Genomic DNA, 125,133 nt, shown 5'->3' with positions numbered 1-125,133 from the left:
ACCCCCCCATACCCTAACACCTTGGCACAGGACTGGTGTCAGGACAGCTTGGGATGCCCATGGCTGCCATGGTGCATGGCAGTGAGCCATCCTCTGGGATGATGCCCCTTCCGTGCAAATGCTCAGGTCAGCATCTTTGCAGCTGCTGCTCTGAGGTACCACTGCCCTGTCAGCCATTCCCCTACCCCAGCAGGGCAAGGCCTCCAGTAATGCACTGGGCCACTGAGGCTGCAATTCCTCTCACCTAAGCCCAGCTTTCTAAAGGTTAGAGATCTGGATACCGGTCTGTTCCCTTTCCAGCTAATAGAAGGAGACAGGAACAGCTGCTGTCAGAGCCAAAGCTCCAGGTGGACCTCACTCCTCTCCAAAGGTGTCTGTCCTCCACCTACAAGGACATCACTTGGCTAACACTAACTGCATGTGGCATTGCCAGGTCTTGAGAGATCACAGAGACAGAGCCTGACCTTAATGTGCAACATAATGATTTTAGCATTAACAGAACTATTCTCAGCAAGCAAGGTGCTCTACATAAGATCTGCACGTGGTCCTCCCAGCATCTGGTCCTATTATTTCAAATTTCTTTTTCAGATTATAAAATACCAGAGCAATACAAACAAAAAGTGTTCCCAATGATGAAGAAATGTTGTTAGAAGCTAATAAAGTAACTTTCTAAACCATTTTATACCAGCTTGCCAATAGCCCAAGCCCAGACTGAGCTAACTCAAAAGGACTATAAATACTGAATTCTGAAAATTAACAAAATAAATAAAACCACACTAACATTAGCCAAACAAAATTAAAGGTGGAACCAAGAAAAGTAGAAGCAGATTGTTCGCATTTCTCAAAGATTATGGCTGGAAATATATTATGCCTATAAGTACAAAGGGGAAATTGAAATTGGTAGTATTTGTAGATCAGCACATTTAAAGTAATATTACGTAAGTAATTTCATTGAGTATTGATCTACTTAAAAGCCATATAGCATAGAAGAACAGTGCTCTTGTTACATGAAGTGCTTCATAATAAATAAGCAAACTACTGAGTAAATCCATCTCATTCATAACCTGCACAGAAGATGACAAAGATAATAATTGGGAAAAAACCATCAGCTAAATCTATCAGTGTTCATTATAAAGTTCTTCCTTAGTGCCAAATTAATCTTTCTCAAACTTTTTTCTCATGCCACTACACTTTGATTCTTCATGTTAAAAATGTATCTGAATAGAAGGGCGAAGACACATCTTTCATTTGCAAAGTCAAATTCATATCTTGCATTTGCAAATAAGAAATAATTTGAAATTTGATTAAATACATATCATCAAATGACATGCCTGGCACCAGGTTGTGATTGTGAAACCCTTCCAGTAGAGTGAATGATTTTTAAGCTCTCTCTTTTTTTTTTTTTTAAGAAAAAAATTACTGGCTTGCTTTCTAGCACTAGCATTTACTTTTAACAATACACTTTCTGAACCTTAATTTTTTTGTGATGGAGCTGTTTTGACTGATCTCACAGTTCTAAAAGTCAGTGAAAATCCTCTGTAACACTGAAGTGAAAGCCTTGATCAGGCATTGCTTTTTCTTTTTAAAGCTGAAACAAATATAGAAGCATGTCTCTTAGTACTTTTACATCAATCTTCTGCTCATGAACAATGAACTCAGGAGTGGAGGGAGAAGATGAGGGCTTTCTCTGGGACAGGAGAGAAAGGCAGGGGAAAAAAAGAATAAAACCTCCTATAGTTTCTACTTAAAAACCTTATAAGAACAGCTCTGCCTCCCCCTTTGTGTTTTGTGGATGGAGGGTTTTGAGCTGATTAGTGACAGAGGTGGGTTAGCATAAGGACCATTTATTAAAATGAGGAAAAATAGCTTTTCAGGTCAAATGCTTCCACATCCTTTGCCTTTTCCAGTGGTTAATCAGTACTGTCTTCTGAGACATGACTATTCTGATTCCTGTTGGAAAGAAGATTATTGCTGTAAAAATGTTCAAAAGACAAAGATTTCAGAGTATATATTATCAATTTGTATGAGTCAAATATTTGTTGGCAAAATCTCACTGGGATTTGCTTGATCCTGCAAAATGTAGTTTCCAGCTCTAGCTCAGCATACTCAGACCAGACATATACAACTCAGTCCCATGTATCAAAGTAAAGGTTTTTAGCGTGTTGCAAAACTCATCCCTAGTTGTTTCTGTTCCAGTAACTTTTCTGTATTTTTATTGTAGAAAGTTCCTGTTAGTTGATACAAAATTCCTTTCTCACACTGCACCCATCCCAGGAGATGTGAAATGTATTGTCTGAGTGTGAATCTGTATAGGCACACACACATAAATCCACACACATGCTCTAAGATGTAGACAGCATCAGTCGGCCTCCTAATGTCTACACCCAAACTTAAAAAGAGGGACTGTTCAACACAAGAACATGTAAGTGCCCATACTGAACTGAAAAGGTGAGGATATTTTTTTAAAAAACATTCCTCTTATTGCGACCACCAACATAACTGACATAGCTCTCCTATCTATCATCAATTAATTTTATAATTGCTGTAGGTGAAAACTAGATTTAAGCCAAAGTCTTGGAGTCATGAAATTCCTGTTACCTACCACTTCAGTAAATGGCCAGCTTCATCAGTTCAGGCTTCAATTACACATGAGGAAAATATCAAAGAATCTAAAGATTTTCTTTGATCTGCTTATAAACATCTGGAGATCAGTGGCAAGAATCAAGGTACAGTAATATCACCGGTTGATTCAAACAAATTAAGCATCAGTGAAGAAAGTCATTGAAATGCCTGAAATTCCCAAAGTTCTTAGAAGACTGGATTTCTTCTAAGATATATTTTTATCAACTAACTAACTTGGCAGTGCTCAATAATGCTGAGAAGCTATTAAGCTAAGCGAATAATAAGCTAAGTGAATAAAGTTAGTAACTATCAGAAACTATCTGGTTTTTGTTAGTCAGCTTCTTGACAAGCAGTTGTAACCAGCAGCCCTGGTGTCCAACTGGGAAAACTCTTGGCTCGAGATAGATTCTTAGAGGAGAAATTTCAACATCAAAATAAAAAATGGTTTCCATGTAGCTTTAGAGTTTCATTTTGTTTCCTTAAATTATATAAGGGGGTGGAATTTTATTCTTTCATATACCAACCAGAAGGTAGGAAAATTTAGCAACAGCAGCCTGTATAGATGGTTACACATAACATACAGAGTATTGCAATAGGATGTGGCATGCTGTGCATTGCAAATGACATAAATCATTAAACACTCTAATGTTAAAGGCCCTTAAGTAATTTATGCAATGTACTGGCTAGTCCATAAGTCAGTATTTCAAGATTAATATTACACTATTCTGGGTTGTTGAACAAGGTTGGTGGTTGGCTCCCTTCTTTTTCCACCACCTTATTTTGTGTTTTTCGTTAGCAATATTACTTAATGCTTTATTGAACCTCCATTTGCCTGTTTTCTCACTATGTAGATATATTTCTGTTCCCTGTAGCCATGTACCTGCAGAATAACATGCATAGTATTCTCTTTAAAATGTAGTGTCATTATGAATACTTGTTTAAGCACACAAAAATTGCTTGCATTCAGAGGCCAGTAAATATGGAGTTAAGCCAATCTCAGGTGCTATTGTCAAAGTCTCATTTTTCTACACAGGTTTGTACATTCATCGAGTTATATGATTGCAGCGTTCATAATGTCATTTCTGCTGGTTTTGTAACAGCATACACTCTACGTATCTTAGGAAAAAAAAAAAGGGAAAATAAAGAGAGTTGCATTTTCTACTCATCCTTGTTCAGCACACAAAATGCTACTCTGAGCCACTTGAAGTTCAACCTGAAAATTTTAGCACTAAATGGTTGTTAAAATACACACAGAACACAAAGGAGAATTCTATTAACTCAATTAAAATGGAAAGACAGATGTTAAGCACAAAAATTCCCACAAATTACTGAAAATTCCTTTAACATCCTCCTGTCCTATAAGGTAGCTATGAAAATAGATTGCCTCTTTGTTGGAGGAAATACCAAGCCAAATGCTATTACTGCACCCTCTCATTTTAAAAGAAGTTGCACAATGTCAAAATGTTTTATTCCTATAATTTATCTGACATTTTATTTTCAGCATGCCTCTTTCTGTGTAAAGAGATTTGTTTTCATGAAATGAATGGAAAGAAAGAGGACAGTAAGATTAAAAAATGGAAGTCAGGGCAAAAATAAACCATCTGTAGTCATGCATCTCCCTGTAAAAATGCCAGATATCCTTGACACTGGGATAACTGGCTGCTTTGCGTGACAAAGGGCATAGAGGAGGCATTAGCTCACTCAGAAAAGGCTTTCATTGGTGATACCCAGACTTATGGGGTCCTTGCAGCAGGAAGCCCACCTGGAGACATCTCTGCATCCCCTGACCTGGTCACTCTTGTCGCATCAAATCTCTGAGGATGTGACCAGCATGATGTGCCTTGTCCTGCTTGTTTAGACAGGTAGGACAGGAACAGCATGTCTCACCTGAAGCTGGTGCAAGCAGTGTTTGTCTCTTTTATATCATAATTCCCTTGCATCACCCACTGATTCAAAGAATGCAATTAGACTCACCCTAAATGCGAGATCGCTTTGTATTACCTCCATGAGCGATGCTATTGTAGTGTAAATTACTGTCAGTGAATAGAGCATGGATAAAGAGAGGCATTTTTCTGGTGTGCATTCCTCTTTTAATAGTAATAAGCAAAATCACTTCTCTTCTTAGACAGGCTGGGGAATACAAGCAACTGCAACTGTTCATTAGCTCATTTACACAAGTACGTTTTGCTAAATAGTCACATATTCTTGTATCCTCACTGCAGGAACAAGACAAGATTGCTGAAGCTCAAAAGAAACAAAGACAAGCCCAGGGGGACTGCAGATATTTATTTAATCACAGGACCATTTACCTGATTTTCTTAAGGTATTTGCTTCTTGAATTCAAACCCATCCATAATAAGGACTGAGCAATTCACCAAACTTTGAGAATTAGACATCAAAAGAAGCCCGTTTTATCTGATTAAAATGAAAGAAAAATTTTGCAGTCTCTGGCACATTAAAAGATAAAAATCCTCCCCTCCTTTGCCCTCCTTCACACGCTTACACCTTGTCTCCAGGATCACATCACATGAGAAAGAAACTTGTCAATTATCAAAACTTTTAACACCAAGACCGGGATTAGACAGAACACAGAAACATGTTTCAAAATTAATGCAGTAAAGAAATATGGCAGTAAGAAAGGCAGTCTTATGCTTCATTTTAGTATTTCCTCATTTTCGTTATTGGTTTGCAATATCAGCATCTCATTAGAGTCTAAGCTACAAAGAAAGCTTCAGGATAATAAATCTTGCCTTAGGCACCAACGTTTGACGGGAAAGGGACAATAATATTTTAAAGTCAGTGGAACTGTGTGTGGGCAGTAAGGAAGAGGGGCTTATCTGTAGATTTACTGTGAAACAAGTACGCTCCTTCAAGCTCTAAATCCCTCTCCTACTCACAATTAAAGGCATAGATAACTTCTTAATGTACAGCAGCTGACAGTTCAGATGATGGAAAGCCAATATCTTTCAGTCTCTGTTTACTTCTTACTCTGTACACAAAATTCAGCCGTATGCAGAATCCATTTGGGACAAAAAGAGCTTGACTAGCAGTGTAGAGATCATTTCCAGTATAAAACTGTTTCATCCATCAACTCTCTCCAGCAAGACGCGACTGGCTATTTCACTTGCAGGGCAGAGGAGGAGATACCGAAGGCGGAAGCAATCAGTTCAGTGAAAAAGGGAACACTCCTTTCAGGCAGAATTTCAGGCTTCTAAATGACTTCCTGAAAGCCTCTGCATGGCTTGTTGATGGTTATTTTGTTTGCTTATTTGTCCTCAGAAAGGTAATTGCCAGAAAACATGATTTCAACTTACGAGATTTTGTTCATAGGGAAAGCAGTGCAAAAGATGTGGGATATTAACAGGTACAATGAATGAAGTCTTGAAGACTTTTTTCAGTTTATACAAAACTCTAACCAAACCTGGCAGAAGCTTTAGCACTTCAGAAACCCCGGAATTTGGCCTGCTGTGTTTAGCTGTGAAGCTCTTACCTCCACTTATTAAACAGAGGTACAGTATTTATTTGTACATTTAAATTGAGTTTATTTCACAAGTAAAATTTATCCAACCCACCAACAAAGGTTGCCTTTAATGCTCATTACTGCTCGCTTCTAGCAGAGAAAGCTACGAAACAGATCCTGCTTGATCAAAAGCATCTTATGGCTCTCCTCAGCCTCTCTGGAGGCAGGGAGGCTTGCCCACCACAGGAGCAAGGAGCTACTGCCTGGGGGACTTGCCTGGTATGACACTTGGATTATCAGTTTATGCACTTTTATAACTCTGCTGAACTTTTTTAACTCTGTGTCCTTGTTCTTTCTATTAATCTGTTGTTTTACAGGATGTAACAGGAAGACTGACAAACTAAATTGTGCAAAAAGGAATACAAATGAGAAGTTTGGTGTGCCTCCAAAATATCTATAAAAACATCCCTATTTTTATATTATTTTTCATATTTCTGTATCCTGCCTTCTCCCCTTCTCTATTAATTTTCCAAGAGATTCCTGACTGATCCTTACTTGTCATAAATATTTTGCAAGGAATTTATTTAATTATTTAAAGAAGATGGCTAGTCATATCTCACTCGTGCTAGCTATACAGTGACTAACTGAGGAGACGTACATCTGCCAACATTTGTGGGTCCAAACCCAGGTGCCTGATGCTTGTTACTGGCTCTGCATTCAAAATGGCATGAATCAGTTTGCACTTGCAGTGCCCATTTGCCTAGGTTATCTGCTTGCCTGGCCCAGCAACTGCATGGAAGACAGGTAGGTAGATTCCTGCTAAAACCTGAAAAGCAGCAGGTCCTTCTGTTGACCCCAGAAGGAAACGTACCAGTTTCCCAGGCCCTGACCCAACGGCGCACCACTCTAAAGGATATGTGGAAAGACCTGAATGAAACCAATGAGCACTCTTTCTTGAGGAGTCTATTCTGTGCCTATATTGATATTGCAAGCAATTTACCTGAAGAGACACATAATCTACAATCTTCAGAAGATCTGGGTATCTTATATAGTGTTATATCTCAATGACAGAAATGAAGTCAAAATCACTGTGTTGCTTGTGCTCCTCCAGGATTACATTTCAGTCTCAGTGAGACTGGCAGCTGACTAGGGTAAACAAGAAAAGATGGCAGATACTGATTAACAGTGAAATTGCTTACTTTTTATTCACTGACCCATGATCGAAGTGATTGAAGATCATCCTCCTAGAAAATGGTATCAAAAAAGCAGGTTCAGCTGTTTTTCACCTCACTGATTACTTAGGTGTATGTCTCTGCAGCAGCATTTTTATTTTTGGAAAGAAAGGAGCACTTCTTTGATCTTAAAAATTTATATCAGTACTTTTTTTATCAGTTCAATCATTCCTGTGTAGCATATTTTTGTGCTTAAACATACTGCGCAGAGACTTGCATCAATAAAAGGAATTGTAATAATTCTTAGTTCTTTTTTTCCAATTTCTATGCAGAAAGTTTCTACAGTTCCTTCTATCCAGTTTCTGAGTCTTCATGTTAATTTCAACTGCTATTATTATTAGTGACTACTTAAAAAAGGAGACACTTCTTTATAAAGCTTTGGGGTTTTTTTCATGGTAGACATCAGAAGATAACCTGTTTGAAATGATTTAAAAACAAACTTTAAAATAAGATGCTACTGTATTGGGTCTGGCTGAGATGGAGTTAACTTTCCCCACATCAGACCTGATAGTGCTGTGGTTTGTACTGGTAGCTAGAAAGCTGTTGATAAGTCACCAGTGGTTTGGCTAGTGCTGGGCAGCACTGGCCCAGCATCAAGGCTGTCTCTCCAACATTCCCCCACCTCACCCAGTAGGCTAGAGATGGGCAAGATCTTGGGAGGGGACATAGCCAGGACAGCTGACCCAAACTGACCAAAGGGATATTCCATACTATATGACGTCTGCTCAGCAGTAAAAAAGCTAAGAGAAAGGAGGCAGGGGAGGGGTATTCATCTTCTGGAGCAACCAGAAAGGCAGGTCCTGCTTGAAAAACTTGATCTCCCTCTATGACAAGATGACCCACCTACTAGATGAGGGAAAAGCTGTCATGTTGTCTACTTAGTATTTAGTAAAGCCTTTGACACTGTCTCCCACAGCATTCTCCTGCAGAAACTGGCTGCACATGGCTTGCACAGGTGTGTCCTTCACTGGGTAAAAAGTGGCTGGATGGCCGAGCCCAAAGAGTGGTGGTGAACGGAGTTACCTCCAGCTGGCGGCTGGTCACAAGCGGTGTTCCTCAGGGCTCAGCACTGGGGCCAGTCCTGTTCAATGTCCTTATCGGTGATCTGGACGAGGGGATCGAGTGCACCCTCAGTGAGTTTGCAGACGACAGCAAGTTGGGGGGGAGTGTTGATCTGCTTGAGGGCAGGAAGGCTCTGCAGGGGGGTCTGGACAGGCTGGATCAATGGGCCAAGGCCAGTTGCATGAGGTTCAACAAGGAGAAGTGCCGGGTCCTGCACCTGGGTGACCACAACCCCACACAGCGCTACAGGCTTGGGGAAGAGCGGCTGGAAAGCTGCCTGGTGGGAAAGGACCTGGGGGTGCTGGTCAACAGCCACCTGAACATGAGCCATCGGTGTGCCCAGGTGGCCAGGAGGGCAACAGCATCCTGGCTTGTATCAGCAACAGTGTGGCCAGCAGGACCAGGGCAGTGACTGTCCCCCTGTACTGGGCACTGGTGGGGCCCCACCTCGAATCCTGGGTTCAGGTTTGGGCCCCTCACTGCCAGACAGACACTGAGGTGCTGGAGCGTGTCCAGAGAAGGGCAACGGAGCTGGGGAAGGGTCTGGAGCACAAGTTCTATGGGGAGCAGCTGAGGGAACTGGGGGTGTTTAGTCTGGAGAGGAGGAGCCTCAGGGGGGACCTTATCGCTCTCTACAGCTGCCTGAAAGGAGGTTGTAGGCAGGTGGGGGTTGGTCTCCTCCCAGGTAACAAGCAATGGGATGAGAGAAAAGGCTTCAATTTGAGCCAGGGGAGGTTTAGATTGGATATTAGGAAAATTTTCTTCATGGAAAGGGTGGTCAAGCACACGAAGGGGTGGAATCACGGTCTCTGGAGGTGTTTAAAATCAAGACAATGCTGTGCTTAGGGACATGGTTTGGTGATGGACTTGGCAGTTGGACTTGATGATCTCAGAGGTCTTTTCCAGTCTAAATGATTCTATGATTCTATCAACCGCTACCTGTACTGGAGCCCTACTTCCCAGGAAGTGGTGGTACATTGCCTGCTGATGGGAAGTAGAGAATAAATCTTTTGGTTTTCCTTTGCTTCCACATGTGGTCTTTGGTTTTGCTTTATTACACTGTCTTTATCTTGACTCACAAGATTATTTTCTCTGTGTCTTCCCCCACTCGAGGACGGGAGTGATAGAGTAGCTTGGTGTGGACCTGGCCTGCAGCCAAGGTTAACCTACCACAGCTACCAAAAATTTTTAACATCTTCAGACTCAAAGGTGCATTTACCTTCATAATTTTTGTAACAACATAGTTTTTGTAGAGTTTACAACCAGTGTATTGGAGAGTCAGCTACTAAGCAGAAGACTGCTTACTTTTTTTTTCTCTCTCTCTTTGAAACTGTTAAGAGGTCATTCAATATACTGTCACCAAAAAGCAACATCTGATCACTGTGTAAGACACTTCAGTGTCAAGTGGTTCTAGAAATTGAAAATCGATGCTACGTTTATCAGACGTGGAAAAACAATGAAAAAGATAGAAAAATTTCCAATGCACAGGTTTTCCCTTTGTGGAGGCTCAAAATTCTTTTAAGATCTTCTTATTTCATTGTTTTAAATTGAAAATGAAAATCCATGTGCTTATCATTTTTTTTCTTTTTAGGTTGAACTGTTTTAGTCACCTAACAGTCCATTGTTCGTGATTTTGTGATATTAATAACTCAACATTACCTTTCAAGGATTTTCTTTGAAAACTCACTGTCTAAGCCCTTGTAAAAGTCTGATTTGAGTTGCATTTATGATTTTATAGTGATGGACCTGTCAGTTTTTCAATTATAAAGTTTTCTTTTCAAGGACATTACATCATCTTTGAATTCCTTCAGGGACAACTGCATGATCCTTTTAGAGTTTCCTGTATTTGGCAAGATTTTGAAAGCTACTTAGATATTTCACAGGAGCTTTCTTAGCTCTGCATTGGAAGCTTACTACATATAACTCATGAAACTGTAATTTAAACATAGAAAATCAGTATGGAATGACATTTGACACAGTACTCAATAGCAATTTTTTTTCAGTTATGAATTGTGTAGTATCTTTATTTGGGAGTTTTCTTAGAAAAATGTAAATACTCTGTCCTGCAAATGTGCAGAGAATTTAGGACTGTGGAACAGTGGTTTGGACACATGTTCAAACCTACCCTATTTAATTTATAATCAATTTTGTCTAAGCACCCAGTTTTTGACAACTGAATTAACATCTCTGTTGCATCAGTGTCTTTGAAAAATATAAATAGTGATGTTGCATATGGCCACAGGCTGACTTACAGCTGTCATGTCACCAAAGAAGGAGAAAAGAACACCATGTAATTTTAACCGATTGAAAGAAGTCCTCCAGGAAAAGAGAGAAGTAAGGCCCTGTAAAATTTAGACTACAGCTAATAAGCTTTGAAGCCAATATAAATGGAAAGCAGTCACTTTTGAGAGAGAAAGGCACATCAGCGGAAACTGACTTCCCCTTGACGCCTCCAATTTCTCTGCTGCTTCAGGTTCTGTCAGCTTTGCTAAACTCCTCTCCTATGCTTTACTGAAGACAGTTTCTTCATCTTACTACCTAAATCTAAAGGGGTTTGCTATCTTCTCCTATTGACCTATTTCAACTGCTAATGGAATGTCTAATGGCCAACAGGTGACCTATTTCCTATGGAAGATGAGCTTAAGTCACCCTGAATATGATCACTAACACTTGAAACGAACTCTGGCTAAAAGCCATTACCTAGAATAGCAAACACTGTTTGTATAATCTGGTTTTTTTGCTTTGAACATAACAGGTAAGAAAACCTAATGGAAGATCTTGGAAACAAATATGCACTGAAAAAGGCTAAACAACACCTATGAAAGCAGCTAGGTTGAACAGGATTGGCAAGAATTCTGTCCAAGTTAGTTGCTAATTAATATCTTTGTTAATCACTTGGGTCAAATGGGATAACTGACTTTATTAGATAGGGTGCTAGTAAAGAAGCTGGAGACAAAAGTTTTTTTTCTCACTCTGTGGTTGATTTCCTGTGTCAATCTGTTCAAAAGAAATAGCACTTTCTTACCACAAAGATGCCAAGGAAAATAGAAGGATGCTCAGCCATGGCAGTAATGAAGGGCTCAACAGTGCCTACAACCTGAAACAAGACACAATGGAGAAAACAGATGCCAGCAAGCAATCTCTAAATAATATTCTAACAGCCTTTCCCACTGCTGCTGTAGGAGAGACCAAACTGAACTAGATGGACCATTGGTCTCACTCACTGTGGCATTTCTTATGTTTTCAGCTGATACGTGCTTCCATGCTTGGTGTTACTTGCTGCTGGACTTAACAGATAGGGAGACCCAGGTGAAATCATATTGATTGACAGCCTGAGGAATAATCTGTGGGACACTGGGATCATCTCTCTGGCTTGGTATCAACTTTAAACTGAACTAAATTCCCAGAGCATTCAGACAGCCTATCTAACACGTTTTCTAGAAATAAAATAAGTGAGGACAAGCTGGACTTCATGATTATTGGCAGAACAATTTCCAGCCCTGGAAACAGGTTTAGAAGTAATTATTTCTGCGTAAGAGAGGGATTCTTAGTATATGAAGAAACACCAGTGACAACATAGGTTTCTTTGAACTCTCACAGTACTTCAAAAGCTCTGAGCAGTCATGAGCATTTGAAGTATTATTCCTTGAAGACATTTAATAGCGAGCAACAGTGTTCTGAGGGCTACCTAAATAAACATTTCAACTAGAAAACAAAGAAGAAAACATCTTTTTTTGCTTTTTATAGCATCTCACTTGCAAGTGCCATAGTTATGGTTGAGAAGGTATTTCCATTATGACATTTAGCGGTTAAAGAACATGATCTGTTGTGCTAATATTGTTCATATTTGTTCACTACCCAACTATGAATTATTATGAAAGTATAGTAAAAATCCAGTCGGGCTGGTTCTGAGTTATGGAATATAAGCAAACAGATTTTTGTATCATTTGAAAAATACTTAGGTTGCCCTTTTACACTCCAATTCAGGTAACTTTTAGCTTGACATATACCTGCCTTTGGCATGTTTGAAGAAATCTGTTTTTGAAATAATGAAGTTATGCATCTTAAAACTGCCTACCTCAATCACAACTGTGCCACATTGCATATTTATTAAAGGCCACATTTTCCCTTGAGAGAAATATGTGCATATTCTCCCAATGAAGTCATGCACATATCTGCGTGTAGAATGTGGCGATAAAGCATAAATGAAATAGTAGAGTTGAAGAAGGATTGAAAATTATAAAAGCTATTGGAATATAGCTCCCCTCCAAAGGGAAGGTGCATGGGAATACAAGAGGATTATCTCCATAAATACATTTCTTGGTCCAGTTTCACCTTAGGTTGTCAGATCCATGCAGAGCAAAACTTATGATTAAACTTCGGTTATTTTCTTGACCTTAGGGAAACGGTATGTAAAGCACACACATCAAGTATCACATGCATTCCACAGAACTCAGATTTCTTTATTCTCAGATATGAATTATCCAAGTAACTTACATAAGAATTTCACTCTCCTGGCTTGCTGCCTTTTCTTTCATTGTTTCTCAAATCCTTGAGACCACAAGCTATGCAACCAATCAAGGTTATAGTAAAGAGCAACTGAATATTACAGTTGAAATGAAAAACTGCATTGATTTTATATAACTGAGAAATAAAACAGTGAATTATTTCAACAAAAAGTCTAGAACTTACTTAGAACTAAACCAAACAGAATTTAGTTAGAACTTAATCCAGTTCATTTTATGAACCATACTTATACAGTGGTTTTCATGGATTTAAATGAAGTACATTTCCTTCTAACAAGGGTTTTAGTGATATTTTAAGTCATGACAACTCAGTCTACTTTCAAAGTTACACATATAAAATTTAGGTTCACCATTGCAGCCAATTCCTTCTAAACATTTGTTTTCTTAATAATTACACAGTTGGCAATCTTGTTCATTTTTGTATTATTATTATTTTTTTCTGATGTCTTCTGCTAATTCAGCAGAAACATGATTAAAGACAGGACGCATATTCTAGCAGATGGGCGATTGCCTCTTAAATCCTCCCATGGAATGGATAATTGCAGGCATGGGCACCTGCAGTTTTCCTCCCTTAAAATATGGACAGCCCAGCCTTTGTGGTTCTAATCTGTGGCCTGAGGCCCACATACAGGCCTTCAGATTTCTGGATAGCTGCATCAGGATATAGCTTATAGTGATTTGATTTGAATTTAAAATTGTGTCACTTGAGCCATGCTGTGCCAGATTTTAAATGGCATCTTCATTTGTATCTACTGAGGCTCACATTCGTGTATCACCACCATTTTATTTCAGGCATGGGAACCATGGTAATGTGACCCTCTCATGCTGTAAGCAGATGCTCTTCTCCTCTGCAGCCCAGCTGCTGGAAGAAAGGATTTATGTCAGGTCCACTGTTCTTCCCTGATGGGCGCCAGGAGCCCCAGGAAGCACAGGATAAGAGTTTCAAAGCAGATACAGTATTGATTGCAGCTCCCTTGATCTGTTAAAATTATGTTCAACCCTTCAGCTGCAAAGCTCAGTAACCACTGAACTAGGACATGTGGTGGAATTTTTCTGAGGGAGGGGAAGTTACGTGTGGAGGAGACAAAGTGTTTTATCTTTGGAGGCCAGTTGCTATAGTTGAAACATATTAATCAGATGATAACAAAAAATTACTTTCTCTTCCTCTTCACAACAACCTGTTTTACTTTGTCATTGGTATCTAGCTGTATGTCTATCTATCCAGCTGTCTAAATGTGTATATATATATATATGTATTTATGTGTGTATACCTCTATATATGACCTATTCTATTTATACTACATATTGCATTAAAAATTCATTTTACTAATCTAAAATATTCAAGATTTTCTGAGCAGTGTTTTTTATTCTCCAATCTGTTTTCCAGTTTCTACATACAAGGAATTCTGGGTTCCAATAATCTACATTTTTTAATAATTTAACCTGAAGCCTACATTTCACACAGGAAAAAATGAATGACTCAATGGTTTAAGCTTGTTAAACTCAGTGGGCCACATTTACAATTAGAACAAACTGAAAAAACTCCTTTTAAGTTAATGAAAGGGTGACAATTTACATGGCTGAGCAGATGGCCCTCCCTCTCCTCACCTCACCTGTGAGAGCTGTACACTACAGTTCTTTTAAGGGGAGAAGTTACCCTAATTTTGAAGACTAAACCAGACTGCTTAGTCTATAAGAATAGGTCTCTTAATCAATAGTTGCATGCGTGCCTGCATGCAAGTGAGTGTGTGTAAGCACATCAGCTTCCACAAACAATATAAGCTTCCATAAAATGAGGAAATGTCTACGTTGTCCTTTGTGGACTGAAGGAGGAAGGGTACTTTGGTGCCTGGTCAGTCATGGATTTCCTAACACACAGGGCTTCCTTGTGCTTGACACCAGCTGTGTGGCACAGCCAGATTGATACTGCACAATGCATGACCTGGACAGTGCCACAGTATCACACAGATACGCTGTCTGGTCCAGAAAACAACTTCTTTGTTGCTATGTGGTGCAAAAAGATTGTGGATGTTTTTTAGCAGGAGACTTCTCAACACTACTACTAAGAGACTGGGAAGAATGAGACTGACAAAGGCAGATGCCAAGCAAGGAGCTTCTTGAGGGAATCAAAATTCTTACCCGTGTGTAAGACTGACAGACCACATTCAATTCCCTCCAGTGCAGATCACAACATGTATGTCCACATACATGTCACAGCCTCCAAAACCTCTCCTTATTTTAGGTCTGGAATAGTCAAGTTTTTACAAAATACCATAGTAGCTACTTCAACCAGTTTCTGCCCGATAATTCAGTGGCCAGAGTGTTCAGCTGCAAGGTGGCACACACATACTCCATTCCTGAGTCAGTGTTCAAGCCCACCTCTCCCATCCTGCAGCCCAATTCACCGACTATAGGCTACCTTCAGGTGGTCAGGGTGAAGGTATGGGCAGAGCACTGTTTTGCTTCAGGTTTGGTTTGGTTTGGTTTGAAGGGACTTCTGGAGGTTGTCTAGTCAGTCCTATGCCCCACTTCAAGTAGGACTGTCACCATGACCAACATTGCAATTGCAGCTCTTCCATCAGAGGATGAGACAGCATATTACATAGTATCACATATGACCCCTCACATAAAGGTAGCTTGGTTTCTTACCTGAAAGTAAGGCAAATTCCAGTTCTCACTGCAGAAAAATACACATTACCTGGAGCAGATATCAAAACTGGAGCCTCCCCTTTCTGCCAGGTAATTGCTTTTTCACCTTATTAAAGCTCCCTGTAGCCTGAAGAGTATTTAATTCTACCCAAAGCAGAGCATTTTTGGCAAAAAGAACTGAGACAACCCTCTTTCAGAACACCTCTGTTATTGCTGAGTGCAATGCTCCTGTGGGAGACAAGGTGCAAATTCCCCCCAGAAAAAAGAATTTACTCTGTACCCTTCAAGCTCTGAATAATAAGCTACTGGTTAGACAGGCGAGGCACTAGAAGCACTAGCACAAACCACTGTGTCTTACACCAGCCAGCATCTGGCATTTTTTGTCTGTGAAGTGTGATTGAGTATGTTCCAAGAGGTGGAACTAATTTCATCAAAACTTATGCCAGACCCATTTGAGTCAATAGAAAGAAATGAACATTGAAACCCGTGATTCAGCTGACAACCAACATTTGCACAGAGGAATGTCAATCAGAATGTCAGGATTAAATCAGAAAAATGTAGATATTTTAATGCACTCTATTTTCTATATGATGAGGCATTTAGGGAGGACTTATCAGACAGTCTTTAATTCTAGCCCCGCGTGCAGAAATGTATTCTGAAATTTTTATATTCTAGGATAGCTACTTCATAAAAATTACCTCTTCCTCTCTCTGCTTCTTTATAAACTTCATAAAGAAATCCTTGTGGAATCATAATAAACCCCACTAAATTAAATGAAAACTCTTTTTATATGCCCCTACTTTAATTTTTCTTTGCTCCCAGATGTCTGTTGTCCTATACAGGGAAAAAAGAAAAAAAAAAGATCTCACAATAGTGCTGCGTTAGTCTTAGATCAATGATGAAATGCAAATATAGAAAATTGTCTGCTATATTGTCACATTCATTTTTAAACCTCTCTACACTAAAGTATGACCATCAGTCCGATTACTTGCTAACACGCTTTTACCCTTTTTCTTACCTGGTGGTATAGGAATCTTTTAGTATTGATTTCCAGATGGTGAGATTCTTTGAAGGAAAGTTTTTCTCTTTCTTTAGTATATACTGTATAGAATAGAATGGATTCTGTTGTCATTACTTTGATGTAAGCGGTAACATTTAAATAAAACACTGTAAAGTATCTAATAACAGAGCATACTGTCATAACTGATGGTATGTTGCTCGTAATGGTAGCAAGTTTTGTTTGTTTCCCTTTCCTCCTCATATTATGTCTAGCTTTTTATGTTACTTTTGTAGAATGAGGTTTTCATTGCCTCAGATGAAGTGTTATCTTTTTTATTTTTTTTCCCTGATGGTAAAGCTTAATTTCTGAACAGTAACAAAGAAGTCATTGCATAACTCCCTGAACATCCTAAATCATGATTTGTTTAGAATTGCAGATTGTGATGACTACTTGAGCCATATTTCTGTCATCAGAATTACATACCAGAGCCATCACAAACACATTATAATCTATTTTGAAAAGAGCATGATGCCGAGTAATGAAGAATCATGATGCTAAAATTTTTATTTTTAATTAAATACAGCACTGTAACATAGAAGAATGAAGGCTCAAATGAGAAGACACTGATGTTTCTGCTTATGATTTTCACACACTCCTCTCAAGATGGTTTATCTCTTGCCCAACATCAGCAAAACACAATTGCAAACTACAACAGTTGAGACAGCATAATTCATACGTGTTTTCAGACACTTCCAGCTCTCGGGTAAATGAGATCCATTAAAATATAAAGATGTCTGATGAATTCTGACAGATTGTAGCCCTCCAAACAAAAAGGTTTCTTTCACGTTTGCCCAGATTGTTGATGCTGTAGGCATCCAGTAAGAGCAGGGCCTGCATGTCTGGCAGCAATGTAATCCATTTACCTTTAACAACCAATTGAAGCCTGTGTTTTTGGAGTTTGTTTTCAGCTGACCACTGACTTGTCTGCAATTATTCAGCATGTGGATTGGTTAAATACTGAGAATTCATGACCTCCAATGTGATTAAACACCTGCACTGCTCTTATATTTAATTATTAATAAAAGCAGCTAATTATTTTGTATGACCTTTTGCCACAAATATGTCCTTTGACTTTTCTTGAGATCAAAAGGCATCTTTAGAAAGAGATCAAAAGGATCTGCAACTACTAGAATCAGCTTCCTTTACGATCTACAAACTGCTTATTTCAAATCAAAGCTTGATTTTACAATTGGTTCACTTGAGGTGACATACAGTGCTAATCATCTCACATTTGGTTGTAAAAATAGAAAGCGTATATCTTATTTTTTATTTATTTGACATAACATTAATTTGTGCATGTGCATGAATGCATGTGCACAAAACCACACACAATTCATTTATAAAAATGTCAGATTATGTAATAAGAAGGGAATATTCAGTTATAAAGTTAATACAAATTCTATACGTTATTTTTGAAAACTGTTTTTCAATACAACAGGATCATACATCTCAGTGAATCCGCAGTTGATTATGTCCAAATGTTGCTGCTTTTGGATAAATAAAAAAGTCCTTAGAGATGCTCTGTTAATGGGGACTGGGGGAATCAGGTTTTTTTTTTTCACCTTGAAAATATTGGGATGCTTCAATTTATTTTAAAGGCAAACCTAAAAACTTTAAGAAGGTGTACATTGATTGGTATTCTTAAGGTTGCATACAACGAGTTCTTAAGTTTAAGACGCATTCCTCTTAACCAATGCTAGGTCCAAATCAAAAAAGGGGCTGTGCATCTAAAACTAAATTTATGCAGCTCTTAGATGTTCAAGTACAAAATAATCAAGCTAAAAACATCCCTCCAGGCAGCTGTTTAACAGTCTCAGGGTTGTTAGGTGCCTCTCAGTGAGCCTACAATTGCAGCAGGACTGGTACTCTCACAAATAGTAGAGCCACTTTCTTTTTCAGAACAGTAATAATGCTGCCTCTGCCTAATTCTGCTTTTTAGATTCAGCTCCCTGTATATAAATCCCAGCTTTGCAGGTAAAAGCACTGTTGTCGCTGAATCTTTTATTTCAGATGAAAACATGGGAAAACATGAAAGTTTCGATCTACATAATGACTGTCAACTTTGCAAAGCATCTGCATCGCTTACTTGCACAGAAGACGCACAGAAAATGATAAACAAAATGTAGCTGCTGCTATGTCACTGTCATAAAAGGCTGGAGAATGTTTTGGTTTGTTTGGTTTTTTCGCCCCTGGGCTTCACTGAGAAATAAGTAGCGCTGTCAGAATGAAAATAAACTCTAAATTATTCAATCTAATTTATTTTTATCAATTTAAGTCTAAAACGAAAGTTCCAAGGTGTTAACAGTTTTCTGTAGTTGGGACGGTAAATTTATTTTTCAAATTAAAAGAAAGCCCAAGTACATTAGCTCAGAAGTCTATGTGCACTGGGTTCAAAAGTTAATTTTTTGAACAAAATTTAGCACCTTAAAAATAAAGCTGTTTAGATTATCCAAGAACAAAAAACAGGGACAAGAATTCTTAAAGTATATATTATTTGTCACCTCTGCATACACCTGTACTTAGTAGGATCAGTCCCCCTCTACTCAGGGGCCTGACGCACCGCGGCAGCCTGGCTGCAGCTGACGCGCCTGGCCTCATTACCCATTCCTTATCTCTCCTCCTGCCCTTCCTCTGCTCCTTCCTCAGCTGACCAGGCTCTGTTTCCGGCCAAGAAGTCTTAAAACGGCCTTTTCAGCACAATTTGCGTAAAGAATATGATTTTACATCCAAAAATAATGTCTCAATATAACCGGTGAGCTTTGGTCACAGCGTTTCAGCCGGAAGGCCGCTATGTCCAAAGTACGGTCAGAGAAACACTGTTCCCACATTTTGAGATCTCACTTGCTCTCAGGATATCCGAACATAAGAAACGTTTAGGGAAACCTGAATGCATCAACAAAATGGTTCGAAAGGCCTCCACGCAATTTATAGCCCCTAAAAATGCTGCGGATTTGAGAGCGTCAGAGCACGTGTGGGGGTCCCTCCCGGTGTCTGAGGCGACGGGGGCTCCGCCACCCCCGCGGGGCCACGCCGGCCCACGGCGACGCTCCCCGCCCGCTCCGGCGGCCGCCCCGGGGCCTTCCGAGGCGCCCTGCAGCGGCCACCCCGCTGCCCCCTTCCCCCACCCGCCGGCGGCAGCCCTCGCCCCTTCAGCACGGGGGCGCCCGCCCTCGTCCCAGCCTCTGCTCGTCCCAGCCCTGCAGGCGGGCGCAGGCAGCCCCCGCAGGAAACACCGGCGTTTGGCCGGGACAAGCACGAGTGGGAGCGCAGGGCCTCTGCCCGAGGGCTCCCGCCGAACCGCCGCGCCGCAGGCCCCCTCTGAAGGCGGCTGCCGGCCGCCGCCCCTCGCCATGGAGCCGGGGAGCGGCCCCAGCGGAGGGGCTGCCGCTGCAGGTGGGTTGGGGCCCGAGGCAGCCCCGCGGCCGGGCAGGTGGTAAGGGCGGCGGGCCGCGGCCTGAGGGGAGGTCGGTGGGCTGTCTCCTCCGCCGCGGCGGCGGCCGCCTTCGAGGACACCCTTCGCCTTCGTAAAGCCCGCGCCGCCGGCTGGGCTTCGGGGGTCGCCTGGGGGTGCGGAAGAGGGTCCCGGGGCGGGGCGGGCGGCGGGGCCAGGCGCACCGTGGGGCGGCGTGGGGCAGGCCCCGCCGGGGCGGGCTCGCGTGTGTCGGGACGGGTGTCCTGAAGGGAAGGTCAGTTTCTTTGGAAGGAAATGGCAACCTTCACACGGATGTTGCACCACTCTTCTATTATTAATGAAGAAGATAAGCTGCGAATTACTTCCGTCTGTATTCATCCAGTTCTTAGTTTTCTTTTCTGCTGTTTTACAAACCTGAAGTTGGTTTCCTGCTTATTTCACCCAAGTCACGAGTAAGAGCGCTGGGTTGTTGTTCAGTGGTACTGGACAGGTGCTGGAATTCAGTTGATGTTGTTAGTGCTCTGCTTCTGAAAATAAGGTCGCATTAAACATGCAGATACAACAGAAGAGAGCTATCAAAAAGTTACCAAAGAGCAGTTATCAATATTTTTACCTGAAACTATTTCCAATGCCAGTGAATTGAAATGGTTGTTTCTGATCACCTTGTCCTTAGGAATTTAGAAATTGGTGACTGATGGAAAAAAGCAATGATTAATTTTCTCTTATTCCCCAGTTGTTCTCTTAATTTGAATAAACTAGTAATTAAGCAGAATTAAAGTGTAAAAAATATTTCTCTATGGACTTGGGTGCAAATGCTCGGCAAGGCGCTTCCACGGTTAACTGTCTTTTACAACTTCCAGTGCTTCACAAACTAATATCCAGGCACTACATATTTAAATGTGATTATAGTTATGTTAGTATCTATAGTATATGTAAGACTTTGTTCTTCATTGCATACTGTATGCCTTTTATAGCACTAGATTCCTAGTGTTCCTACCAGTTTCTCTATTCTTTGTCTTGTGTTTCAAACATTTACTTTCTTTTGAACAACCTCATCTTTCGTTCTGCCAATAGAAAATTTATGTAAGAAACCTAAGAACAAGGTTTTTAAAATACAACTGATGCTTTTTGGTAACTTATGTGAAGGAAACTTGTTCACTGAAAGATACTGATCTTGCAGTTTTAAAAACCTGTGGAAATTGAACTGTTCAGATGCTGAAAGTGTGAAATTGAAAAGGAAATTATAGTGGTATTTTAGTCAATGGATTTTAACACAGGAAGAGGAGAGACGCAAAATAATCCCTGTATAATCCTCCAGACTCTTCATGATTGCCTTTTTTTTGAATTCTGCTTTGAAATTCTACATTCAAGAGCTAATTCAGTCATTGCAATAGTAAAATGTGGGAGATATGGCTGCTTTCTTGTTGTAACTTGGCAGTATATGAAGACTGGGATTATTTTCCACAGTCCAAAATGTGAACTGTAAATTTAGACTTTATGTAATTATTATTAACACATATGAAACTCTGTAAATAAGGGTCTGAACTTCATGCTCTATCTCATAAAGCTGTAATGAAAAGTATATCCTCAATTTCCAAACCAAATGGATTTACAGCCAACGGATTGAGTGATCACAGTGTTGTTTGGTAGGGGAAGAAATCTCTTCCAACATAAGAACAGGTAAATTTGCACCATTGCAAGTGCAGTGACAGCAGGCTTTATAGAATACGTTCCCTTTGGTGCAAATGTATGCATGTCTTTAGTAGTGAGAATAGCAGAGAAACATAGTAATGTGTACCAGATTCATTAGATCTCATTGTAAGTGGCACAGCAAAAAAAGCCAGTTGGAGAAGAGAAACAGAGTGCAAAAGGAAGAACTCTCAGCTTGTAGAGAGAACATATACATAATTTAAAATGACCAGAATTCTCAGGCTTACATTAGTGTTTTTTATTTGGGCTGTACTAACGGGAATAGAGCAGAAGTGAATCCTTTTATCTTTTTGAGGCTCCTATGGTGCATAAGCTGTCCTTGCTGTCAATACTTTGTAATGTTTCTTTAAGAAGACTGACAGAGTTGAACCCTTGAGTGACTTGGGATTCTTGTATGTTAAATCTGATATGGTATGTCTTTTCTAGATGTGTCACTACAATAGCATGATAGAAAAAAGACCGTTAAAAAACCCTGTTAAATAATTCTGTTCAGAAAGCAAAATGCCAGAATAGTCTAAACCTAGAAAGAGTTTATCTAAGCATATAGTATCGGGATTATTGATACACTCGTGGTATCTTTAATTGGGACTTTACACATTTTAAAACGGGTGGAAATAATTGCCTTGTGATCTCACTTTGTTGAGGGCCAAACTGATTGTTTTACACTCATTTAATTCTGGACATACTTACTTCCCGTGTGTTTTACTTTGCACTTGTATGCTGTTTTGTTTCCATGCATGGACAATGTTTAAATGCTTGCAAGGTTATTCTCACAAAAATTTTCCATGATTTTTGGGGGTTTCTTCTAGAAAGCTTCCCCCCTTCCCCCCCCCCCCCCCCCCCCCCCCCCCCGCCCCGAGATATTCAAAAGATCTATGATTACAAACTTTTTTAAAAAGTGCTGATTTTAGCCTTGCAACATTTCTCTTGTTAGTTAGGCATTTAAATGGTTTTTTGAAGGTCTAAGCTTTAGCCGCCTGTGATGCACCACAATACACATATGTAACTCTGATCTAATCATCTTAACCCTCTTTGTAGTGCTGGGAGGAAACAAGTGTTTCTGGGTTGTGACTTAACTTCATCACAAAGTAGATGTACACATCACTTGGCTTATTTTTAACGTTAGAAATCTGTGTTTCTGTCCATTGATAGTGAAGGAAATCTAGACGGTTAGCTCAGCTGTAGTCTTCTAAACTGTAGATTTCTGTAGTTAAGAGAAGATAAATCCTACCTCTAAAATGTTACTGAAATCTTGAGGGATTATGCTTGCTTTTGTTCTTAAGTGCTACAAAATGGTTATAATTGGGGAATGTTAAAAAGTTCTAAAATATTTTTTCAATTATGTTGCTTGGGTTTGGAGAATTTATATGACTTGATTTTAGAAGCTAAAGTTATGTAAAAGTTAAATTGTTTGAAGAAATAAATCATGGTACATTTTAATCAGGTTTCCTTGTGCTTCTGACATAACATATTTTAAATATTATTTTCAGTATCATTTTAGCATCTTGAGTCCATTTAAAAAAGATGTGCTGGAGGTATTTTTTAGGTTTGTGGTAGTAAAAGCAAGTTCTTCCCTCGGTAAGCATGTCCACGTTACAGATCTTTGTGTATTATGAGTATAGGTTGTTTTAAAATGACACTGTGGAGTAGCCTTGGTTTAATATACATCTTTACAATAAAAGCTCCTTAACTGGAACACAAGGCATACTTTAGTTCATCTTGAATATGCAGCTGTCTCATTATCATTATTTATTATATACACGAAAGCGTTATGTTAGGCACACCAATTAAATGAAGTTTATTTTATTGTTGCTTAATATTATGGCCTTATGTGTCTGCAGCTCAGCCCAGTTCCACTAGAGCACTTGCAGCATTTTGTGGTCCATTATACCGAGTCAATATCTTAGTTGCTATTGTATAGTGCAGAATGAGGTCACAAAGATAGGGGTATTTTTTTCACCTTTATCTGCAGTGTAGTTCCAGTAAAAATCATAGCAACAAAACATTTTTCCCGTTGTGTTTGTGCCTTTGAAGACAGGCCATACACTTCAATTTAGAAGGAAAACCATTTTTTGTATATTTGTTACATACTGTTATTTAGGACTGTGTGAAGAGTTTTAGCTGCATAGTAGTGGTGAATAGCAATTTGTTTCTGTCCCAACAAATCCTTTCTGTATGTCCCATCTATTTCAATCGTGAAGAAAACTGAGCCCTTTAATGGCCTAGAAGTTAAAGTCTATTTGGTGACTTACTCCATTGAAATGTTCAGTCTTAGATGATAATGATCTAAGTAACAAATGAATGTCCTGTTGTAAGCAATAAGGTTTTGTCTGTGGCATTTGCAGAAGTTTCTTCTGTTGTTAGCCATGAATTTCATGGGCAAACATAGAGATCTTGCCTAAGATCATGCCTAATTCAGTGACCTAAATGAGTATTTCTCAAATGTTGAATTACTTCAAACAAGTTTAGGTTTTGCTTTTATTTTGAGGTACCTTATACTTTTAAATCACACTAGAACTTAGCCCCATTTCCCTCATCAGTCTGTGACATCTCTGTTTCCAAGGTCAGTCAGAAATCTGTACGTAGCACTCAGAAAGGTAAATTATCTGCAATTATTCACCTCCCTTTACCCATAAACACCCCCAGAAGACTTCTTAAAGGCTCTAGAGCTGAGGGTTCACCTGTGCAAACTGAGTAGCTCATCCCTTGATGGCTGGGTGTGGCACGCTGCTGGTCCTCGGGGTGGAGGAGCCCAGAGCTGGCTGGGAGAGACCAATGGATGTGGGCCCAGGAGCTGGCGGAGGCTCATCCCACGATCACTGGGTTTTTTCCTCAGGGAGCGATCCATTTTGATCTGACTGCATACCTAACTGTACCCCTTTCTAGGCTAATCCTGTTTGGGAGGCCAATTCCTCTAGCTCACGTGGACTAACGTGCAAAGAATAATGAAGAGATCACCTCGGTGCTTCTGTTAAAGACAGAAAATTGTTAGCCCTGTCAGCCTGTTTTTGACACTAGTGTAATTCTGGCATGAGGTAGAAAAATCCAAATAGCGTTCAGGAGAATTTTGTTTCCTCTTGAGACTTAATTTGGTGTTGCGTGCAGCAGTGAAAGCAACTGCTGCGCGTTCAGGGGCTGGGCTGCTCAGTTGTGTGTAGTTAACTGTGAAGAAAGAAACAATGAAGAAGTAAGAGGCATAAAAGCATCTTCTGACAGCTAAGAGAGTGCTAGGGGAGGAAGGGATGCTTTTGAGCCAGTAGTGGGCTCGGGGAATTGTCTTTGTTTCTTGAAGATGTGATGTGTGTGTTCTCAACTTTCAGACTTTGACAACATGTTATCGGTATGAAAGTGGGGACCACTAACTAGCAAGGTGCAACCTGGTGTTGCGGGTTTTGGAAACAGGAAATTTTATAGCTTATTAAAATTACTTTAGTGTAAATGATTTAAGTTTAGATGTAAGTTTCATGGCCTTAATGGATGTTTTAAGTTTTTTAATAACAATGACTGATTGGAATTGTTTAGGCTTTTAAACCAATAATATGAAACCTTTGACCTTTGGAATGGAGTTAAATATATGAAGTTTCTGACTGAGAAGAAAATGAACTGAAAAGGTGATCATCTGAAGCTAGTGGGGTTTTTTTGTTTTTTTTTTTTCTGATTAGCGGGAATTATTTCCTCTTCACATGTTGCAGGCAGTGTCAAAACCAAGATGAGACTTACCACAAAGATATGTTGCTGTAGTTAATGATCTAATATGAGCTGCTGCATCAAATGCAGTTGCAGAACAGGGGGACTAGCAGGTTAAGTGGAGTAAGGTAGTGCTTACGGATCAGATTTACCCTGTTTCTTTGTTACCCTGGTTTTACTTATATCTAAGGTCCTCAAAGGATTTTACACCACCTTTTAGTTCCCCTTGGTAATCTAACACAGATTTGTACAGGAAAGTTCACGACTTCTTTTGTAGTTATTTCAGCAGCTGCGTATTACTCAGCAGCCTTCCACAGCTAGGACCTCAGTAGGGCTGTGGATCCTCAGTACCCTCTCCCTGCCCGAGAGTCAGAAGGCTAGAGAGAGAGGGAGGTCTCTTTTTTTCTTGTCGGAACTCTGGAGATTCAGTCCTCTTTGACGATGGTGTTACCCGATCCTGTCCTCTGAGTATGCTTCCAGTATTTGTTTGTGGATTGAGGGGTTTGCACAGGAAACATGTCATTGGATGGTATCTGTTTTTAGGATGCTGTGCCCTGCTTCAAGCAGAGTTGACAAGGGGTTACTGGTTCCCTCCTTAGCACTGAGTAAGCACACAAATGGAGCTTTGTTAGTAAGTTCTTACTCTCACTGAGTAATTTGGGTACCAGCTGTATTTTGGTAGATGATTCTTGATCCTTTCAGTTCCTGTCAGATGTATTTTGGCATTAGCAACTAGGACTGGTGACTTCCTTCTGCTCTTGGCCTGGTACTGTTTCCAATCAAGGAAAATTTCAAGTTTGGTTCTGACCCTCTTTTCTGTCTAACAGTTGGTGTCGTTTCTGTGCTGATGTGAGTAAAAATATTATTGATAAAACTCTGTAGCTGACAATATGGTTTTAGTGGAATGTATTTTTGGTGGTCTTTGGTGCAGCACTTCCTGAGGGCAAGGGATTGCTGTGCAATTTTTGCTAATGCACAGCTGGCCAGCATCCCTGTATTTCTAACAGCATCATCTGGTGTTAGTTTTCTGGAAGATTTTTACAGTGGTTTCTGAGGGAGCAGCTGTCCCTTTAGGGAGCCGTGGAAAAACTTGAATCAACTTTTACAACTCCTGCTTTTAATTCCACAAACTTATCTTTTCATGCTCGCAAAAGAAGAAAAGAAAAGAGCAATGGTGATGGTGACAGTAATAGAAAGGAGTTGAATTTCTCTATAAAATCTTTATGAAATCCACTGTTTCTGGAAATACATGCAGGTACACTATTTGTCATTAATTTCCTGGTCTTAAGCAAGAGATTTTGAGATTCCCACAGACTTACTTCTCCAAAAACTGCTTTGATTGTATCTTGTTCCTAAGGAGAACCAACTTTGTCATCTGGGCTGCTTTTCTTTTTCTTTTTAACATCTTTACAAGTAATTATCCCAGAAAAGGAGTGATTCTTTTTCTCTAGGGTAAGAGTACCTCATTAAACTCATTTAGTGTAAGGCACTCCTATTGCACAAGTGTGTATAAGATGTTAAAGAGGAAAAGGCCTCCCTCAAAATTCAAATTTCAGTAGTTAATTGTATGTCCTAAGTATTAAGGTGGAATTCTATTTAAGAATTTGATGATTGTGATTTAAAGCAAAATTAGGCAAGATACCATGGCTTATGTGATTTATTAGGGGTACATCTCTTTTGGAAAATAGCATTTTTGCATGTTGAGGGTGAAAGAACCTTTTGCTTGTCTATGTTTTATTATTAGCATGTGCACTAAGATTTTTGCTTTGCTTAAAATTTAGTAGTCTCCTTTAAAACAAAGTAGAAAAGTGACTCTCTTTAGTATGGTAATAAGTGGTGGAAAAGAAGTGAGGTAGCATTTCTGTATTTCCTTGAGATGTAGAAATTCAGTGTCAACTATTGCCATTCCAGTTCCTTGTAATACTTGTCTACTTACTGGATTATTTTTATTGGGGATTTTTTTGAGACTAAATCCAGTGATTTAGAGTTATGGTCTGAGGTGTTGCAAAATGCATAGTGGCAAAGTATCCATGGTCAAACAGCTAACTTTGGATTTTCTTTGTAATAGTATGTCATGTGAGTAGAAATAAACAAAGCATGACAGTAAAGAAGGTATTGATGGTGACTCTAATGATAAAAGTCACCTGAACATTCATGAAGTGCTGAAATTAAATACCATCCCCTGACCCACATTGGAATGTTGGTCCTTCTGCAACTTCCTTGAATGTAGTTAAAGGAAAATGCTAGTACCGACAAAGCATGTTATAAAGCACAAAGCAACTCTTTTATTTGTCCTTTTTTTTGAAAGGAACGTGAATCGGAAAGCTTTTGCAAAGTAGTCTCTGGAGATATCAAAATGATAAACCAGCAGTGAAAGCCATTTTTTAAGACATCTTTCTGCCTGCCTGATTTTGTGTCTCTGCAAAGGAACTCTTAAGAATGGAGCTTGGCAGACACTGAAGAATACCTGGGTGAAACTTCTGTTAAGAAGATGAGATTATCTGGGGAGTACCTTTCAGGTTCAAAGCTAAAGTTTTTGGATACCTTACTGTCACTACTTACTCTTCTTTCAGTGTGGTTCCACGTATTTCATTTTATTCACAGCTTTGAAGGCAGTTCAATTACTTGCATGGTTCTGTATTTGTAAAACATTTCCTTTGATGTATAACCAAACAAGAGTCTTACATCAGTTTGTTGTTCCACAGAGGTGCTGATCCTTTGAGGCTGAGAGAATTAACTTCAGCTTTTCACTGGAATTTTTAGATATGAATGGAAAAGTTGTGCAAAATAGATTTTTTTTTTCTAAGTAAGAAGTTTTGCAAAAAGTCCCATTTATTTAATGCATAACTGCTTTAAGCAATGGGTATAGATAGTATAGTTCCGTTTTGAAGGGCTTAGTCTTTCATTAGCATTAAGAGCGCACTGGTGGCTTAGACTAGGTGGTTTTGCCCTGACACAGGGCAGGAATGCAGGGTTTCAGGTGGAGAACAGTAGCTTAAAGCATAGCTGTAGGTAGATAGATGCCAGGGAATTTTTGCAGTATTATCACTTGTGCTCTGTATATTTCAAAGTGTAACTGACCGGTGTGTCTGAATGGACAGTGTGCAAGGAAGGTACAGGAATTGTTTGTGCGTTTCAGAAGTATTTGAAAGGTGAAAGAAGTATTTAAAAGGCAGCTCTTCCCTGAAGTGTTTCTGATGGATAAATAAATACGTCATGATTTATGACTTACTGTCCAAAGTTGAGGAGAACCAAAGGAAGGAATCAGCTGAGTGATAGGCGATCTGGTGAAAGTATGACATAAAATAGCTTATTCAGATCTGTGGTGTGACTGTTTCAGAGATACTCAACACACCTTATTATAGTTTTCTTGGATAACAAGAAAAAAATAGTATTATGAGCAATATTTAGATGTCAAGGCCAGGATGAAAGCATAGGAAGTATTATTATTATTTTTTTTTAATTATTATGGAAGTAATATTTTTTTCAGATAAAAAATACAGCAAACTACTGAATGAAAATGGTATGGAATTAAAAAAACCCAACAGTTTAGCTAATTAGGTAGGCTGGATATTATTAGTTATTTTTATTTTAATTTAATTTTTTTCCTAGGTCCTGTGCTGTTCCCCATGACATAATCATCTGGATAAATATTGTCTTTTTCTGACTCCTATTATGCCTTTTGCCCCATCCTCACTGCTTGGAACAAAGCTGATAAAACTCTTCTGCATTTACCTTACTAGCCTTGTGCATCGTTTTCAAGCTGTCTGCATAGACCTTTCTGCAGGCTTGAGGCTTAATGCAGACTTAGAACTGCAAGGGTGGCAATACCAGGTGTCCAAACCCGGAAACTAATAACAACCTCAGAAGTTTTATCTTTTGAGCATTGGGACTTTTTGGCATACTTTCAAGAAATTGCATGTATTGTGTTTAAGCTAAGGTTAAAGAACCCCATATACATTCTTCAGTCATGGGCTTAGTTTTTTTCTTTTTTTTTTTTTAAGGTTAGGTGAGGGGTGGTTTTTTTAGTGTTTTCATCTTTGTTTTAGTGGAGATAACATTTGCATTTAAAATTTGCAAGGATAAGCCTATTTGAAGTGCTTGCTGTTTCCACAGTTATTCTCAAACACTGCCTGAATTTTACTGTTATAGCTGGAGTGCAGCTCATGTATGTTTTATTCTCACATTGTGCACAGGTGCTTATATTTCTACATGTTTTCTTTTTTTCCTTGATGATTTAGAAGTGCACTAGAAATAAAATAATTGGTCTCACTGTTGAACACTTTTCAAAGCCAAGAAAATACTGTGCATAATTTCCTTAACAAAGTCATAGTGAAGTTACTTTTTTGTTTTCTGTTTTTCTGATGTAATAGAAATAAAAGGCGGAAGAAAAAATCAAGATTGGTATTTGAAAATTTCAAAACTAGCATTGGCTTTTGCAATTATCCACTCAAAACCACCAGGGAAGAGTTGCAAAGAATACACTGAGCACCTTGCCAAAACTCTATCCAAACAAGACTTTGGATGGAAGTCAAAAGTTGAAGTGCTGGAAGCTGAAGTTCTTCGATTACGTCAGGAACTTCTTTTGAACAAGATCTGTCCGAGATTCTGCTTGGAAAATGGTAAGTTTCTCAAATAATTTCTGACTATGATGCAGTAGCAAGGAAACAAACAGGTACCTTTTCTTGTACCTAGATATGAGAGTCTTCAGTGTACAGCTTTCTATTTTTTCCAGAGCTCTGAAGTAGTAGAACACTTAATTCTTGTAATGGAATTGAGCTGAGAATTCGATGCTTACTCAGAACTTACACTTTAAACCTTCAGAATCGATTTCTCATATGGAATAATTCCACACAAAATTGTCAATACAAAATGTTACTTTATAACCTCAGAGATACTGGTTTTATGTAAGAGTATTGATGTACCCTATTTACATTTGGAACATGTCTTAAAGAAACACTGCATATTTTTTTTACCACTTTAAAGATTCCTAGAATTGCAATTTTAAGTCTAATGCACTGAAAGCAGGAATCCCTAATATTTATAATGGGAAGTTTGGGCAGGCGAAGAACAATATATCTGCTATTTCTGTTAATGTACTTAGACTATGGATACTGTGAATGTTTATTCTGACATATGATAAATTATTTTAAGTCTGGTATTGTAGGATTCAGGAAAGCTGTTAATTAAGTAATATGTGAAGAAAAAGAAAAAAAGGAGCTCAAAGAGCACTTTCTGTGATGTGTACATGTGGAGTGAGTCATTCTCACTCGGAGATCAATGGCACAGGATGAGCTTGGAAATCAGGCAGTGGAGGATGTCTCCACGCTCTGGGGAGGTATTTCCCCTGGGAAGTGAAGATCAAAACACTCTGGGATGAAGGAGAGAGACAGTTCATTGTTGATGTGATATCTAAAATAAAAATGTATAGCTACTTTCTTCATGAACTGAGATTTGTAGATGGTTCCCTGATACAAAATTTGGTGAGGCTTTACTGGAATGCTTTTGTACTGAAACTTTATTGCCTTGTGAAAAGATTTCTAGATTCTAACTTTGATTGAGAAGGGTGATGTATTGGATTTTACCTAGGAGCTCTGATGTTTGGTTTGGTTTTTTGGTTTTTGTTTTTTTTTTTAGTAACAGACCTTTTTCTCTAGAGAAGTGATTTAATGACTATTCATACTTAATTATTTGTACTTCTGTTCTCTGCAACCTGTTCCAAACATTAAATTTATTTGAAAGTAACTTTCAAGCTGCTTTTTGCAACACATGTCTTAATGTTGTAAAGAACTGATTGCATATGATGCATATGATCAGGAGAGATTTATTGACATCTAATGTCTGGAGAGGATATTCTAATTGTGGATTAAGTAGAATATACTGAACACCAGAAATTAAGTCAATTCATCTGCAGCAACTTCTGTATTACAAGTCCAGCTTTTTAAAGATTCTTTGCCCCCAAGCTATTGAACTAAGCAATACTGATATCTCACTTGCTAAAGGTCTTTTAATTGCAAGGTAGGCAGAGAAGAGCAGGTGTCCCTGGCAAATAACACCTTTTCCAAAGGATGTTGATTTTCATTGCCCTAGTCAGAATAAAGTTTGCTCACAGACCTAAAATATGATAATCTTGTCTAATTTTAGATGTCTACAGTTGCACTAAATTTTCTGTGCTTCATTATCTGTACAGGGAAATAGCACACTTAATCTACAATTTGTGGTTCACCTGACCCATTGCAATATCAACTAATATGGATATGGTGAATTATCCAAAAAAGACATCCCTCTCCATTCTATTAGAAGTAGACAGACTGGCTTAGAGAAAGTCCCATTATTCCCAAATCACTTCAGGAAGCTGCTCTTCATAGATCACTCTCTTTGTTTTCTATGATCTTAGCAGCCTGTTCAAACATACCTTGGGTAGCTGAACTAAGTCTCATTTTCAGTGTATCCAAACTTTAATTTCAATCAGTGTTTAGCTAATGGAATCATAAATAGTAGTGATAAGTACATGGTATCTGTAATCCTTCTATATTTCTTCAGTTTCTCCAGGGTACAAAACCAACACCCTTCTAATTTGAAGGATTAGTGTGTGGCTGCTTTTCTCTTCAAATGTTTGTGATTTATAAATATTTATGATTACAGTGTTGATAAATCTGTTACAGAAATCCTTTTGACATTTGAAATATTTATGGGAGTTCACATCAGCTTCACCTGCGTCACATGCTGTCCAAGAGGAGTAGGGCGTAATTTCTTTCGTCCCATTCAGTTTCTTGTAATCACTTGGGTGTATGAGAGCAAAAATATGTGGAAAATCTGAACTATTATCATAATTTCTATTTCTTCATACAGATTTTCCTTAACATTGAAAGGACACTTTCAAGCTCTTGGAGTCTAACTTTGAGACAGCTATTTTTTTGTGATATTTCTTTCTTTCAACTGTGAGGTGGGTTTTTTTTGTTTGTTTTTTCTTTTGTTTTTTCTCTCTGCTTAAACCTTGGTATGCAGTGTAACTCTTCTGATAATGGGTTTGCAACGTATGTTGTTTTGGAAATATTCTTCATCAGACAGAAGTAACTGCTGAATGAGCATTCGTAGTTAACAGTTACATGGGAGACAAATGGTCAGTCTCTTGTTTTTGAGTAAAGAAAGATCGTTACTGATACCTGACAGGATATCTGTTGGTACGATGTGCACTCTTCTGGTGATTGAGTTGATGTGTGTGAATTGCAGAACACCTGTGGCTGACATTTAAAGGGAGATGGTGTTAGAAGCAAACCCTATCTGAAATAGGGGCCTCTCCACCGCTGGCAACATCTGCTCTGGGAAAAAAAAATTCCTCTCTTGTGTGTTGTGCCAGTTTTGAGATTTTTCAAGCCCATGGAGATTAGAAGCTAAAGGGTGGCTACTGCTGAGATAGGAAGGCACAAAGAGTTTGAATCTTAAATTGAGAGGAAAAGCGGTGTAAGTGGTCTTCCATCCTGTTCACCTGAAAGCTACTGTAGATCCATCAAGCCATTGTTAAGGTTTGTTGTTGATGATATATTGCCCAGGTTTACTACCTAATATCACACCAGAGAAATTCTCTTTAGGGCCAAGGCTTGTTCTTAGGACCAGGTAATCTACAGATATCATGGATCCTTTTCTTCCTCCACTCATTTCTCCAGTCCTGTTTTTGGAGTTGATGTTCTGCTTAAAACAATGTAACCTTGTAAAAGAATTCAGATCCTCAGCTTTTCTATGGCCTTCTTGTGTTCTGCTTAACAACTCAACAGATGCAAGAATACCAGGGTTTCACAAAATCCACCACTGGAAAATCTTGTGCAGTAGGGATCAGATATTGCATTTGTGTCTGCTGCTGCCTGTTGAGAGCTGAAGAGTTTTAAGTCCTTCAGGCAAGTTTCATTTTGCAGCTGTATCTTCCCTGCTCTGCTTTCTCACTCCCTGTTTGTAATAATAATAGTAGGTCTCTCAGAGGCTTCAGGAATGATTAGAGACTGCCCATGAAGTTATATTTCCCTGATGTGAGAAATTTGTGAGCTCTTTGAAGCTATGATGCTTGTTTTCCTTCTATATATAAAGTTGCACACAGTATTGGTGCAAGCACATGGAGGAGAAAGACCAAAGTATCCATTTTTAAAGATAATGTTGTCTAAATTATTTTTGTCCCACCTGACTAGTTTTTTGTCCTCAGAGACCCTAAAAAATTTTGGGGTTCCTTGCTTAGTGGGAGGAGCATGCTTTGCTACAGGTAAACTGTTTGATAATATGGGTTGTTACAGTTTAATGTGTTGTTCATAAAACTGCAGTGGTACATACTCACTGACTGTGCTGTGCCTGGAAGTTCCTTTTTTGACTTAATGTGCAGCTGTCTGTCTGAATACAAGGACACTGATATTCCTTTTACATGGTGGTGCTTTTGTCCGTACATTAGCCATCCAAAGAGGAGGAGAAGCAAATCTTTCTGTAATTGTCTGTTCATTATTTTTCACCTTGCCACTATTGTCCTGACAATTATGCCCATGGGTAGAAAAAAAAAAAAAAAAATTCATACTCATCAAAGTTTCTTGCCTTTCGTTGATTTGGATTAAAATTTCACAGAAAGGAGGAGAGAAGCTGGTTGGTGTTATTCCAAGAATAAGAAAATATTTGAACAGTCTGTTGTCACTTGTCAGTTTGCTTTAGAGCTACATGAAAAGACAAAGGATCTTACAAAGCATTGATGAATTGATAGATTCATGGATTGAAGCACCTGTCCTCTGAGACAAATTCCTGAGCTGTTATCAGCTCATCAAGTCAACAATCGTATTGTTTCTTGGCAGCCTTGTTTAAAGAGATCTGAAAAGCCTGCAGCTGTTACTCCATCCTAAGAAGGCATAAATGCAGTACTCTACCCTTTTTTGCCAAGCATGTATTTTAGGAATGACAGTTTAGAGGATAGATATTTATTGCCTTGGTTGCTTTAGGCTGATACTCTTGAAGGGTTCCAAATCAGTTATCCCAGGTATATGTTTAGCAAAACTTGTATCGAGTGTGTATTCTTTCTTCCTTAGCTTCACCTTCAATCTTGGTTCATATTATTCCCTTCTTACGCAGTGGATAGGAATTTACTGAACTGCTTGCTCCTTTAATTTTATTTTTTTTTTTAAATCAGATTATTTTCCCTCTTCCTTTTTTAGAATTAGTTTATTCTTCCCTTTATAGGTGATTTACAGCAGAACTTCGTCTGTCATGGCCTGAAGTCCCCTCCTGTGTTCTCAGCCTTCACAGTAGCATATGGCTGCCAGCCCACCCTACCATAGTGTGTCTGTGTGTTTTAGAGAAATGCTGAACTCTGAGTCGGAATGTCATTAGTGTGAATGTCTGATTTTTAACTTTGTCCTGAGGCTGTGTTTAACTTTTTGGGATACTGTCCCCTAAATTGCGCTTCCTATGTGAAGACATTTGAAGCAACTTGTATCTCTTTAGGGAATATGAGCCAGAGGCAAAAAGAATTTTGTATCTCCTGCTTCACTCCTTGTGAACTTGGTGGGTTTCTTGAGGCATTTAGTTCTAAATGTGGAAAAAGGGAGAAGTTTCTTTTGTAGATTAGTATGAATAAAGACACTTTAGTCTCTGTCATGGTTTACCCTCAGCCAGTAACTAAGTACCATGCAGCTGCTTGCCCCCCATCCCCCCTGCGTTGAATAAATAAAATAAAGTAACAATAATAATAACAACAATTACAGTAATAACAAGTATAATAATAAAAATCATAATGAAAAGGAGGGAGAAGAGAAGAGGAGTAAAATCAAAGGGAGGGGAGAAAAGAAAACAAGTGATGCACAATACCACTGCTTGCCACTCACTGACTGATGCCTGGCCAGCCCCAGCCAACTCCCCCCAGTTTATATGCTTAGCATATTGTTCTACAGTATGGAATATCCCTTTGGTTAGTTCAGGTCAGCTGTCCTGGCTTTATCCCCTCCCAGTTTCTTGTGTCCCTCCAGCCTTCTTGTTGGCAAGGCCTGAGAAACTGAAAAGTCCCTGGCTTAGTATAAACGTTACCTAGAAAGAACTAAAAACATCAGTGTGCTATCAACAGTGTTCTCACACCGAATCCAAACCACAGCACTGCACCAGCTACTAAGAAAATTAACTCTGTCCCAGCTGAAACCAGGACACCCTCCTTTCTTCTTGCTGGAAGCTCCGACTTGCTGCAAAAGCAGAAGCATACAGAATTGGAACCAACTAGCTCATCAGCTGAAGTAAAAATGATTGTAAATGGTACACAACTCCAGTTTACTGGCAGCCTTGTTTTGGGCCACACAATTCAGCTACCTCTTACCTTTGTACTTCACTGTAAGTCATGGCTTGGGTGTTTCTTGCTCAACAGGGAGAGGTACAAACTCTAGGTTAACTGCCCCAAAACTGGGCAGAAACTGAGCTTAAAGCCCCAGCATTTCCTTGGTAGGCAGAGAAGGGATCAGATAAGTCCTGGTGATGAAAGCAGGAAGAGTAATAGCCAGTCAAAGTCTTTTCGGAATAATTTGATTTCAGACCTCTGAAAGGGCAAAACTCTCCTCCACGATTTCAATAACCTAACTTGTGATGTTTCCTCGGCTGGCTTACATTAAAAGGAGCAGTGGCAGAACATAATTGTAAGCTCATTTTCAAAGAGCAATCTATCAGATGAATTCAGAAAGATCAGACCGAAACATAAACAGATTTCTCAGTGAATGTTTTGTGCAGCCTCATAAAGGATTCTTCCTCGTTAGTGGAGGGAGCAGCAGTCCAAATCAGACTGAATAATTATGATAAAAACATATTAGTCTATTAGGAGAAATTACTTCCCTCCCCAGAAAGAACATGAAATGATGTGAAATGTTTACAGCTCCCCTGAATAGCACTTAGCAAAGATTTTAGTTCCTATGGCACAGTAGCAAGGTAGAAGAATATAGGCTAGAACTTCCAAGTTATCATGGTGTATTTATCTGGAAGCTATTTATTCAGCTCAATGTGTTTGAATGAGCTGCTGTTACAGATTGCTGTGTACAGATTTCCTCCCCCCCCCCATCCCTGGTATTTGTCAGGAAGCAAGGAATGCAAAAGAATGACAGTTGCAGTGCAATTGTCAGCCTCTGAGGGGTAGGTATCTTTTTGGCTTCTTTCTTTTTCTAGTTTCCTTTTTCCAAGGTGAGAAGATTCTCCACTGGGCAGCAGTCAACACTTAGTTTGATGTTGCTGGGAAACAGATCTGATTATTTTTGTCTGGTGCTTAGGGATGTGATGTTTCTGCATAAAGAGATTCTTTTTCCTTCCCTCTGCCCACCTCATCTCCAATTACACACACGCACACGCGCGCGCGCACACGCACACGCGCACACGCACACGCGCGCGCGCACACGCACACGCGCACACGCACACGCACACACGCACACGCGCGCTTTCTGTCCATACAGATCCATAAGGACAGCCCCATCTAAGTATCATCTCAGCATTTTCTCTAAGGCGTGATGGTGTCAGACAGTACTTCAAAAATGTACTGTCCTTTGACATCTTGAGTATGCTAGTATACTCCATGCTTCTGCCAGTGGTACTAGTGCAGGTAGACAGCATTGCAAGTAACGTCTCACAACCTAAAAAGTATTTTATTTTTCTAGGAGGGAAGTGAGGAATTGAGAACAGATACATGAGATGACAAAAATGGAGTTAAAATGTGTTTAGCACAGATTTATGGGAATATGGCTCTTGGAATATGATGATGAGATAAATCTGTTCTCCGTAATCGTAGCGACACAATGGGGAACTTTATGAAAGCTGAGGCCTTTTCAAGATAATTAAATAAGTTAATTTGCAATCTGGAAAAAGCACCAGCTGGAGTGTAATGATTCACTGAAATCTCACAGTACTGCTCCTTCCATGGATAACAGGTCTGTTTTGGTTGTGGAGACCTTCTCCCTTTGAAAGCAGATGCTGTCTCTCTTATCAGATGGCATTGCTACAGCTGTTCTAAGCACATACTTGGGGCAAAGGGACTTCAGAAGCCTCCTTTTCTTTCCAGGTTTCTGTATAAGGAGCCCATTCAGAGGCAAAACCAACCCAATTGTCCCAGTAAGGGAAAGGTTTTGTTGTTATTTTCTAAATTCCCTGTATAGGTTAAGTTCCTGATAAGACGCATACTGATTTTTAAGAATAAGTTTCATAAAAGCAAGTAGGATTCATGATTTAGTGTAGATTAATTTCCTTTCTTCTGGGTAACAGAACGATAATGTTGGGGAAAACTGAATGTGTATGGGAAAAACAGGTTAAGTGTGGCCATGGCAATTAGTATCCTCTTGCCTATAAGTCTACAGTGGGGAGCTAAGCATCAGTCAAATTTTTCTCTGGAAATACAGAATCACAGAATGGTTAAACTTGGAAGGGACCACTGGATGTCATCTTTTCCAACCCCCTTGTCAAGCAGGGCCACCTAGAGCCAGTTGTGCAGGACCATGTCCAGGCAACTTCTGAGTATCTCTAAGAATGGAGATTCCACCACCTTTTTGGGCAACCTTAACCTAACTCAAACTTATTGAGTTCCTCAAGCAGATTTCTGTTTGTGGGCTTCTGGATATATAAACAAAAAAGCCAAATATTTTTACCATGTTATATTCAAAAAAATAGATGTTTTTAGGAATGCACACCCTAGCTGATTTCTTAGGGAGTCTTCCTCATTTCAACCTTCAGCTCATTACAGTTGCACCCGGATCATTGCTGTCTGCATTGGCTGATACTTGTCTCTTAGCAAAGCTCAGTTTGTTGGACAATGTAAAGTGTTTTTAATAAAAATAGTACTTCTAGTTCAGTACTACCACTTTGGACAGGTAGTCTTCATAGGTAACATTAATTCACTTAATATTGTGAAATATGCCGTATCTAGCTTAGGACTCAAGTTTCAGTCATCTCATTGAGGTGGTCAATACTGTAAAGCATGTGTTAGGTCTTTGGTCGTGAAAGCTGTTTGATGAGCATTAACTGATCCAAATCTGTGTGTTTGTCACCTGATAATTCATCCTTCCATATCTGTACTGCAAGTATTCTTTATTTGACTGGAACAACAAAAGAATTGTCTTGTCTACAGAAATCCCCTAAAAATGAATGTGTATATCTCCCAAATCTTTCTCAGTTTTTACTGATTTCTAAACATTTAGATGCTTTATGTAAGCAAATTCCCTAATAAATTGAAGTATATGCTTCTAAGCCTTCCGAGAAGCATTTAAATCCTGGCATTGAACAATTAATTTGATAATTTTAGATACTCAGTCCTGTGTTCATTTCTGTGAAGTTATTCCTAAATGTGACAAAATATGTCAGCATGAAATACCTTAGCTTTAAACAGAAGAGCTTTCTCTTCCAAGCTGGTTATAAAAAAACCATGGAAATGCAGAAGCAAAGAGTGGGATATGCAGCTTCTAAAATTTCTCCATTTTGAGAATCCTGGAAGCTTTTTATTTTCTTTTCATTATTTCAAAACGTTCAAATTTATGAACATTGTGCTTTGACATATAGAGAAGTTTGGCTTCGTTCCAGATCAGGACAACAATGGTGTGCTAAACACGTAGGAGTTCATGAGGGAGGAGAGCGCTGTTTTTTCTCAACCAGCCAGCTTGGTTAGTAGTGAAAACAGTAGAACAGAGACATGCTTGATGCAGAAAGGGTAAAGAAAACAGTTAGTGTGTGTAAGGAGGTTTTTTTAAAGAAGGAATAAACTTAATTCATCATTCATGGAAAGTGCACTTGCAACAAACTAATCAATGAAGATTAAATGAAGAATAACTGAGTCCTAAAAAATTCAGAAGTGGAGAAGTGAACACAACAGGAAAAATATGAATTATTTCACATATGTTTTTATTTCCTTTTAGAATTTATTGACTGAACACCTACTTGGAAAGCAGAATGCAGTATTAGTGATAGGTTTCTAATGTTGTCTCCTTTGTAATTGTCTTTCTTTTAGAAGTGGAACTGAGCCTATCCATTGTAACTGAGTTTTAAGAGAACTTTAAATGTCTGTCATCGTTGGTGTTGATTTTCAAGTGATAATCCATGCATGTGGTCACAAAATGAGAAAATATAAACAATACCTAATGCTTGAAATGGAAATAATATTTTCTTTGCAGAATTCAAATCTTCATTTTGTTTCTTATATCTGCCACCTTCAAGCCCATTTTCTGTTCTGCAATCCCTGTTGATGGTGTAACTGCAGCTATATTAAGTTTTTCAAAAGTCATGAAGGCCATCTTATGATTCCACAGCAATTTCATCATTGAACTGGGACCCCTTCCTCAGGTTTGAACTACATAGAACATATGGGCCTCCTCGTTCAAACATTGTCCGATCTGTGGCAGCCAGTAGTGCAGGTGTCTGAGAAAGCATCTTCCACCACCCCTGGATGCTGCCACATGGGTATTACAGATGCTGCCTCTCTTACTCTGCATTGGGTAGAGAACCCCTGTCTCTTCACAGCCCCAGGAATCCTTGTGACCATACTGCTGGCAGCAGGCACTTGGGAGGCAAAACGTGTTTTCCTGTCCTGATGAAGCAACCGGCTCTTCCTCCTCCCTTTGTTGTCCCTGAACTGAGTCTTGGTGTATTAAGGTGACTATTCAGAAGTGACAGAATTCATTTGGGACACGGGGTGGACTTTGGTGTTTGTGAGACCTCTGCTTCCTTAGGACTAGCTGAGAACTCCACACTCTAATCATAAGACTGATTGGCATCTTGCTCCGCCGATAAAAGCCTCTGTGTTCTGTGGTCCCACAGTTATATGTGCATTTGAGTTCTTACGCTTCATGGAAGTGCCTACAAACTTTGCTCACATACTGTCACCGTGTGCAAATCACTCCTCCCTTGAACCACTGCTGGTTTTCAGGCCAGACACTTTCTGCAGTGGTGGGTATGTGTAGGGGGATGTCGGTTCTCAGCCTTTGCACTCCAAGGCTCTTCTTGTGACCATATCTTGCTTTGTCTGGGGACCATTCAGTTCTGATTTTCAGCTTAGTATCTTAATGTAGTAAGGAGCTACAGTCCTAAATAGGAATTAAGAGTTTAAATATTTTCTAAATCTGATGTGACATATTTAAGGAGGCTTTAAAATTGCTTATAACCAAATATTTCATTACCTACATAAAGGCATTGTAAAATTTTGTGGTTAATGTATCATGCACACTAAATTTTCCTATTTCTTGTTCCAGTGTATTTGTAGTCAAATGTTCTTGAAATTACTGTTTGAAAATTATTGTTAGTGTGAGGCAGGCATAATGCTGTTCCCTTTCTTTTTTTTTTTTGTACTTGATAACCACATGGTGTGAACATCAAGACTGCTTTCTCATTTAAATAGTAGGTAAGTACAAAGTGATTAGTTTACCTTCTTTAAAAAAATAAATGATAAGCACTTTCTAGACATTTTGAGGGAAATAATGAGTATTTCCTGGTGGGTCATTTATTTCTTCTTTTAAAAAGACAACTTCCACCTCCCCCCAGATAACTAGAACATACAATTGAGTGAACATTTTTAAAGCATCTTGTATTATTCATTGAACTGGAAATGTGCTGCTAGTAGAGACTTACAGGGTTTTCTGGAAGCTCATCATGGGACAGGAGGTGGGGTCTCAATGAGTAGGAACCTAAGCATAAATGAAACATTGTCTCCTGCTGGTAGGAGTGTTTCATTGAATATGCTACTTGTATTTGGGGATGGTTAAGTTTGGCTCCTACAGATGTTTCTGTATTATTCTTCCCTTCCCTTCCCTTTTTCTTGTCTTTCCTTCTCCTTTCTTTCAGCTCTGCTTTTTTTTATTTTTTTTATTTTTTTATTCTCCCCTTCAACAAGATGATTGGCAAACATACATGTTTTCTGGCATTCGTTCTTGCTTTGCTTCTTTGACTCCTGGCATTAGACCCTCATGAGCAATTCTCATGTTGCCCCATGGATTTAAGAACAGGAACAAAATACCCACATAGTGAAACTCACAGTAGATGGATTCCCTAGAAGGGCTTATCTTCCTTAAACAGCACCAACACCAGCATTCAGGTTATTTTTTCTTTTGGAATTTCTTGCTCAAAAGCCTAGGGAGAGAAGACATGAAAGATTGATGCCTTTTTTTGTTAGTCAGACCACGGGAAGTGCATTTTGCCTCTTTGCTTGCTTTCCAAGTTTAGGTATGCAGGGCATTTGGGTACAGTGTTAATATAAAAAAAATCCTAGGCTGGCCTTAAAAGCTCTGCTTTCCGTACCTCCTGGAAATGTCGGTTGATTTCCCTACAGTTAGCCTTTCATTTTGAGTCAGCTGTTACCAGTCCTGTTCAATTTTGAGTATGTCTGAATGTTAAAGGTACAGAACTCAACAATAACAAACATGTTACTAGTTTTAATGTCAGTAGTAGTACCTTCATTGGATGATCTTGTATGTTCTCAGAGACTGAAGTAACAGGATTCAGTTTGAAACTATATTTAATGACATCTGTATAAACTTTTTTGAGTAATGTTTTGTTAGTGTACAGAATACTGTAGATTGCTGCCTAGTGATGTTTTCTGTGTTAAAAAGGCCTTTTTTTTTAAAAAAAACAAACAACTTGCCGTGAAATATAACATTTATTTCCATCAGGCCAAATCATCTATAAAAACTTCCAAAACATTAATTTAAGAATACAGACACAGAGGGCTATGGTATTGCTTTGGATCCTTGTGGAAAATATGAACAGTATGTGCAAATCTCTTAAGAGTGAGAGGAGAGGCAGTTTGTGGCGGTGCCCCAGTAAGCAGGGCACAGCCAGGAGTTGGTCAGATGGGGTTCTAGCCTTGCCTCATGGCACCAAGATGTTTACATGTGTTGATCTTGCATTTCACTGCTCTAATGTCTCTTGCTTAATTGTAATCTTTTGGCATAAGTAGCATGTAGCACAGAGGGAGTCTGTCACCTAGGACTGAATTTATGCTCAGAGGCACTGGTTTAAATGTATCTAATCTGTAAGATAGGATGAAGGAGATTCTACAATGGTGTATGACAATAATCTAATACTGTGAATGCAGTGCATACTTTGTATAATGTAGTTTGTGTGTCATTGAAGAAGATGGTGTGAGCTAAGTGGTGGCTGGAGACGTTTTTTATTCTGAATGTTATTCTTTGTTAAATAATAAAAAGCTTAAGTGTAATGTTCTGTTCAACTTTGACTCTGTTAGGATTCCTTACCTGACCTGTGAAGAAAGTGTAAGGAGTAAAGATGAGCTTAATAGATACAATTATAGTAGCAGAGCTTCACTGTCAAATCAGTCTGAGTTCTTGAGAATAAAAGTAGTGAAAACGTTTGGGGGACTAGAAATTTACATTCATTTCCATGCATGAAACACCTTGTTCACAAATATACCTCCTGAAAGTTTTTACTTTAATTTAAAAATGTCATTTTCTACAGCTAAATTCTAGTCATGGGAAGTTCTTGGGGAGCAAATATATGTATGTATTACATACATTTTCCATGGAAGCAAAAGGAGAAAGGATATATGATGCTTTGCATAAGAATGTCTTTAAATATTAGACAAATATTAACTTTCACATTTGTGTTTCAGGAAAACCAAACACCTCTGCTGAAACTCTTCTGGATCAGGAATATATAAACTCTATGAGTTACCCAAGCCAGCTAGAAGACTCTGGATGTGATGTCTGTAATGACTATGCATTTGATTCTTTAGGTATAGCTTCTGATTTTCACCAATCTGAGCATAATGTCAACACTTCTAAACATTGGTTGGAAGGAGTTCCCCCCGTGGGTCTTTGCTGTATTAGCACGGAGGAATCTCTGACTGCTCCAGTGCAGTTTTTGCAACATCTGCTTGAAATAAGAAAGCTGTCAGAAGGAAGAATTCTTCAAGCAGACTTCAAAGAGCTTGAGAATGATTCTTTCACCGTATGTGATTCAGTGTCTCGGTTGCTTGATGGACTGATTGTTTTTTATAACAGTCCTAAACTTCCAGTTTCAAATTTTATTACTGAAGCAGTTAGTGTTTTGATCAGTTTAATAACTGATACTAAATTATCTAATCATGTTTTGAAGAAGTGTTTCAAGAAGCTGGAAGAATTTAAGAAAAATCTAATTCAGATTATTTTAAGAAACAGCAGTGTCAATAGGGTAAGTTTAAAATATCTTCCATCTTTGTCACCCTATTTCAGTGTACTGTAATATTCTTCTGGTTTTATGCACTTTTAAATATTAGTTTGTCTTACTATATTTTGAGGAGTACTTCTCAGAGGTCTTTGTGATTGTTCCTTTTTGTGATATGAACAATAAATGCTCTAAAGCATTTGAAAAAGTTATTGCTTATGCATGCAAAATCTTCTAGTCTGTTCCTGAGTATTTAACAGTAAACTGTTAAAAAGGCAGATATGCCTCTGTTTTGGTTAGAGAGCATTCAGAAGGAAGTCTTCATACACTGAAGCTTTTCCAGGACTAAAGCTTTGTGTCCTTAATACCAGGGTGCTTTGTAGTTGTGTCACCATGGTGTGATACTTAGCTTTTAATTAGAGGTGTCCCTGGCCGGTGTTTTGAAAGAATGTGAACATCCATACCTTTTGTGTGGTGTCAGGAATAGTCATGCAGGTGTGACTCCTTTTATTTTTTTTGTGTGATTACAGGATACAGAACAAAGAAAACTTGAGCAGGCATTCATTAAGTATTTCTTCATAGTTGATGATATTCAGTGTTTCCACCTATACCCCTCCTCTACCCGAATGGGAAATTAATAAATAATTAAAATAATGATAATTGTAGGAGAGCAACCAAGAGGTTATCCACAGAGGGATTACTTGTTGATTGGAAGAATCTGGTGAAGCTTAAGTGAGAGGTGTCAAATTTTAAATGAGAAGTAATATCCTCATAGATCAAGGGTGTTTCAGTCTGCAAAGTGTTTTTATAAATCATTCAGGAAGGGTGGAGTATGTCCACATAATTTGTAAGTAGCATCTTTTCTCTGAATAACTTCTCTGGAACAGATGGCTTTTTATAAGATGTTTTATATCTTGTTCCACCAAAATATTGCCTTAACAGTCGTTCCTACCAGCAGCCATTACTTCAATCAAACAGATTCAAAGAGTTTAAAAATTGTATAAACCAATTATTAAGGGATAATCGTGGTAATTTCCAGATTTCTAGGGGAAAAAGGGAACATGTGTGTAGTTGCAATGTTTATAAAGATTTATTGAAAAATCCTTTTTAGAGGTTTGGTTTTCTTTAAACTGAATTGAATATGGAAATAAATATATAGTATTAAGAATTGGTAGTGGAAATTGTGTAATGAATTCTTCATGTGCTGCATACCAGATATCTCCCGGGGACACTTTATGCTTCAGTTTTAATCATCACTGTTTAGTCAAGTAGTGATTGAAATATCAAGGTTATAGGTTTAAAATAAAATTGCCATTAATTACAAGGCTGTCATGTGGAAAGAGTGGCAAACTGTATGAATTTTGGTTCGAGGAGGATGCTTAAATGCCTCCAGTATAAAAACATTCAGAATGTTGTTGTATCTAACCTAACTAACCATCAAAAAGCACATGTACAGACAGCCACCAATGCGGCTGTATAATTTGACACAACTTTTCCTTTTGCCGTCCTCACTATAAAACTGTCAGGAGCTGTCCAGGAGGACAAAGTGCTGAGAGAAACACCTTCAAAAAGTGAACAAAGAGAGAAATGGCTGTGGATTACACTTAATGCCTCATCTTCAAAAGCAATTCCAGCATTTTGCAGAGCAAATTAAATAACTTAAAAATCCTTTGAGAACTGGAAAAGAGGTAATTATCTCTATGTTAGACTTAAAGGAAGAAAAACAGCAACAGAATTTCTTGCTGTAACTGTTGAGTCCTATTGTTTCAGATGTTTATAATTATGAAGCCCTGGAAGCTGTAAGAACCAGCAGGCACTTCTCAGAGCTTTTCTGCCTGGATTCTGTTGCCTGAAGCTGTGCATTTTGGATAGAATGTTTGGCCTGAAACTCCAAATTGACATTAGTATTGAAAGGGGGAAAAAATAACTATCATTTAAGATATGAGAGGTAAAATAAAAGGAAATATTACTTAAAATGTAAAAACTTTTAAATTGAAGAACTACAAATAAAAGTAGCCTCTTGAATTTCCTTTTTTAATTCTTCTCCTGTCCTTCCATATTTGGAGAACAGCTCAGAAGTCTGCACAGCTGTCAGACTTCTGGAAGTATCTAGAAGGATCCTCAAGTCATGGCTGCTAAGGGTGAAGCATGAATGCTCTGAAGATAAATCATCTGATCAAAGGCCTACTTCTGCACCTTCTACTGGCATGGTCATGCATCCCTGTATGGCCGCCACAGAAAAGCTTGTGAAGATCCTGTGTCTAATGCCAGTACAGATGAGTTGTTGCTCTTGTGCTGCAAAATCTTTGATAGTAACTGCTATCATGGAGCAAGCACTTTGTTACCAGTTTTTGAGTCCTCAGCACTGAGACTCTTGGAGGTTTGTATGGGGGTGTTGCTGTTGGTGCACTGCCTTTCAACGTGCAAATTGTTCATTCACGTTGAGTCACTCCACTGTCAGCAGAACCACTGCCCTATTTATGCAGGTTCTTTGCAAATCCTGCTTTCAAGCAGACAGAAGCATATAATGAGAAAACTCAGTGAGCATTTGTGTATTCAGTTTGTGGAGCAACTGGCCCTATTTTTCAAATGGACGGTTCTCTGCTACCTCACAAAATGTGGGAAAACATTTCCCATAGAAAACTTCTGTACGAGCTATGGTATGCAATTACAGCTCCAGTGGAGTAGAAACTTTGTCTCTTCTTTAGAAAGGAAGCACAGGACCATTTTTTTCCCCTTAATCTACCCATTTGGGATTTGACAACAGCTATCTCCATCCACATCCACAGGGACATAATGAACGTGCATCTGTCCTGCTCCTAGATGATTCACTTACTCACTGGCATGGAGATGTGCCTGTTCTGTTGAGGTTTGTTTCTGTTGTCCAGAGTGTGTTGGAACAAGGGTTCATTTATCCTGTATCAGAAAAATGTAACAGTCAAGAGGCACTGGGGATTCCCAGCTCCCAGTATTGTTCAGAATAGCATGTGTGTTTTATGTTTCGGGTGAAGGTTTTGCACAGCTCATTGCAGTATGTCTAATTCGTCAATGATGTGCCAGAAGATTGTGGCCTTCACCCTGGGTTCTGTGCAAAGATCTGTGTCTGTTTCTTGGGCATCTTGTTTTAAGGAGTTAAAACACTAAAATAGAAGACAATGGTACATTGCCTTCAAGGTTCTGGAGTAAAGTTGAGCGGTCTAAGGCTCTCAGAAGAGGCTGCTTTCTGGTGCCTTGTTGCTGTTCAGCAAATACCTCATCCATCTGCCTCACCTGATGACAGTCTCTTTCAAAAAAGACCCAGAAGGAAATGGGATGTGTTTCATTGAACTGTAGTGGCTTGGTTCTTCTCATGTTATGTTTAAAGCATACAGTTTAAAACTGACTTCTGTCAGGAGTCATGAATTACCCGCTCCATTCAAACAAAGCAAAAAAAAAATTATAAAAATTTTGTGCTATTTCCTTCCTTTTTTTTGACCCTTGTCCCCTTTGGAAATTGGCTACCCTACCTTTAAGAGTATTTGATTTGAAGTTATTTTGCATTAGCTGTATCTGAATTGATACTGAGACATGAACATATTCTCTAGGAACTTTTCTTATCCTGTTCAGGACTTACTGCCTATTCTCATTTTTCTCTCTCTTATCTTCCATCTAAAAGTTTTTATGTAGAATTTTGCAGATGCTCATATATTGGTGTGTTTAGCAGAAAAGCAAATGCAAGAATTCTGGGTAGTGGTTTAATGCCTTTACTGGATGTTTGCCTGAGAAAGGTTTCACAATTTTTCATGAAAATAACAAGTTGAAATGTAGGGTAGTGAAAAGCAGAAAGATAGAAGTGTTTTAATCCCATTGGCAGTTACATAATGAAATGTATGGAAGTGTGCTTGTGCAGTTGAAAAAAGTACACATCAATCAGAACCACGGTTTTGAATCTTTTCTTATCTAGAATACAATTTGTATGATTCATTAATGACTGAAATTGCCTTGAAGAGAGTAATCATAAATTTACTCTGATGGTTTTAATACATGCAACAGTATGTATTTAATACATGCTCTAACTAGTTGTGAGCAACAATAGATTCCCCTGGCTGTGTATATTTTGCAGTATCTTTTGTCAGCAACTGCCAGAACAGCACTTAACTCATCAGTTTACAAGAATCTTTTCTGCTCAGGCACAAATGAGATTTAAAAATAGTTATTCATGTCTCCAGTGGTGGGCTTCAGTTTTCCTAAATTAATTGAGTCCCAAGGGCAATATCATGGCTCCTGAGACATGGTACATTTTCATTGGCCAAAGAATTTTGCTTATGTAGTGGAAGAGCAGTTTGTTAGTATGAATGTTAAAATGTGTTACCAGGGTTTTATGGTCTAGTAAGAGTCAATGTTTGAATCTTCTGATTGTTGAATTAAATTTTCTCAGCAATCTGTTGTCCTATCTAGAGAGCTGTTTAATTCAAATGGTAATCAAAATCCATTGTCCTGTAGAACATTACAGTCTAAAGCGATCACCAAACTGAGTGACTCTCATTTACTTCTGTAAAGTGTATCATAGGAGTAACTAGACAGGAATGAATGAAAGAAAATTTTGTCTGCTTCAGACTTTTGTCCACCTTCCCTCCTCAGCTGATATACATCATGCACTAAAATGACAATTATTGAAGAGTTACAGGATTGTTAGTGGGATATTTTTTTTACCATTATGGCAAAAAAGTTTTATTCATGGTTTTCAACCTGCCTGTATTGCTGTTGTCAGGGCCTTTTCTTTTCCTAATATGAAATACTGTCATTGCCTGTTTTTATCCAATTAACTAGTATTCCAGGTATTACAGATTTTTTCCACTAGGAGGAGAAAAAAAATGGATGGAATAGGCCGTTGCTCTTCTCTTGATTTACAAATTAAATATATGGGGGCCCTTAATGCAAGAATATAGGAAGTTCTCGTTTTTGATGAATATGGTAGGAAATATATATCAAAAGCTGTTCCTCTGCCCCCAGTCTATCTCCAGTGAATGCCTTCTGTCAAAGGTCTCTTGACTTTCTGTAGCACTGCATTAGTGATGTTGTTTTGCTGCTTTGGCATCTCTGTGATATTTGCAGCTGAGACCATGTGAAGCAGCAACATCAGAGCCCATCTCTCAGTCCTTCACTTATGCCTGTGTAAAAACGTTTTAGTTCTATCTAGGCCTTGTTTTCTGTTGTTCCAGATCTGTTATTGAACCAGAGGACCTAGAATTGTTCTGCTTCTTTGGTGTCTGGGTACCATAGTAGCTGGTTATTCAAAAGGATGATGCGACCACCTTCGTTCTATCACATTGTTACTTATCCCAGCATTTTAATACCATACTTATCCCAGCGTTTTAATACCATTCTGGTCACTTCCAGGTGGGTCTAGGTCTAGGGCCATTCCTGCTGGAAGGATTGTCTTTTACTTCATGGAAGAGTTCAGTTTGTTGCTTTTAACTGAATGGTGCTTTTTAATATATATTTTTTATTTATTTTTTTGTCCTTGGGGGAAAATTATCTCCTACATCCTCTAGTTTGCCTAAATAGGATGTGTTTGTGTTACGGTGGTAGGATAGCAACGATAAGTAAGCTCTGTAGAGCCAGTTAGCTACAGCTGGTTGCAAAGACAGCTGAGTATTCCTTGCCTAACTTTTTAGTGCTCAACTGCTGCAGTGAAATCTCTACAACCCCAAACAAGGTACCTCTGTTCTTCCCAAGTATGTATTCCAGTTATATGGCACCTTTAAGTGGCATTCCAAGTAGCTCATACATTGTGGGTAGAGGGAAGAAGAGTGAAGGACTGGGAAATAATTGAAATCCATTTTCATTTACAGGTACTGTAAGTCTTAAAGCCTTACATAAGACATTGATTTACATTGCTGAATTTCTTTAAGGATGACCAGCTTATTCTTTAATTTAAAAACTTAAAAGCTAAAGAATACCTGTTTTCTGTAATTTATCCAGTGACTTTTTCTAAGCAGTCTTCAGATTAAAAATTTGAATCCATAACTCTTCTGCTCTGAGTGAGCTCACACTTGTTGCTTAGTGTCTTCTGCATCCATTAACATGGATTGCAACTCAGCATCAGCAGGCAGATAGGCATTTCTTCACTCCTCTGGGCTTCTGATGAGGACTATTTGAGAAGGAGAAATCAAGAGTAATATAAATTTTAATCTCTCCAGCAGGGGAGACTTTCTATCTAGAGCTGCTTCTTCATAATCAATGGAATATTTACAGTAGGTATTAAAAAGGGCAGCAGTAATATCTGAGTTGTCTTCAGTGGCAGCTGTTGTGAATGCTGTTTGTTTGACTTGGATTGATACTGTCTTCCTGTTGGCAAAATTTACTGGATCCAGCCTCTTGGGTGAATTAGGTATTTAAATGCCTAATTCATGAATCTCAAGAAGATGCAGACATTCTTGATCTCTGCCATGGTAGCATTCTTTAAAGTAGAGTTACTGGTGAAAACTCTGATGCCAGCAGGATCCCAAGTGTCTTCAGTAGTTAGATGAATTTCTTTATACGTTAGTTTCTTGTGCTTAGTCTTCAAATGAACTGATGACTTGGGTGTTTGCATGCCCTCATGAAAGTGTTGCCTTTTCTGTAAAGGTGATTGGGATGAGGTGACACGAGCAAAGTATTGGGTTTTAGTGTATGGAAATGGATATTACCATTAGAGGTAACTTAAACATGACAGTGATTTGCAGCCCTGAATTCCTCTAAGGGCATCCAGGTTGTGTTTTAGCTTTGGATTGGGGGTTTTTGGTTGGTGGGTTTGCCTATTGTTGTTGTTTTTTTAAAAAAACACTGAAACTCACAACGGGGTCTGTTATATGTATTTTGTCCCATCAATTAGATGTCACTGTTTGAATGAAAGGTGCTCAAAAAGGGAAAGACAAGTCTTTACCCTATGAAACTGAAAGAAAAAAGTGAAATAAGTTTAGAATCAAAGACTTAGAGATTATATTATTGTAACCATGGAATTTCTAATATAGCATGCTCTATGTTTGAAAGTGAAGGTTAAGAGGAAGTTACCTTAGTAGCAGTTTATCTCACTAATGTACAAAGCTTTATAACAATGTATAAAGAAAGGAAAAATGAAAGATTTAGAGATAAATTATATGAAGTTCATCATGACTTTACCAGAGGTAAATCATGGCAGAGCAACATAAGATCATTCTTTGTAAAATAAACCATATTTGCAGATGGGAGATTTGGTAGCTTTTATCTATCTGGTGTTCAATAAAGCATTAGTTATGGAACTTATACTAGAAAAATATTAATGAAACAGAAAAATATGTTCTTTAATGTTTTGTAATTGCATAGGAAAACAGGTGGAGAAGCAGCAGCAAGTTGTGCTTTGTGCTTAGTGTTTATACTTCACAAGAAAAGGAGGTGAAAGGTTTGCATATGTCAGTCAATCAGAGGATGTACTACTTAAGGGTAGTCCAGTCTCTGCTGGTGTGCTGGATCTGATCTGAGTCTGTTCTCCTTACTTCAGCAGTAACAGCCTTCCCTTGTGCAGAGAAGGAGAGAGTAAACACCTAGGAAATAGTCCTGGAAATTTGCTTCTGCCAGAGGGCTTAGTGGTGTGGAGAAGCAGTAAGGGACAGGGGGAGTAGGAAGGTGGCTGTAAGTGCATATCTCTTTCACAGCAGTTTCTGTGGTATCTCATCTCTCCTCCTTGTTGCTGTGGCAGCAGCAGCTGATTTGGCTTGGTTTAGCCTGTGGACAGGAGCAAGCAGATTCACTGATCATTGCATGTGTCACTAGGGAGCTGGTATTGAGTTGGATAAAAGCATATATGGAGCCAGAGGGACCCCGCTGATCAGTGAATGAAGGAGTGACTTTTAGGCAGCCATGAAGAAATAAACCTAAGAAAGATATTTTCAATCCATTAGCAGAAAAAAATTGCACCTTCACACTCCCTGACGCTCTGACATACAAGTTTCATGGTCAGCAAATATGACTGAGAAGACTTCATGTAGTACACTTCCTTGGAGGTCTTCCCTCCTCACTCAACAAATTCAACAAAGCTGTACTTAAGCCAGTACAGGTTGCATGTTTCTTTCAGTAAGTACTATAATATCTACTGCTAGCATTTCCGGCTTTTACAGCATCATTCACCAAAGTGTTCTGGTTTTCAGAATATTTAGTAGGCTGACTGCATGTGATTTCTTTCTCCATCTCCATTCTCTGCATGGCTTGCAGGTGTCATATTACAATAATTCTTTCCCAGATACTACAATATCTTCATTTAATTTTCATTGGTTTTTTGGCTTTTGTCTTTTCTTAAAGAAACCAACCCAAAATTAAAAAAATGTTCATCTCTTTTGCATTTTAGCTTGTTTTTTGTAAACACTTTTGGTGCATGCAGTCAAGCATGTTGCAAACAGACCTGCCTCTATTGTATGTCACACAGTTTGTCAGAATGTTTTTCAGTTAAAGCTCTACAAAAAGTTCTGAAAAGGCAGCCTGCAGCAGTGAAGCTAACTGATGGTCCTAGCAGAGACCATCAGGTTTAGAAGAGTGGAGAGAAGCATGAACAAGGTTATGAAGGCATAATGGCAGAATAAGGGCTTGAGATGAGGCTTGCAGAGCAAAGATTTGGGATACTATGTATGAAATTCCAAGACTTGAAGACAGGCGAAATAGTGCAGCGTAAACAGGAGGAGAGATAAATGACAGCCATCAAATTAACAAAGGAAGCAACATGAGCGAACAGGGGTATTAATGCTCTCTGTATAAAACTGAAACTTTTCAAGTGACATTGATTGGAAGTCAGGTTGGACTAAATGGGCAAAGGGCAAGGGTGATGTGAATTCAAAGGCAAAAATACTGTTTTGTTTTTAACACCTCATGATTTGAGGGTGCCTGTAATAATTTTTTGCTTTAGTCCTGTATTCCCAAATATGCCAGTCACTTGGGGAGGAGAGCTGTTGCTTGGCATGAAGCTGTAAACTAGTGAAACAGAAACTAAAGTGCAGTTTTCATAGTTGCAGGGTGTAGTGAATTGTGCAACTCCTGAAGGAGTTAATCTCACAAGTTTTGGATAACTGTTATTAAGGAAAAGTCTAACATATTCTGATAAATGAATTCAAAACAAATAATTTGTGAGTAAGGATTTTTATCCTAGTTTCCTGGGAAAATAAGAGTCACAGGAATGTGCTGGTTATTTTGCTTGTCAGTCTTTTCCTCTACTAGTAACTTTTGAAATGGATAGCCAGTTTGAAATCATTTGCAAAGAAGTGGAAAGTCAAAAATACCTTCCAATAGGCTTCAAAATCAGTGGCTGGATGGAGGAAAGGCCATATTAGTATGTGTGAGGCAATAGAACACTTCAACAATCCACGCATCCTTCCCAGCTACTGGCACAGCATTGCTCTGTCTTATGCTGCATCCCAAGGAACATGGGATGAGAGCAAGAAACTGGGCTGTGGGAGGAGGGTTAGGGACAGATGATGCAGCTCCTGAACAGTGAACCCGTGAACCAGGCTGCATTATTTTCTTGTTTCTGACTGTCTGATTTTTGCAATCTAATTTTCTGACTGCTTTTACCTGAGAATCCCTGAGGAGTATAGATTTTATTTCATCTGTACCCTTAAGGTAGCCCAAGGGATTAAAAGATTTCTGTTCCTTTTTTAATGCTTGATAGATCTGTGAGATGAGCATATGCTTTTATCTTTAGGGAAACTGCACACTATTTGACCTATTATCAGTTTGAATGTTTCCAGAGTTTAATTAGCAATACGTGAGCATTGCTCTGAAACAATTCTGTGTGCAATTTATGGATTTATTGCTTATATGCTAGAAATTTGTTCTGTACACATTTAATGCGTACAGTCTGTGAGTGTTATTTTAACCTTAGTTCTTCGTTGTCTCCTTGTTTTCTTAAAATATACTGAGGTCCACCAAAATACAATATTAAATCCATACTCTTTAATAAATCAGTTAACAGATGGGATTTTTCAGTGGCATCCACACCCATATCTCAAGTAACCTAAGTACCGTCATTAAAAAATCCCTATTTACTTTCCTTAGTAGAGGGAATTTAAAGATCAGGCTTTAAATTTGAAAATCCATGTTATCTAGTCCTATGAAATTCCAGCTAGAAAATGGTAACTCATGCCAAACCAGGAAGGATTCAGAAATTTTGTGACAGATCCTATTTTGATTAAATCTCAGCTGCTAGCATTAATAATACTAATAAAAAAATTCATTGTTTCGCTATCTAAGAATCTTGTAAGCAAATTGAACAGACTTTAAAAAAGAACAACCATAATTATGTTTGTGTATAAATATACACATTTAGTGTGTTCTTTGGAAGAGATAGCATTGAAAAACTACTCAGGGTTGTCTCGTTTGCTTGCTTGCCAAGGGCAAATTAGCAAGTATACTCAATGTCGCTTTCTGAAAATATAGAACTATAAAATATGTATCTATTCTTAATTTATAAAAAGAAGTAAAAATGAATGGGGACTTCAATGAAAAATGTGCTATTTTTTAGCATTGATTAAAACCTGAGTAATGATTTGAAGCAGTTGTACCCTTTTGGAACATGGGTGCTGTCAAGGAAGCGCTATCCAGGTGTTGCAAACTTTGTTTCTGTCATAGTTTTAGTAGATACTGTGGAAGATCTTTCAAAACTGTAAATGTCTAGATTATTTTTAGGAAGAGGAGTCATTATTTTCTTTGGAAGGGTGTACATTTCTATTTTATGGAAGTCTGATTTTAATTCATAGATCCTCAAAGCACATATAGCTTCATTCATTGCATTATCCTTTCCTGTGATTTTAAAGGTTCAGAAACCTATTTTTATCTCATCTTCATTCGTGTTTTATCTTCATAGACTCTTTAGTATATACATTTATGAATTATTTCAATCTCACAGATTTTCAAAGCTAAATATGTACAATTTTTGAGTTCTTTCTAAATGAGGAGTTTACTTTTTATCTCTTCAGGTTTGATTCTGAACATAAGACTTTTTTTGTCTTTTATAGTTTTCTTTTTATATTCATTTTGGGATTATGTGCTGAAGTGAGATGACGAACGGCAAAGGTTTATTAAAGTTTGATTATTATGACTGTGAGTAAGAGATTGCCTCATACTGGCCAGATGATAACCAGCCTGATCAAACTCCTGAGTGTAAGAGGCTGGTAAATAGGCGTTACATCAACTGGCAAAGCAGTTTGACCATCTGATCAGGCAGAGAAGCAGTAACTGTAAATAGGAAGCTATGTAATTAATGGTTTTTACAGCAAAAGTTTTCAGTCCACCTCATTGTCTGTTTACCAAGCCCAAAATTTTGTCAGTAACAATTTTACAGGAGACAGTGTTGAAAACCATGGTAAAGTCAAGGTAAATGACACTCTCTGCTTTCCCCTCATCCACTCAGATGGTCATTTCACTGTAGAAGGCCATCACATTGGTTAGGTATGGTTTACCCTAAATAAATCCATGCTGACCACTACTGGATCGCCTTCCTGCTTTTTGTGTGTTCAGAAATGATTTCCAGGAGGATTCGTCCAAACTTGTAAATTTTTTTTTTATTCATATACGTGTATGTGTGTGTGTGTGTATGCATGTGAGCTGGCTAGAGGAATAAACTAGTTTGTTCTTAGGCTGTGGTGGTCTGGTTTTGAGTGGTTAAGGCACCTTAGTTATTCTTAGATATACAAATTTGGGTCAGGAGTATTATTCTGTCAGTGAAAAATACTCATTTTCAAAGAGTTACTGAATATTAATGTTGTAGACATAAATTTATATAAAATCATAAATTATAGTCGTATTTAATGTGTATTTTTCTATTGAAATAACTTCAATATATTTATATATAGAAATGAAAATTTCTTCAGGTAGTATTTAATGAAATAATGTCTTTAATTTGTAGAGGAGTATGTTTCATTACATAATAGTTATACATTTCCATTTCAGGGAACAAAGAAAACAGGTGGGTTTTTTTTAATAGGAAAGACTGTGGAAAAAAATTACTAATATAATTCTCATGTAAGTTTACATGACTTCTCCCATGGTTCAAGAGAAATTCCTTGGTTACAGCTTGTTAAACAATGATATGGAAGTGAATTGTTTGAATTTGAAAGTATAGCATATCTTCTATCAGTTAGCATTTAATCAAGTTTATTCCAGATAACTCTATTGACAGAAAACTCCAGTATAGCTCTTAGCTTGCTCGTGTTTGTGTTTCAAAGAATTTATTTGTTCATTTGTCTACCCGTGACAAACAATTACTGTATGTACAGGGCAGTCACCACTTTCTGTGACAGCAGGTGGGCATGATGACAGCTAACACTGACAAGCTGCCTCCAGGGGAATTCACACTTTTGAAGGAGTTTGTTCATGTCAGTTTCCTGTAGTGTTAATCTTTTGAGAAAGGAATGTTCCTAGGTAATGGACATGGGTTTCTCATAGATCTGTAATGTATGTAATTAAAAGAGTTTTAAACTCCAGAATTTAGAATTTTACTTTTTTCTTGAAGATTTTAATATGTCTATCCCGTTTCTATTTAAGGTAATTGTTTGGAGTAAAAAAGATGGAGACTTATTTTGAGAGATTGAATTTACTGTTATTTCTCTTTAGTTTCAGGCACTGCATGCTGTATCACACACACTGGTTTTGCTAGGAAGGAACAACATACTAAGAAGTGCTTTAATATCCCTTCTACTAGCAGAAGTACATCAGTTTGCTGAGCAGCTGTTGCAAGCTCACCAGGTACTGTCATCTTCTCTTTTGGAGAAGGGCCGAAGAGTGGTGCTGGGGAGTGTTTTGTTTGTATCTGTTTCATAAAAGGTAGTAAATGGATCTTATTGCTTATTTTTAGCATTATTAAATCTCATCTGTTTAACAGAATTAGTCATGCCTCCTTTCAGCAGAGTTTTTGCCAGTGGCAACGCAGAACTCTACAGTGCTCAACACTGATGAAAAGCTTACATTGAGTATTGCACTTTGCCGAGTTACTGCAGGACTACTTAACCTTGCCATACTGTAATTATTTTAAGTATTGCTTTTGTATTCAGTGCATAAAATTTATTTCTAAAAATTTCTAGTTTGAACTCCTCTTTGGCTTTACTGTATGTTGGAAAGAATCATGTATTTGATTTTACGGTCATAATAAGTGTGATTACAAAGCTGTATAACTTGCAGTTGAGAAAATGGAACTAAATTAGTATCCTGTGATTTTTAACCATAAAAGAATCTCTTTAAATACAGAATTGATTTTGATTTTTTTCTAATGGCAAATAATTTAATACTGGCAGTATAGTTTATTTATAGAAAGATAGTAGAGGATTTGATTCATATATAAATATAGAGAAGTTAGTAATTTAATCCCTGAACAATTCTTATACCATGGATAGTATAATAAATTGCTTAAATGGCAGTCTCACTAGCTTGGCTTGATACACCTAGTTGATGGTACAGCAGTTTTTCTTCTTTTTTTTCCTCTGGGAGCTATCACTCTACTTGATTTCCCCCGCCCCTTAAAGAAATTGAAACCTTCAATTATACTTCCTTGAGCAATTGAAGAAATTTGTACCTAGCACTGAAGGGAAGGCCCCTGAGTGGGACACAATTTCTGGGGGGACAGAAATTTGTACTCATTTATTGAAAAGAAAAAAAAAAAAAAGAGAGATGTTTTCGATCTTGTACATCTATTCTGTTTCTTCATACTTGGTATATATGGACTGACATTTGGGACAGTAAAATGCATTTGTTACTTGAGCTTTTCAGCTTCAGGACCAAATCCCTTTTCAGGTTAAGTCTTTGCTCCCTGCAGCCCTCCAACTCATTTTAATCACCTTGCATTTGTGCTTACTGCAAATCTTAGCCATTATCAGTCCACAGTACTGATTTTCAGATTTTCTACTACCAAGAGACACTTAATAAGGTTCCCTTTCACCTTTTTTTTTTTTTTTGAAACAGCCCCTTTTCTTCACTCAGAGAAATAATTTAATTCTCTTATATTCAATAATTTAGACCTATCTTTATGGAACAAGAGTTCCCTGCTCTGTTTCTGCTTTCTCCAGCTAAGTTATCCACGTGCCTTCTGCTACTGAGATGTAGTAGATCTTCCCTTTTTCTTTTTTGTAACTGATACAGTTATTTATTAATTTATATCTTCCTCATCCAACCTTATAAGCGTTTGTTGGAAGATTAATGCATCTTGAGCAACCAACCACAAACTGTGGTCTGGAATAAGACTTTGATACAATCTTACTAAAGCTTATGGGGCTTTCTTCTGAGTCCTTTTAAAACACTTTGCATTTAAGTGACCACCAGAAGAATAAATGAGCTTCAGACACTTAGGAGGATACTCCAGTGATTAATTTTACAGTAACAAAGTAGTCCTGAAAGGTTCACCACCCAAGACAGTGTTGGACTTTTTCTGGTTATAGCGGACAGTTCAAGTGGCTGAATTTGAAGCTGCAGGATCTGTGGGTCTATCTGTAGCTGACACTTTGTAGAACTATAAGATTTTGAAAAGCTGTAGTTCATGTGGGAAAAGTAACTGAATTTCTGTTTTGCTTAGCTTGCTGTGAAGTCAGTGTTTTTAAAGTTTGTGCATTCTTCCATTTGGTCCAAATAGGTGTCTTGCGTTCATTCACAAACCCTTATACATTCTGTATGTGATAATTATTTCTGGAAATACTGCTTATCAAAAACCTTATTGCAACAGGACACTAAACAATACAATATCAGTTTGAAATATACCAAATGACAGCTTTAAAAATAATTCTTCATAAATACTTAAATTAGAATTTGCAGAACGATAATACTTTATATAATCAAACTTCATTAGCTGACAAGTATCCTAATTGTGTTTTGTTACTTAAGCAAAACTGCTGTTAATTATAAAGTGTTTCATGCCTTCTGCCTAAGACAATCAAATTTGGGACTCTGGAATGTAGTTATGATGAGAGGTGTGCAAATACCTATTTTCATTCTGTTTTGTTGTTTGTTTCTTGTTGTGGGCAGATAGGAGAAATAAAGATCATCTAGGCATGTATTCAGGTTAGCTTGCAATTAACTTTTGAGCATTTGGTGAAAAATAGAAATTGAAAATTTAGCTTATTCATCCAAGCAAATTTCTATGTTTTATTTTTGTATAATATTTTTTTTTACATTGAAGGTGTTTTCCCACATTGACTTGACTGAAAACAAAACTGTGTTGAATTTTTCTAAATTAATTATCTAGATATCCCAACATTTTTAATTTCCTCATTAAGACTTGAGCTAAGCTACAGATAGTTTATAAAATGTTTTCATTCTAGATTATGCAATTTTATATTCAGTCTTTTCTTCAACAGGAAGTATGCTCAGGTAAGGTTACATATTGTGGATATGTCCTTTGATAAATATTGAACTTTTTTTACTTTAAAATTCTGACTTATTTTAGTGAGTTTGTATCTGTGTCCTCTTGAAACAAGCTTATCTCTTTAAGACCCACAGGTTTGAAGAGCTATATATGCCCCTAGCTTTACAAATTAAGAAAATAGGTTGATTGTAGGAGAGTGTATCTCATGAACTACACCAGAAAAGTACAGATTACTTTGCATATTTTGATATCGTTCCCCAATTGGCTAAATACCTTTACTATTGGAATATGATAAATTATTGTGAAATATATGAATAATAGATTTTTTTCAATATTTTGGACTAATATTCCCACATGTTAATACAGAAAATAAAAGTAACTAAGGTGCCTGTAAAATAGTATAGTTATCCTGATTTTTTCACCCAGTTAAGATGAATTTTATGATAGTAAACTCTCAAGCACGTTATTAGTTTGCTTTAATTCATTTAAGTACTTCATCATGTGCTTAAGGTGAAGCTCATACTTCAGCGCGTTGCTGACACCAGGACACTGACTTCCAGGGAAAAGTATAATAATGTAAACTCAGTTGGATCCCTTAATTTTTACTGATGTTGGATGTGTACTTTTAATTTTTATGAGGAACCTTTCATGCTTCATAAATACATTTTATAAGAATACAGTAACTGAAACTTATCTTACTATGGAGTAGAAATCTTCTGATCCCCAATCGGATTCCTATTGCAAAGGAGATACAATTTTAAATACTAAGATTTCAGAATGGTACTGGGGTTGTTGGATTATTTTTCAAATATTGAGCCCCTTACCATGATAGCAGATCTTCCTTTATGATAATTGTTTCAAAGACAGATGACCAGAAATGGAAAGCGCATATTGGTTCAGTGCCCATTTCTAACCCCCAGGTGTTAATTCCAAGAACTCTGAAAGATTAAAAACCAGAAAATAGATTTGAAAAAAGAAGAGGGAAGACAGACCGCGAAGTTTTGGAAAGCACTATTATTCAGTAATTGCTGATACATAGCTTGTCTAGCATTGTATTTTTATAACACACTATTTTCTGCACACTATTTTTCCGTTTTTAAAACTTTAAAACATTTCTGTGACAAAAGCTGTACACTGGATAATTGGTGGGGTTTTTTTTAAATCAAAACGCCAAGTTATATGTAATTCTTAATGTTATATGTAAGCATTAAGTCCAAATCCACATGTGTGTCCTAACTCTTCTCCTGAAATGAATGGTGCAGTTAGACTTAGACACAGGATAAGGTGGGATTCATCCTATTTAATTTAGATGTATATAGTAGACACTGCTGTCTGCTTCTCATAGAAGTCCACCAAGCAGCTAAGGTTAACTAAAAAATTTGCCAATGTGAAGACAGTCACGCGAGGCTCTGTTGAATGTTACATAGGTTCTGGAGATTTGGGCTCATTACAACAGAATAGCTTTGATTCAAACAAGCCAAAGGAGTTAGACATATGGTGGGATTTGTCTCACTTCAGATTTCTGTGGTGTTTCCATCAGATTTGCTTATTTTAATTTTTCTTTATAGCCAAGGGAGGAAAAGAGGCATTTCTTTTCTAGCCTATTTTGGATGTACATAATTATAGTAATTGGCCGTTGTTTGCTTCTCTCTTCTGACTATGAGGAAGGAAACTTAGGTTGATCAGTTGAAATGTAAATATTTATGTTGTAGACATCTAAAGTTAAGGGAGGAAAGTTCTATCATATCTCTCTGAAGATCTCTTTTGGATGATCTGGACGAGAGCTGTTAAGCCAGGAAAGGCCTGATCCTACAGAACGGTTGTAACAGTTGTGCAAAGCTTACTTCTGTCTGAACACAGACAGACTTATGTAAGTAACCTTATTAGATGTTTGTAATAAGTTATATTTGTTAAGATAATTAATAAGTTAACTTAATTCCCAGGTATTCAAATTTAAGCGTACACGTTACTGGAAGAGTTTGGTGGTGAACTAGGATGCAGGATACGTGTGTTGGAGCTTCTTGTGACATGCTTTCAGCTATGGTGTGTCTGACGCATATGCCTTTAAACAGGCAGCTCTGTTAAACTAACAGTCTATGCAGGCAATGTAATTAGGAAGAAGAAGATCAAGGAGGAGCATGGATGCGGTATGATTTTGACCATTTTCTGAGATTTTTGTTGCCATTCAGCACTGTGTAGCGAACAGTCATGTCACTGAAATGTCAAACTACATGGCAACACTTCTATGTGGAAGCAAATGAAGGGCTGAAATATTCCTGGGGCTGGAGAGCTGGTTTTTTTCTAGCAGGCCTGCAAGTTAGAGACATTGCAAATTTCAAGATGGACTAGCTTAGCTGGTAATCAGTCCATCAGGGAAAACGGAGTTTGCCTGGAGCTGTGTTCAGATAGATAACAGAAAGATTTAAAGTGCTAAGAACTGAGCTATTGATGTCAAGGCTTGTCTTCATGGGTCTTCCTCCATGCAGCCATTCTGTATCCAGTGGATGCTCTGGGCAGGTATGGCAGCCACAACATACTTTATTCCAAATGCAAGTGTGTCCAATGTGATGTAGAGAATTCTTCAGATAAGCTCCTTTCCAAGAAGTCTACTTCATTTATGCAGTATGTCTAATCTCCTCAGCCATAAGTTTGAATATGTTGTAATAGAGCTTTTTCATGCATTAGAAAGAAAAAAAGCTACAGTATTTTTCCCAAATGTGGTAGGAAATGGATAAAATCATTAATTAGAAAAAAATAGCTGAAAATATTATGCAACTAGGTAAGATAAATGCACAACAGTCCACTGTTGTTCAAAGTACTAAAATGGCTATCCGGCATATTTGGGTTTTTGTAGTTTCTACTGCTGACTTTTACAAACGCATCAGATTACTAATACTTCACCCAGGTAAAAGAAAAGAGATTGATGCTATGTAGACCTTGTGAAAATAATTAAATGTGCATTTGGACATGCATTCATCATTTTAAAGATGTAATTTCTTTCCTTATTATACTGATAAGCAGAGATTGTAACATATTTCAAATTGTGAATGGGTAAAGATGCTGCAAAATAGTGCTCTGGGTAAACGTAGGATTTTTTTTTATTCCATGTGACTGCTGATGCTACTGGTAGCAAACGAAGTAATGGCTGGATAGAATAATCAGTGGATCTGCATTTTGTCTCATAGATAATGTACTTGGTTTGGAGATGCAGACTTGTGAAAACATAAATCTCTGCCCTGAAAGACAGGAGTGAAAGAATCAGTTGAGACTCGGTATATGTTGGAAGGATGCTGTGCACCTTTGAAGTGTATACCTGCTTTTGCTGCATGTGTCATCCCCTATTACAGATTAGAATTAAGCGTATGTGTCAGTCAGAACTGGAAAATGACAAACGGTTCATGCAGTTTCTCCCTTCCCTCTCATACTGTCATAAAATGGTAGCGCTAAAGGTGAAAGGAGTTTAGAAGTGTTCTTACAGAGCTAAATGGTAGCAGGGCTTTGATGTACTTAGGTGCTTGGCAAAATTTAGAATGACATGTAATCAGAAAACCTCAGGTGTGTTTGGGAACAGAAGCAGCAAATATTGATTGCACGAGGAGAACCCTGTATTACTGTCAGCTAGAGAATTATTACTCTTAATATTGATGAATCATCTTGTTCATGGAAACGTAATACTGGAAAAGGAAAAATGCTTAATTAAAGAAATCAGAATATATCACACCTCAACAAACAAATAAGTAATATTCCTGGAAATCTTCTTGTTTCAAACTGTGCACAAAATCCAGGCTTTAAGAAAGCTCCCAAAATAACACAATTAATAATTAAAATTACCTATGTGAATTCTTGATACACTAAAAAAGAAAGGGCAACGAAAGCTTCTCTCGGTTGATGCTGTTCTTACTTCCTTATTCTCAGTGTCAGTTCTGAGAATTGGAAAGAAAGAATTGCTTTCTTTACACCTTGGTTAATCCTTTTGCATGCATGAAGGCAGAATGTGTATAAGGAAGAAGCATCTGATTTTTGTGGCATATGTGGTATACCAGCTAATCTGGAAGACCATTTGATTATTACTTAATCTGTGTCTCCAGATAGGTAGTTTTAATGTGCCTGTTAACCTTTCTTCAGGGAGTTTTCTGGCTTACTGACAGTGATTTGCAAAATGGAATGATGTTACAGAAAATTAAGCACAGCTTCCTTAATGCTTTTGGATATTGGAGTTGTCTATGTGAATTAGCCTATATCCTGTATGTGCTCTTAAAAGTTCAATTTACAGGCAAGGTAACATTTTGTTAGATTTGCCTTTTGATTTTCTTTTTTTCTTTTTGAAGAATTGCTTAAAGTCTTCATTACAATGTACTTTTAACACAGCTTCACTAAATGCTTTCTGGGTTACAGTTTAAACACACAGTTCCCGTGTCAATGGCATTGCAATTTATTTGCTGCTTTAGTATTTCATATCTTAGTAAAAATGAAAAGGGAAGAGTTGTAGCCATAGAATTTCTAACTAGAAATTACTGATATAATGGATTTTTGTTTGCAAGAGTATTTACAGGTGATAATTAAAACCGTCTTTAAATAAAAGCCTGGTTAAATATAGTAAAATATAAATGGCAACTGTGACATGGTAATGCATACTAGTGAAATCATCACTTCATCTTTCTTTCAAAACATTGTTTTCATTTTGGAGGACACATCAATATCTTTGGATTTCCTAGCTTCACACACACTTGCCTCTCTCTAAACATGTGGGACAGTCCTGTACCTAATGACTTAGAATATCGGCTTGCCCCATTGGGACCTCATTTATTGCTTTGGGGTTTTCTGGTAAAAATACCAGTGAAGCTGTATTTGTCTACTTACAGAGCTTATGCACAGCCGTCGCTACTTTATATCACAGAACCAGAAAGATCAACTGGTGTTTGTTCAGTGCTTTCTAAAATGTTAAACTGCTTTTCCAAAACTCATTATATAGCTCACTGTGAAACATTAGAACCACTAAGCACATGCACAGTGGCATTTCTGCATCATGCTGTGGTATGCCATCAGATACGGAAAAACTGCTTCTGTTCTTTTTTTGGTAAGCAATGGTTTTGTTTTGCATTCTGTGCTGGGGCTGAACTCTGGATTTTCAAGGGAGCACGTGGCTTAGCTTAGGTTTTAAGCTGGGAAGGATGGCTATAGTGTGTTTAGTGTTAGGTTTAAGATTAGACAAGGATTTAGATTTAGGATGGCAAAATAAGATACTCACCACAGAGGGAAATGCTTGAAAGGCTGTGCTTAGGAGTGTTTGTCATGACAAACCAGACTACACTTGCTCTGCTAGCTGACTATTAATTACTTTAGAGTTGGTGTTAGATCAAACTCCCTGGTTAAGTCCTCAACTGAAACTATCACAGGCTATAGTTAATGGTGATAGTTTGGATTTGAGTGAACATGCATATGAGCTACATTGAATGCCACCACATCCAGAAGGAGCTGCTGTCCCACATTTGGCTCTGAAACAAGCAGGATTTGTCTTGCTAGGATTTAGCTGATGTACAAGTCATTAATAAAGTAGGTTTATGTCTGGGATGAAAGAGACTGGCTATGGAGTTCATTTTGTAGCTGAGGTTGGAATTATGGTTTGCATGGCTGAGGCATGCAGGAGCTTATCTTAAACTTAGTCTAGGTTTTGGGTGACGGCACTTGACGTGACTGGTTAAGGCTTGATCTGCCAGGGCAGGAAACTACTATTAACGTTGCTCCCAGAGGTCGAAGTTGGTTTCAGTATGTGTCAGCAGCAACTCCTATTTATTGTTAGATTGACAGGACTTCTGCTATAGATTTAATTTAGGTAGACAGGATGTGATGAGCTAAAGCTGAACACGTTTACGAAAGGTATCACAGAACTAGATATAGGGTTGGTGTGGTGAAGGCTCAGGAGTCTGGGGTTTCAGTTTTAGGTAGGCACTGATGATGTAGCCTTCTCAATTCACAACTAATCTGGTGGAAGTAATGTATTGGTGGGCTTGGGTGAGTGTAAGAATGAGAAATGAGCTTATTCATTCCTTTGGGATTCATAGGGGATTTAGAGATACAGGAATGGGATGCTGGGATAGGTTTGTGGTGAGGAAGAAAGGCAGCAGTGGCGGAGCGTGTTTAGATCTGAATGTTTGTGACGTGAGTTGCTGGATTGGTGTTAAGGCAGTAAGCAAGGCTTGGATGTCTAGGATTTGTGCAGCAGAGAATGCTTTGCTGAAGTTGGAGGTATTCCAGAAAGACAAGCTGAAGTATGCTTGGACAGGATATGTTTTATATGGCTTGATTAGAATTAGGATTAAGGCATTGCTGGTTGCAGTCATGGACTTGAATGAAATACAGGCAACCAGGTACCTGTGCTAGGCTGAACCACATCTGTAGTACTGATGCACACACACAGAGTCACAGAATATTTTATGGCAGCACAATCTGTATTGCATATCTTCTAGAATTATTTCTTTTGTGTAGAAGTATACACTTGAAATGCATGTAGCACTAACATTACAGAATTAAAACTAGTTTTAGGAAATAACATTCTTGAATGCACTGCAGTTTGAATTCCTGTTATGTAAGAATGGATTATTTTCACTTGATTCCAATAACAGTTCACATAGGGAGAAATGAATTGAGACAAATGCATAGAGAAAGAAAACATGGAAAATAGAGAAAAAATGTGTTTGTATTTCTCCTTCAGTGTAAATGATGGCATCCCAGGTTGCATGATTACAGTGCAGCCTTTGAAGACTTGCACGTTTTGCATTTCCTGGCATCTGTCAATCCTTGAATTGAGCTGGCAAAGCGCAGTTAAACCTCTGCATGTATTGTCTTGAAACAAGATAGTTTCGCATCTTATGTAATCCTTATAATTAATTCTTTCATAAAAGTGGCTCCTAGTCTCTCTGACTTTTCAGAATATTAAACTTCTAGCTGAAGTTGTTTTAAAGAACTTTTGTATAACCTTATTGTTTAATCAAAGCTTTTTTACTAACCCTGGCTACTGTATTTAATATGGAATACTATAGGGAATTGTGTATGATAAATATGAGAGTGTGGTAATAGAGGTAAAAATCTGAGTAGTAGTTCTGCCTATAGGAATAAATTATAAGCAGAACTTAGTTTAGGTTAGCTTATTCAGTTACTCATTGTGGGTTCTTCCTACACAATTTGATTATGTGAACTAGAATTCAGTCCTGTTGATTAACTTAGGGTGAATTCATCGAATGATCATAGAATTACAGAATGGAGAAGGTTGGAAACAACCTCTGGAGATGATCTATTACAACCTTCCTGCTCAAAGTAGGCTCAGCTAGAGCAGGTTGCTCAAGGCTCTGTCTAACCAAGTTTCAAAATTTTCCAAAGATGGAGACTGCACAGACCCTCTGGGCAGCCTATTCCAGTGCTGATAACCTTTATCATGGAAAAAAATATTTCTTATGTTTAAATGGAATTTCCTGCATTTCAGTTTTTACCTATTGACTTCTGTCCTGTCACTGGATACCACTGCGAAGAGTCTGGCTTTGTCTTCCATACCCCTGCCCCATCAGGTATTTATATACGTTGATGAGATCCCCCCACAAGCCACCTTCTCTCCAGATGGAACAGTACCAGCTCTCTCAGCCTCTCCTTGTACATTCTTGTCCCTTCATCACTTTTGTGCCTTTTCACTGGTCCCCTTCCAGTATATCCAGGTCTTCTTTGTGCTAAGGAGCCCAGAACTGCACCCAGCACTCCAGGTGTGTCTCACCAGTACTGAGCAGATGGGAGGGATCACTTCCCTCAACTTGCTGGCAATACTTCCTCTCGTGCAGTGCTGGCCACAGCTGGCCACAAGGACTCAGCACCGGGTCATGTTCAGCTTGTCTGCTGGGGCCTTCAGGTTCTTCTCTGCCAAGCTGCTTTGCAGCTGTCAACCACCAAACTATATGGTGCGTGGGGGTTATTCCTCCCCAGGGATAAGATTTTGCACTTACCATTGTGACAAATCAAGATTTCTCTTGGCCAGTTTCTCCAGCCTGTCAAGGTCCCTCTGAATGGTAGCATAACCCTCTGGCATGACCATCACTTGTCCTGCTTTTGTATTACTCTCAACTTGAAACTTTCTGAGTTTGGAGATGATACAGAAGTCGCATTGTCCAGGTCATACATGAAGATGTTGAACACTACTGGTGCCAGTGTCAGCCCCTGGGGTGCACCACTAGTGAGTGGCCACCAGCTGGATTTTATGCCTCTGATCACAGCCCTCTGAGAATGGCAGTTTGGGCAGATTTCAGTCCCCCTCACTGTCTACTTACCAAGCCTGTAAATCTATGTTGACTACTCTCAATAATCATTTTGTCCATCATATGCCTGGAAATGGTTTCAAGGATTATTTGCTCCATCACCTGGCCAGGAGTCAAGCTGACGCTGACTGGCCTGTATTTTTTGTGTGCTCCTTCTTGAAGACAGAAGTAACATTTGCTTTCTTCCAGTCCTCAGGAACTTCCCATGATTGCCATGACTGTCCAAAGATAATTGAGTGGCCTGTGACAGTTACAGGTGCCTGCTGCTGAGGCCCATGGACTTACGTATGTCCAGTTTCTTTAAATGGTCCCTAACTTGATTTTTTTCCACTGCAGGCAAGTGTTCCTTGCTCCAGACTTTTCCACTGGTCCTGCAGACATGAGAGTCCTCAAGGCTGGTTTTACCAGTAAAGATTATGGCAAAGAGAGCACTGTGTCCTTTGTCACCAGTTTCCTTGCCACATATTTCCTCATAATTTTGCTTCTGATGTACCTGTAGAAATCTCTTGATTCACTTCACCTTCCTTGCCAGATTCAACTTGAAAAGGGCTCCTAACCATCTCCCTGCACACTCAAGAGTGTTTTTGCATTCCTCTCAGTTCACCTGACCCCTGTTGTGTGCTTCCTTTTTGTTTTTGTCAGGAGGTCCTTGTTCTTCCATGCAGTCCTCCTGTCACCTTTGTTTTCCTGTACATCAGGTAAACCATTCTTGAGCCTGAAGGAGGTGATCCTCGAAAATCAACTAACTCTTCTAGATCCCTCTTCTCTCCAGGGTTGTAACATATTGGGTTTTCTCAAATAGATTCATGAAGCAGCCAAAGTCTGCTCTGCTGATGGTCAGGGTGGCAATCCAGCTTTTTTATTCTGATAAATTTTCAAGCAATAGGTAAGATTATAGTTGCAAATTAGTTGAGTTCCCTAGAGAAGTGTTAAGTTATATAGAGGCAAGTCACTTTTCTACCTAACAAGGAGTAATCCTCCTCAGGAAAGCTTATAGGAGCTTCAGTAACACTTTCAGAGTTATGAACCAGGGAAGATAATGATTATCATTATATGAAACTAATTCATAACAAAGCCCACTAAGTTTGTGGGAACATAAGGTGAGTATTGAGACATGCTCTGAATGCCGCCTGTTTCTCAAACACTCTATGGAAAACCTTTGCCTATACCTAAGAAGGTGAAACAGAGGCTGGGATCTTTTCTGGGGGATAACACATGACACACTAAGCTAGCCTTTAGTCTTCGGAGCCTAAAATATATTTCAGAGAGACCTTAAATAATAGCTAGAATAAAGTATATTCAAGTATTTTTAATACCTTTACTGTAGTATTATTATAATTATTGTTATTATTAAGGAAACTAATGTGTTGCTTTCCTAAAAACTATTAGTTACAATTTACAACTTGTCTGATTTAAAGAATGGTCTTGAATAGCTTGAGGAAGCAGGAAAGCAAAATTATTTCTCTAGAAACCTTAATACTTGGGTCTTTTATGAGCTGTTTTGCTTTTCCATCATGATGTGTAGATTAGTTAGGAAGTTTGGTGCTTAAACTGTAAACTTGACAAACCTTTGTATCCACTCATGTAAAAAAGCATACATTCTTACACGCATGCTCCTGGGGGAGGTATACTACTGTTGTTTTAGCAATGCACAGGGAATGGGGAAACCACCAAGGATTAAATCTAGAGCAGTGCTTGCCCCTAGCAAGAGTGTCGTCAACATGATGGTTCCTTGACTGGGATTAATTTGGATTCTCATTGCCTAGTCATTTCTGTCTGGTACCATTATATTAATGCTAGATCTTTCATGTTACCACACCTTCCTTCCAGTCACCTAAACCCCATCACAGTTCTCTTCCTTTTACTTCTGTCAGCCCTGGTTTCGTACCAATCCTTGACGGTCTTTCACAGATTCTTGCCTCCAGAGTATCCAGGAGGAGGTAGCACCAGAAGTCTGGGGATAAAAAGGACAAGGAGCTTTTAGGCTTGAAAACTCTTTCTCATTCAAAATAAGAAGTAATTCTAAATATTCACTAAGTTTTTTTCTCTAAAGCAAATGGTGTATGATTCCATTTGGTATTTCCAAAATGGATAGCATTGGAGTTGTGATTCTGTCAGGTAATGCTGTATGGTTGGAAGATCTTACTGTACCATATGCTGAAAACAGAATAAAAATTTCAGGTATAACATGTGAAAAGAATGTTATCTTTAACAAGATAAAAGAAACAATGCTCACACAATGCAATTCATCCACACTGTAGATCAGGTAAATAATAGTGTTTTCTATCATAAGAGCTTGTTTTCATCTTGTAAATTTCGGCAAATGTTAACCATTCAGGCTGCATTTTTTTTCTATAGATGTCTGCCTCAGGCTATTTTTGAATGTGCTTTTTACTTTATTTTTGTTTCTGTGAGTGCATGTGTACAAATTTAAAGAGGAAGGCATAAATGTCCACAACTTTCACGAAGCCAGTAGGAACTTTGCTTTGAATTCATACAGTTCTGTGTAATGGCAGGCATTATAAAATCATGTCCTAGTCAGCCAAGATTGGCTTGAGTGGCTACTTTAGATATTTTAAAAAATCTTTCATAAAAAGGTGAAAGCATTACCTCTTTCTCTAAAAGCAGTTGTGAAGTTGTAATATTTGTGGTATCCGTGGAATTATAGCAATGTTATATTTTTTTATATTGATATAAAAAAAAAGTATTGATTCTGTATTCAGCAGACTGAAGGCTACACATTTTATGCCCATTCATATAACAATAATGAAAAAAGTACTGAATAGGATTTCTTCTAATTGAGCGTCATCCATCCTCTATTGTTACAGAGGGAAGTACCCTTGCAAAAAAAGAAAAAAAAAAATCACAAAAAACCCAAATAGTAAGTGGTCACATAGTTAAAACCTGTAGGTGTGAGAGTCAAATCAGGCTTGCAATGTCATTGTACTGATTTAAAATTGTCATTCCTAATAAAAATTAGGTAGCTAGTACTACATAAAGAATCTATATAAAATAAATATTTAATTTGCAGTATTAAAGAACATAATTTGAATCATAAACCTTAATTTCCTCAATATTTCATGATTCTGCTAATGAATCCTTTGACCAACCTTTTCAATATGTCCTGCTACATGGTGGCTGCTCAGGAATTACTCAGCTGTACTTAGCTTAGAGGAAGGTATGCTTTGATTGGTGTCTTGAGTGTAATGAATAGGTTGTACCTATATTTTCTGTCTGTAACATAGGAGCTGATTCCAGTTTGTGTGTTTTTTTTTAAGATGCAGTTTTCCACGGTCACAGATTCTTAAAATTAATTAGTTATCATATGAAAGACAGCTCCTTCTAAACTATGCCTGTCTCTTTCTCTGAGTGTAGGTACCACTTTAGAAAAAGCAGAGGAAGTTAACTTTCAGGGAAAGTATAAAGCTGCTGAGTCTTTCCTTATGCATGATTTAAAGCTAATGAAAATGAAGAGGATTTTTACTCCCATAGTGGTTTTGGAAGAAGCATGTGGAGATTAAAATGCTTACAGAAGTCTCTTTTCCGTGTAATTCTATTTTGTTATGTGCTATGCAGCATTACTACTCACCTTTAAAATGTAACTTTAGAAATTATGGAAGACTTACTAATATTTTGCTCAAAATTAATCTGTTTTCCATAGATAGTGTTGCTAAATAGGCAAACTGTAAAAGGTGCTTTGGTTTTGTGATGAGCCCAACATTCATTACAATTTTGCTAGTATGTAACTAGGAAAGCTGTGATATAAAGAACCAGTTGACCAAAATATCAAGAATATATTATATTTAATAAAAAAAGAATGATTGTTGGTAATTTGTGTTTTGAATTTATTTTTAACATTTTTGATGTTAAAAATTTTGATTACTTAAAAATAGAGTAAATCATAGAATAGTGCATTTTCAGTTTTATAGGTAATTTGCATGGGATTCTTTGTGTCCATTTTTAGCGTATTTTAAGATATTGTTGAAAAAATGTGAGTTTCCATAAAATAATCTAGAAAAGAAAGGACTGAAGGGGAAGAACGGTTGTAGTAGTCTTCCAGAGTGTGAAAAGTGGCTATAAAAGGAGTAGTCCTTCCAGAGTGAACAAGAAGTGTATTGTATTTGGTGATTAATGCTAGATATCAGACATTTTTCACTGAAGATCTTCAAGTACGTTCATGATGAGCACCTTTTGGGGGTGACCTAAGTATACTTGAACCTGCCTCAGGGTGAGGGTTGGGACTAGAACACTTGAGGACCCTTTCAGCTATAAATCTGAACTCTGCATGCCTATTTATATCTTAAATTAGCACTGATAATTATAGTCAAAATTTGAGTCAGTTGCAAGGGAGGGAGAAGGAGGCAAAACTCCACTGCAGATTTCCTCTGCTCCTGCGTTTTTTTGCAAGAAATTGAAGTACTATTGGAATTAAATATGTGGATGCTAATTTTTGGGAGATTGGTATAATGAGGATTTAATAATTAATGCTAGTAGGTCAGGAAAGAGGTTTTACAGAAAATACACAAAACTTGATTCATTTTAGAAAATTACTAACATGTCCCACAATCAGGATTTCAAAGTGCAGTAGGTTAAAACTCTTCTTCAGGCAGTAATAAAACTTAAGCAGGGATTTTAAACAGGTTATTTTTGCGCAGAAGTGACTGGTTTGTGTCAGAGGGAGACTTGGGGTTTTCATATTTGGAGTCCTGTGAATTCTGTATTTCCCAGGTACATTACTTTTGATGTCCCCACTTATATTCAGTATTTACTGTAACACCTGTGTATAATGTATCTTATCTATAAAGATAGAGAAAACAGTAATTTTAGGAGAGGTCGTAGAAACTGGGAGAAAAAAGTAGATGGAGACTGGACTGCAGCATTGATTGAAAAATTATAGAGTTGTGCTCAGTTACAGTGGTGCTATACATACATATAAGGATCTGAATAATGAGTAGCTTACAACTGTGTTCACTTGAATTGCATTTCAAATGATACGTACTGTTCTGGGTTGTTTTATGCTAATGACAAAACTAATAATATTCAAGAGCCTTTTTGCTCATTTTTAAATATTTCTATTTATCATAAGAGCTGTTCTTCAAAACGTATTTTAGCATACTTTTCACTTTCAGAACACACTTCTTAACTTCCTTGCAAACAATTTTAAATGCATTTGAAAGTTACATTATATTATTGATTCATGTATTCTGAGGTCAGAGGGAGTCATTTAGTCCAAATTCCTTTTTATATAGGCAATAGATTTTTCCCGAATCTGAATTTAAGAATGTGTTATTAATACATCTCATCCGAAAGCTGTTCATTGTTTCCAATTATTCTTCTCCTCATTCTTTAATAACACCTTGTGAGTTTTTGCTTTCTGTATCTGAATTTTATGCCTAGAATTAAGTAACAGTTTGAAAAACAGAAAAAAAGAAAAAGGAAAAAAAGCCCTGTTCAAGACTGATAGAATATGCTGAAATAGTGTTACAGCTGCATAAAGTTATATAGTGTAATATATAAAGTTATATAGTAAACTAGATAAATTATGAATGAAGCATAAGCAGTTGTCCAAAGAATTAGGTTTATGTTGAATCAACTTGAATCAATGGCATTAATGAGATATTGATCTGGTTTATTATTATGTATTTGTTAAAATATTTATTGGAGGAAGAAATCCAGCTGGTAGAAACAAAATTTTATTAGAACTCATTTGGAAGAACCATTACAAATGCTTAGAATACTGCAACATTTTCAGTGTCAGTTAAAGTAGTTGGGAATGATCCAGTCCTGGCTATGCTGTGATCTAATCACATTCGGTATGCTCCTAGTCCTGTTAATTCAAAAGTTAAAGACCAGATCCAGAGCCTGTTGAAATTGCTAGAGGACTCCATCTTTCAGTCAAATTACATTAAATGTTTGGATGTATAATATCATAGCATTATACAGTTGCTGAGTTCAGGCACTTTTAAAAATAAGAGGTAATTAAAACAAAATTGAGAATTTGTTAATGTAAGCATAATTGAGTTTCCTTTTATTTAGGGATTTATAGTTTTTTCTTCTACTTCACATAACACTTTGTATCAGTAATTTTTATTATAACCCTGTGTAAGGCATGATTTCTTCATTTTTTGTTGTTTATGAAACAGAAACTCTTACATAATGCTACCTGCACTTGTCAGTGATGTCTGACTTGGTTGTCTCTCCTACCTGATGCTCTGAAACAGAATTCTCTGTATCTGTCTCTTTAGTCACAGTGTAGCACGTTTAGCAAACCTGAAGTACTCTATTTGCATTTTCAAACTTCCTAACAACCACTTCTGTTATGATCCCTGTAAGAAAGCAACACTTGCAGTTATACATATTCAGTTACAAATGCAAATGTATGGTTTAAAGAGGGAAGAACAAACGTTAATAGTGTAAGCTGTCTGTACCATTTTCTGATTGTTTTCATGTCATCCATATTTTCTTTCTTATATTCCTTTGAATAGTTTTAAATCACAGCATAAGATATTAAAAGTAATTGAGTGGAGATTTTGAGGGGTTATCAGGATACAAAAAATGAGATATATGATTGCTCCAGCAATTCTGTCATATTCCTTCTTAACAGTGTTGGAACGGGGATGAAATTTTACGTTTTTAATGCAAACCCTCAGAAGATGTAGCCAAAATAAGCTGTTCTAAACATAGCAAAGATGAAAAATACATAGCATAGTTGCCATGGCAAAGCTTTTCTTCTTTCTAGTGGCAGGTAAAGCAACTGGGAGGGCTCTTGCTTTTCTATATGACCTTGGTACCCCATCAGTCTCCGGTCCTGTGGGACAGCACCCCAAACAACTGGCGCACAGGCCTGCAAGCAGCAGTTCTCCCTTTAGAGCCAAAGGACCATTTGCTAACTCTGCACCTTGCACATCTTTTATCATCCTGAGGTGCTTCCTGACTCATTCTCCTGCCTGAAAAGTGAAGGCTGAATGAACAAAGCGGACATTTTAAATATGCTTGCTGGCAGCCTTAAAAGACACTTTACTGTCACTGTTTCAGGTGTGAGAAATCTGTTCGGAATAGCAGGTAGCATACAACATTGCTTTTAACTCTACACACACCACCACCACCACTCCTCCACCCAAAAGATACCAATTTTTCATTTGTTGCATTGTCTTTAAAGATGCATTCCTCATGCCCACTTCTTTCTTCTAATAAGCAGTGCAGTATTAGGAAAGAAGACAACTTTTTTTTTTCTCCTCAATCTGTATCTGTATACAAGTCTGAATGCGCTGTGAGCAACTGAGGGTGGTGTATCTGTTCACCAGTGTGATGGCTCCCAATGAATTCCCACATGTGCAGGTACTGGTATAGCATAACCATGGCAAATTTTATTGTAATCTCTGCACAAGGCACTGATTATTTTTTTAAAAATTGCATTTGGCTCAGCAGGAGGCAGATTTCTAGAATTTCACTCACAAAGATGAGGTGCCTGTAGCCATTCGATCATTAATATCTTATTTGTAAAATACCAGCCTGTGCTAAGTTCCAAATTCAAAAAAAAGACTTAAAAAAATTAAAAATCTAAAGCTAAGAGTCTAGAAGACCAGCTTATTTCTAAGGAACATATTCCCATGTTCCTTTCAGTAGGAACTGTAAGGAGAGTCAGAATTTGCAGTCAAATGCATCATGTGAAATAGCAAGATTTTCAGGAATTTTTAGCTATCAGTGTAGTTATAAAACTAGGTTGACAGTGCAGTCTGTGGAATTTTTATTATAATTGTGTTGAAATTGAGGTGTATTGATTTAATTGCCCTTGCTAATTTTATTAAGGATCTGCAGGAGTAGCATGAGCAGTTCTTTTATCAGATTCTACTTGTTTCTATAATTGGAAAATTAATTTATTTTTTTTTCCAAGACACCTGAATAGTTATGTGTAAAGGCATTACATCTGAAAAACAAACTCAGATATAGGCATCCAGTTGCAGTTGACATATTTCTAACAAGACCTTCAGGGCTTCGTTGCTGTAGGGAGATACTAACAATTAATACAAAATCTAGTAAGTGCATGTCTGTCTGCTAAGTTAATAAATAAAACATAGATGGGGTTTATTAGTTGCCAATTGTATCCAGGAACACAAGCAGTGAACTGCGATGCTTTAAATAAACTGGCATCTTACAAATACTATTTGAGAAATAATTACAGTCCCTGAAATGATTAGCCATAATAATAGATTTTACTTTTCCACTTCTTTATGCTATTTTAAAATTAATTGTGTAAGAGTAAACTATGATTTTGTGATTTAATCAAATATCTGTTAGGTGCCAAGATATTTCTGGGGTAGAAGAAAGGTCTGCTTTCTTTGATACTCCTTATTTGCAGTCCAAACCTTGAAATATTATGTTTGCATTTAAAAAAACACTTTTTACACAGGAAACGTCATAATTTTTTCATATTCAGCGTGAACATAGGGGACAGTACTGTGCTGCAGTTAGTTCATAACTGTACTAGCATAAAAGAAGTTCCTTAGCAGACAGGCCCCACCACCTTTTGGCAAATGCATTATCCTGTTGAAATAGATCTTCCAAGCAGTGATCTAGGGCTTAATATGTATATATGTTTGATGTTTTAGTGTGGGTCTTGACATAAATTCATAGTGAGAAATGCTAAAAAGGTTCTGGAACGAACTTGAGAGCATCTTTTAATAAAGTGTTAGGCTGTTGCAGATGATGTTTCACATTTTCAGTTCTGTCCACAATATCATATGGAATAGAAATATTCTTTTCCTCTTCCACTTCAGAACTGGAGGAGAAACCACTTGTCTATTTTTGATATTTTTTTTTCATGACTACTTAAAATCTTCCTAATTACATTTAGTAGGGTATCTGGGTTTTATCTGTTTTACTTTTGTTCCTAACATGCTTCAGAGTTCTTACTTTTGTTTTGTTTTGGGTTTTTTTTTCATACTCTGCTAGTTACTGATATTCTATGATCCCTTTAGCTTCTCTCATCAGATACTTGCATTATAAATTTTTACCTTACCTTCAGTGCTATTAATTGCCTCCTCTTCTATTCCTTACCTATAGATTATTTAGTGTTTTACCTTTGCTTTCACGTTTTCTTTTAATAGGTTCACTTTTACATCAGCATACTTTTCCATTTGTAATGTTGATACTTGGAAAATTCAGCTGACATGCTGGCAGTTTACAAGGAAAAATAATGACTTCCGTAGTTTATCATCTTTAAGATACAGCTCTGTATCTTTCAGAAAAGATGATAAATTCATTTTCTGGGGAAAAAAGTCATGATTTTTACCTTGAACTTTCAGATCAAGCAGTGTGGTCTTTGTGGGCCCTTATAGATTTAAAATGGAAGACTATGTAAAAACATAATACATTATTTAATACTTTCAGATACATGATCGCTAAGGACTTGGAGTTATTTTTAAAAAGAGAATTTCTACTCTATGTTTCTTTGCTGTAAGAACTTTTAATTCAAAATATTTTTTCTGAAAAATATGAGCTTGTTTGTTTAGTTTGGGTTTACAAGCTCTTTTCTTCCCTTCAAGGCCCATTGTGCTGTAGAAATGCCACTGAATGGATACAAATTTGGAATTAGGAAGGGTAAAGTAACTGTACCATAAGACGTGAAACAGCAGCAGCAAAAAGAAAAACCTTTGAGAGCTGATTTCTAGGTAAGCAAAGCAGCAACAGAGAACTGGGTTGTTGTGGTTTCACGGACTGTGTAGAATATCAGCCTTCTGCAATCTGATGTACACACACAAAGTAGAGTAATAATACCTGTCACACGCTTAAGGAAATGCTGCAGATAATATACAAACAAGGACGGTCTAGTTGTAAATTCTAAAATAACTGATTTCTTGCCATCTTACTGTTTCTGGTTCTTAATTTGTGTGCCTGCTTGTAGCTAATATTTGAGCAGTAGATGTGATTTCCTAGTTAGGGTATACTTCTCAAAGCGGGCTAGTGAGTCACTGTCTGACCTCTTGCTGTCAGCCAGTTTTTGCTACCCTTCTCACATCTTTTTGCAACTCTGTCAACTTTGCATTTTTAATAATTGTTCCCTGTCATCTCACAATGTGGTTTGCTCTAAGGCTGTTGATATTCCTCCTTTCTGAACTTCTTAGTTTTGGCAGACTCTGTTTAGAAGCTAAACTGATATTAATCTTATTTTTAGTAAATATTCATATTTTTGTCTTGTGTGTTTCTTGATTAAAAAAAAACCAACCAGACATTCTTGGTACTGGAAGACTGAGTGTTAGATCACAGAGGGACATAACTGAAAAAATATCACAGTGCTTCCACTTCTATGCCTAGTTCCCAGTGTGAGATCTTTCAGTAAGCTCCTGGTACCATGCTGGGAAAAAGATGAATATTCCAGAATAGCCTTGACAGCAGTAGACGTGAGTGGGAGACAGCTTATTCTAAGAAGTAGGAAAATTTAAGAAATGGGTGTTTCTTAATTTTTTTTTTCTGTGCAGCTCACCTGTAGTATTGCAGTTTATAAACCCTAGGTGGTTTGCCTTAGTTGAAGCACCTGAATCGTTTATTTCAAGTTGGAAATGGGAAGGAGATTTGCATATGTCCTTTGAAATGAAGTCAGTACATAACAGTGCTTCCGACGTCCCATTTTTGTACAGAGAATTACTTTCTTAGGAAGAGTTTCATTTGTACATCCTAATCAGTGGCTTACAGTAACAGATTGCGCTGTTCTTCACAGCATACTAAATTCTCTACCATACCACTTGAAATACCACTTATATAATTTTTGCATTTGATTAACAAGCACAGCAAAACAAGTCTGGGACTAAACAAGGAAGGTAATTCGTAGAGAACAGTTGTGTCACTTTCTACAACACTTGGATAACATAGAAGGGTTAGCAGCACAGGATAACTTTTGTCAAACACATTACATTTTTCAAGTCTTGCTGTCTCATGGTTTCACATTAAAACTATTGCGTTATGCTAATTTTCTTATCGGTCATTCATATTTGTGTTGCATTTAGTCCTCTTTCCGTTTATTTACCTACTCACCCCATTAGCATCCAGAGTTTGTTCTTAAAAGAGATTGCCAAATTTGCATTAGTCTTCTAAGCATCTGTGTCAATATGCTCTAATGGTGTTTCTGTTGTGCTGTATCCTTCTAAAGCAATTCAGAACTTGATTGTCTCTAGTGAATACTGCAGCTACTGGAGTAATCTCTGTACTTGGATTAGTTAACTTTTTTGAAAACAAAGACCAAAGAAATACTTTCAGACTTCCACAAAGTCAAAATAAACCTGAAAAATGTATCTATGTTCCTGCAAAATTATTCCCACCAGTCGGTGACTGTCTTCTCAAAGCCTTTTAATATAAATGCAAGGGGAGCATTCCAAAAGAACAAGTCATTGACTGCTATTCAAAACTGCTTACAAACATGAATATTATAAAGCCAGCAGAATGGCAATTACAGTCTGTGTAGAATATTAATGTGCTACTTTGCATGAAGTAGGCCTTTGTTGCGAGTTCATTTTATAGGTGAGCTAGTGTAGATTGTTTTCAATATGAAGGATGACAGGCAGTGGCATTAATGGAATCTTGTTGCACTTATTGCCATCTCTTAATATGCAATTAAGCACAGTTTTAAATCCTAAGATAAATCATACTGCGTGCAAAAGCAGCAAATTAAAAAACGTTCCCAAGTATTTTGTCATTATTCTTTCATCAGTTAGTATAGCAAGGTGATGCTAGCTATTGTAGATTTAAATTTTGAAGACTGAGGTTAGTGTAATTTTTACTCATAACTGTAATTAATTATTATTTTGTTTAACCCTTAAGAGTGAGTTATTTAAATTTAGCGTAATTTACCAAGTACAGAAAATAGGTTCTTAGCCATTACTCCCATGCAGAACAACTGTTCTAAAATATTATTAGGATTGTGAGATAAACTGATACATATATAGATGATGAGTTTTAGCAATCTTGGTCATGTGATAATGTTTTTCCAGAAAATTTGTAACAGACTAGAATGGGTTTGGATAAAGCCAATAGCTTTAGACTTGTGAAGTCATTTATTCTGAGAGAACAAAAGACTGTGATTTAAAGAGGAAACAAATGAGGGTTACAACAGAAATATATAAACCAGTATGTGATGTAAAGAAGATAAACTGAATATTTTACTGCCCTTTTCTTTATGGAAGAACTAGGTGGCATTGAAATTTGAAGGTGAAAAAAACTTGCATCTGAGAAAGAGATACCTTTGTTGAAAGGTAATATCTAGTGTATTTTCTTTCCTGATCTCCAGATCTTGTGCAAGAACTTCCTAGCTACTTTCTCTTTGTGGATGTTCCATGAAAATTCTTGTCATATGTGCAAATTCTCTGTAATCTTTTTATTCCCTGCTTTACCTTTTCACTTTGGACTATTGGTATCGCTACAGATGTGTTTCTTTCTAAGGCAGTGATTTTCAGCCAATACTTTGTGCTTCTCTGAGGATCCACATACAATGGATCCTAAAGGGTGAATAAGAAGAGTAGATTCAGGAAGTGCTGTGATCGTTAGAAGAGGCTGCAGTTTATACAGAGAGTCCTAAATGTGCTGAAGAATTCAAAAGCTGCAAATTTCCCTTGAAAACCCTCATTCAGTGTTTCTGAATGTTTCCAAAGTGGTTTCATTTTTTCAGAAAGACAATGGGGCACCTGGTGGCAAGGATGGGAAGACCAGATATGAGTGGAATAATTATTTCCTTGTCACAGTAGTTTCCCACCCTCAAATGGTCATTGCTTTTAGGAACAATGCATGTGGACTACTTCCATAAAAATATTGTGTTACCCACCTGATCTCTTCAGACTTTTTTTTTTTTTTTTTTTCCCCCCAAAAATGAGGTGAGAAAGAGCATTGGTTCAGGAAGAATGTTCTCTTGGCTATCTGACTCTTCCTATTGTTACAGTCCTGCTAATAGTCAAATATATTTCTCCTTTTTTGCTGTTGTGCACTTTTGTTTGGCAATAAGGCTGTGTCTTACGTGAGGCGGTATGAACTTAGTGTTCAAATAGAGCTGTGAAATGAAAGATGTTTGTCCCAATGACAGTTTCCAATTGATGACTAAGAAGGCAAGAAGCTGACTTCAGGTTCTACCACCTTCTTTCTCCATTAAGGAGAAATTCAGAAAGCTTTGTACAATTGCTGATGTTAACAACTGTGTCAGTTAACTCTAATAAAGCCAAAGAAAAGCAGTAAAAGCCATTGACTTTATCAAGGTAGAAGTCTTTGGTTTCATGTTTCAACACTAGCAGAAGATGCATATACTGTGTCTAGCATCACTTCCATTCTTGCTATTGAAAGATCATGGTATATCAAAAGACTTACCCTTGGAATTGCTTGAATTTTATCTTCCCAGATGAGGAGCAGCTCCTAGTTTGAGTCTGTGTGCTTACCTAGAGAAATGCCTTTCTCTGTGGTCATCTATCTCTTGGTAACTTCATTCTTTCTAATGATAGAGTGGATGAATCTTTCTTTTCATTGAAGATTTTCAAACTGTATTAAGATGGTTAATGGCAATCACTTTTCAGAGGAAGCCAGTTCCATGGATCGTACTTGGAGAGGCTGCGCTTTTTGGCTGTTCCACAAGTACAGCCAGAGTTGGATCCACTGAAATAAGGGCATTAGCGTCACACAGATGAGGTCTAGTTTGAGAAGAGTTTGACAAGATGCCTACCCTCACACTGTAGACATATCCAAGAGGTCTGATACATTCTTCTTATGTATTACTTTTTCCAGTTTTCACTATAATCCCTTAAGAAGTGTATTTATACTAGATCTGTGTACATACATTTGTGTTACCACAGCCAGCTGATCCATTTAGTTTTCCTTACTGTCATCTTGAACCACTGTTATCTCTGTGCCTTTCAAGGATGATGTTCATGAAGATCTTTCACAACAGGTTAAATTTTCTTCTGACCCTGAAAACAAGAGTTTCCTGTAAAAGGAAAGAATGCTTCGCAGTTCATAGCTTCTTGCTTTTTTAATTCTTTTTCCTTCTTTTTATTTTTTTCAAAAAGGAGTGGAATTAAAATCAGTGTAGAACCCAGACAATAAGTTCCCTCATCTGCACACAACCGTTTGAGTTGGTAACTCTGATGTAATCTCAGACATTCAAGAGCTGGGGTGAAAAAAGAAATATATAACTGATTTCCTGCTTGTTGCTAAATCCATGTGTCACCTGGGGACAAAAGGATTTGGAACAAATCACAGGGCATATTTTTTTCTGGAAAGAGATTAATTAGTGATCAAGGAAGTTTTATAGGAAGGTGAAGCGCCCAGGGCTGACATCATACAGTTCCGAACACTAGACTGAGATCCCACTGAGGGAGCAGTAGGTGGAAGAAGTCTAAGTAACCCTTTAGGATTAAGGAAGTCAAAGTTATTCGATTCCTATTGGCCAGAGGATTGAGAACTGAAAAGAATGTTAAATGAACCATAGTTCTACATGGTGATAATCCCATCTCCTCCATTTCCAGAAGGGAATATAAAATATACAGTATTAAGGAAGAGAGATAGGCCTGTGACAAAAATAAATAAGAAATTTTTAAGAGTTCGTGGACTGGAGAGCTTAAAATCTTTTTTAAATCAATGGCTGTATGCCAATATAGTATAGGAGAACGTGAATTCGATTTAAATGAGTTCAGTTCAGGAGCAGAAACAGTTGGGAATTAATTCCTTATTGGCTAATTTGCTTTCATCAGGGAAACTCGAACGAATGCATTGCATGGCTTCCTTAAGGCTGTTAAAATGTAGCAGTTGTCTCTTTCTTATTTGCTCACAGTCTGTAAATTGCTCTATTATCCCAGAATTTTTCCCTCTATTATAGCATACATATTCTCTAAAAGATCATTGAATGTATAAAAGGTCAGATTCAGGATAGTGACTTTTGTCTAATAAATTAAGTTTGAGTGTTGAAATAGGTTTTCTTTATGTTGCTGCTGTCTTTCACTCATTAGTAATGTTATGATTACTATGCTAGGTAGGCTAGGCCTTCTAATAATTAGAAATTTGCTAGGCGTCAGTTACAGCATAATAAAGATGATCTGTGCACCTTAATTTTGATAGGATTTGATTTTGTTTCATCTCTCCTCTTTTAATGAGTCAATCTGTAATGATTTTTCTGTCATACTTGTATTAATGTATTTCCTGCATTCATCTGAAATAATTTTGAAGAGCTAGGTGGCCTGTGTATTTAGTTTGATTTGTTAATATGTTATTTTAATATATTTCACACTGGTTTTAATCCTGCCTAATAAATTAAGCAATTATGTTAAACTGCATTAAATTCGCAGCGTTATATCTGTTTTAAAGTAGCAAAGAGAAAAGAGGAATGCTGTTGTATTACTAAAGGCACTTCAAGAAGCATTGCTACGCTCTTGTTTATATTGCCTACTGGTAATTATTAAATAGAATTAGATTATTTTAAATAGCTTTGTGCATAAAATGAAATAGCAGGTATTTTGAATTATTACATCTGGTCCACAGTTAGGAAGATGCTTTATTTCTTGTTCCAGACTATTTAAATAATCTAAAAAAATAAAAAAATCTGTCTCAAACTGAAGCTTAGCTATCCTTTTGAAAGGCTAGTCATCCTCTGAAATTTTGGAATTTTTCTGATCTTTTCAGGACAAATTTTTAATAACTATTATGCTATATCTAACACTGCATTCTGTTTGTACAGTAAATCTGTCAATAGCATTGCTTTTTGCCTACTGTGTGCTCATTTGGTAGTTGGCAAGTACTCTGGCACCTTCAGAAAGAGTAGAATCATCTCTGAGAATCTGTTCTGAATGTCAGTTACCTTAACTCTGTTGGCATGATACGATTTGTTGTTTACACAGAAGGTCATGCGCTCTCTTAATGGTGGTGAGGATTAGGGACTGTTTTCTGTAACCTCTGTAAACTGTACTAAGCTCTGAAATTCTTTAGCTAAGTACCATATTCTAATTGCATTTTTAAACTCTGCTTTCTGTGGAAGCAGCATGCTGTGTTTTAGACACTGCTAATTATTCTGCTACTTCGATCCCCTTCAAAACATCCATAGTTTTGAAGTGAAAATGAAGAGATTTATCATAGAATCATGGAATGGTTTGGGTTGGAAGGGACCTTAAAGATCATCTAGTTCCATCCCCACTGCCATGGGCAGGGACACCTCCCACCAGACCAGGTTGCTCCAAGCCCCATCCAGCCTGGCCTTGAGTGCTCCCAGGGATGGGGCATCCACAGCTTCTCTGGGCAACCTGATCCAGTGCCTCACCACCCTCACAGGGAAGACTTTCTTCCTTATACCCAACCTAAATCTACCCTCTTTCAGTTTAAAGCCATTCCCCCTTGTCCTATCACTACATGCCCCTGTAAAAAGTCCCTCTCCAGCTTCCTTGCAGGCCCTCTTTGGGTACTGGAAGGCGGCTATGAGGTCTCCCCAGAGCATTCTCTTTTCCAGGCTGAACAACGCCAATTGTCTCGGCTTGTCTTCACAAGAGAGGCGCTCCAGCCCTCTGAGCATCTTCTTTTTCTTCGGTTTGCAGATTTGCTTATTTTCCACTCTGATTCTGCCCGCCCCCCCCCCCCCCCCCCCAAGACCATGTTCTTATGGGAAGTTCAGATCAAATAAAAAAAATTATTTTTACCAGGTTCAGAATTCAGAGACATTAAGAGCAAAACAGTTTGTGGTAATTGATGAAATACAACCTCCTGTGTATTTCAGATTCGTGTGGTTCCACTCCTGGCCCAGAACATGGTCTGGCCAATGGGACACTTTACCTTACCTTTTGTTATCTTGAGGTGGGAGAGGGGAAAAAATAGAGGAGAGCCTAAAGGATGGAGATGGGAGCACAGCAGGGAAAGGAATGGCAGGGCAAGTTGTAACTGCTAAGGAAGACAGGAGAGGTTTTCTGATCTAATTCACCTAGTAGTATGGCTGGTTCAGGCCATAAGAGGACGTCGCAACCTTAGCTGAAAGCTAATTTGAAATCTTTTTTTTTTTTTTTTCTTTTTTTCTACAAAATTCAGTTCCACCAAGTGCAAGTATGTTCTTGACTTCCAGTGCTGTCACAGACTGACAACACTATTCTATTGCTGCAGTTGTTTATGGCTGGGTTTTTTGATACCTTGACATTTCTTTTATGCAGCTCTCATACCATGTTCACATGAATGACAGTGTGTTTCTTTAGCTTGCTAACTCTTATCAGGATCCCATATGGACCCCTACAGGTATGTTGATATCAGCATTCTATAACAGGTCCACCAGCAACTCAGTCATTTGCCTGAAACACTGTCTTTTAGGTTTCTCAATGCAGATGCTGTTTCATTTGGCTTTGTTCAGATCTTTTTTCGCTTTGAACATAACTTTCAGCTCCAACTGGCCTGTTGTTTCTAATTATTTATTGAAATGCTGCTTCTGCTTCAAACTCAATTGCTTTAAGCTTCTATGATATCCCTGTAGTTTGGGTGCAATAGTCTCCTTTCGGAGAGTGCAACAGAGTGCACTTCTGGTCATTTTGAGCTTTATTGGGTCTTAAGTCTTTGGCTTAGCACAGCCTTTTGATAAAACCGTCTGTACTTTTGCTAGGGTGCTCAGCTGTTAGATATCCAATTCAACTGCAGAACATTATACTTCAAACAGATTCTATGAAGTACAAATAAGCCTGTACCTCTTCACTACTTGTCAATTCTAGGTAGTCTTACTGAGCTGTGTCGAAGATTTGGCATAAGAAATGATACCAAAGAGTGAAAAAGCACGTGCTTCTCTTACCATATGTAAATCTTCCTTGATTTTCTTCAGCTTTCTTCCAGGTCATTTCAAATCTTGGCATTCTCAGGTTCAGCATTTCTCAATGGCATCCTGCTAGCACAAGAAATAAGGCTCGCTGTAAATGACTGTGCTTGCTGAAAATGCTGGTGTTATTCATCCAAATTTTGGCTTAACTTTGCACTCTCTAGCATCTTTTCCTTTAGTTAAGGCCAGTTGGGCCATTCCCAGCTGACATATTTGAGAGTGACAGAACAATCCAGAGGGCAGGTCCGATCATACGCGTTTGGCCAAACTGACTTGCATAGCAGAGAACTTGCCCCAAACTACCTTGAATGGGAGTCATGCTATTCCAGATTTAGGCGTATCGTTGGACTCTCGTCTTGGTACAACCTAGTATGTTTCACCTAATAATAATGCTCAGACCACAGATCTTTCTTCAGTAATTCTTCCATGATTTTTTTCAGTTGGTATCATAACTTTTAGAATTAAAAGCACTTTCCTGTACGTAATCCTGCCCGTGTATTTTTTACATTCTTTTCTGCTTCAAAAATTGAAAGAAAAAGTAGCTGGCCTTTGATGATCAATTTATAGTTTAATCCCTTTTAAGTTTACCTTGCTTTTTTGTGTTCTGTCAGGATGTTACAATTTTCACACAAGCTGTGGAAGATTTTTGGTTTCAAAAGGATCTTTCTAAATGTGTCTTTAGAGTTATTTCTGCCATGATGAATTTTAGAGGGCCAGTCTTGAACTGCCTATCACTGCTTTTCAGCACTGGTTTTACTGTGACACCAGTTCTAAACTGCTGGTCTGAAGCCCTTAAAACCCTATTTACACTACTGTGCTGCTGTGGCATTTGAAAAAAAATCAAACAAACAAATCAAAAATATGAAGAGGTCTGGAATAGTACTGGTTTAAGTTTTTCCAGGAAAGTGTAATGGAAAACTAACGGAGAAGTAAAATTTGAAAGAGAAACCATATTTGCTCAGTCATACCCATTTAGTTTCTGTAAAGCCAAGCCTAAAAAGACTGTAGGAAGCAACCTGATCAATTTTTTGTTTTGTAATGTTTTCTGTCAGAGTAATTGCTTCTAAAATTAAGCTTTACAGCATGTATATAAACTTCTAGATACACTGTGGTGTACTCATGATTTCATGGTATTTTTTATTTCATATGATTTTCAATTAAATATTTTGCTTCTGTAATTTCTCACACATTTAAGCTGAATAAGCAACATCATTTTCATATAGTTAAATTCTGTTAATCCTTTTATTCTACATACGTAATCCACATAGTTTTAAATACATTAAATAAGAAAGTAGCACTGCTTTTCTATCCTGGCCAGTTTTTGTTATATTATGATATCCTACCATGCCTCTTGAGTCTTCCAGGTAAAATTTGGAAGACATTGGTGGTGGTCTCTGAAAATTGGGAGGAGGTTTAGGGGTCTGGTGACATAATTGTAGTGGAAAGCTGATGTTGTAGGCAGATGCTAGAATCATGGAAACACCATATTTTATTGTCTTGTTTCATAATCATCTCTAAGGGAAATATTCATACATTTTAGGCAACTGGTTTGTGAAAACATTATATTTATATGAAATATAAATATTTTCCTAAAGATTTTTTCTGTACAATAAAATGTAAGATTTTTTTTCCAAAACTAGAGGAAGCATAAATATGTAAATAAAACACTTCTTCCTAAACCAAAGACAAAAGTTGGTTTAGTTGAACATTGCAATATTCAGCATCTGACTTACAGAAAAGGAAAAATAACCGCATAATTAGAAGGAAACCTGTCTTCAACGTTATCCTTTTATATTTATGAAAAGTATACAGAGAGTTTGATTCATTGGATTAAAGTGATTCAGAAAGCAGATGTCAGGTTTTTTTCTTAACATATGAGGCTTGTGATCCAACCAGCTTTGTCCTTTTCCTCACACAGGGCAGTGCCTAGAATCAGTCCTCTTGCTCTGTTAGGTGTTACCTTTTGTCTTTTCATGGCTTTTCTGTTTTCTTTTGCAGATAAATACAAGCTTTGAGTAGGTATTGCGTTTTCAGTGAGTCCAAAAGCCCCTAAGTTTGCTTCTGTTGAGGCTTTTTTTCCTCTGCGGTTCTGATCCTGGCATGATGGATTCTGCCTAAGGCTTTGGAGGAAGGGCTGAACTCACTGAAACTGAAGTTTGTGGTGCATATAGAGCCATTGGTTGCAAACTTCCAGAGCTGAAACAAAGCTCTACTTTGCCTGGAGAAGGGAAGAGGATTTTCTTCTCTAAAGTAACTTGTTGGCAGTGGGTAGGGCAGCAAAGTAGATTGGAAGGTAGGAGAACACAAGAATGGCCGTGCTGTCAAACCAGAGGTCAAACATTCTGCTTCAGACAGCAGTTGTAGTAGACATGCAGGGAAGAGTTTGGAGATGTTTCCAGAAACATTCCCCCAGTATCCAGCAATTTTGGCTATCTAAGGTGGAGAGCGGCTGTTCTACATGTTTATCAGTGGATTTCACTATCATATGGCTGTTTCCTTTCTCCTTGTGCAAGCTTTCAGCTTTCACAATATCCTGTGGCAAGCAATAAAAATGCATGTTGTGTGATAACCTACTACTCTGATTTGTTTTCAGACCAGCCATCTGCCACTTGCTTAGATTCATTTGATACTTACCAACCCTAGTATTGGTAGAGATGATTTTAGTAAGTGAAGCTGAATGTGGGGTGAGGTTATCATGCTTTTAGAAGAACAAACAAACAAAAAAAAGCCTTATGAGATGAAAAGCATTTTCAAAACCTTCTTTTAAAAAATGAATGAATTATGGTTAAGTACTAATGAACATGAATCTTGCATTACTCTGAGTTGTGTTTGTTAAAGATACTAAAACAGAGTGATTGCTGTTTATTTTTTGTGCGTTTTCTAAAGATACGTAAACTTCTGTCAAATCTTTTGAAACCAATACAGCTGTATTTTTCAGCAATCCATTGTTTTCTGATACGGTTTTAATTAATAGAGAACTTGCTGCTGCTTTTGTTGTTTTTCAGAACTATTTTATTACCTTATTGTCATTCTTTACCTATAAAAATGTTCTATGTATGATGTTTACTTTCAACATACTAGCATTGCTGTGGACTTTATGACATTTCCTGTAGGATGAGAATATTATTTCTTATGACAACAAACAACATCTTTTATTTTAACAATAGGTTATTGCATATGGTACTCCTACACTTCCTTATGGTAAATTAAAGAAATGCACATCAGAGAATGAAGTGATGTTATGAATGTGTTATCTCTCCCCTTTCTGCTGAAAAGAAGCTTGATATGTGTAAGGCTGACCCAGGGAATTGAGTGGAAATCTTGAAGGACAGACAGGGCTGCCCATGAACAGAACACAGTCTGTCTGGGAAGGCCTATTCAGACATCAGCTGCCATCAAAGGACCATAGCATTTCTGGTCAGGAGAAGCTTCCTTACCACTTTTAAGGACACTTGAAAAGAAGAAAGAATATGAGAACTCTTTGGTGTCCTGCTCATTACTTTTCATATGGGCAGTAACTATTAAATGGGGAAACTGATGGGTTGACAGCTTACATTTTTTCTGCTTTTTTACGTTGTTTTTCTGATATTTTTCTGATATGTTAAAATAACTTTGATATGATACTTGAAGATCTAGTTATAAAATCTGGATTTTATTTTATGTGCTAAGGCCTCAGTCTTTGTCATTGTTTTGTTTTCCACTAGTTATTAGCAGCTTATTCATAACCACAATTAAATCATCATCCATCTATCCTTTGACTCCCTGAAAGCTAAGCAAAACATGGATAGAGAAACAGAAGTCCCAATAGAACTTGGAAGATGGGGTGAAAGGTGATACATAACAAAGTACGTGGTATAGTCTGTTGTCAGTTTTTTATGACTCATTGGAGTTGAAAGTCAATGTGAGTTGTTTTCAGGTTCCTTTTGGAGGGAAGCATACATCTGAGGGAGATAAAACCAGGGTTTTTTTTACTTTATTGTTAAATTGACAAGCCTCTTTGCTTTTCCACAGTTTTCTTTTTCCTATGAGTTTACAGGAATGGAGGCAATTCTTCCTCCTCAACCAGGAATGAAAACACACAACACAAACCTTTCTTTAGTACTGAAGTGTTCATAACTGAGAAATTGCGTTAAATTATTTTTGTTGGTTTCTTTCTCCTTTTCCCCTAATAGTGACTTTGTGTGTGACTGTCTGGTCTAGAACTTTACTTTTTTAAAAAAGTTAGAAATATGCTTAAGTAGCCCGTTTGATTTGGAAAGACCCATACTATGATAGATACTTTTACAAGCTTTATTTCAGATTAGTTTCTGAAAAAACTAATAAACCCCCAACATATTTCATGCTTCAGCTTGTGAAGAACTGAATGTTTTTATTCTAGAATAGACTTAAAAAAAACCCATGTAAGACAGAAATGACAGTTTAAGTTTATGCCTTGTAGATTGGAGTAAAGTAGGTTTATAAATTCAAATTATCCCAAGAAGTTTCTGTATTCATTTTTTTGGTGGTTTTCTCTTAAGTGAGATTTCTTAGTGGCTCTTATTTTAGCTTGCTTTAACAGGATAGCAGGAATTATAATTTACTTTTTAAAACTTTGTGTCTTTCTTATGTAACTTGTAAGGCAATTATTATGATTCTTACTCCAAAATGGAAGCTTGAATGCTCTACTGCTGGTATGTTTAATTTCTTTCAGTATGTTTTAGAAATCATACTACTAGATAAGAATAATATTGCTTAAGATGGCTTGGGAATTTCTTGTAATTTTCTGTGTCATATGAAGGGCTATTAGCACATGACCATGCTAAATTGTATGTGGAAGAAGCATGATGCATAAATGTCTCAGGGCTAAGTGTCTTCCCCTGGGGTCATAGAATTTAAAGTGTTTGTTCTGTTTCCTGTCAAAAGTATTTTCCAGAGTATCCCAAATTATCATGTCTGGGCAGAAACCATTTTCACAAGATTCTTGTTGCTTTGGAAACCTCTCTAGCGTGAGGCTAGCTGGGCCATCTAAAATGTTGTTGACATGTTGCTCAGAACTGTACTCATTGCACATGGTGTAGAATCATTTGTTCCAAGAGTTTAGCTGATGTTCTCTCCTTTGTAATTTAACTTTCACAGAGGTTAGCAATTCCTTGACCATTTCTGCATATGGTTTGCTCTTGATCTCTAAGCAGAATTGTTGAATCTTAGGGAGCTACTTGAGTAGAAAGTGATAATATAAATAAAGGTGACACAACTAGAATTTCAGATCATAGACTCATAGAATCATTTAGGTTGGAAAAGACCTTTTTGATTATCAAGTCCAACTGTTAACCCAGGACTGCCTTGGTCCATCAGTCCAGCCTGTCCAGACCCCCCTGCAGAGCCTTCCTGCCCTCAAGCAGATCAACATGCCTCCCCAGCTTGGTCATCTGCAAATTTACTGAGGTTGCACTCGATCCCCTCATCCAAATCATCAATAACAATATTAAACAGGCCACCAACTGGATTTAACTCCATTCACCACCACTCTTTGGGCTTGACCGTCCAGCCAGCGTTTTATCCAGTGTAGAGTACACCTGTGCAAGCCACGAGCAGCCAGTTTCTCCAGGAGAATGCTGTGGGAGACAGTGGCAAAGTCTTTACTAAGGTCTAATTAGACAACATCCACAGCTTTTCCCTCATCCAGTAGGCAGGTCACCTTATCATAGAAGGAGATCAGGTCAGTCAAGTAGGACCTGCCTTTCATAAACCCCTGGTGGCTGGGCCTGATCCCCGAGGTGTCCTGCACGTGCTGTGTGATCACACTCAGGATGATCTGGTCCATAACCTTCCCGGGCACTGAGGTCAGCTTGACAGGCCTGTAGTTCCCCAGATCCTCCTTTCTGTCCTTCTTGTAGATGGGTATCACATTGGATAACCTCCAGTCTTCTGGGACCTTCCCAGTTAGCCAGGACTGCTGATAAATGATGGAGGGTGGCTTGATAAGCTCTTCCACCAGCTCCCTCAGTACCCTTGGGTGGATGCCATTCTGCTCCATAGAAATGGGCACATCTAAGTGGAGCAGCAGGTCACAAACTGTTTCCTCCTGGATATGTGGACTTCGTTCTTCTCCTCATCCCTGTCATCCAGCTCAGGGGGCTGAGTACCCTTGAGGATAACTGCTCTGACTTAAAGACTGAGACAAAGAAGGCATTAAGTTCCTCAGCCTTTTCCTCAGGTTTGGTGGCAATGTTCCCCACACACATCCAATAAAGGATGCAGTTATCCTTGGCCCTCCTTTTGTTTCTTATGTATTTGTAAAAACGTTTTTTGTTATCTTTTACGGCAGTGGCCAGCCTGAGTTCTAGCTGGGCTTCCACCTTTCCAATCTTTGCCCTGCACAACCTCACGACATACTTATAGTCCTCCTGAATTGCCTGCCCCTTCTTCCAAAGGTGGTACATTTTCTGGTTTTTTTTCACCCTGAGTTCCAGCAAAAGCTCTGTCTAGCCAGGCAGGTCTTCTTCCCTGACAGCTCATCTTTCAGCACATGGGGACAGCCTGTTCCTCTGCCTTTAAGATTTCCTTCTGGGAGAATGTCCAGCCTTCCTGAACTCCTTGGCCCTTCAGAACTATCTCCCAAGGGTCTCTCTTGACCAGGCTCCTAAAGAGGCCAAAGTCTGCCCTCTTGAAGTCCATGGCAGCGGTTTTGCTGACCCCCTTCCTTACTTTTCAAAGAACTGAAAACTCTGTCATTTTGTGATCACTATGCTGAGGATGTCCTCTGATCATCACATCACCTACCAGTCCTCTGTTCATAAACAGCAGGTCCAGCAGGACATTTCCCCTAGCTGGCTCCCCTCACCAGCTCTGTCAGGAAGTTATCTTCTGCTGTGCTGTATTTCCAGCAGACATCTGGTAAGTGGAAGTCCCTCAGAAGAACAAGGGCTAGTGATTGTGAGACTTCTCCCAGATGCTTATAGAATATTCCATCTGCCTCTTCGTCCTGGTGTGGTGGTCTGTAATAGATTCCCACCATTGGCCTTCCATGTGATTCTTACCCATAAATATTCAACCTTGTTGCCACCACAAATCTCTAGACAACCAAAACACTCCCTACCACACAGGGCTTCCCCACCACCTCTCCTCCCTTGCCCATCCCTTCTGAAGAGTTTACAGCCCTCCATGGCAGCACTCCAGCTGTCAGTCATCCCACCATGTTTCCATGATGACAGCTATATCATATTTTTCCAGCTCCGCAATGGCTTGCAACTCCTTCCAGTTTGTTGCCCATGCTTCAGTTATTAATCACATTGAATAAAAGACAATAAAAGACAAAAATACTTTGAAAGTTTGGGGAAGGGGGGGGCAGGTTTGTATAAATTTAAATAAGGAATTGTAGGTGATGTGAATTTTGCTTTAGAAACTGAAAGAGGGTGTAAATTAGTTTGAACTTTCTTGGCAGGTGAATATTGGTGTGCTTAATGAGTATTATGATTACTGGGAGGGATGTTAGGGAAACATGCATTTCAAATAACAAAACAAGAAGCTATTAAAGAGAAATGCTAATCAGCTAAAAACTGAATCCTGAGTCATGGCAATTTGTAAGGTAATTACCTTTTAACCAAATACAATAGTGTAAAAATCAGAACAAAAAGATTTCTAGTAAAGTCTTTCATGCATGCCTGCCGTAAATATTTTAGAGATGCTTATCAGCATGCTATTTAAACACTAAACAGCAGTTAGAGGTAACCTCTTTTATCCTACTGTGTTCTTTCTTGTCCCATGTATATTGTTGGTTTTGTAAATCTCAATGATGCACATAGAGATTATTTTCACACTTGTGGAACATCCACTTAAAAGGCTTCCCATGTTGTTTTGAAGTAAAATGCATATTATGCAAACATACAAGCCACACTGAAAAATGTTTGCCTTGTGTTTAGAACTTGGAATGCAGCAATGAGTAGCCTGGATAGGGAGAACGTTCAAGAACAGAATTCCTTGCGATATTTCATCTTTGTTCATAAAATGAGAATATATTGCCACTTGAGGAAACAATTCAGTCATTCTTGAAATACATTTCTGTTAACCTCTGAGTCAGACTGGGTAGGTAGAGTAAAACAGTGTTGATTTTACTGAAAACTTAGGTTTGTGAGCGTTACCTTAGACAACACAAAATTTGCTAAATGATGATCACTTGTTGATAGGTTTCCAGCTAGTTGCTTCTTCCTTATTTTTCGTTATGATGATTTAGGAACTTTTTTACCTAAAAAGTGATGCTTCCAAATATCTTTCCATTTAGAGACTTAATTTGATAATGATATACTTGTTAGGACAACTGTCATGTTAAAACACAGAAAATGTTTTCAGAGAAGCATCCCTCCTATATGCAGGCATAGTGAGCACAGATGTTTTCTTTTCTGTGGGTATCAGTGGCTGTATTTAGTTTGTCACTGCTTTATTTAGTCTCATATCCACCTTTGTTATAGTTCTGGAAGGAGCAATCCCTCCTACTTCCAGAAAGCCAAGACAGCAAATAAAATAAATCTAGAAAAAGAGTTGGGGTAGTTGACCACGAAACAGCATATACTGGATTGTGTATATCTAAAAGCGTGTAAATCAAGCTTAGTCATTTTCTAACAGGCGTGCTCCACTTCAAACACTTCGAATTAATTTGACTAAATTGACTGTTCTGTGTTACACGGGACATCAGCTTGCACTCACTTTGTGGTCCCCTAGGCCATGAATTTGAATTTTCTTGCCAAGAATTCAGTCTGCACATGTACCTGCCTGTACCAGCAGCTTTCAGTAAGGAAACAAGGGGTGCTGGAACTATTTGCTGCGATGATGTCTTGGCTGGTGATAGACTATTTCAAGGAAGATGCATGCTCTTTGCCTGTTTCCACGTGCTCTAAAGAATTTTCTAAAGAAAAAATGGCTCCATTTGCTTCACTGAGAAGGGGATGGGCCATGGGGGATTTTTGCTGGAAATGGCTAGATGGCAGATTTGGTTCTGTTCTGCCCTCTGTCCTCCTTAAGTGATCTCAGGCGAGCAGCTGGTGGTGCAGCCCACTGCCTCTGCTTCTCTTGAGGGCAATATTAGCCACGCTTTAGCAGTTCCCGTTGTTTATTTTGGTCTACCCTTTATGCTTCTCTGAATAATTTGCATGTAAAAGAAGAGAAATGCCAACTTCTAGCATGATATTTCAGTGAAATTTGAAACAGAATTTCTTGGGACATAGAAAAGACACTTTGCTAGCATAAAAGTTACATCCTTGCTGAATAGTAAAAGTTTGCAAAGAAATGGAAGTGGCAAAAGTTGCAAGAAAAAATTTACAAGAAGCAAAACTGTTAGAGTATGATGGATTGAGGAGATTTGGGCAGAACATTCTCTGCTAAAATAGCCATCTTCTAGAACTGTCAGTTTTATCACTTTCTAAACACCAGAGGTATATAAACACTTAACTATCCAGTTTGATTAAAATTTGTATCAGTATGTCAGTATTTTATATAGCATCATGTTGTGTATAGTTATTTGTTGCAATATACTTTTAAACTTGGTATCTTTGTGGGACTGAAAAAGCCTGAACAGATGTTAAATAAACTATAAGGATAGAAGAGGAAGAAAACTTTTTGTAAGTAATCAAACATAATGGTGCCTCTAAATTAATTTTAATTGTTTTAATTTTGGCAGAAATTTCAGCATTTCAATGTTCCATTCTAAACCAAAAAGAATTTTTCTCGAGTTAGAGCTGTTTCTGGCTTATTCCAGAAAGCATACAGATGTTGCTGATACTTTGTCCATAGTCTACATATGTATCTGAGTTACGTGGAAGCAAATTCTAGTTGCCATGGACATACTGTCTTTCTTTCCATCTAATTCTTATTTGTACTGGTTGAGTGTTCTCCCCATTCTGTAGGTCTTTTGAGATATAAAAGAAATAAAACTTACATAGCTATACTAGAAGTTAACATCCATCTTCTGCATGTGAAAATTCCGGCCTCAGCAGATTACTTCACTAGAAGTAATGAGTTGTGGCTGGTGAATGGCTTAAGAATAGTAGAGAATTTCTTCAAAGCTAATATTTATTCTCTTGTTCTTGTTTAAAATTGCTGTTATTGAGGCCATTTCAATAAATTATGCAAATGTGCATGATACTGTAAAACAAGAAAACAAAAATATTCTAAGTGCAAAACTTGCATTTAGAATATCACTTGGGATTTTTTCTGAATCTGGTTGAATAACCTTCAAAAATTACATCCACTGTTCTGTGAAGGTTACTTTGGTTAATTCTTTGCTTTCAGATCCCTATTGTCCAAAATTTTGCTGAAGACCCCAACTCCAAATCTGTCCAATAAGAGAGCTGTGGCTTGGAATTTGGTACAGGGCCATCTGACCTGTTGCTTTGCAAAGAGGAAGTGCAATAAAGGTCCAGGGACCTGCAACACAGATGGCTTTTTAGCTTTCTGACTGTCATCGCTGCCTACGGTTTTGAGCAGTTTCCTTTAACGTATTAGTACTGGGGTTTATGAATTCATTATAAAGAAGACAGGTTAGAGATCTTTTTCCCTGCTTTCAGATTATGTAGTCAATATGTGTGCTATTCCAGGTGGCCACCCTGTGATGTAGGAGAAGCTTGAAGAATTAATTTCAGCCAAAAGCTTTGGCACTTGCTGCATTCTGAACTCGGTGATGTAAATATATGAATTCTGATTAGCAAATTGTCAAATCCAGCCAGGAGATCCTTGTACCCCTTGTTCCCATCTTATACAGAGCTCAATCTTATTTTATTAATAATTCTAAAAAAAATAATATTAACTTTGAGGAGTTTTTTTGGTTTGACATATCATAATAAGCAAATAATTTCAAAAGTTAATTTCCAAACTCAGGTGCATGCAAAATGCATCTTACTGTGAAGAAACACATTTCCAAATACTAGGTGAGGAAAAATCAGCAAGGACTAGTGTCACCAAAAAACCCAGTGTCCAAATCCCATATTGCCTACCCATCTAATCTGATCTGTAAAAAGATTCATTATATTAAAGAACTTTCTGAAAAACAGAATTAGTGTTATTTAAAGTTGGTATTAAGATGTTCTGGAATTGTAGCGTATATTTATAAGGTTTGCTTTACAGACAAACCTTCTGAACTTTCTGGATGGACTAGCTGTGTGCGCGCGCGTGTGTGTGTACACTTAAGAGGTCTTTTATGTGACTGTGCACCATTAGGTAACAGTAAAGGTATTCCTCTACAAATTCTGTGGCATAAATTTGCATTGGTAGTTTCTGCATCAATTAGCGCTACAGAAGACATCTAACAAAAGAAATGGAGACGCATTTTGTTCAGATTATTAAATGGGTCGGAAAGGTTAATAAGTCTTGAGCAAGAAAGTGTTCTAGTCCAATTCCCCCTCCCCACCCCTGGTTTTATAAAACAATATTTTAAAGTGCGTTTGTCCCCTGAAAAGCAATTACCTCAAAAAAATACTTCCTCCTTGCCATCAGACTTACCCTTTCTGTTCAAAGTCAGTTCGGTGAAGCTAAAATAATTTTCCTTTAGTGCAGTAGTATTTGCAGAGGAAAAAGAATTAGTTAGCTCGTGGTTTCTTTTATCCATAATCAATTAGATAGTTTACTAAGCTGCAATCAGTTGCACTTTTCAAGACCCACTGAAAGTAACACAATTGCTTAACGGCTTGGAAGAGCCTGAGGTTATGGGGATAAGTGAAATGACATAATTTGCCTTTCTAAAACATTTTCCATTGATTCCTCATGTGAAAGAAAGATCTGAGTGAATTTACAAGGCCAACACCTGAATCAAACAGGTTTTTGCTTATAACATTGTACTTCTAGAAGTACAATGTTATAAGCAAAAACGTAAAGCATAGAACTGTAATTTATGTTTACAATCATACTTTATGTACTTTTATCACTGTAAAGAGTTTCAGGACATGGTACATCTGTGGATCTGGTTTAGAGTGGGATGAATTACATTCTGAAAGACCCTGGGAACTACTCAGCTGCCAAAACTCAGCCATCTAATACCACACTGGATGCCCTAAGGTGGTACTTTGGGTTTACGGCTGTTAACTCTTACGTAAAGCTCTGCTCATGCATGTGCCTCGGATACCCTTGGACATCCAAAATGGCAACAGATACCTACATTCAGGCAACTTGAGTCCCACCCCATGCTTGCCTCTGTTGGCTAAAACAGGAACCAAGGATAACTGTCTCAGCTTGTTGATGCCTGTGTTTGGTCAGATGACTCCTACACTAAAGTCTAAAAAGCAGAATTTGTAGGCCTTCAGAATCATCTGTTCTGTAGAGATTCAGGAAATCATTAATACCAGTTATTTTCTCAACTTAGAAAGTAGTAATTTAGTCTAATAAGCAAAATAAATACAATTATCTCACCAGTATTAGTTAATAGTCAAAACAATCGGTGTATAGGCATAATTGTCCTAGAGTCAGCTGCTTGGTATTTGAAGAAACAGACTGTCTTGTTACCTCTGTTTTCCCTAATTACACAATTGGATTTAATTGGACTTTAAAAGTATGCAAATACTTACTATTGTCCTTTTATATTTTTTTGCCGTCTGTTGTGATGAGAATGACAATACCAAATTCTTGGCAGCAGCTTTTGAACTGCGGATTTTTCTTGCCAGGTTCCAGAGAGACAGAACTGGAGCATGCAAGGCTAGGGATAATATTTTTTCAGTAATTAACCTAATTTTCAAGATGTTTAGAAAAAGCAAAATGACTTTGCTACATTGAGGCTTTGGCTGTGGTATCTCTAGTGTCATCCCTGAGGTGGCACGCTACCTGAAAGATATTAGTCTAGGGAGCTTCAACACAGATTTTAGGTTCAAGAGCTACTAGCTCAGAAGGACAGTGAGCAGCCCCTGAGCCACCATCTACCGCAGAGGCAGACAGCAGCAACCTTACCTGAGGAAGGTAAAGTGCTGTGTTTTTGATAGATTCTACTGGAATCCAAAATAACTTACGTTGTTTGTAAAAAAACACCATTATATAATAAATTTCACACTTTGGAAATCTAGCAGTATGCTAGTAGGTTCAGGGTGGGTAAAATGATTTGATGCTGATTCATAGACCCATGTCAAAACCTAAGCCCATCTGGCTTTGTCCCACAGACCCAAACAGTTGTTTAGGCTTGTTAGACCTATCGGTCCATTTTCTAAAGTGCATAATTTTCTAGCAGCTATGATTTTACCTTCAGTTCTGATCATCTATCTATTGTAATTGCAGCGCTTTTCAGAACGAGGTCATCTTATATTATTGGTAGATTTTGCTGTAAAGGGCACAGAATTTCAATTCACAGGGACAGCTGCCCAAGGTTTAAGTTTTTATCTTACCAGTTATTCCCTATGTACAGCAGAGATTCTGAAAACTTCAGTTTGGAACTGCAGTTTCCAAATACAGAACAGGTAAATTTATATTAGATAAAGCTGTAAGGCTTTTGATAAATTTGTTGTTTGGTCAGTGAGCGTATTTGACAAACTGACCCTTCCACTTTGTAACCGAGTCAGATATGTAGTACTGGCTTGTGTATCTTCTATTTGGATTAATAATTTGAACTTTTAATTTGCTTTCTAGAGGTGTTATTTGAATAGATGATTGTCTATATTTAAAAATTTCTTTTTTTACTTGTTATTTCGTTTGTCAGAAAACAGAAATCCACTAATTTTAATGATATGCCTAAACCAAACAAAGCTACTGTTGTTATTGTTGTTGTTTGTAATCATTATTATATGTCATCTCTGTGGATAATTAGGTAGCGAAACCCTCTGACTCATGAACAGGAGGTTATGTTGACTTTCCATTTGGGAGTGTGATGGAGAGTTAGGTTTTTGGCTGTTATCACAAAAAGGAAAATATTTCTTAGAAGTAATCATACTGAGAGTGTAGCTGTTCTGATTATATAAATACTACTGTAAATGTTAACATTATTCCTTAAACTGTCTTCTGAGATGGTAGGCTGCACAAACATTTTCACACTGTGCTTATGTATTGATTTTTCTTTATTCCCAGATCCAGGCAATGTATAACATTACCCAGTATGAGAATATTTTTCTTTTGTGCATGATTCTGGAACAACTTCTTCAAAATGAGACAGAAGAAAGTAACGTTTCAAGCTCAGACTACGATGGAGAGGAAAAAATCAAATTTCTGAAGAACCTTGATCAAATTATTCTTCATCTCTCAGATGAATTCCCTTTGTTTTCTTTGTATTTATGGAGAGTAAGTGTTCTTTTGAACTCAGCTCAAATACAAGTTGATTAAAACAAGCAGACTGCTTTTTAATAGTGCATTTATTGTGGGATTGCATTGGAAAATTCTCAAGCCAGACAGGAGAATTGTTGTAATTGGAAAATATTTACATTAAACTACTGTGCTATACAGCAGTTTCAGAGATAATGCGATTTTTTTCCCAATTTTAAATACAGAAAAATATTTAATAATCCAGGTGCTGTTTTCAATAAATGCTTTTTCTCATAATGGAAAACAGTAAGTTGATGTTTGTGTACACAGTGAAAATGGCAACAAAGAAAGTGTTTCAGGTGATGATTAAAATAATAGCTATGCATTTTAAAGTCAAGACACAACGTGTGTTTAAAGCTTCCAAATTAGGAAAGTATTGCCTTTCTTTTAAGAGTTGTATAGCTTCTGTGTGCTTTAGAGACAATGGCTGGTTGGCAGAAACAAGAATATTTTAAAACTTGGTAACTTACTGCTGCAAATTCTTACAGGAAAGTCTTGGTTTCTGATTTATTCAAAAGAGTCATTAACCTGAGCAAACTAAATCTGCTGCTCAGTTTTACAACTCCTACATTTATTGTATACTGCTTGGCTTTACCCGCGTAGGCACAGTAGGCCTAATTTGGTCCAAATTGACTAATGATTTCAAGGATCTAATCTAAAGAAATTTAATTCATTTCATGATTACTTTAAAACTTTCTGTTCAAAATTAATGAATGTTGATAAAATCCCCTTTGAATATTTGTGTTATCTGATTTTTAAATTTTTATTTCTGTGTGATGGAATTACATTCATAGTAATAATCAAAGCAACATATTGTAACAGAAATAATCTTAAACATAAAAGGCCTTTAAAATATGACTTCAGCAATACCTTAACTAATCCAGAGTCTTTGATAAACTTAGAGGGTAATTATTATGCTGAATGGCATTTTTTTCTAACAGATAAACAACATTGTAGTTTTATGTCTCCTAATAGTGCATATTCACTGTAAATATGAAAATATTTTTAGCATTAGTCCTTATCCTTCCCCTTGCACTTCTTTCATCGGATTGATTTTTATGTCATAAAAATTATCTGAAACACCACTTTTTTAAAAATGTAAGTGATTTATCTTGTTAATTTGAATGCATTTATTTCAGATAATAAAACTTTGGTTTCTATATATGTAAAATGCACTAGTATTTACAAAAGTTTACAAAACAAGGTACTTTGATTGAATTGGCTCCCTAAAGAATGATTCTTATACTTCTTTATACACTGGCCACTGCTTTGTTTCTTAAACTTCATATTTGGTATGTCAAGTGGTAACATTTGTTTAATGCTTTCTTTTAGCAAAATTTCTTTCAACAGAAATGTTTGATTTGCAAAACAAGTATTCCTTAATAGTCACATTAGAAAATCAGATAAGTTTAGCCAAATTAAAGAAAATAAAATTAAATCAATATGTAAGTTTGGTAGCTGCTCAGGAGCTACTGTTCCACATCCCTTCACAGCACGGAAAGCGTGATTACAAAAAGAGCAAGGAAAGGAATAAACAAAAGGAACTGGTATCTAATTAATAGAACAGTTTTCATTTTCATTTCTTAACAAAGCTTCATTCAAAAGTATTTTGTAAAGAAAACACAGAACACAGGAGGATACTGCAGTCTGTATATAGCAAAATATCTATTGTTTCAAGGCTCCTGTTATAAAGAACAGTTTCAACACTAGATTGCATACCACAGCATATTTGCTGATCTATTGGCAAAAAATATTTTTCTTATTAGTAAGGCAACTCAAGCACAAATGGACACATATTTTCTTCTTTGCAAATTGTAGCATTCTCACCAGCAAGCTCTCTAGGCCACTGGAAGAACAATGGATATTTTGGAAATACATGCCTCCTTGATAAGTTTTGAAGTAACTGCTGACTTGCAACATGGTTTTTGAAATCTTTTTCACAACATACAGAGAGAAGGGATTTTGTGTCCAGAGATGGAATTAACTATGTCACTTATGCTTTGACAAGGATTTGAAACTGTTCGTTATGCAGCTTTGAAAGTGTTAGTGCAGAGTGAGAGTTCCCCATGTTATGATATTGCAGCAATTAGATACACACTAGCCTGTCTGCAAAAGTGCTATTAACTGATTACCTGGGCTCTCCATGTCTGTTTCAGTGCAAAATTAAATAGTGCAGCTGAACCACATTAATGAGCATACCTCAACTTTGGTAGGAGCAATAACCTCTGCAAACAGAATAGTTATTACACAGATTGTTATCTTGTGTTTCTTCAAGAGGTATTTCACCAAGGTGGGACTCGTCTCAAGATGAAGGTGCACAAAGGTAGACATGTGCATTCAGATGTCTGCATGTTTGGGATGTCTAAGCTATGAAGCACTTACAAAGTATAGTGTTTTGGGTTGGGTCTGCAGCTGCACCCCGAAAGGACTGTGCTGCAGATTTTTTGAGAGTCCTATGTCACATTTCCTCTCTTCATCTAGATGTCTCTGATACCCTGGAGCATCTTCAGTGACGCTGTCACTAAATATGTCTGCATAGGCAACTGAATCCAGCAGTCATGATAGCATTAGCTTAGATATGTAGCTCACTGACACGAACGTGCATTTTGGTGTCTTAATGTGAGAACTAAATCCCACATGTGTGGTATCTTACCTGTTTTTAGGAGTAGGAAATCCTAGATTTAAGTCCATGCTCTTCAGACAATTTCTGCACTTGTCCTATGACTGATAGGTGTGATTTGAGTAAACATCACTGTCTTCAGTTTTAAAATAAAACAGGATGACTGAGCCAGTCCCTGGAGTTAACTGTTACAGGTGAGGATTTGTGCCCTGGTTGGAAGAAACCTTCCTGCAGCTTGGACTTTTAAGTCTTAAAGTACTAAATAGGTATGTCAACATCCAACTTTTACCTATCTGGCCTCCAGAGAGGAATCCCAAATCCAGAGAAAGTACCTGTGGTCTTTGCTGAGTGGAGAGTCAAAAGAACAATCTCAAACTCCCATGTGCTGAGCATAACATGTCATAGACCTAAAGAATAGGAAACACTAAAAATAGAACTTGGTCTGACCTGTCATCGCTCCCTGGAGTGTTTCATCTGAGTTACCCGTACAATTTTAGAATTAACAGTTTAAGGATATTTATTTTGTCTTGGTGATTTCGTTCTTGTAAATATATGTACTTTAGAATTTGGCAAAATGCTAATGTTCTGAAAATGCAAATTGTTCAAGCTTTGATTTTATATGTGTGTATATATATATATACAAACAGAGACATACATATGGATGAATTATATATTTATATGGTTGAATTAGCAGTGCTTATTAATTAGTAGCATAATAGAAGTTTATGATTTTGTAATTTCTTTACTCTGCCACATTCTCACTTTCTTATGTGACTGTGTTTGTACCTGTCTCCATCTGTTTTAAAAAGGATTTTATGGTACAGTGTCTCTTTTCGTGAAAGTAGAAAAATTATAAGATAAGGAAAATAAATTTTTATTCCAGTGCTGCTCCATTGACTATTCTATTTGCTAAAGAATTTTACATACCTGCTAATGACAGCAGTGGGTGGGATTTTGAAGTGAACTGTCTCAGGATACTTTTGTAAACCTAATTTTGAATCTTTTTGATTGTGACATACTGATTTTTTAAGGTAATTATTGCTCGTATGTGTTGGTAATAGTGGAAATGAAACTGCCTTGTTTTAATCCTGTAATAATATTTTTTTCCAGTTACCTGTGCATTACTAGCTCATACAGAGTAACACTATAGTTTACTGTGGTGCAACATTCAGCTGACATTCATCTGAACACAGAATTCGTATTGGACAGCACCTCACGGTCTCCAGTCCAACCTCCTGCTTGAAGCAAGGTTAGCTGTGGGGTCGAACCAAGTTGTCTGTTGCTGGTTCAGTGTTCAGTCAGGTATTAAAACCCTTCAAGGATAGAAACTGCACAACTTCTGTAGATAACATGCCCTTCTGCTAGACTGTCTTCACAGTGAATTTTTTTTTTTTTCCTTATATACAGTCTGAACCTCTGTTGTTTCATTTTATGCTCGGTGTTTTAGTCTTCCCACCAGCCAGAGCCTGGATCTGCCCCCTTGCTTCCTTCCCCACAGGCACTGGAGGCTGCTGTTAGGTCCCCCTGAAACCATCTCTTTCCCAGGCTGAACAAGCCCAGCTCCCTTAACCCACCTCACAGCACAGATGCTCCAACCCCAGCCATCTCGGTGGCCCTCCACTGAACATTCTTCACTGAACATTTTTACCGGGGGCCAAAATGGGCAGTAGTAGTCCAGATGCAGAATAACAAGCGCTGAGTAGAGGGGTGTGATCCCTTCCCTTGTTCTGTGCTGCTGGCACAGCCCAGGATGCTGTTGGCCCTCATTGCTGCCAGGGCCCCTGCAGACTCACGGTCAGCTCGCTGCCTGCTGGGGTCCTGAGGGGCTTTGCCCGCTGAGTTGCTCCCTAGCCAGGCACTCCCAGCCTGTACCGCTGCAAGGGGCTCTTCCTTCCCGGGTTGGACACTTCACACTTGTCCTTCCTGAATTTCATAGCCTCTGTCAGCTGACTTTCCAGCCAGCATCAGTCCCTCTAAGCCCTGCCCTCAAGCATATCAACTGGGACTCCCAATTCAATGACATCTGCAAATTTGATAAGGGTGCACTCCATGACCCACTTCCAGGTCATCGATAAAGATGTGAAAGAGGATATATTGCAGGATAGCTTTCTGTGACAGGCGTCCAGGTAAAGTACAACCCATTAAATTGATAATCAAAATGTTACCCACCTAGTTTTTAACGTATCCAAACATATCCTACCCTTGCTTTGTCAGGACACTGACAAATTCTGTCAGCAGCCATGAATGTAGACCACCTGCTCCTATGAACATATATGGGCTGAAATCTCACAAAGAAAAAACGTAACTTCATCTTCAGGTCCTCCTAATAGTTCCTCTCCTTGAGCACTTCCACTAAGCAGAAAGGCCTAGGAGACCTTGATTTGGAGACTGAGGCAAAGGCAGCAGACAAGTTCCTCAGCTTTATCTGTGTCTGCTGTCACTACACGTTTCATGCTTTGTAAATCCTTAATCTGACTGAAAACCATCTATGAAATACTATGATGTAAATCACTTGGAAAGTCATCAGTATTTAAGTTTATCTTTGCATTTACAAGAGATCTGGCTTTGAAATTTTAGAATTAATATCAGATTTGTGTAAAATTATTCAATCTGAAATTCGGTTTAGCTTAGCCTGCTTTAAAAAGCTATTGGTTTGGGAGTGGTTAATATATGTTCATATTTTATTGATCTAGACAAGGGAATTTAGTCTTTAGATCTCTTGCTGGTATGGAAACAGAGGACTCAGAATGACTGTTTCGTCAAATCAAAAAAATCTTACAGCTTCTGCTTTTTTATTTAAAAATTCCACAACCCGTGAGCATGTCTGGCCTGCAGGGACAGTGAAGTGGACCAGAACAATGTTGACTTCTCAAAGGTGGAAAGCGCTACTCATAACTTCTTTCACACTGCAGAAGTGCAGGGCATTCTCAAAACCTCCTCACTGCAAGGGCACACTGTCTTGTCTGTGAGGTAAAATAGCGGTGACTTCTGAGTATAAGGGTATTAAAACCACCATATTTACATGCAGAAACTCTTGTAGCTCTTGCACCATAGTAATTCCTTTAGCTATCCTCAGCATCCTGCAACAAGGGGAGAAGCAGCTCAACCCAAAAAATAAACTGAAGAGAAGATGAAGAAGGAGGTACAGATGAGCAGGAGCCTTTGACTCTGCTGGAGGTGCTAGGTGAGATGAGTACAGGAATATCATATGGCTGGGTGACAAAACGAGACACAATGTGCAGAAAGATCAGTACTGTAAAAATCCTCATTTAAGCTTTTTATAGAGATGAGGGAAAAGACAAGGGCAAAATTAGATTGTTTTCATCTGACATAAATGAGCTCCATTGATTTAGTGAAGTATTTATGTTTCTGCTGAATGCAAGTAAAAACTATGTCAGCCTAATTTTCTGTTATCTTTTTGACATACAGAATTAACAAGAAGGGTTTAGCTCCACAGAAGGCTTTGAACACATGTATATACTACTCCTTTTGTTATCTGAAGAAGATGCTGGGGCATCTCTGACCTTCACAGCCCTTCGCTGTGTCTTTGTCTGGAAAGTTGTTACTTTTGGCCATTGGGTATTCTGGGCTCTGTCTTTTATACCAGAGACGAGGGAATATGCCTTGAGCCAGAAAAAGAACAAAAGATTGATATTGTAGCTTACTATTTTTCTTAGTGACTGACTCCTTTGAACTATTATTTTCTTTTTTTTTCTTTTTTTTTGGGGGGTGGGGGGGAGGGGGAGGGGAGTTGGGGAAGTAGGGTGGAGGGAAGAGGGCTAACTCTGCACAGGGGAACTCACTACCCTGTGTTCAGGACTCCGAATTTTATAGGATATCGGGATGCCTCACTAGTACCTCACTGATCCTCATTACTCATGTGGTAATGAGTCCTATCAAGATCAAGAACCTTCAAGCCTTAGAGATAACAGAGTGTCTTTCAGCTGGTCTTTCCATTTATTTTAATAGCCATCCGTAAAAACGGTCCTAAGGGCTGAGATAATTCCGCATTGACCTTGCTCTGAGGCTGTCTTGTGCTCACAATACAGGGGAAAAAAAGACAGGTGAGAAAAACAAAGAAACAAAAAGGCAAACTGTAATGAGACCTCCCAGAAAGTGAGAACTTGCAGTGAAATTATCTACAAGCCTTCAGCAATGTGTCATCCTTTTAAGGGTCTAAGCAGCATGACCAAGCCATGCCTTGCAGGTTCCTTGCCGTTAGGCTGGAGCAGTAGGAAGACTGTTCACACAACCTAGTGCAGTGTCCCCAGCACCTCTGGGATCTGCAGGACTAACAGGTTTGGATCACCAATGCAGGCACCCAGAGACAGAGTAGGACAGTTCTTAATAAAACAAGTATACTCTGCTTCCTAAACACTAAGCCAGTTGCATTTTTCATGTTTCTGTAAAAACAAGTTAAAGGAACCCCTCATAACTGGGTGATGAAGATTGCTAAAATCCTTTGGTATTGATTTTTCCTGTTAATTATCACTTTTTAAGGCAAACACTTAATTTCAAAGAAAATATTTTTATTATCTTTATCTTTTTGTTTTTGTATAAAAGGCTCTTTGAGTGGAAAGAATTCATAAGAAATTATGCCAGACTTTTAGTCTTCCACCATTAGAATATGACAGAATAGTCTTTTGTAGGTTTTTGGTGCAGCAATTTGTTTTACTCTTCAGAAAACAGATTGTACTATTTCATCCTTTGAAAGTCTATTCTTATTTTAGAAGCTAATGGATGCACAAAGGCAGCCTGTTCCACATGGATACCACTTGACTCCAGATTTCTTGCTGCACTAAGGTATTGTTGCAAGCATTTCTGTGTAATATTAATGTATGCTCTTGAGCAGCATACTCTACTTCACTTTTTTTCTCCTAATGATTATGTAAACCAGAATCGACATCCAAAACTTTAAGTAAACTGACTATGAATTTTAGGGTTCTGTTTGTCATTTGTAGTTCTTTGCTCCAAGTGAGAAAGAAAATCTGCTTATAATGAAAATAATTTAAGGCAATAATTGAAACAAATAAGTTAAAGAAATACATGCCAGTCATGTATATCACTGGAATTATTTTGACACTTTCTGTTTTTTCACTCATTAGTTTCTAGTAAAGTTGGAAAGGGTACTAGAGGCAGGTTACACTCGAGGCATTTCACTGCTGAGTTAATGATTCTGTTCCACACAAAGTGCCCTTATGGTTATTTTTAAATAAACTAAGGGGTTTCCTTTTTAACTGGGGAAGATGTTGACAGCTGAAAAGCTTTGTTGCTTTCTGTGACTAGACTACACACAGGTATCACATCTATCCTTACTGTTAACGCTTTCCCTTGTCTTCAGCTTTAGCTAGGCAGACCATACAGTAAGAGTTTATCTGCACCTTTTTGGCCATTAACAAGAAGGGTGAAGTACTGAAATTGTGTGATCACCTTTAAAATGAAACATTCCCAGGGTGTCCTTACCTATTTTATTTTTGCAAGATATGTCACCTTTATTTTGGTTGCTGCAAGCACACAGACATAACTAAGGGTTAGATTTGCATTCCTTACTCAGGGTAACTTAGGGTGGGGGGTTTTGTTCCTGGTTCTGGTTTATTAATTTAACTTCAGGATGCACACATGATGCAGGAATTAACAGAAAAGCAGAGGCATGAGACCTAAGCTCCCATAGCACTCCGGCACCAAAAAGTGTAAAAGACAAAAACCTTATAGATGACGCTGATGAAGAAGCCTGTGTAGTTTTCATTTTTTGTTCTATATTTCTTCTGGATGGATTATTTTCAAAAGCATTTTGAAGAAAATTGCTTATCATAACCAAACTGTCAAATCCACTTCTAGGCTCGGTAACAGAATTCGTGTCAGCAGCACTTTAAAGGAAGATTAGAAATTACAAGTGAACAAGTGTCTTACTAATTTCCAGACTGATGAACACCAGATCATTTTACATGTTGTCTTGGTAATGTGCTACCTAGTGTTGATAAAGAGGAATACATCCATTTGAAATTCCATGTCCGTGTTCAGACCTTATATTCTTCACTTGCTTTCATTTAACTCTCTTGACTGTCCCCTGTAATTCAGTCTTTCCAGGCAGCATCATTGGTGTTGATACCCTGTGAGATGATTTGATAATGACTTTCTGATATCATTATCATGCCTGGAGAGTAGTAATTCTAGCTATGACTGTACCTGTTCTGCCTTATATGATTGCAGCCTTCCTTGTGCATGTACAAAAACATCATACATTGTGCTGGATACATTAGGCATGTAAGTCCACTGACACCGCTGGGGGGTTAAGATTCAGGCGTTCATCCTTTTCACTGAAAGAAGTGGCTAAACCCTTCAAACCAGCCTCTAATATCACTGAAATAGGTGTTTCAGCTAAAATGGGTCAGTTTAGCACAGATGTGTTCTTGTGGTAGCTCATTTCAGCTGAGATGGGTTTTGGGTGTGAAGAGGAGCAGTTCAGTAGGCCGTCATGATCCCAGGCAACTGCAGTCGTGAGCAGCTGGAAGTAATTTTGAGAAGTGACCTTTTCAGTCAGTTCAGCTACAGTCGGGAAAAAAGTGTGTCTGCCACCTCACTAAACTCCTTTCTCTCTCCCTCTGCCCTTCCCCGTCCGAATTTTCTCCTTGTGGTAGATACCTGTATTTGCTGTAGTAACCACATAGGTTCAAAGAGTTATCATAAGCCAACGTGATCTGCAGGACTTTCACAAGAAGGGTACCTCGCATTTTCAGGTACCGTATTTCAAAGGGTGGCCCCAGAAGGCAGTAGTAAGGTCACTCTTCTTACACAGTATTCAGGTGGGTCACTCACCCAAGTGTGGAAAATCAGTGATACCTGCTCAGTCTTTCAAAGAAAGGCTTCTAGACAAATATTTTTAGAAAAGAGATAATTTGTGGCTCCCAAGCACTTTCCTATTGTTTTGCATAAAGGGTTACATTGAAGACACAGCCTTCTCCTTACTCTTGCAGTGACTAACCCTGAGCAGGACCTTGCTAGTTGTCTTGGTTTCAGATAGCTCCCTGCCTGCTGTGCTGCCTGCTGCAGTTCCCGTTCTGAGGAGTGCAACATGTGCTACCCTGGTGACACGCAGGACTCAAAGGCCGTATCTATACTAGCCACACCATCAGTGCCAGGGCTTTCCTCTGGCCATCAAGCCAGCTTCAATTCTCATAGTCTTCTGATCAGGGTTGTCATGTCCACAGCAGCTTTTGAATGTTGGTCCTTGCCTGTGCCAGCACGTGGGCTGAGCGGGAGGGAGAAGTGCTAGATGACCAGTGCCAAAAGGGTACCAGGGATCGTTCTGGCATTTTGATTTAACTTCTCTGCCCTGGCTCTCTAATTCACTGGTGCAGACAAAGGTTTCTAAGGTCATGCAGAGATTGAAATAGTTTATTGCCCAGATGCGCCTGTTGCCAGAAATATGCGTGTATGTTTCAGGTCTTGCCTAACATCTAGTTGCGTGTGTGTTTACAAATCCCATTGCAAGATTTGTGCCCTTTGCTTTAAATGTCATCCTAACCAGAAGGAATTGTCACCAGAGGTTCTCAGAAGGTCTGGAGAAGGTGTCAGGGCGAGTCCTAGAAGAAGCAAGGGAGCAGAGCTTTAGACGTGTGACAAACCACAAGGCCTGAACTCCCAGGAGGGAGAATGAAGGGAACCCGGAGTGAAAGGATGCTGAGAAGCAGGGCTACTGCCTGTGCTTCCAAAGCATGTGGCGTGTGAGAGCTAGACCACAAATCAGCAGCTCGAGGCAGGAGATCATCCTGGGCTGAAACCTCAAGCATATTCAAAGTTATTTTCTTCCTGGATGCATTAATTTTATTTTTTCTGTTAACTGCAACAGTCTATGTTTTATTTATTCCTCTGATTAATACTTCTTGTTGAATTCTTTACCTTGATTGTGATTTATGAGTCCCTTCCTTATGCCCTGCATATGTTTGAGAGTGTCACTAGTAAAATCTTTACTCCCTCTTGCAGGTCACTTGTGGCAGCATCAGACATTGTCAATCTTAACACCATCTTCTGCAATACACACCAGGACAGCTGCCTGCGGTCAATTCACTAACGCTTACCATTACTTTTTGCTAATGCTGCTTTCATCTGTATTTAATTTACTCAACTTGTAGCAGGTATGAGCCCAGGGGAAACTTCCAAAGAGAAATGTAAATGATGATCAACATAAGGTCCCCAAGGCAGAGAGAATGAGCCAGGCTTGGAGAGGGGATCATCAAAGATAAGGGTCCTGTTATATATTCAGATTCTAGCTCCAACACCTGTTTAAATCTTTGGTAGCACCACTGATCTTATCCTTGTATCAGCTCTGCTGTTTATTATCCTGAAGGAATTAGTAACTGTAAGTGGGAGCAGCTGACGGTAAATGAATTAAGACTCAAGGGATGGGAAATTGCTCAGAAAAAGAAGATAATTTTGTTTTGACCTTCAAAAGGACAGCTTTAGTAGGAATACTATGGAAAAAAGAAACTTCTATAAAAGTCTGTGATTATTAAAAAAGTTACAATAGGAGATAGCTGTTTTTCCATAAAGACTCTCTTGAAATCACTGCAGCTGAAATACTAAAGAAGGGAAAAGCTGAAAACGAAGATGGATTTGCTCAGTAGCATGCAAGAAATCCAGAAGGTAAATAAACACAATAAAAAAGAAAGAAATAGTAGAAGTAATCTTAATTTATTCAGTTTTAATAAGCTGATTAACAATTATTTTTAAGCTGTGACTACTGTGAATTGTACATTATTGGACATTTCTGTTCACAGCACTTTAATAATGAACCTTTACAGTGCTGATATCTTAGCATGAAATCAGGAGAGGGAAATTCTCATTTACCGATGTTGAGAGGTTGGTACATTAGAGTTAGTAGTATATATTTCTTGTAATGAAGCTATTGTATCCTGTACTTTCATTAGAACTTAATTATCAGTCATTCAGTTTCTGTGTTTATCTTTTATAAGATTTTCTTTTTGTCAAAACGCAGTAACTTTGTAAGATTTTTAATACTTAGAAGCAAGCAGATTTTGAAACATACATTTTAATTCCTAAAGATCAAGGCCAGCTGTACCTAGTACCAACTTCTATGCATTGAAGGCTTCAGATTGCCTAGAATTTTAGGGACAATCCTTTAGCACAGACACTGTATAAGTTATAAAGGCAAAAAGTATGAACACGCTAACTTGTGAAAAATTTCAAAGGAAATATGCAAAGAGTAAGATGAATATGGAGTGATTTCAAAGTGCTGACATATCAAAATTTTCTTTAATTCAGAGTTGTAATGAAATTCTTGTAGTACTTATTTTGCATGAAATACAATCTCTGCAATTTTGCAGTTTCTCTTACCTCAGAATTTCACTTCTATTTTATACATGCCCTTTATTTCTATTTTGAAATATATATATACTTATATGTATACTTTGTATTTTTAGTTTCTATCTTACTTGTATATTTACTTTTATTTTAGCCTTATTTCTTTTACATGCCATAGTCATTACAGAAATTATACAAAACATACTTTGCTAATTATGTGCCATAGCAACTTAAACTTCTGTTACTTGAATTGCTACTTTATCTTTGTTTTCTTTATCTATCTTATAAACAGCCGTTGTTCATTTCTGCTTGAAATGTGTTGTCATTTTGTCTTTGGTGCATCCAGTTTGAAACTGTTTAGGGTTTCTAAAGTCACTGTCTGTTAAACGAGGTCTGTGGCGCAAAACAGCAAAAAAGTATCTGTCTCTACATTTGATTTTTTGAGTAGTTCTTATTACTGATCTGATGTCCGTAAATCTTTATTCTTACATATAGTTTATACTCACAAGGCTTGCATATTACCTCTCAGATCTGTTTTGTTTTAGCATTTGTGTATACTTCCAACTTGGACTCTAGGTGTCTTTTACATCCCAGTCAACTTGTCTCATTCTGAAAATAATTATATCCAACTTAAATAGAGAGCAAGATTGTTTCAGCACTTCATATTCAAAAGAGCTACAAGTGGCTCAATAAAGTACTAATGATTGAGGATTTCATTCAGCAGATCAGATTCCATTAAGTACAGCTCAAAGTTGTTTAGACATGTCAACAATGAATTCTATAGAAACAAGCGTTATTCATTAATGAGTTAGAACCCACAGATATATAACTCTTTGAATAAATAAGCTGCAATTATATCAGAATATATTCGTCTGATGGTACAGCTACAAAGTTAGTCTCTTTCTAAAAGCTTTTCCTAATGGCTCACTGATTTCTGTTTCCTACTTGATAAATTATGGCCTAATTAGTGTAGAGCCTTGTTGTAGAGAAACAGCTTTCACTTTCTGAAATGTTAGTCTTTTCATATTTCTACTTCCAGCAGTAGTCTGTCTAAAAATGATGCTGCTCTGCATCAAAGTTACCACTTCATTTACTGTTATAAAATTCTGAGGTGAAGGGGCATGTGGAAATTGCTGTAATTATGGAAGGATATGTGTTTGTTTATTGTCTCACAGCTGCCTAAATATTATTTAAAGACAAGGCTCATCAGCAAACGAAAATTTCATTTGATGCTTTGGGGTTTTTTTGTTGGTCTTTTACATTAAAGTCCTTCCAGTACAATAGAAAAGACAAAGCTTCAACCAAGATAGTTCTTTCACCTAGACCCGAGTTCAAGCTTTTTGGTCTTCTGCTATTTAGATGAGGCAAGATCTTGAATCTGTTTCTGTCACCTTGTCTGCTTTAGCTTACAAATTGACTGTCTTTCAACTTGGGTATTCTTGCTGTAATTAAGAAACTAATTAACATGGTATTATAAATCTGATTAAAACTTCTACTAAAAGTTAAGAAACTTTTCCCAGCAAAATTTATTTTTTTAATTAAAATGTCCCTGAAATAAAGGCTTGCCTTTCAGGTGGGTATTTTTCTACCAAAAAAAAAAAAAAAAAGAAGGTAGATTTCTTGAAAGTTCCCAGCCAGCTCTATTTAGCTGCTGGAGGGGGGAGCTTTTTGCTACTATAAATCATGCACAGCACTTTAAGATAAATTGTGGAGCAATTAAAGTAGCTACTAAGATTTTATGGTATGCAATTATGTTTCTTCTGTCAGAACATCGTTAGGAGAGAACTTGTTTGCCCTTGCAAGTAGAGCTTGTTAAATGTAAAGAAAAATGCAACTGGCAAGTAATAAAGGACAGATTAAGGGACAAATCAGATTTTCAAGGAGTTTTTTATGAGCAGGACTTTTTCGTGTGCTCAGCTTTTGTTTTTCTAGCCTGCCTTGGAATAGGAGCTCAAAACCCCTACTGAAGCCCCTATAGTGGCTGACAATTTTAAATGCAACTTCACGCAGAAGTAGTAAATATACTAGGTTATAGTTAAGTAAAAAAGTAGTACATGCTGAACTTGTGTATTCAATTTGAAGTTGTGATATCCCCCGTCTTTTCAGAGTTTTAGTCAGTTTCCAGAAGGTGTCAGCATGGTTTTAGAACTGTAGGAAAATTCAGGTTGGAAAGGACCTCAAAAGGTCTAGTCCACTAGTTCAAAGCAGTGTCAACTAGAAGGACAAACCAGGTTTCTCAGTGATCTATCTAGTTGAGTTTTGACAACTTCTGAAGACTGAGACCACATGACCACTCTGGGTAGCATACTCTGCTGTTTGGTTGGCTTCATGGGGAAGGCTTTTCTCCTTACCCAGTCTTAATCTCTTTTGTTTCCACTTACCCTTGTTATCTTTCTTCTTTCCACTGTGAAGAGCCTGGCTCTAGGCCCCTGATTGTCTCCCTGTAGGCCCTGGGGGATGCTCTTAGGTGAGTCCTAAGCCATCTGATCTCCAGGCTGAACGACTTCCCCCATCATGTGGCAGGTGCTCCAGCCCTGACTGTCCTGATGGCCTCCACAACTCATTCCAGTTTATCAACGTTTTTCTTGCACTGTGGGACTTGATATGGGCTGCAGTGGCTTTGGTGCAGTCTAATACACAGCAGAGGAGAATAATCCCTTCCCTCGATCAGCTATCCGTGCTCCTGCTGACAGAGCCCAGGATGCTGTTGGTGCTTCTTGCTGCCAGGGCCCCTGGAGGCTCACGCTCAGCTCATCCTCCAGGCACCCCTAGCCTGTACTGTTGCAAGGGGTGCTTCCTTCCCAGGTGGGCACCTCGCCTTTCCCCTTGCTGAACTTCGTGAAGTCTCTGTTAGCTTACTGTTCTAGTCTGTCTAGGTTTCATTCACGTGATCAACTGTCATAAGAGAATGACGTTTCTTGTACATTTTATTTCTTAAGTGAAATTATGTTTTGGCGGGTGCATCAGGGAACTGCCTGAATCAAGCATACAAATGCATGCATGATATTAAGCATAGATGCCTGAGTAATTCTGCCCCAATTCAACACTAATCCTTGTTTAAAAAATGTTTAGAAAGTTTAAGTATATTCCAAGTAACATATCTGCTAAACAAAAACTGAATTTATTGGCAGCTTCAGCACTTTTTTTCAGAAAAATAGGCTGAACGTAATACTACACTGTTGCAACGTTGATAAACATCAGGCTGGAATGCATATGAGGAGTGAGCTTTCAAAACATGAAATTCTTCTTCTCTACATCCTGATACTGACAGAAGAGTAATGACCAATAGGAGAGAAATGGTGCTGTTGGTGTTTGGTTTTGAAACTACATGATTAGACATGTAACCACGACTTCTGGGGGAACACTTCAAAGTTAGAAATGCTTAGGCTAATGAAAAGAAGACTTAGGGGAGCCACTGATGGCAGCTTTCAAGTACATAGAAGGTATATTTAAATATTGTACCTGATTCTGAATTTCTGGTTTATATGTAACACCTTGAAGTTTACAAGTTTACTTGCATGAATCAGCATGGCAGAACAGAGTTATCAGATGGAGCATCCTCCAGCTGAAGCACTGATCAAAAAGGTTTAATGTAAAATACAGACAGAATTAAGTCATGCTTTGCTCTCTGTCAGAAACTTGAGCTTTCAGCTGAAATAAAAAAGAAAGTACAAATTAGTTTGAAGTATTCATTCTGTTTAAGCTGTTAGTGTAAGAACAGATGAAAAGTTGAATAAGGTCTGTGTAGCAAAGAGAAAATGTCTAAACCACTTATTTGTATAAGGCATCCTCAAGTTTTAGGGAGAAAGTGAAGAAAGGAAGAGGAGGCCTCTCTGTTTACTTGACAGGCTGTTCCAAAGTGGTATAGCATTTGCGTCATTTTTTTCTTCCTAGCACTCCTGGAGAGAAACAGACGTATTTCATTTCTGCAGCAGTGTACTTGTTTCCCAGGTGCCCACACTGAAGGTGTACCTAATTTCTCATTTCAGGCTTCAGCTGCATAGTCTACTGTTTTGCCTGGTGCTGTTTTCTTTTTGGGGTGAAACAGACCAATTCCTGTTTTCACCTCTGCAGATGCGGAGAAGCAGAATAGGAAAAAATAAGTCAGCAGATACTTAATACCTTGAGTAATAGATTTCTACACAACTTTACTCAGGATGCCGGTTCATTCCCTGCAATTGTATCGTCATCTCTTACTAGCCTGCGTTACAGATGAACATGGAATTTACAGAATAATGAAAAGATAAGTTTCTGCCCTAAATAATTGTGAATTTAAATTAAATTTAACACAGCAGTAAGCCAGAGTTAGAGCATTTAAAACAGCAGCTGTCAGAATAATAGTTTATTTTTGCAGATTTTTGATTTTTAAATGCTTTGATTTAAAGAGTTAATGCACAGAGGGCAAATATGATGGATTAATCCATGTTCAGAATCAAAAAATCCAGAAGTTTGTTCATACTAAAATAATATAAAATGTCATTTTAAGTTCTGTGGGGTGGAGCTTCCATTTTTTTCATTGAATTTCTGGATATGTGTATGCCAAACTGTGCCAGACTGAAGGCTTATTTGCATTTGTGGTGGTGTAGGTTATTTCTCAAATATTCCTGTCTAATGCTCTGTGGAAGACAATCATGTGAAACTGTGTGGTGATTCTCATTTCCTTTTGTCAGCAGTGGCTCAAGATAGATGGAACATTTTATATCTAGCACTTCTGTTCTTGTCAGTAAAGCTTCCCTTTCATCACTTACTGGTTTGCTTTGGGCATGAAAGTTTCACTGGTGTCCTGGTTTCAGCTGGGATAGAGTTAGTTTGCTTCTTAGTAGCTGGTGCAGCGCCATGTTTTGGCTCTGATGTGAGACCAGTGCTGACAGCACACGGATGGGTTTGGTTGTTGCAGGGTCATGTTTATACTAAGTCAAGGGCTTTTCAGTTTCTCAGGCCCTGCCAGTGAGAGGGCTGGAGGGGCAGGGGGAACTGGGAGGGGACACAGCCAGGACAGGTGACCCGAACTAGCCCAAGGGATATTCCATACCGTGGGACGTCATGCTTAGTATGTAAAAATGGGGGAAGAAGAAGGGGGAGGACATTCGACATTACAGCATTTGTCTTCCTAAGTAACTGTTACGTGTGACAGAGCCCTGCTGTCCTGGGGATGGACGAACACCCGCCTGCCCATGGGAAGCGGTGAATGAATTCCTTGCTTTGTTTTGCTTGCATGCGCGGCTTTTGCTTTACCTATTAAATTGTTCTTATCTCAACCCTTGAGCTTTACATTCCTTTCCAATTCTCCTCCCCATCCCTCCGGGTGAGGGGGAGCAAGCAAGCGGCTGTGGTGCTTGGTTGCCGGCCAGGGTTAAACCACAACCATCAGTTATCTTCCTTTTCTGTGTGTCACGTTGTGATCAACCACCAATCTCTATCTATAGTGGCTGAACATAGTCACCATGTTACGTGTCTGTTTTGCCAAAGAACAGCTCAGGAAAATCAGGTTAAACTCAAAAAATTGCTGCACAAGCAGATCCTGGAGTTGCCCTCTGACTGAAAAGTGCTAGAGACTGGGAGTCTTCATCTCCTTGTCCGGAATGTGTTATACCTTTGGGCACCAGCAAAGTTCCAAGCTGTGAAAGCCACTGAGAGATCATTCCCTTAATGATCTTGCACCAGGAGCTCCCAGCACCTTCAGTTTCTCTCAGTGGCCCAGTAGCGCGAGGGCTTTTTCTACATGCTCCCATCAATTCATGAATCCTGTAGACTGAGGCTGCATTATGTGTGTTTTACTTTTGCTGTCTCACAGCCTTCCTCTTTCTGGGGATATTTTTTAAGACATAAGAGAGTGTGGAAGTCCATTTTTCAAGCTCTTGGCAATATCAACATTGCATCTGGTTTTTAAGTGTCTTTCTACTTTTGATAGCATCACCAGGAAAGGAGAAAAGATTGAGTTCTATCATTCGTGCTTTGTCTGGAAAGACAGAGTATATATGGATTCCCTGAAGTTTCTGAGACTTATCTAATTCAGAGGACTATTCTACCTGTGTTATACCAAGATATTCATATCCCGAAAGCGGACTCATTCACTGCTTCCTTTGTCAAAAGAGGTTTGCTTTTTAACCACAGGAAACAATCCCCAAGGTTGTTTCCACTGGTAATTGGTAAAGATAAATGTATGATTGTCTTCTGCTAGAGACGCTTAAACTGGATAAATGAATTGTGTCAAGGTCCAGTATGAGATTACCAGGATGGAGACTATCCTCAGCACTCCCTGGGATTCAATAAAAACTCTGTCTCCATCAAGAGATAGCCCTAAGTGCTACGCTACGTATACGATACGGGAGGTGTCAGTAATGTTTCCGTTACTGACACATACCAAGCTGCTGCTTCCACCCAAGAGCAATTTATCAGGCATTACTGTTATCAATTTGTTAATAAGTTAAGATTGATTGACTTTATTTGATTTTATTAAATGATTTTATAAAATCAATTAATCAATTAAAATATAGAAGGATAAGAAAAATTTTTAAATGAAACTTATAGCTGCACAGTAAAAGCTGCTATGAGATCTTCTGTACATCCTGTACCAAGGCTAGAAGAAGGGGCTAGAACCATTGTTAAAACTTAGGTAATAACTTTAGGGTTTGAAAGGTTCCTTTGTATTTAACCAGTCTTCTGTATGTAGAGGTGTGTTGAAATGTCAGAATATGAGATTAATGGAAACTGGGGAGAGTCGACTGGAATAGCTTGTAGTTGCCTGCCAAGAAATCGTGAACTTTAGTAAAAGGTAATTCCGGCAGGGGGAGAGCGCATATACATATCCGACTCATATACCACCTACCCAAATCGTACCCTAGACCCATTTCTAGACCTTTCTAAGCTTTACTGTGCAGAATCAGACATAGGAGGAGAGTATGTTAATGATTTATGGGAAATATTAGGATTATGCATGAATATTTAATGAATATGTATGAATAAGTTCTATATATGGAATCTGATTTTGGGACCTGGCGTGCGTTGATCGTGAGAGGACTCGCTCACGCATCCGGCCGTTAATAAAGAAGTGTCTGCTTATCTACATCACACTGGTGTCGATAAGTTCTTCATTCCGAGATTTCGGTAACATTACAATCTTTCAGTGCCTTGGGTAACCAACAAGCACTGGCTAGTTTCTGCCTGTACTTTCTGGGGTTCTTTTGGCTGGACTCTGAGCCCTCTATGTCAGGGACAAGTTCCGAGTCATCCACAGTGTGTGTTTACCTACAGGCAACGACTCCAAGGTATCACAAAAAGGTTATTCAGCATATTCATGCTCATATGCACTTCTGTGCTTTTCCTTACAGGCACTTTAAAAACTGAATTGCACTTGAGTGAGTGTTAGTGCAGTCACGGTGGGGCTGCAGGCACTTGCACCTTTTGTTTGGGTCTGATTTAAGGGAGCAACAGTTTTGATAGACTAAAAAAAGACAGTCTGAGTGAAATTATATTTTCCAGTGCCAATCTCTCCACAATAATCATAGTAAATTGCTTGGGAAATCTACTACTCACATCTGTGAAGCTGTCTGATTCCGTTTTGGACAGTGTATCCTTGGGTCCTGTTCTAGCACTCATCATTTTTTGGCCCAACCTCTTTCCCAGTAGCATATAGACTGGTAGCATGTTGGCCAATCTTCATCTCAGCCTCTGAACACTCTCTTGTATTAGTCTTTAAGCTAGTGACTTTTCTCACCTTCTTGGTCTCGGCTTGTGATTGACCATGCAGGTCCTGTGTTTTCTGGCTCCGCTCCTGTCTTGGCCTCAAAGTCTTCCTCCCATTTGTGCCTAGCAACCCCCATCAAGAACAACACTGTTCAAGCAGGATCTCAGACCTTAAACATCTGCTTTTCCTGAACTACACCTCCAATATTTTTTCATTATTATTTTATTTAGACTATTATCTAAATAATTTTCATTAAGATTAAATAAATGCTGCTGCACTTGTTAATTTTTCAATAGCTATCTCTAATTTTAAGTCATCTGTTAGTTTCTGTGAGTGAAGCAGGAGGAAAACCTCATTTTGGCCATGGTGAGATTCTAGGATTTGAATGAAGGGAAACTACTTTAATCTCATTATTTCTCTGCAATTAGCAAAAGTTATCTCACTGCCCATTTGGGTGAACTCCCTGAGTCAAAGAGCTACATTAGGAACAGACCTTCCAATTTGTCAGACGGGGCATTGGGTAGGAAGGAGGTGGATGGACAGGTTTTTAGCTTTTGTTTTTTTCTGAAGTAATGGATGTAATACATCTTCCTGCAGTGTCTCTATGCATGACTTTTGTTATAGTTTGGTGGGGTTTTTTAGTGTCCTAGTTTTGGCTGGGATAGAGTTCATTTTCTTCCTAGTAGCTGCTAGAGTGCTGTGGTTTGGATTTAGTATGAGAATAATGTTGATAACACACGATGTTTTAGTTGTTGCCAAGTAGTGCTTGCTCTAAATCAAAGACTTTTCAAGTTTCCTGTGCTCTGCCAGCAAGGAGGTGCGCAAGAAGCTGGGAGGGAGCTGACCTGAACTAGCCAAAGGGATATTCCATACCATAGAACATCATGCTCCCTATATGAACTGGGGGGAGTTGGCCAGGAGGCGCTGATAGCTGCTCGGGAATTGGCTGGCATCTGTCAGCAGGTGGTGAGCAATTGTATAGTTCATCATTTGGATGTTAGGGTTTTATTTCTTCCTCTTTTTGTTGTCTCCTTTTTTCATTATGATTGTTATTATTTTATTTTATTTAATTTCAATTATGAAACTGTTCTTATCTCAATCCACGGGTTTTACCTTTTTTCTGATTCTCCTCCCCATCCCACCAAGGGGGAGGAGGGCAGTGAGTAAGCAGCTGTGGGGTACTTGGTTGAGGCTGCAGTTAAACCACAACAAAAAAAACTTTTTTTTTCTTATGTTAGTCTCGTGCTTTAGTCTCTGTATTAATTCAGTGACTTGATAATTTCAAAATTCAGGAGCAAATTATTGTTGATTCATTGGTTGATTCACTCAGTCTTTGTTTTGATATATTCATTGTTTATTTTTAATTAGCTGAACAATTTACAGTAATTTAGCCCCATCACTGTAGTTATTATTCACTTCTTCCTTTAATCATAATCCTGAGACAGAGAATTGATCTTTCAAGTTACATCGTTAACTCCAAGACTGTCAATAACTTAGCAGATAATTTCAGTTATTTAAGCCATTTTTCTAAATTACTACTCTTTCCCCCCCCCCCCCCCCAAATGAACTATAAAGTCAATAATGAAAAGCAAATATGTCATGTGTTTTGAGGGGAAGATATACTGTGGTTAAATACAAAGCAGAGAGCATGGCTCTGTGTCGGTCAGGGTCTTGCAGTGCCCTCTGAGTTTCGTGAGATAATGTGTGGCATGTCTTGAGGAAGTGGGTGGAAGTAAGATATTCAACATTTGGACTTTTCTCCAAATTTAGTCTGAAGGCCATCATCTATGAATGTCCTCAGCTTGACCTATCTAAACATCATCCTGAGCATCTGAACAACCCTGTGACTTGGGTTGGGCAGCAAGGAGCTCTTTGTGAGCCAGAAACAGGGGTTTCTCAGAGGTTAATTCAAGATCAATTCATTCAGCAGAGCTAGGGATTATTGGAAAATGTCACTACCCTTTTGATCAAGTGCAAAATTTGCCTTTTTTTATATACCTTTAGGATACGCCTAGAATAGCACAGATAGCTCTTGCAGGAAAGCTCTCTTCCCTCCTGTCACCCTAACAGCCTTTATTTTCACTGGACCTCATCTTTCTTGAGCATATGTGGTCCTACATGTGCACGGGACTGCAAATATGGTTTCACCAAGGTCATGTTGGAAATTTATACTGCTATATTCTATTAGAAATACTTCCCCTGATACATTTGCTGTTTCACCACAGTGTCCCGTTGGTGGTTTATTTATCCTATGATGGATGCAAATTCCCGTAACATACCTCCTCCTCTGTGGTTTTCAGCTAATTTTTAAGACATTATTCCCAAGTGTATAGCGTCTTCTGTTCTACTCATTTTGGTACATTCTTTTGTTTTGACAATGCTTTCCAACTTTGTCTGTTGTCCATTCATTTCATTATCATATTCCATTAGCTATGGAAAATACTTACAATCATAGAATAGTTTGGGTTGGAAGGGACCATTAAAGGTCCTCCAGTCCAATCCCCAAATAAGATTGGTCCAGGAAGCAAGCTTCAGTGTAGAGTATCCTCTGTCCTTTTAGTCCAGGCTGCTATAATTTTCTTCTACCCAGCTGTTCATGGCTTATTTGGATTACACATAACTATGCTGCTTTTACTATCTGTGACTCAAAAAAAAAAACCCCAAAAAAACCTACTCCATCCTTAATTACCATTTTGCAACAGTGTTAATTTGGAAAGTACAACTATCAATAGATGTGTCTTTACTTTAAAGAAATGTCATGGGAGGCCAAATTGATTAATACACTAGGTACATTTTTCTTACTATTGTGCAAGCACGTTTGCTTGTTTATGCTTTTTGAGAAACCTGGCCTGACACAAAATTGAACATTGAAACAGTTCTGTGGTGTACTCTAGGCATATTATTCCTGACTTTATAACATTATATGACAAGTTTATTGGAAACATTTAGGTGAAATGTTCTGATTTATTGCCTTCCCATGGTAGATTCACTGAATGCATCAAAATGCGGTGAAATTAAATAGGATTTTCATGAAATTATGCATGCAGTAGCATTTTGGTATGAGTGAGATATCACAGCTTAATTTTATTTTAATGTGTTCTTTGATCCTTTACTCTTGTATCAATTGTATGGCCTTTTTCAGCCCTGGTATTTTCTTGTTAGTATTTCAACCATGCTCCAATGTATTTATGAAAAATATTGGGGGGTTTAAAGTACTGGGACTTTTTGTAGGTGTTACATTTAGTGGGTTGTAGACCTTTCATAGGAGGGCATGCAATTAAAAATGTATTAACAACATATTTCATGTTCTGTGTGAAATAAGAACTAAGAAGTACATCTTGTCTCCTCTTAACTTATTTTAAGCAGAGCCCTGATCATTAATGTTAAGAAGGGGCAGCCCTGCCTTTCTCACTACCAGTCAGTGGGACGTGCATACACAAGGAACGCAATACTGCAACTCCTCAAGGGCCTCAGGAAAAAAAAAATAAAAAAAAAAGTAAAGACCACAAATGCCATCTGATTGAAGGCAAAGATCTCCAGCAGGCTGGGACCAAAAATCACGCTCTGGGAAAGGAAGGAGTGTTCTGGTACAGGGTGTTCTGTAAGGATAAGGGTGGTTATTTACTTGGAGGGAATAATTAGGTGTTCCCTGGAGACACTGTATGGCATTAAGTTTCTCTAATAGTGTGATAGTTGAGGGATTTGGAATAATTTTTACATAAACACACAACATTGGTTCAAAAGCTTGCAATCGATTATATGATTTAAACTGTATTTTAATTGCATGAATTTGTTCCTACTAGACTGGGTTCAAAATAACTTTATGTGCTTAAACCCACAAAACAAAGATAACTTAAATTTTTCCCTTTGGGTCCCAAAACTAACATCTGAATTTGAAATTAAGATCTAAATGTAAGCTTTAAAGACTATTGATGTAGCGGTGGTAATCTGTTCATTTAAAATTCTACGTCTCTCCTCTCATCCTTGCTGGAGAACAGAACCTGCGCTAGTTAAGCAGTGGGCTTTTTTTTTCTTCTTGATAATATTGAAATAGATTCAGAAAATCCAGTCTGAAGTAAGAAAAAATTCTTTCTTTCAAACTTTTTTCTTCCTAGTCTTAGAAAAATTCACCTGTCAATGTCATTTATGCAGTAAACCTAGGGAAAACAGTAATATTCAAAAGGTTTGGATAATTTTTGGTTCTGAACATTTCCAGCATGTGCCACTTGAGTTGTGATTATTGGAGCAAAACTCATTTGCATTGAAAGACCAACATATTTTATTTAGCAGACTTTGATAGGAGCAAGTTTAATGGCAGAAATCACAAAAGCTTAAGCAATTTGCCGCCTTTCTGCAGTAAAAAGGTTTTGTAGTAGAACAAATAGGCTTTTCTAATTGTTCTATACAATGTTACGCATGAAGTTCTAAAGAACATTTGCCAAACTCGTGTTAGCATTTTACAGGGAAATTATTCTGTTGGTGAATGCATTGAAATAAGAGTCAAAAAGCACAAAACCCCTGAAATCAAACTTCATGTAACTGCGAACATTAGGAAACATGGCAAAACAAAAATACTGATAAAGCTTTTATTCATGTCCCCTGCAAGAGCCATATGGATTTTGTGACTGATGTCATAAACTGCAGTAACCCAAGAGTTCAGAACTGGACAGACTCACCTCTGATAACTAGCTTGTTTTATTACTTCAGAAATGAATTCACAACTAATGACAATATCATCTGCACTCTTGTAGCAAGTGTGTACCTAGTATGCTTGTCACCTGGGAAACTGTCTTGCTGTTGAGGAAGTAGGTTGAATACCATGGGAATAGGGGGAAGTTTTAAAAACAAACAAAAGGCAACAAAAAACCTCAAACTTTTCCATACAATGCAGGATCTCAGCATTTACCACTGTATATCCCTGCCTTTGTTACATTCCAACAGTGTGCTATAATTGAATAAAATCCATGTACTTCATTCTTTCCATTAAGTAAATTATGGGGTTTTCAGTAGGGAAGCTCATTTACTCATTTAATTTCATTTACCCTTTACGGCTCATCACAGAAAACTGTATCATTTTGCCTTTTTGATGTAAGATGTCTAATATAGCAAAGAAAAAGTATGATCAGCCTTACAAAGGAAAACATATAAGGATTATGTCTTTGTTTCAAAAATTTTTGTAGGATTCTTTAGAGAGCTCATTGAAATTCTGCTTCAATAGTCTTATTTTTCTTGTGACTCTATTCTCAAATTTTCAATACCGCCACCAATACACTAAGTCTGTGTTTTGTCTGTGACGTAGTGCCATGTGTCAGTATACATTTCCTTTTCTGTTTCTTTGTTCCCATTAATGCCTCTGTGGAAGCTGTGGCTTAAAAATTAAGGAGAAGGGATGGTTTTGGAAGTAGTGAAGATGGTAGTGCTGCAGCCAAGTTGTAGGAAAAGAAAAATGGAGCCTATAGTGAACTTACAGAGGCAGCAGCCCTGTTCCTTTTCCACCTTTTCCACAACTTATCAAGCACCAGAAGCCACAGCAAATATCAGTTAGTTACCACCTTCCGAGTCAAGAAAAAGATTTGAAGAACCAGGTGTTCATGGCCGGTAGAGAAAAAGAGGTCACAGGGTGTTGTGCACTAATTTGATGGGCTGTGTGCGCGCCCTTCTGCTGAGCCTGCTGTGAGCTGGGATGCCTCTGGCAGAGAAGGGTGGTGGGCAGCTCAGCCTGGGGCTTTGTCTTGAACCTCTGCTGCTGAGTCAGCAAGAGCTGGTCTGCCAGTGCCTCTTGAATTCACTGCCCTGCCCTACATGGCATCTGCTGGTACTGGCAAGAAAGGTGATGTTGATTTTTATGATTTATGTCCATACAAGCTTTGCAACGGATCTGAATAGACTGTTCTGGGAAGCATCTCCAAAGCCCACTAGTTAGTCACAGGGAGTAGTTCAATTGTATGTGGCTTAAATGAGTCCAGTGTTTCTCTGAGCTTGGGCACTTTGTCCCTATGTGATGCATCAGTGACTCGACACCAGAGAGAGAAATACAATCAGATGGTAATTGCAGAAAAGCAGAGCTACTGGTCAGTAATTATCTCTCACAGTTCTTATTTTTATCCTTAAAACAAATCAAAGAAACAAACAAAAAACAACCAAAAAAACCTTTTCCTTTCCCACAAAAAACTGTATTTTTAAAACTGCTACTAAGATCTATTTATCCTTTTAAAACACAGATCTTTCCCCAACAGGGCTGTTTTAAAACTCAGTTTCCTTGATGATAATTTCTTTGCTTTTTATTCTAATTGGGTCTGCACAAA

At 38.0% G+C, this 125,133-nt stretch overlaps 1 protein-coding gene across 1 annotated transcript; it reads left to right on the top strand.

Moving 5' to 3' along the window:
• The first annotated feature begins 19,843 nt into the window (after positions 1–19,843).
• Positions 19,844–100,496, top strand: MEI4 (meiotic double-stranded break formation protein 4). Its single transcript, XM_056344794.1, has 5 exons — positions 19,844–20,004; positions 29,794–30,042; positions 43,005–43,564; positions 56,135–56,266; positions 98,970–100,496. Exons 1-5 carry the CDS (start codon positions 19,962–19,964, stop codon positions 99,219–99,221), a joined length of 1,236 nt encoding a protein of 411 aa, XP_056200769.1. The 5' UTR covers positions 19,844–19,961; the 3' UTR covers positions 99,222–100,496.
• The last annotated feature ends 24,637 nt before the right edge of the window (positions 100,497–125,133 follow it).

The sequence above is a fragment of the Falco biarmicus genome, chromosome 6 (assembly GCF_023638135.1).
Source record: "Falco biarmicus isolate bFalBia1 chromosome 6, bFalBia1.pri, whole genome shotgun sequence".
NCBI lineage: Eukaryota > Metazoa > Chordata > Aves > Falconiformes > Falconidae > Falco > Falco biarmicus.
The sequence above is the reverse complement of the archived record's forward strand: the minus strand, read 5'-3'. Positions and strand labels throughout refer to the sequence as shown.

Bases quoted from the DNA above. Each gene is read 5' to 3' on its own strand.
- MEI4 (XM_056344794.1), top strand. From the start codon at position 19,962: ATGGAGCCGGGGAGCGGCCCCAGCGGAGGGGCTGCCGCTGCAG. The intron at 30,043-43,004 runs GTAAGTTTCTCA...TTTGTGTTTCAG, and splicing joins GAGATTCTGCTTGGAAAATG to GAAAACCAAACACCTCTGCT. The intron at 43,565-56,134 runs GTAAGTTTAAAA...ATTTCTCTTTAG, and splicing joins GAAACAGCAGTGTCAATAGG to TTTCAGGCACTGCATGCTGT.